This window comes from Haliotis rufescens, unplaced genomic scaffold (assembly GCF_023055435.1).
Source record: "Haliotis rufescens isolate VD_foot unplaced genomic scaffold, xgHalRufe1.0.p SCAF_20, whole genome shotgun sequence".
NCBI lineage: Eukaryota > Metazoa > Mollusca > Gastropoda > Lepetellida > Haliotidae > Haliotis > Haliotis rufescens.
Genome location: NW_025963891.1, coordinates 15984046 through 16128224, shown reverse-complemented (window position 1 = coordinate 16128224; position 144179 = coordinate 15984046). Strand labels below are relative to the sequence as shown.

The 144179-nt window shown below is 39.7% G+C and overlaps 1 protein-coding gene across 2 annotated transcripts; it reads left to right on the top strand.

Annotated features, from left to right (window-relative positions):
• The first annotated feature begins 30941 nt into the window (after positions 1-30941).
• Positions 30942-85873, top strand: LOC124132452 (neuropeptide Y receptor type 5-like). Of its 2 annotated transcripts, none has more exons than XM_046496366.2 (3): positions 30942-32356; positions 82191-82412; positions 84153-85873. In XM_046496366.2, the coding sequence occupies exons 1-3, from the start codon at positions 31559-31561 to the stop codon at positions 84414-84416; spliced, it is 1284 nt and encodes a 427-aa protein (XP_046352322.1). In that variant the 5' UTR covers positions 30942-31558; the 3' UTR covers positions 84417-85873. The 2 variants fall into 2 exon arrangements, with proteins under 2 accessions (XP_046352322.1, XP_046352329.1); XM_046496373.2 differs by having other exon boundaries at positions 30943-31512.
• The last annotated feature ends 58306 nt before the right edge of the window (positions 85874-144179 follow it).

Below are 144179 nucleotides of genomic sequence, written 5' to 3'. Positions count from 1 at the left end.
TGGAAATAGTTTTCATAAGGGGAGTGTCAAGTGAGTTGTATACCAAAGATGGAGCTGAGCAACGGAGGTGAACGCGATGGCCGAACGATTGCATCCGAAAGTAGGAGAGATACGACAATCGGTATTGGATGAAAGGTACAGGTAATCGACGTGATGATTGTGAGAATATGCAGGAAATATCCACCTGTGCATAAAATGGACTTGTCCAACATTGCCCAGATCGGATTCTGTTGAAGGAGTCATCATTATTAAGATATGGATAAATATTTTTAAATCTTGTACATTTGATCATCATCCTTAAAAAGGCTGTAAATAATGTTGATATCTCATAAAAGAAATAAACGACGACCACAAGTCGTCGTTTATCCTACAATAAAACACTGCAAGGAGAATAAACCACTCGTGGCTGCCCCCCCCCCCCCCCCCCCCCCAAAGTGTTTTTTCCGCTAGGCGTGTATTTCTTAGATAAGAACACGTGAAGTTAAAATCGTTTATATAAGATATCTTATTTATGACACCTTAAACACAGATTGAAGATGTTATCTCTGTTACATATACCGGCCGCAGTGGTCCCTCAGTGGTCCCTCAGTGGTCCCCCAGTGTCCACTACCTGACGTAATGGTCAACCATTGGGGGCGCATTATGTGTCATCGACGTACCCGACAGTTATCATTCTCTTGATGCATCGCTAATAAGATGAGATACAATTTCTGTGTTTGGAAATTAGTGGTAGATAACGGATTTATACCAGCAATATATTTAATTTCAAACCGAACGGGTTAGCTGCTTGGGAAGTAACATGTTTTACATTATCACCTGATTCTATTATTTACGCAAGTAATGAGTTGAGCTCATCATCACTAAATCCATCTTCAAAAAATTATGTGAAATTTCCAACAGCAAAATCGTTTTATCTATCGTCGTGTCGTAAGTTTGTTTGGTGTCCGTCATGTTGGTGGGCAAACGAAATTAATGCATTACCATAAAATATGTATGATTGCGCAGCCGAAAATCAGAATCAAATATTTACTCAACTCATGGTAGAATTGTAAATATTCCGAAAGGACAACATCACTGCAAATATAAACTGGCGTCTACAACATATATGAGGGTTAAACGTCGATTCCAAATGTTGAGCTTATCTTGATAGGGGACAACTACGTCTTTGAGTGCAACCATGAAAGCACACTAGAATACACATCCTTGTTGGTTAGGCTGATTGGCGGATGTGTGTATGCTCTACTGGAAACCACACTGTCCCAAATGAAACAAGGACTTATCTGAATATTAAGGCGGACACTTCTTGCCGGAATTATCACCTTTAGCCGATACTTGTAAACGACGCTATGTCCTATGTGTTCGTGGGACAAACGCTGAACTGGTGTATACTGTATAAGGTGAGGTGAGGTGAAATGGGGTTTAACGTCGCGTCCAAGATTATTGCACATACATAGCGACGTGCATGTACGTGTGTGTGTGTTTGTGGGGCTGCTTGTACTAGTCCGGACTGATGCCGATTTGTAGTGCTAGCTCACTGAGAAACCATGCCGCAGTTTAACATGAATACCCCACTCAGACACAGTATACTGACTCCGAGCCGACCAGTCCTTGTTTTAGCCCCTTAATGCCGAGCGCCAGACAGGGTAACAACAAGTACCATCTTTTAACGTCTTTTGGTATGAGGCGGCCGGGGATCGAACCCCTGACCTTCCGCTCTCCTGGCAGACGCTCTACCACTAGATCACGGAGGCGGTCGATTATGCTAAGAGACAGCTGAGGTTATGCCATGGTGTTATTGGTCTTGCGCGAAGTGTGTAATTAATGTAATCAATTAGCTCTACCACTAGACCACGGAGGCGGTTGTATACTGTATAAAGTATAAAGTGACGAGGAATAAGGTCACATTCCTTGACCTCTTATTTTTGTGATAGATACGTAATTGAGCCTCAGTGATAGGCTGAACTAATTGTATACTTGTAATAAGGCTGGTATGTGTTATACGGGTTGGTTGTATGTATGTACAAGTTGGTTAACTTTACGATTGAAGTTGTATTTGTTGACGTTCATCAGCTGATGAAGACAGTGCCTCACGTGAGCAAATTCCATGATGCCCGAAGCCTTTAAACCAAATATGGCGTTCCATATGCTCAAGCTGTTTGTTGTCGCCGTAGTACTTCGCACGAACTCATGACAGACACTCAAAGCATGAAGCACGGCAACTTCGTAAGCTACCCGCACGTCGCTATTATGACGTCATATTGCTCATTGCAGAGATATAACGTCACATCGGTACAAAGTAAAGCGTCAAATTCCAAGCTCTCTGTGGTCCCCAAAACTTGAAATAGATTCTCTTTGCAGATTTCTATCGTATTTTCTGCATGGAAATATTGCCACACATCATTTTAATATCATGTAACCGCAACATTGAATTTTGTATCATTGTACATATAATTATATAAATATACAACCCGACTATATGAAAGAAGTACCATTCTAAAAATAATAGCATCCGAGGCCGTCATATCGCTCGTTTCAATCAGAGGGGGTTTATTGTGATGTGATACCACTGACTGACCAATCAAAATCGAGTGTTTACCAAATTCAGGGTAGAATTCACAATAAACCCCCTCTGATTGGAGCAATCGGTTTGACGACCGCGTCAAGTTAAGCCACTGCCCTCATGTTAAGGCTCTGATGTCCATGTACCCGAATGTAAGCACGATAAAATAGGTTGTTCATAAAGGACAAATTCCGCCCCTAGAGTTCGAATATTGGGGTGAGTTAGGAGATAAACATACTGTGCTTTCAATGTTTTTCGAAGTTTTACATTGAAAACGCGACATGTTTCTCTCCATTCTACTTTGACTAAATAAAACTCTTTGATGTTAGCAAATATATATGTGAAGATATTAATCACCAACAGAATCCATATATAAGGAGTCGTCTATGAATAGACATCACACGGATCTCAAGTGCGGACCTGAGCGTGCTCGCCTACTCCACTTGACACAAAAAGACTACTCTAAGATTCCATTAAGAAACTGTAAAAACATAACTGCTTTAAAACATTTCTCTTGTACGAAAGATATGTATGTCATCGAGGCCATATTCGCTCATGATTACAAAGTCTTTCATCAGAGAAACCTCATCATGATATATGTCACAGTATATCATAAAATACGTTCCTAATATATACAAAATAGATTGCTTTAACCTTAAACATTTATAATCGGTCACTTGCTTTGGCTTTTGTCTCGTTTCACATTCTTTGCCTGTAAGGCTATCGGAAGTCGTAAGATTTTAACCTTAGACCTTTGCTAAGGACCCGTCCTCTTCCCTGAATCAACCTTAACTAAGGGGAACCTATAGGTGTGTTACGATCACAACCTAACGTTGGTCCGACCCAACCTTAACTCACTGAGGTTGATATTAAGTAAGATTTTTAATCAATGTATTTTTAAGAACGGATTATATTTTATATGTAGAGTAGTTTTGGACAAAAACGTATAATTTTCTAATCATTTATTAAATTTTATGTCTGAACTATTTGTATCGGTTAAATCCTTCAATTAAAATAATACAAGAAACAATAACATAATAAATTAACCCTTCAACTGAAAATAAAATGCCATTAACAACGCTATAGAATAACCAGTCTCGCTTATCCTCCGAATCAGATTCCATTGGGTTGAAAAGGCAAAATAGCGGTGAAAATTGTACGAATGGATTTCTGAGATGTTTTTATTTTTATTACTTTCTGGAGAATCGTGGGAACACATTATATTAAAATAAATTTATTTAATGTTATTAGTCAGATCGTATTTGAGTGTACATAACAAGCATACACCTCCAAGTAGAAGGGGGCATCAGATCTCGTACAATATCAAATATAACATACGCGCGTAAGCTAATTTCCCACTTGCCCTTACACAGGGGCACGTGTATTCACAAACCGAGCCAATTATTGACAGGTTAAATGAAAACGACTACTCTTTAGTGTTGGGAACACCTAAGATATAAAGGCACACGTTACTGTTTTGTGCACATATAAATCTACACATTAGTGTTGTGAGCACTATGGTAAAAATCCTCAAAACATGGTATAAAACCTAAAGAGGGACGCACAAAACCCAATGTACCACTCGAGATCCTGATAACACCTTATAACGTAGCCCGCCTTGGAGGGGGGGGATAAATTTCTCAGCAGGGGAATAAATCTCTTATACCCCGCCACGAGCAACACAGGTTGTACGTGGATTTCTGATAATACCCTTTTAAACCTTTAAACACCGCTTCAAAGCAAAATGTCGCATGATTTTTCCCGAGTCAATGGAATTCACGTGACATTGCACAAGCTAACCTCAGCTCAATCGAACAGCTGTTTTCTATCAATTTTGAATTTGTTTAAATTCCGTTACAATGTCATATTAAAACATGTCACCAACCCCATATAGCCGGAGTGATCCTGCTTCAACTTATATTGCTACACGTCTTTGAGAATTATCACCCCCTAACCTGCTCTGTACAAAGACATTCGACGCAATCAAGAAATGTATTATGGTCATTCAGATAAACAGTCCCAGCATGTTTCGTTTCATTTCGTTTCGAAGACCCGGGTTCGCTACCCCCGAACGGGTACAACACGTGGAGCCTATTTCTGATGTCTCCTGTCATGATATTATTGGAAATTGCTTAAGCGACATTTCTATCTCAATGTTATCATTATTATTATCTTCAGATTAAAATAAGAAATGCATCAAAGAGGGTTTGGGTGATCCTGGCACAGTCAAGATGGTTAGGCAGTTCAGGTCCCTGTCCCCTCTACACGCAGCCCAGACAGCGAATGGGAATTCTCCCAGGAAGCGCAGCCTAGTGAAACCCACGGTGAACTTTTCGGAGAATGAGAAGACTCTCCAACACTGCAGCCTGCTGCATTACCCAGATTATCAGAAGGGCTGTATTCCTGGTTGCAAACCCGGGTACTCTCCCTATGTCAGTCAACAGATTGGGAGGTACATGTACCAAACCTAAGGCACCGAGAACAATAGGGAGTCGGGCAACTTTGTACTTGGGATGCAAGCGTGACATTTCGCAAGGGGGGTCCGCATATTTGCCATGTTTTTCCTGAATCTTGTCAATCACATTAGTGTCAAAAGGGACAGAAAATTCTATGATATAAATGATTTCATTGGATTTATCAAAAAGGACAGTTCAGGTTTTTTGGCCTGGATACGTCTGAGGCTGTATACGGGCCTATTCCAAAGGATTTTGTATTTATCATTTTCCATGACGCCATCCACATATTCCGGGTCGTACCATGGATGCGCCTCTGTGTCAAAACCACCAGCAAGGCGAAGACGGTAATAAAAAGCCATTATTATTATCATCATCATCATCATCATCATCATCATCATCATTATTATTATTATTATCGAACAATTACTCTTTGAGGGGGCGGTCGGGTAGCCTGGAGGTTTAAGCGTTCGCTCGTAACGCCGAAGACCTTGGTTCGATTCGCTAAATGGGTATAATGTGTGAAGCCCATTTCTGGTGTCCCCCGCCGGAATTGCTGGAATATTGCTAAAAGCGGCGTAAAACCATACTCACTCACTCACTTTGAGGACGTCCCTTAAGGAATGGTATATCCTTGTTCTACAACGCATGAACCAACACCACTAAATACAGGTTATGTCATCTCGAGTTCCTCGCGCCTGTAGCAGATTCAACCTTGAAGAGGAGGTTATCACAAAACAACGTCTACGATGTAGGTCAGATACAAAGGCACCCTCGAGACGTATCTGAGACGGCTTGATGTTGATAAAGTCGTTTTTACCTGACTGAAGATCAGCAGCGCCGTGATATCTGTACCAGTTTAGCTTTATATCTCTCCCCACTCTTCTGAGGGTATAAACCTGGGTCTAATTCAATTAATTGCTAATCACCACTGATACAATTACATATAGTTAATTATCCTCAATGACTCATCGAACCGTCTCTTGGACCGGAATGCCGCGCGAAGCCATGTACAATACCGTTCTGTTGGGACGCAGATTCCCACTTTGAAAATTCTAATGCCAGCGCCTCAGTAAACACAACGGTGGCACATGTCAGATTCGAATCATGATCTATCTTTGACATAGTTGTATCAGCTTCAAAAGATCACGACAGTGAATTTTTAATCTTAATCTCAGTTTGATAAAACTTTAAAAGTTAAATAATCATAAATTTATATTTTCTTATATATTTGAAATGGTACAAACATGTATGGCATAATAGATTGATCTTGTTTTAATGTATGCTTAAAAATACATGGCAGAAATATTAAGTCTGAGTTTCTGGGAATTTCTGAATCAACCTCTGGTGTCCTGGAAAGAAGATCATGGTCACAATTTTAAAGAAATCAATTTAAGTAGGTAATCCTATGAATTTCATAAAATCAAAATTAAATCCCCAGCATTTGTATGGATTAAAATCGTGCAGATAGACCATGTTCCAACTGTGCGCCGGTGTTGCACCTGCAACTTACACTTGTCGATTTCAATCAGACCGACGTATTATAAAAATCATCTTTATCGGCAGCTGCGTTGCATCCTGAGGAAAAACATCGCATTTATCTGATTTTCATTTTGAATGTAGATCGTCGAATTATGCTACGTTTCAGGCGACTCGAAATGTGAACAAGGCAAGATATATCATGCTGTTGCTTTCAATTCAGAGACTGAATATTGAAAAACGGTAAAAAGAAATTAGCCTTTTCTTCTTACCGGATTTTCCCCTTGTGTTTAATGGTAAAGCACACGTCTCTCTGTCGCAGCATCATCGTATTATTCATCTTCACACGTAAGACCACATTCTAAAATTAGAATCATCCTATAAATAGCGACCCTTAACGTTAGATAATATGGGCTACACAATTAAGTACATAACGGTGAATCTATGTTATCAAATAATTACTTTTCTCCCTAAACTTGTAAACCGCCGCATCAAAAGAACCACAAAGACTGTCTAATTATGTTAATGGCAAATACTGCCTCCGTCACGACTGCTGGTCACGTTATGACAATCAATATGCATCTTTATAACGGCAAATATCAAATATTAGCTTCAGGCGTCAATTTCAAACGGTAGCCATGTTGCAATTTTCGTTGGACCATCAAAATATAGCGTTGTTAATTAACACTGCATCATAGACTATTTCAAGCGTTGATATCTATTACAGTCCGTGGGTAATAGAGGTCCAACACCTTTCTCCCCCTCCTTCTGGCTTGGTGGGAGTATCGTATAATTATGACCTGTGATCAATAAATAAGCAATATATATTCTGTTTAAAGCAACTGGCTCCGAGCGGAGCGAAATAAATCAAGATTGCTTTCAAGCAATTTTGTGTATGAATATATGAACAACTAGTTGAGAATCGCATTAGTGGAATAAGATAATGGATTTATAATTTGTTTCTGTGAAGAATCATTCACAGAACCTAGTCACGATCAAAGAAGTCATATTAAAAACGTTGTCGTGATGATTTTTATGGTGTCCAAAGACGTCATTAATCGCCACTTTATTTCGACGACGTCTGCACGACATAGCTATGAAGTGTTAATAACGCTTAGAATGTTGAATTCATAATTACAGTTTGTTTTGTGGATTGGATTGCACTTTCCAAATGAGAAATAGTACACAATCTTTGTTATTAGTTGAATTTGGTTTGTGTGAAGTGAATGGGCGCGTTAGTTATGGAGTTGAACGACAATACGAAAGTTCGACCAGGAGAGACTTTTAAAGCCTTGATTGATGGAGCGCGCGTTGCAGGAATGTTTTGGTGACGTAAGAAATAGCGAAGGTAGGTGCATGAGGTCGGTGAAAAAGAATCCAATTAATGAAAAAGACATCCACTATATGCCTTCCACAACCACAAAAAAACAGAAACATATGTGCTGATTTTTATTAAAGATCCTTAAAATAAAATAAAAATATATATATAATTATTAAAGTATATAGAAGCAATAGGGAGTAAAGAACAAGTTTATAATTATATAATATTATATATATATATTAATATTAATCGTTTATCAAAACTTTTGTATGTATGATTTATTTTGTAATACAAACAACATACATAGAAAATACATTGCTTATACAAAGCCAATAGAAGATATATTTTTTATGCATGCTTCTTAAATTGTATCAAATGCATAACTTGATAGAACATAATGACGCTTAGAATGTTGAATTCATAATTACAGTTTGTTTTGGGGATTGGATTGGAAAGAACATACATAGAAAATACATGCTTATATAAAGCCAATAGAAGATATCATATTTTTATGCATGTTTCTTAAATTGTATCAAATGCATGACTTGATAGAATTCTAATGTTGATAGAATGTTGAATTCATAATAGAACATTTGCTGTATGTCAATGGAAGTGTACACGTCCCCAGCCAGAGCCCTCAAACAGGAGCGTCGTTCGTGGAGGAGGCTACATGCGATGTAGATGGTAGATGATGGATCACATAGGAAACCTGTGACGTTAAGCTGTGGCTGGTAGAGTCCGACAAATGTTGTCCCAGCGGCGTTGTGCAATACCGACAGTATTGACCAAGTGTTTGCTTGCTTACGGCCATATTTCGAGCAGACAGGATACAGTTAAAGCTTGGGTAACAAGCTGGGGCGCAATCCTGTAGCTATCAAAGCTAAATCATTGTTGCTGTGGCGTCACGCGAGTAGAATGTATATCTAAGGTGTTAGGGTTACAAGTTCTTTGAGGCCGATCGGAAGTATAATCCGATAGATAGACAGGCAGGCAGACAGACAGTGAGACAGACAGTCAGGCAGTAAAAACGACAGACAGACAGACAGACAGACATAGTTTATTAAAATGTCTCGTGAGGATTTACAATAATTAGATATTATACATAAAAGTACCATTCACACTATTTTAGGCTTATAAATCTCTGTGACACATTATATATCATATATAAGTTAAGTTCTCATTAGCCAATAAAATACATATCTTCGCGTAGCCTTGATCCGTGGATATAAGGAAAGTTCACCCAAATTTGGCTTTAAATTCCGATTTCATTTTTCTATACTCACTGAACTTTTAATTCATCTTTTCAACTCTACGAAAATGACGATGATTCCTCTCGTAACTGAAAGGTTTGTTTTCCGAAGCCATTTGCATTCATCATCCATTCATGTGCACACAAAATGTGACATCGGCTTGATTCGTGGATTACGTAGTAGATTATTGTATCGCTATGTACTATAGCCCAGTACCGTTACAGTGTAATAGTTTTCTATTAATTCTAATCTATACCTACCAACATTTCTGTGTCGGTAGATAACAGTTGAAAATGATATTTATTCAACACACTGTTTCAAGAACTCTCAAACGAATCTTACTAATACAGTACATGTATCGACACTAATTACAGGTAAGTTTGTATTCTCGATCAGTTACTACTCTTCCGATGGTTTGCATGGCAGACCATGGCAAGGGCAATAAAATGTGGCATGAGTCCGAAGCACGCGCACTGGACAACAATGCTGTAAGTGTACCCAGTCATGATACATGCACTGCCCCCATTGTACGAAAAACAGTGATGTGCAGTGGGCCAGTTCAGCGGGTTGAAAGTGATGACACAAGCAACATATTTCTCACTGTCACTGTTGTATAATAGATTAATAGCACCGGATGGCCTCGCTGCTGGCTCGGTGGTACTTTTAGGTTTCTTGTGAGATGGTTCAGCTGATGTATGTGACTTTGCTGGTCGTTTCTTGGGTGGTACTGACTGTTTAGAACTTTTAACATAGTTTTTAACTTGAATTTCGATCTCTGGTTCAGTTATGGCTTTACCGCTGACGATCTTGTGGATAGATCTGCGTTTTCTTTGTTTCTTCTGAATGATGGGACGCTGGTCAACAAAGAATTGGGTTTGGTCAACGTTAGTGATGAGATTTTTCTTCTCAAAGTTAGGGTTGGAATGGGGGCTGTGTACATCGTCAGCAGCTGGTACTTGCTGCGACTTGTCTTCATCGTGTGATCCGTGGATAAAAGCAGCTGGTTGGAAAGCAGATTTATCAATCATATCTGGCGAAAAGAGACAGATTCCAGACTTTCTGAATGCCGACTGCAGGTGACCAGGCGTTAAAGCAGCAGAACATGCCATGCAGGCTATAGATGCGATGTTATATCTGTTGACTGTGGTACCATCAGACTTCAACAGCTTGTGACATTCGGCATTGTAAATCTTTGTAAACGGACCGAACACCCTACGTCCATTAGCTGAATAATATCACTTGTGTGAGCCGGGAGGACAAACAACACAATAGTGTGATCTTTTGCCCAGTCGATCAGAGACGGAGAAATGTGCGACTTGTGGCCATCGCACAGAGGAAGCAAAGGTCATTTCGGTGTTACATATCGAAGGAAGTGCCTGTCCAAGTAATCTTGGAATAGAACACCATTTGACCATCCGGATTCAGAAACAGTTCCATCACTTCCCGCTGTTCAGGCTCCTGGTTGATTCCTTTCTCATCTACGTTATAAATTGCCCCTGGTCTTGATTGTAAACCGTATTTGTCCATATTCATGGCAGGTTCATCAAAATACTTGTTGAAACATTCCTCTGAACTAGCTTTGTAACGAAGTTCCGTGAGAGACTTGGCACTACTAACTTTCAACTCCGGCCATCGTTCCAACAGACCATATAACCACTTCACAGATAATGGATGGGCCAGGAAACGTTTTCCCAATTGACAAGCAAAGTTGGACTCTAATTGGATAACCTTTTTCCTGGTGTATCTCTATCCGATGGATACCATGTATTTTACATGTTCAACAAGTTTAGTTTCTTGCTCGCATAAAAAATTGGAGTCACACCTGACTTTACAGTGTCAACATCGACCTTGATCGTGGCAGTGTGTGTACATCAAAAGTACCGCTGTTTGAAGTCATACGAGACCTAATATACGAGACCTATCACGATAATTACCGCGATCCACGAATCAAGGTTATCCACGAATATAGGTAATGGTTCTGTAATTAAAAAATATATAATGATATAGACGATAAAACAGATAAAATATACGTCTCCGACGACATTAAGACATTTAGCAATTTCGCATAATCAGTAAAGGAGGTATAAAACTATCAGCTTCAGAAAATTTTTACATCTGAGTTTCTGGTAAGAAGAAGAATTTGAAAGAAAATGAACCACATCTTCCACACAGGCACAATATGGAAACACTCTCTCATACAGTGGGATGGGAAGTTTGTTGTTTGTGACGGGAGACACCTGTGGGGTAGGGTACGCCCACCTTTTCACGAACACCTGGTATCATCACTTTTTGATAGTGATTCATAAACACATGATATAGTCGTACCTTCGACTCTGCTTTTGGCAGAGATTTCTTATGAATATGGATAGAATTTTGTCGCTTTTATTGTTGTTATTGTTGTACTGTTGTACTGGCTTCATATAACACAGACCAGCAAGGGGTGTAGATATTGATCGCATCCCAATAGCCAGGTCACCTCACCGGCCGAGTAAAGGTTTTGATCTAAAATATCACACACAGTGGAACTTGAGCCCACTACAAACTACACATATACCAAATTTCATAGCATTTGAAACATAAATTTACCATATGGCCACGTGGCTGCGATTTTATTGCAAATCAGACACTATTTCTTTGTCAAATACATCTGTCATCATTGGTAGAAACAGGCATATACAGTTCCAGCTTCATTGGTCCAGAGATGAAGACGAATACGCCGGACATGAAGGGTATTACTGTTGGATAGGTGGGAGACAGAGAACGAGCCGAGCAGTAAACACATTTTAACATACAAGATAGACACAATTTTATGGATAACAACGTCTTTAATACTGTGAAAAGCGACGTTTCGGTATAGATCCTTATACCGTTGTCAAGCAAGACTGAATGGGGGGCATAGTACAGAATATATATAGTAGGTGGAGGATTAACAGTAGAGGATTAACAGTAACAACAATTGCATACATGAGTGGGATAACATAATGATGATTGGTAGGTGTTGACAACAAAGGGATAGCTGTCACAACACGATGGACAGAGATTCACGATTCACAGTATTAAAGAAGTTGTTATCCATAAAATTGTGTCTATCTCTCAGTTGTCATCCGTCAACTTCTAAGTAATGCCTATCAAAAAATTTAAACATACATTCACAACAAAGTTTTGGTTTTGTTGATAAATTTCAATACTTTTACGAAACGGCGACACATTAGTCACTTTAAAAATATATCATTGGAATGATTGAACAGGAATCAACCTAGCCCGAAAGAAAATATTTTAATTGATAGATACATTTTTATGAACGCCAATTTAGCTTCAATATTTTATCGATACTTCAATCCATATCGGGAACCATTTTCTTCTCAAAGTTACATGCAGCACAAATAAGATGAGTTTCTGGAAATTTCATTAGTACTTCAAACCTTTCGTGAAAAAGTTAATTATCTGAGATGGCACGTGCTATGTACGTAGCGTTCCTTAATCGGAGAACCAGTCAGGAGGTTCAAGATCAGAACGAAAATAATAATAATGAACTGAATCAATACTCCCTAACTATCACATATAGTTCTTTTCTCTAACATCTGAGCCTTTGAGTGAGTTAAAATTTAACGTCGCATTGGTATTATATCAGCCATATAGCGACTGAGCCTTTGATATCTCAGCGAAACCAGTCAGAACTCTCAAACAATGATTATATTTTATGTTAGCCAAGCATTATAATTGTTGGAAACAATTAAGTTAGTAAATCTCCGTTTCCAATAATCACTAATAGACCTCAAAATAGACCTAGCATAATCGACCGCCTCCGTGATCTAGTGGTAGAGCGTCCGCCCGGAGAGCGGAAGGTCCGGGGTTCGATCCCCGACCGCGTCATACCAAAAGACGTTAAAAGATGGTACTTGTTGTTACCCTGTCTGGCGCTCGGCATTAAGGGGCTAAAAGAAGGACTGGTCGGCTCGGAGTCAGTATACTGTGTCTGAGTGAGGTATTCATGTTAAACTGCGGCATGGTATCTCAGTGAGCTAGCACTATAAATCGGCATCAGTCCGGACTAGTACAAGCAGCCACACACACACACTTGCATGCACGTCGCTATATAAGTGCAATAATCTTGGACGCGACGTTAAACCCCATTTCACCTCACCTCACCTCAAATGTCTCTTTTGACTCTACAACTTGACAATTCCAAGCTCGAAACTGCTCACTCAATCGTAAAGAGTTTTTTATTGAATTTTTCAGTTGTCTACATAAAGACACACGGTTGGTTGTTAAATATGTTTTATGTGCAGGGACTTAGTTAAATATGATAAAATATGTTAAATTTAAAATAAAAGAAAAAAGTTTATAACATGAACTTGTGATGACGCTAAGAGGTGAGGTGAAATTTGATTTAACGTCGCGTCCAAGATTATTGCACTTATATAGCGACGTGCATGCACGTGCGTGTGGCTGCTTGTATTAGTCTGGACTGATGCTGATTTATAGTGCTAGCTCACTGAGATACCATGCCGCAGTTTAACATGAATACCTCACTCAGACACAGTATACTGACTCCGAGCCGATCAGTCCTTCTTTTAGCCCCTTAATGCCGAGCGCCGGACAGGGTAACAACAAGTACCATCTTTTAACGTCTGTTGGTATGACGCGGCCTGTGATCGAACCCCGGACCTTCCGCTCTCCGGGCGGACGCTCTACCACTAGATCACGGAGGCGGTCGATTATGCTAAGAGACAGCTGAGGTTATGCCATGGTGTTATTGGTCCAGCGCGAAGTGTGTAATTAATGTAATCAATTAGCTAACATTGCATAATAATTTGTTGAGGGTTATAGGATGGCAACCATCTCTTTGCTAAAACTAAGTCATAAAAAGGACGCAAACGTAGATTTTTAGAGTTCACATCAGACCATATCTAAAGAATGAGTTACGACGTTGTTGTCTTTCTATCTTAGACATATTCTTTCAGTTGTACAAAAGTGGATATTTAAAGAGAGGTGTTAATGTCTGACATATTACAGTGTTATAGATTTTAAGAAACTTGTTAAACTTCACAGCATCAACAAATGAGGCATTAATAAAAAAAATTTAAAAAAAATTTCCACACCCAGGTGGAATCGCTGCCAAAAACAGAGTCGACTGAACGATTCCGACCATACCATGAGCAAGCGTCCACGAGTCACTATCAAATAGCGACGACACCATGCGTTCGCAAAAAGGCGAGCGCATCCCGTCACAAACTCATGCAAAGGCAAGTCAATGGTTCACCCGAAAAAGACATGGTAACATACGGCAGTAGCCAAAACATAGAATCGCATCGGACACCACACCTGGCAACCGATGCGACAAATTTGGAAATGTCCTCTACACCTCCACCACAATACCTTCCGAAAGCCCCACTGAGGCCTCGAATGTTGAAACTTTGATCAAATAACTTTTGAGCAAGAGTCGAAAGACAGTCTTTGAAATTTCGGTAGAAAGGCCACACTCGACTGTCCCTCAAAAGTTGTGAAATGCAGACACCAAGGGCTGGGGCTGCAGGAATATTGCTCGACGTAAAGGGAAAGTTGACTATTGGAAAATTGAAGCCATACAAAAACGAATTAAATTACTAGCGAAGTGTAGATTCGTATTCAAATTGATGGAGATAGACTAACCTGTAACGTTCATGACAGTAATTCAGGGTGTCTTCTAACATTTTGGATATCAGCTTGGACCAAGGGCCTGTTTATATAAAAAGTGTCCCTCAAACTCTCTTTAAAAGTGTTACAATAGATAGTGAGGTATCTAAACAAGGTATCATAAACAATCGTCAATATTGTTGGTACTAGTGTTCTAAACCTTTAAACAATCTCTGGAAACTGCAGTTCCACTTTTATCCTTACCACGCCTCGTCCTCTTGTACGCTGGTTGCAACACAAATTAAACATCATTCGCACAGGCTGCAACATGGAGCATAACATCCTTTACACAGGCTAGTTGCATCGTAAAGTAAAATTTCAAAGGTTCGTCGTCGAAGGATGGTGATGGTGGCAACGACGGAAATGGTGTTACCATCCAGCTGATAACATGCGTGAGAAGATGCCATACGTTCGAGGCCACGCTCGCCCTCACAGGTAGTCAACAGGGACACTTCAAATTACCCCGGTAAATGAAAAACATGTTGACTTAAGTAAATTGTTAATGATTTCCTGGGAAAACAATTCAACACTTTCTCGAAGCATGTGTAAAAGGTCATTTAGGTTGTCCTCCTCACGTGAGAACACTGCATTGAGGTATTTCGTCTGTTAATTCCAGTTCTTTTTTCTCCGTCTTGTATATTCTCTCATTTCAGTAACTGCAGTAGTTACGCGTTTAGATAAATTGTGGAATCGATTTTTAAACTTCCGAAAAAAGAGGAGAAGAAAATAGTTTTAAATAGGTGATGTCGGATATTTGGAATTATTTCAAGTTAGATTAATCAGGTTTTTTAATAGTAATGTACGAATCAATCAAATGACGACAGTTTAAGTGTTTGGATATTTCCTACATATTTACTTAGAATAAACCCATGGGAATGTGAGCGTCATCCTGTTCTGTTCGAGGTACCTTTGGTGTGAAAAGAACGTCACTCAATGGCTGTAACACTCTCTAACAGCCTACACGTTCAGTTACGTGTTCCTTAACTTCCTTACGATTTTCTCACAGTCCTACACAAATATTATGAGAAAGTATAAACTGTATGTATTGTGTGAATATAAGTAGTAGCAATGGTTTATTGCTCACTCTTATCAGCGTGTATATCACTCTCCACATTTTATCTTCAGTTATACCACATGCAAATCGATTAATAATTACAGATATCAGTTTATGGCTTTTTATATTAAAAAATCAGCATTAATTGATGTCATAAAATTTGTTATATAACAAGCATCTTTTTGATATAATAAGCTCAAAATGAACATTTATTTTGTTAAACACAATAACCGCTCGATAAAAAAAAAACAAATTTGCTTAAGACAGAGATGACGTTGATATGATGAAGCCAGTATACAATCGATAAATGCTGTCTAGTAGCTTGCAAAATTGTAATATTATTCCAAATACCGTCTCATACTTAAGGCTGTTAAGTGAGGAAGTAATTATTATGTGTATTGATAACTACGAATTCCATATATCAAACAATCGATTTAGTGATATCTAAAACTGTATATCCAGATATCCAGGAGATTATTATATGAGTGTCTGTCAGATACCATTGATCACCCTTGCAGTAATCTGTTTCTTAACCACCAATAAATCGCACCGTTTCAGCATCGAAACGATGCCTATGTTGTCTATTCTCAAGATTGCAATTGCGCATTTATAAGTAGCACACATGAGTGACGTCCTCCGGCTTACAGTTCACTTTTCATACCAGATGTAACCCTCCGCCAAAACGTGTCAGCCTCATGCCTGGTGTGACCCTCCCCCGGAATGTCTCAGCCCATTCTGTGAATTGAATTGATGGGTAGCACGGGTAGTTTGTCAATGAAATACAATCAGTAAAGTAGTCCCCCATAATCTGACCTTAGGTCACCATTGACTAGCCAATCACGGACCTGGAATTCGATCACACACATATGTTTGACACCAGTTACCTTAAATGGGTTTCTCACACGCATGTGTGTAAGAACTTGACATGAAAATTGGAATTACAAATTTGATATTAATTATATAAAAAAAATAGATTTTTATATAATCAACAAATAGTTATCGTGAATAATACATATCATGGAATATACAATGAATAGTTGTAACTGTAAAATATCTCCTTCAGTGTCATCCAAATGAATGTCATACGACTTCTTGCTCAAAAGTTGTTTCATCCAAGGCCTCAGTAAAACTTTCAAAATGTTTTGTGGTAGATATTTGGAGGACATTTCCATATGTGGCGCATCAATGACAAAAATATGTGTCTGACGCAATTCCCTATTTTGACTTGTACCATATGAACAGGTGAACTATTTACTTGCCTTTGCATTTGTTTGTGACGGGTGCCACCGGTGGGGGAGGAAACGCCTGGTACCATCACTATTTGAGAGTGATTCATAAACACATGCTTATTCTGTTGTCGGAACCGTACAACGAACCATGTTATTTGCAGATATTTCTTATGATTATGGAAATGGCTTTGTCGCTTTAATAACGTTAGATTATGAACTCGTTAGCAAGTAAATGCATAACAAAGTAGACACAATTTATGGATTACAACTTCTTTATTTACTGTAAAGGCGACGTTTGGCTGAATTGTTTCATGGGCATTACCTCGAAGTTATATATAACTTATACTTATATTTGTAACTGGAAATTGATTTTTAATAATAGTGGTATGTAACGAAGCTTTGGACAGTATTTCGGACAAATAAACGAAAGTGATGCAGGTCTTATAGTTGTTTAATTTGCCCATTGGTGAAACCAGTGAACATGGACGTGCTGCCGTCAAATCAGGAATCAAAATCAGGCGGAATGAGGTATTCGAACCAATGACCACAGGAGTCTTCCACGCCTGACTCAGGAGGGATTCCATAAACGACTGTGTCAACTGGGCTAAATAAAACTCGAGTGTCACGTTATACCAGCTTATAGTTAACTGCATCATAAGTGTGGAATATCACGTAATACCATTGCCATTTACAGTTAACTCCGTCACGGGTGTGGAATATCACGTTATGACAACTTGTATAACTAACTCCATCATAAGTGTGGAATATCACGTTATACCATTGCCATTTATAGTTAACTCCGTCACGGGTGTGGAATATCACGTTATGACAACTAGTATAATTAACTCCATCATAAGTATGGAATATCACGTTATACCATTGTCATTTATAGTTAACTCCGTCACGGGTGTGGAATATCACGTTATGACAACTAGTATAATTAACTCCATCATAAGTGTCGAATATCACGTTATGACAACTAGTATAATTAACTCCGTCATAAGTGTGGAATATTACGTTATACCATCGTCATTAATAGTTAACTCCGTCACGGGTGTGGAATATAACGTTATGACAACTTGTATAACTAACTCCATCATAAGTGTGGAATATCACGTTATACCATTGCCATTTATAGTTAACTCCGTCACGGGTGTGGAATATCACGTTATGACAACTAGTATAATTAACTCCATCATAAGCGTGGAATATCACGTTATACCATTGCCATTTATAGTTAACTCCGTCACGGGTGTGGAATATCACGTTATGACAACTAGTATAATTAACTCCATCATAAGTGTGGAATATTACGTTATGACAACTAGTATAATTAACTCCATCATAAGTGTCGAATATCACGTTATGACAACTAGAATAATTAACTCCGTCATAAGTGTGGAATATCACGTTATACCATTGTCATCTCCTGGATGCCACAGCGACATATGTCTCCCTCCTCAACAACGCCCACTTCGAATAAAAGTCGAAACAAATTCAAATTTCATCACGCACAATCATACACCTCACGGTTTTACATTCTGTAGGAAATTCCATTTTCTGTAATATCACCGTCATTTTTGGCAAAGCTAAATTACTGAAAGTGACCTCTGAAAATAAGGTAAATCGTTAATTTCTCCATTTCTGATGCATTACTAAATCACCATTCACGTCGTCAATTATTTACTGTATATTTACAAATTTCAATATCGGATATTTACTTGAAGAAAAGAATTGAAAAAATAGCATATTGGTGATAACGGTTAGATTTCCATCTGTTTCGTGTCATATCTACTGGAGAAAGAACATATCCGGACACTCACCATGACACAAAAAAAAGCGATAACATCCTTTCCATATTCATCCGAAATCTCTGCCAAAAGCAAAGTCGCTTGTAGGAATCCGACTTTCATGAACATGTGTTTATGAATCACTATTAAATAGTGATGTACAAGGTGTTTATGAAAAGATGAGCGTATCCTGCAACACCGGGAAAATGAATGTTGTAACCTTGATCAAACAACTTCTGAGCAAGGGTCGTATGACGCTCTTTGATATCTTGAAAGAAGAGCACGTCTGATAGTACCTCGAAAGTTATGAAATGTAGACACCAAAGGCTGGTGCTGCTAGAGTATTGCTCGACATAAAGGGAAGGTTGACTATGGGAAAGTTGAAGTCATCCCTCTTGTCATACAGTCTTGAAGAAAGTGTTTTGTCACTGATCCTTACATAAAAATCTAAACATGAAACAAATAAGGCGGTCTCTCTGGTCTTCTTTATTTCTAGTTCTGGTGTGTAGATAATATAAAAGGAAGGGAAATGGCCATTTGATGGTCATTGAACGATATCAGATCATCAATATACCTGACGCTTAAGTTCCTAAACATAGAGGAAGTCCAGCATTTCACATTATTGTTTTCTCAGTAAACTTTAGATGGCATCTTCTTTCATTTTTGACACATTGACCTGAATCTGTGAAGATAGATATGTAACTGTATCTATGGTCACCGTGTTTTGTAACAAAATCCCCACAGATCCAGGAATTTAGTTTTTCGTTAAGTTTGGCCTTGTCAGTGGGTGCAACGTTTTCATGTTGGACAGCCAGACTTTGGATGCCAGCTGGCTGGGACAGAAAGGGATTATTCCAATTCTGTTTCCTCTTATTAAGTTTGTTCATTCTACCAATGACAACTTCACGCACTGACTTAACCCACTCTGAAAGACATTCAACGTGGTTTCCCTTCTCGTTTGGACCATTTATTGGCATATGGTTCGAAAGCATCCGTAATGATTTTAAATTCGTGATCCCAATTCGTAGGAGGCTGCTCATGATATTTTGGTCAATATTTAATTAGCTGACGAAAGTTGTTAATGTTAGAGAAGTGACCCGTGATTATATTACCTTCAGGTTGGCAGAAGTATGATGAGTCTTGGCAGCCGCAAGTAGTAGCAAAAGTAAAGAACACACAAATTGCATCTTGAATAGGGTCATTTGAATTTAGTTTGTTCAAATTGTCTAACTCAGTGAGTTTTTAGACCGTTTTAGCGATATTTCTGCAATATCACAGCGGGTGACACCAGAAATGGGCGTCAAACATGGTACCCATGTGGGCACTCGAACCGCGACGAGGGAACACTTTAACCATTTAACCACTAGGCTTCCCCACCTTCCCTACATCTTTAGAACTCCAGGGGAGCATAATCAGGCCCACACCAGTTTACGATAAATCATTGAAGAGGAAAGAGTTCTGACTGCTTGCTACTGACATAAATCACATTTGAACATAGTCAGTTACTTCGCTTTTGAGTATATCACATGACTTGAAAGGGTTTTGTGAAGGATTTTGTCGCTTTTGTTATTTTACAAACATTGTCACAATAGAGACAGAAATGATTTCGAAAATTGAAAGTAAAATATATATTTAGAAATATGAAATAATATCATATTACCCAAAGAGACTAATGAAAGTAAATCGTGCATGTTACAGTCCATAATCCAAGATTGCTTGCTACTGACATAAATCACATTTGAACATAGTCAGTTACTTCGCTTTTGAGTATATCACATGACTTGAAAGGGTTTTGTGAAGGATTTTGTCGCTTTTGTTATTTTACAAACATTGTCACAATAGAGACAGAAATGATTTCGAAAATTGAAAGTAAAATATATATTTAGAAATATGAAATAATATCATATTACCCAAAGAGACTAATGAAAGTAAATCGTGCATGTTACAGTCCATAATCCAAGATTGCTTGCTACTGACATAAATCACATTTGAACATAGTCAGTTACTTCGCTTTTGAGTATATCACATGACTTGAAAGGGTTTTGTGAAGGATTTTGTCGCTTTTGTTATTTTACAAACATTGTCACAATAGAGACAGAAATGATTTCGAAAATTGAAAGTAAAATATATATTTAGAAATATGAAATAATATCATATTACCCAAAGAGACTAATGAAAGTAAATCGTGCATGTTACAGTCCATAATCCAAGATCAAAGCATTACTCCCATGCCATTTACAAGGTAAACTTTCCTGAGTCGTGTGTCCTATCCTTTAATTTAATCAGAAATATCAGAGCTGTAGTTATCACACGTTACAAAACTCACTTAATTATACACACTATCATAGAGCACACAGTCTACTCATTTGGGAAACCAATCAGCTTTTTGTAATTTTACAACCTCGTTATTTTGTATAGCCTTCTTGATCAAAGCCAATAGGCAGAGCAGTTTGTACACCATCCCCTGTTTAGCATGGGCTATAACCATTAAACATGCATAATGCTGAGACGTTTCACTCAGGGCAATCACAGAATAACATTGTGGAGGTTTAATGCTGCGCATCATTGACATTAAACTGCCTGATCACAATTTCCCACCACCCTATACATGGACGTATCATGGGTTCACACATTTATAGAGCTGGGCGCGGGCAATATCTTTTCATCTTGTACGCCACAGACAGAAATATATTCTTCATGAGCATTTCATTTTCAACTTCTTGATATGTCGGTTGAAATTTGAATTATAAATTTCTATAGGATAGCGCGTATTAAACTAATTGATGCACGGTTACCATTTGAATGCGGTATGCCTTGCGTTTCTAACCATTTCTAATACGACTGATCAATTTCTACACGTTGCACTTTAGCTCCAGACTCACTTTTCGTGCTGTGTCAGATGTGTTATCCTGATACCCATAATGATATAATTGTAATTATGTTAATATCATTAGTCACACATACGTCTACAGCTGTACGTCAATGTCAGTGCACATAACAGTTCAGTGCTAGGCAAGGTTCAGTGTTCGTATTGTGTAATGTGAGCAAGGTTCAGTGTAAGTATTGTGTAATGTGAGGCAAGGTTCAGTGTAAGTATTGTGTAATGTGAGGCAAGGTTCAGTGTAAGTATTGTGTAATGTGAGGCAAGGTTCAGTGTAAGTGTTGTGTAATGTGAGGCAAGGTTCAGTGTAAGTATTGTGTAATGTGAGGCAAGGTTTAGTGTAAGTATTGTGTAATGTGAGGCAAGGTTCAGTGTGAGTATTGTATAATGTGAGGCAAGGTTCAGTGTAAGTATTGTGTAATGTGAGGCAAGGTTCAGTGTAAGTATTGTGTAATGTGAGGCAAGGTTCAGTGTCAGTGTTGTGTAATGTGAGGCAAGGTTCAGTGTAAGTGTTGTGTAATGTGAGGCAAGGTTTAGTGTAAGTATTGTGTAATGTGAGGCAAGGTTCAGTGTGAGTATTGTATAATGTGAGGCAAGGTTCAGTGTGAGTATTGTGTAATGTGAGGCAAGGTTCAGTGTAAGTATTGTATAATGTGAGGCAAGGTTCAGTGTAAGTGTTGTGTAATGTGAGGCAAGGTTCAGTGTAAGTATTGTGTAATGTGAGGCAAGGTTCAGTGTATATATTGTGTAATGTGAGGCAAGGTTCAGTGTAAGTATTGTGTAATGTGAGGCAAGGTTCAGTGTAAGTATTGTGTAATGTGAGGCAAGGTTCAGTGTAAGTGTTGTGTAATGTGAGGCAAGGTTCAGTGTAAGTATTGTGTAATGTGAGGCAAGGTTTAGTGTAAGTATTGTGTAATGTGAGGCAAGGTTCAGTGTGAGTATTGTGTAATGTGAGGCAAGGTTCAGTGTGAGTATTGTGTAATGTGAGGCAAGGTTTAGTGTAAGTATTGTGTAATGTGAGGCAAGGTTCAGTGTGAGTATTGTATAATGTGAGGCAAGGTTCATTGTCAGACAATGTGTAATGTAGACAAAATTCAATATAAGAAACAAATTTAGTGTGAGGCTAGGTTTACTTAAAGGCAAGGTATTTTATAAGGTAATGTAAGGCAAAATTAAATGTAAAGCAAGATTTAATTATGTAAGCCGAAGTTCAGTGTAAGGCAAGGTTAAATTTAAGACAAGATTTAATGTAAGGCAAAGTTAAGTGTGAACCTTACTTCAATAAAAGCAAGGTTTAATGTACGGCAAGGTCAAACGTAAGGCAAGGTTCAAGTAAGGCATGGTTTAAGGTGAGGCAAGTTAGACACAAATTGAATGTAATCTCTCAAATGAAATTACGTTTCAGTTTACATAAATGACATTATCGTTTTCAGACTAAGATCAGAAGGATTATATATGTAGGATAGAACATTTCGTCTTTTTTATCCAACTGAAAAAACATTACACCAGGTCACTAGATGAGATGAATATTTTATGTGATCAAACAATCCAAAGATATCATACTCGCAGTCATACATATCTTCTTCAAACATGAGTCCAGCGTCTTCCAAACAGCTTCCTCTTAGTCTCTTTGGCAAATCATATCTTGATATACTGTAGTACCATCTGGTTCAGGTTATGTAAAATTGCGACAATATTCCAATAATCATAAGAAAGGTAATTGTACCAGTCCTGTAATTATTGCTTCACCGTGCGAATTCCGGCTCCGAATTGGTGCCCAGCAACCTATATTTACGAAAAGGATCGAGTGATCAGGCTCGATGACAAACAAGGAAAACCTGTTCATAGCTTATGGTCTCGTATCTAGTTTATACGCTTTATATCAGTTTATAACTTTGTTGAAATGGGGAATAACGGTTTGGATGGGTTCGTGTCATGTCAATGGGTACTTTACAGGGAGATGTGGTCAACGCTGACGATCTGTTTTTAACTTTAACCATCCTTGTTGTGCATCGTCCACGTGGTAACTGTCAGTGGAACCAACACAACATCGATATATAGATGTGATAATATAATGGATGATGTGTGTTTCACTCCACTTTGAACCGTATTTCAGGTGCATTTGTGTCCGGAACGCACAACGTTAACCTGTAAACATTTTCGGTATCAAACCCCATGAGCACGAAGTCGGTGCTGAAATACCTACAATCACAATCAAGTTATATTTTCGTGTGCCCCACGAGGGCAATAGTCAACTCAACACAGAAAACGTCTAGACTAGACAGATTCCATCCTCAAAAAGGACTGGAAAGTACCCAAGAAGGTAAAACGTTCGCTCATGAAGACAGACTTGGGTTCTTAGTCCTCACTAACACATCAAGAGATACCTCACATTGGAGGAGGAGCGGGGTAGCCTAGTGGTTACAGCGTTCGCTCGTCACGCCGAAGACCCAGGTTCGATTCCCTACATGGGGACAATTTGTGAAGCCCATTTATGGTGTCCCCCGCCGTAACATTGCTGGAATATTGCTAAATGCGGCGTAAAGCTATAATCACTCACTCACATGGGAGGTTTCAACCGCCGTGATATTGCTGTAATACTGTTTGATGCACGATAGTCTTCACTAACACATCAATAGATACTTCACATGGGAGGTGTCAACCGCCTTGATATTGTAGTAATACTGTTTGATTCACGATAGTCTTCACTAACACATCAATAGATACCTCACATGGGAGGTGTCAACCGCCGTGATATTGCTGTAATACTGTTTGATGCACGATAGTCTTCACTAACACATCAATAGATACCCCACATGGGAGGTGTCAACCGCCGTGATATTGTTGTAATACTGTTTGATGCACGATAGTCTTCACTAACACATCAATAGATACCTCACATGGGAGGTGTCAACCGCCGTGATATTGTTGTAATACTGTTTGATGCACGATAGTCTTCACTAACACATCAATAGATACCTAACATGGGAGGAGTCAACCGCCGTGATATTGCTGTAATACTGTTTGATGCACGATAGTCTTCACTAACACATCAATAGATACCTCACATGGGAGGTGTCAACCGCCGTGATATTGCTGTAATACTGTTTGATGCACGATAGTCTTCACTAACACATCAATAGATACCTCACATGGTAGGTATCAATAGAATGCATCATCGGGTCATCCATGTCGGTATCTACTTGCGTCATGGGTACTTGTGCGGTGTATCGTTTGATTAACGTACATGTAAGTATTAACAGCTTAGCTTATAGTGATCACTTGACTTGGATACAGATAAGCTGTCAATCTTCTTGAAAACAAGACAGTGTGATGGTTATTTTTGTTGGCACGTCGAGCTTGAACACAAGAAGTAATTATGGAGACACGTAAAGGTTTATTCTGTTCATCAACCAATTAATGCTGCTCGCGACGTTGTATATGTTCTTACCTACATGTGTTATAAGCACAGATAAAATCACAGACATTCACACAGTGTGTGGCTACCTTTTTATCATCCATATATCTATCTTTTGAATTCTGATGAACTCACGTAAATTGTAAATAATAGACTAAACAGGGAAGATGCACTGGAATGGTCTGTGGAAGCGTAATTCTAAAATACAAGGTGAGGTGAGGTTAACGTCTCATGCATGCCTCTGTGTGTGGCTGCCTGTACTAGATGGTTGCCATACTATAACCCTCCAAACATTATTATGCAATGTTAACTAAATTGACAGTCCTTAATTACACACTTCGTGCTGGACCAAGAACACCATGGCATAACCTCAGCTGTCTCTTAGCATAATCGACCGCCTCCGTGATCTAGTGGTAGAGCGTCCGCCTGGAGAGCGGAAGGTCCGGGGTTCGATCCCGGCCGCGTCATACCAAAAGACGTTAAAAGATGGTATTTGTTGTTACCCTGTCTGGCGCTCGGCATAAACGGGCTGAAACAAGGACTGGTCGGAACTGAGTCAGCATACTGTGTCTGAGTGGGGCTTTCATGTTAAACTGCGGCATGTGGTTTCTCAGTGGGCTAGCACTATAAATTCAACATGACTCCGGATTAGTTTAGACAACGTTTGTAATTTTGGGGGCAAATCCAAGTTTCAAATGATAACTTTCTTTTGCCCGACAGTTTAGGCAGAGTTTTACTGGTTTTACAGTGCTAGGTGCCATGGTTCACTTTAACATGTATACCCCACAGTATACTGACTACGCCAACAATCCTTATTTTATGTCTTTATGCCAAGCGCCAGGTAGGGTAACAAAACGTACCATCTTTTAACCTCTTTTCGTACAACGCGACCAGGGGATCGAAGCACCGACATTCCACTCTATCCGCTAGATCACGGGGGCGGTTAAATTCTTAAACGAACAAAAAATGTCAGGAAAATGACTTAGTTGGAGGGAAATGGCCACTCCTCAATTGAAAGTAGTTTACTTTCAAAGTAACGATTCAAAAGTGATTATCGAAACCTGTATCAGCCATGTTTTACTTAATAAATAAATAATTTGCGACTGAGGGACCTGATAAATACAATAAGACAACAAGTTGAAACCAGCCCTGTCGCCTATGACCAGTAACGGAATGTTCCATAGTGTGAAATTAAACCGTTCTTGTCGAAAAGAGAAGCACCAGCGCCCGATCGGTTGTAGAATGAGTGAGTGAGTTGGGTTTTAGCGCCGCTTTTGACAGTATTTCAGTTGTATCACTGCGTGTCAGCTCATTGTGGGAGGAAAGCCCGAAGTGATGCAGGTCTCAGACGTTTACCACTTCGGTGAAACCCACGAGCACGGGTATAGTGCTGACAAACCTAGAAACAAAATCGGGGCGAACCGGGATTCGAACCCACAATCATAGGTTTCTGGCGTGCCCAAGGGACGCAACTCTGCACAGCGAAACGCGGCGCCTTAGACGACTGGACCATCCTGTCCCGAACCTAGTAGTCAAACACTTACTTTAACATACATGCCAATGGAGATTGTTTAAGTGTCCGGTTGAGCAAGACCCCTTACTCTTTTCGCGCTCACTGCTTTTCAGTGATCCATTTATATAATTACCATCGCTATTTTGCCTTTTACGCCCTATGGAGCCAGTTTTGGCAAAATCGAAACTTGCCGTTTGGAATATACAGCTGAATAGGTGTTGATTTTTCTCACAATTTTGACCACAAATGAATAGTTTAAGAATTGCAACATTTTATTACGTGAAATCTCGGATGACAATAATACAAATTATGTATAATATTATACAATAGTTAATCATAACTACAGATACTGGGGCCGAGAGTGATTTGGTTCTATCGTTCCCACGCATGGACACTCAAGGTTAGAAATACTTCCAAGTTCTTTGTTGCGGTGAAGTACGACTAATAAGTTTATTGAAGTCGACCTGCTGGATTACTCTGAGTGGATAAGTACATGATTGTATATGGAATGAGATGGGTAATAGTTAGACCGACTTTCCGCGAAGGTGACCTGGCTGATTTAGTGTGTTGTGGTACTCAACTCTTCAGACAAGTGCTTATACAGTATCGACCTCCGCGCTGTGTCTGATAACACAAGCATCTGTGATACAGACGAGGCGTTATTACTGAAGAAAAAGGTTAAAATTGGCTTAATCATTTACGTTGTGTATACAGGAAAGTCCAACGATCAGTCCACGTTAACAGTGTATCAGTTCATGTTTACAATGTATCAGTCCACGTTTACAGTGTACCAGTCCATGTTTACAGTGTATCAGTTCATGTTTATAATGTATCAGTCCACATTTACAGTGTACCAGTCCACGTTTACAGTGTACCAGTCCATGTTTACAGTGTATCAGTCCACGTTTACAGTGTACCAGTCCATGTTAACGGTGTATCAGTTCATGTTTACAGTGTATCAGTCCATGTTAATAGTGTTTCAAATCAATGTTTATGGTGTATCAGTTCATGTTTACAGTGTATCAGTCCATATTTACAGTGTACCAGTCCATGTTTACAGTGTATCAGTCCACGTTTACAGTGTACCAGTCCATGTTTACAGTGTATCAGTCCATGTTTACAGTGGATCAGTCCATGTTAATAGTGTTTCAAATCAATGTTTATAGTGTATCAGTTCATGTTTACAGTGTATCAGTCCATATTTACAGTGTATCAGTCCATGTTTACAGTGTATCAGTCAACGTTTACAGTGTATCAGTCCATGTTTACATTGTTTAAAATCAATGTTTGCAATGTATCGGTCCATGTTAACGGTGTTTCAAGTGTTTTCATTGTTTACACGTAATAACGTGTGTCCTCACTAATCAGAGAGTTTAGTTTCGCTTTAATCTCCAGGAACATTCCACGACATCTGCAAAACGGAGAACAAAAAGTTTAACTTAAATACATAAAATTTTCATAGTTATTACCTTAAAACTTACATCTGTCATTCAGCGTGGTATACACATTACTTATCGACTCTGTATGATGTTATCTTGTTGAGTAATAAAACAACATAACTACATTTGCAATGCTTCTAGAGACATGCATCTCAGTACCGGACTTTCATACGAAAACAACTGAATTCTAGGAACCTCCCTAGTTCCTACTGATTACTTAATCTACGCCTACAAGATAATATTTCCAAGTGGCTATAAAAATAAGATAAGTAAGACATAAATATTTGAATCTCTAAGCAATAACTGTTTCTTTCTTTAACAAAACGATACATCGCATTTAATGGCTACAGATCCTTATATAATGTGTATAGAATTCCACAGGGCTGTTTCACAGCTCTGCATCACAGGCTAGCAAAAAAGGGCACTGTTGTACATATTATTCGCTATTTTGAAGTAACAATCATTTACTTCGCAATATTGTCTAGATGCTTAATATGATATACAAGCTATATCAGACTGGCCTGTAACTTATCGAGTCTGGATCAGCCACACCACTGGTTGATATTGTGAGCACCTTCCCACGCCGTCGGGTACGCTGTCACGCAGTTCTTCAATTCACTGCGTCGCCCTATTCTGTTCCCTCTTATGACAAACAATTGCGGGTAGCGATTCTATCCCGAACTCTTCTTGTTGTAAGTACATAACATCAACGCTATCATCACGATTATCGGATTCAAATGCAAAATATTGATGGATCTATATAACTGGATATCTGAAAATCAATGACACCAGGTGTACGTGAAAATAATAGCCAAAATGTGTATATACTATTATTAAAGATCTACACTCTTTGACGTCTTAAATGTATGCTATTTAGAAATCTTTATTTTCTATTATACCAGACGTGTGATTATTGACACATTTAGCATGTTGAATGTTGTATATAATGCAATAACACGTATCGATGCAGCATACCGATAATGTATTATGGGTTATGAAATCAAAAGATGACTGAAGCAATTTATACATCTGTAACGTTATGGAAACCCGGACACGGAAAAGGGGCCATAACTCCCTTATAACATACTCGCCGTTTTACCGGTTAAGCCCTGTCCAGTAGGGATGCTTATTACCTCATTCAGTTATACACTACATGTACACCGTCAAGCTGTCAGTATCAAGGTGCGGTGTCACATGACTGGATGATGGACGTCTTAATGTGCATGTTGACTCAGTGCTCGGCTTGATTAACTCTCGTATCTGCATCCCGATCTCCAAGTTTAATGTGTGTAATACAATACCAAGGTCGGTGGTAGTCGTAGATAGCAGAGAAATAAAACACCCAAGTGTTGATTAATTTCTGAGAGGAGTTAAAGTATGATGTTTCGCTTGATCCTTGATGCTGGGGATGAGCGTCATTGCGGCTGTTTATTATTTGTTTTTCATGTTACATATCAACACCATCAATAACATTTGTACTTAACGATTCTGTTTGAGCATTTTTTCTGCGGATGTATTTTTATGATTTAAATTGAAACATGTGTGATCATAAGAAAATCAGATTTGAGATTTAATATTGCTCTTCAAATGTATCCTTTAATTTGCTAGCTTAACTTGTAGAAAGGATCAGATTTTGTCGATGTTTCAATAAGAAAATTCCGACATGCTGTTGATCTCAGATAGGAATGTATTACATGTAAACCTGTGTGAAATACGAGAGGCTATTGAAGATAAATAAAAGTTCGAGTGGTAAAAGAGGAGGTACAACAGACACACGTGTAGATGTTTGAGCGAAGTGTACAACAGGCACACGTGTAGATGATGGAGAGGTGTACAACAGACACACGTGTAGATGTTTGAGTGAAGTGTACAACAGACACACGTAGATGTGTGAGAAACGTGTAAAACGGACACAAGTGTAGTTGATGAAGACGTGTACAACAGACACACATGTAGATGTTTAAGAGAAGTGTACAACAGACACACGTGTAGATGTGTAAGAAACGTGTACAACAGACACAAGTGTAGATGTTTGAGAGGGGTGTACAACAGATACACGTGTAGATGTGTGCGAGAGGTGTACAACAGACACAAGTGTAGATGTTTGAGAGGGGTGTACAACAGATACACGTGTAGATGTGTGCGAGAGGTGTACAACAAACACATGCGTAGATGTGTGACAAAGGTGTATAACAATCACATGTGTAGATGTTTGAGAGAGGTGTACAACAGACACACGTGAATATGTTTGAGAAAGGTGTACAACAGACACATGCAGATGTGTGAGAGAGGTGTACAACAGACACACGTGAGAGAGAGAGAGAGAGAGAGAGAGAGAGAGAGAGAGAGAGAGAGAGAGAGAGAGAGAGAGAGAGAGAGGAGGGAGGATGTAGGTGTAACATGAATGTATGTTTAAGGAATGATAAATTGAGGATGAATTTTGTCGAATCCGTACACATTAAACTCGATCTACAACTGCTCCTGTAACTTCACGCTACTTTAATAGCAATCAAACCTCTGTACACTGACTCCAGACTCACCTCTCTCGTCGACCAACAAGTAAGACAAGTCGACCGTAAACATACAAACGAATAATTGCGTGCCACATAAGTTACGCCAATTGATCTTTTCTCCGATGCTACGGAAAAGTTACACACTCACTACCGTTCACTGACCCATCTCAGTCGCCAGGTCGTCGACAATGGGGCGATTCGTGCTCCGAGGAACACATTCAGTGTCGATCGTACGCTCTGGGAGACGCCGTTTCAAGGTGTGTGGACTTGACCAATGGGATAACCTGTTCGCGACCTCCGTGATGTGATTTGTGGTCCAGGGAAATGTTATGCTTGTGTCCTCTCTTTACTGTGCAACAGATGATGCGGAATATAGACGTGGCAGGGACATTGCTTTAAATAGGATCATTTTACGTCAAAACCCCAACTCTATGTGTGAGAAGAGAATTGTTCCCACAACTGATTCAACATTTCTTTACAGAAGTTTCAATCAAGGAAACGTGTGCTTGTTTGTTCAAGGGTGACTATTCCCGACACATGGACCAGTCTGAGAAAAAAACCTGCCGTTCTCCTGTCCGCATGTAAACAGGTGTAGGTGATTGATATCGATTTTAAATGAGGAATGACGCACATATGAAACATGAACAATGGCTGTCTTCACGGGAGATTGTGAATACTCTTGATTGCGCGTATCGCTGATTTCTGTTGCACGTGCGCACGAGAGCGGCACGGGCCGTTAGAATCGATAGCCTCACGTTGCCAATACTTAGCAGACGACAGGAGAGGAGAGCGCACTTCATTTGGTTATCTCCCGCCGTTCAGGTTGGGGCCTTGAGAACGATCGCTTCGCAGGATTCTTTCCGACTTAGGATATTACTGTGGATTAAAGGGGGCAGCGACAGTCTCATGGGACTCCAGGAAAAGGTGTCGAGAAGGGTATGATAACTTCCTGCGCGCTTCCTTCCATCTTCACTTCGAGGACATGGGAAGTTGGGAGGGAAATTGCTCAAAGGTCCCATGTAAACCTCCGATGGCGGATACGACTTTGTCACAGTTGGACAACCACACAAACTCGTCATCAGGGAATACCTCCGCCTCCGACATTCCGTTTTTGGTTCTGTCCGAGGACTCGAAAATAGGATTAATATTTTTATACTCATTAACAACCATTCTTGCCATCATGGGGAATCTACTCGTTGTTCTTGTGTTTTGTAAAGGTAGACGATGTCGCACTGATATAAGGCCGTTCCTCATCAACCTTGCAGTGGCCGATCTCATCATGGCCCTTTTTTGTATGCCATTTACTTTTACATCCGTCATGCTAAAGACGTGGCTGTTCTCCAAACCCATGTGTCCAGTTGTCTTATTCATGCAACACCTGTCAGTGTCAGCAAGCGTGTTCACAAACATGGCAATAGGTATAGACAGGTTCCTCGTTGTCATGTTTCCACTCAAGTCCCGCTTGACCACTGCACGGGCAAAATATGTATTGGTGACGATATGGGTATCGTCAATAGGGCTTTCATCTGTTCAGCTGGTTGTTGGGAGGGCATATGATGTGAGAGTGGGTGATTATCATTTAATTGTTTGTGATGAAACATGGACGAGTCCCTTATCTAGAAGGATTTTCACATTGTTTGTGCTCTTTATCACATACATAATGCCTCTCTTCATCCTCTCTGTGACCTATTCAATTGTGGGGATTCTATTATGGACTCGAACTTCCCCGGGAAATGCTGATCAGGCTAGAGATCTCCAACAGTTAAGAACCAAAAGAAAGGTGAGTGTTGATTTATGTGTAATCCATATCGTGTACTTTATGTGTTTTGTAATAACATTTGATGACAGCATACTTTTTAGCATGGCAGATTGTTAATGTTTATAGCCATAAAATGTCGAACCTGTTATTTTCCAAAAAAATATTTAATGCAAATAACTGCATAATGATGTCCCTAAATCATTATATCTGATATAATCATAAAATCAATATTCTAAAATATGCAAGTTAACTGAAATGTTTTTGAAACTAAAGTATTGAAACTGTAGTATCTATCCTGCGCGTAAATACACCCACACACAGTTATCAATATACGTTTGAAATATTACCTAATAATGATTAACATGAAAGAACTTAGTGACCATTTAGATTGTATCAGGTATAAAAGCCTATCATCTGAATAATTTATCAGGCCATTCATCAAACATTATTGTCTTCTGTGGTATAATGTTGGCGTTGAATTATATCAAATTATGCTCAACTGCACTTGACTTGGGTAAAACAGCAGTTTTGATAAAAAGTCATTTCTACTGCGAACATAAAATGTATCACCCATGTTGTAAGATATATATCTAGAAACCACGTTCTTGGGGAAGGGCTAATATCACGTCAACGATACCCTGGTTGGCAAGCCGGAAAACGTATAAATAAGAAGCTATATTAAACGTCATGTTTCTTTTCTCTCTCTGTGCTGTATGTAACGCTGGGGATCTTGTCTACTGCACATTATCCTCTACACGTGCTAACTGGAGATTCTGTAGTTCGTTTCGCATAGCCGGGGTGATTATGGCTCGTATGGATGAAACATACACTTTCATGTTTCAGGAACATAGATAAAATATACTTTCTAGGCATAAAAAGATATGTTTTCACGGGATAATGGAGCGAAATATGATTTCACATGAATATGATGAAATATACTTTCACCGGGGCAATAATACACATGCTACTATGGGAACATAAATAAATCATGTTTTCAAAGAAGCATGAAAAAAATGAAAAAAACATGACTTAATAGGGTCTAGGAAAAAGGCTATTTTGTCAGGAACAACGGTAAAACCTGCCTAAGCAAGAACGAAAACACATTATTTTCAAACAAATGTGGTTACGGATATGTTTCCACTTGAATATGGATAAGTATGCTTTATCTGAGCAATGGAGAAACTATTCGTTATTCACAGGCAAATGCTTCGAATGCAACTTTGATAAAACATTACAAGTTGACTCAAGAGAAAGAGCAATGCATTCGACAGAGTATTACTACATGGATACTGATTCGGACAGGCATTAAGTTGATTTCTTTCCAGCATCAATTGGAATACCTTACGCATACGTATACTCTTATTTCCATAACATGCAAAGTTACATGCTCAAGTGGATTACTCAGAACGATGTTTCACTTGACTATGGATAGACCATGCTTTGATTTCAACATTCGCGAGCATGATTTCACTTGAGATTATGTGTGTCCATGTAACTGTGTATGGATGTCACTGACACAGTGATCTCTGACGGGGCTGTCTCGTTATGCAGCTATCTTACACATGACGTTTGACATACAGGCTCGCAGTGGTAATGCCGTGCTGACGTTTAGGGTATGCCGACCTACGGTTCGCTGTTGTAGGGAAACAGACACGTCCGCCTAAACAATCTCTTACACGTGTGATGGACAGCGTGTACTCCACTGAATGCAGTTAGTCACGGAGACATGGTTATACACATGGACATGCATGTCTGGTGATGTTGGCAACTATTTGGGGGCACCTGTTGATGGCCGTCATCGGAAATAGCTCACACATTACCATCACAAAGATAAACAGTCTTGTTTATAATTTATCTCGTGCTGCATTGGTAGGAACAATACTGCTTGAATTCGTTTAAAAGCATGTTTATACATATTATGCACATTGCCGTATACTGGAACATTCTTATACTATATCTCAAGGTAGGTTAAGCATAAATACAAATCCAACATAACCTGCATGCAATGTTGGCTTTCAATCTCAATTTCTTCAGGTTCAATCTCTTTTCTTAAAGGTTTCTGAATCTATAATATATCAGCTGTGTCAGCATACATCAGTTAATAGTTATCTTGATAATACTTGAGACATTCTCATCTAGTTGATCAGTTGATTTTTCTGTACCTGGTAGTAAATCAGAGGTTTCTCTATGAACACACAATGCCATTTAGAAAGTGGTCAAATGTAACAAATGTTATATTTGGGATAACACTTTCTTGGTAACTTGTCAGGGGGGTACACAAAGTATGTGATCTAGACTACCAGTTGTCGGACTTTCATTTTTGTGGAAGCCTCGGTGGCTAAGTGGGCTAGATCGCTGACTTTGTGTGCTGGCGAAAGAAAAAGAAAAGAAAAAAAGACCGAGAATCTCTACTTAACAAAGTAAGGGTTATCCCAAGTATAACGTTTGTTTCAGAGGTTCCTCGTTGCGATATTTGCGATTCGGATTCTTGGTTTTACAACGTCCAACCCGTCTCAGTTTCCTATCCTTTCAGTTCTCATGTCGAGACGTTAGTGAAATACAGTCGTGGTGTTGTTGAACAAAACTGACAGATCACTTACTCAGAGGTATTACTTTAATACTGTAACTATTGCATTTTACATATAAACTCTTTGTGCAATCGCCCATAGCTGTTATGCTGTCACGTTATGCATTTAATGTAACTGTACGTAAATTGAGCTTTCACAACAGAATCGCCTGAGGGCGATTGGAGGTTTTGTGATAATTCACCGGTCGTCAGACACCCCTTGATTGAATCATGGATCACCCACCAGTATGACACATACACGAGTCTCTAAGTCATGTACCAGACCCTCATGATGATCAATAACTACCTCCCTTTGAAGTCGACATCTGAAGTACCTACGTAATGAAACTGACCAGTAGTGATGCTTATCTACCTCTTAATAAAGTAATGTTCAGAGGGGTTCAGCATTACTAATTGCCAAATTGTCTTCCCCCATTGCAAAGTACTGACAAACTAGTCCCCGACGAATAACTTGCAGACACATCCGCCGTCTTCGTGGTACCACTACTTCTAACATTCCTCTCCTTAGTGTCTGAGGCCAATACTATGTCGCATGTAACCCGCTAATCATGAGTCTACGAGTGGCGATTACGTGTCTGAATTGTGGCATTGTTGAGGGCTGTTACTTTGCTTTATACTATCATGAATATTTAATGCATTGAGAATCCAAGTTTGGTGTCTACAGAATTTTTAGATGGTTTGCTTTTAGAATGTGTGCTAATATACACGCATGTAGAGAGATTTGAGATCTTTGGCATTCTTGATCATCTGGTCGTGGTTCGAATCCCAGATTCGCTACTTGCTACTTGCAATGCTCGGTCGTTCAAAACTGTACTCTTCTCGTGAGTTAAATTGTAGTAGTAAAGACCTGCACACTTTGGATTGTTCTCTAACAAGCGGTGATGTAACTGAAATAGTTTCCAAGGGCACAAGACCCAACTCCTTACTCATTCACTCACTCACTCACTCACTCACTCACTCACTCACTCACTCACTCACTCACTCATAATAATAGTTCTAGAATGTCGAATGTCATATACATGTTGTTTGTTTGTCATTTGGCGGTCTGGAAATAATTGAGGCTGAACCAGACAATCCAGTGATTGGCATCACGAGCATCGATCCACGCAATTGGGATACGATGACATGCATCAACCAAGTCAGCGAGCCTGACCACCCGATCCCGTATTTCGCTTCTTACGACAAGCATGGATTGCTAAAGATCTATTCTACCCCCGATCTTCACGGGTCTCATATACATGTAAAAATGTATCTTGTTCAATTTGTGTTACATACGGATGAATGAATACATGGCCTTACAAGGTTTTCATAACTCATGTTAATGATCGCAGATAAAGCGTGGAACAATCACTACCAAATTATTTGTATTAACTCAAATCTATCAAAGACTGTAATAACGCAGTTTTGGATACTTTTCGTTTTGGTGGAATATATGTAATTATATATTGATGTATATTTGGGTCCACTAGGGTCATGACCTATGATCTGTCTGACCTGTTGATATAATACATATCGCCACGGCAGCCTCGGGTCCGCGACTGCCCAGGGTTGTGTGGGCGACATCTTCAGTAATCAAATTACCGCTACTAAATCGCTAATGTGTTTTTCGAATTCCAAGACCTCAATATACGCAGTAAAGGTAAAAAGGTCATATTCATGGTGGTCCATTTATTTCGTCTGATAATGACTAATGCCTTTTCCTATGAAATACCAATTTACTTTTACTAGTAACTCGATTACGCCTTTTTCGGAATTAGGTTTACGGTTTATTAAACTTTCGATTACATGAGTGAGTGAGTTGTGTTGAACGGCGTTTTCAGCATTATACCCGTTTCTTTGGTAGCTTGGTGCGGGAGGAAAGCCAGAAGTGATGTAGGTCTCAGACATTTACCACTTTGGTGAAACCCCCGAGCACGGTATGGTGCTGACAATCCTCGAAACATGGGACGAACCAGGACTCGAACCAACGGATTACTTGATGCATAAAGGATTGATAAATACTTTAAGAAAGGTAATAATATGAAAACACGAATATATCAGGTACATGTAAGCGGGCGTGGATGGCTCTTTCTGTGAAAGCTGACATTTATGAATTAATAATATGCATAAGTGAAATTCATTTTATGGCATCTCAAAGGACATAATGGCTTTGATCCACTTTGTCTTTGGTTCTTCAAATGTCAGGACCGATGAATATTTAATTTACATACCATCTCAACATCAAATGGTTCAAGCGATATCAGAGCGGAATACAAATCAGCAAAATGATATTTTGTAGTCTTTGTATTCATTTAACAGTCGAGAACACTTTATTTCAAAAAGGAGCGAGTGAGTGAGTTTGTTTTTACGCCACTTTTAGCAATATTCCAGCAATATCACGGCGGGGGACACCAGAAATGGGCTTCACAAATTGTACCCATGTCGGGAATCGAACCCGGGTCTTCGGCGTGACGAGCGAACGCTTTAACCACTAGGCTACCCGACCGCCCATTTTTCAAAAAGGAAAGATCTATTGTTGTCCATATGTCGATACTCGGCATGTAGTTGTCACTATCAGGCAGAATGAGGAGGTTGTAATTGACATAATTAATATATGCATCCTCAGATTGATTTAGCTCCCTGGATATTATGTAACTGGAGCTCTATACTGTTTGGCATTCACTTTCACGCACAAATGAATCAGAATCGCGATTACTTATGCTCGGTCCCTTGTAAAGATAAATGAACAGCTGATTGCCAGTTAACTATCTACTTGTCGGTGCCAGTTGCATCTTAACTGCTCTCTATATATAGCTGTTATGAATATTAAACAGCTATTGAACTGGGGTCACGGTATAAATGTTGCGAGGGTTTAGGTAGTAATTTTGTTTGGAATCAATGAGAACTGAAATTAAACATTAAGAACGCAATAGTGTGGTTTATTTGTGTACATGCGTGTCAACGCTTTACTTTCAAAATACCCTTTCCGATTATTTTTTAAAATTTTGACACACAGTTTTGGTGGAAATCACGCTAATATTTTAAATGTTTCACTTTATTTTTTATAATATATATTGTTGATAAAACATTATGATGCAAAATCGATCCATATGTACCATATACTATAGATCTGTTATATCTTAACGGTTAATATGACAGTACAGCAGGTTTCTACATAGTCAAACATGATAACTGAAGATCTTGAATGATCTTGATGGTGAATAGGTCTTCAGCAACCCATGCTTGCCGTAAAAGGTGACTGACTATGCTTGTCGTAAGAGGCGACTAACGGGATCGGGTTGTCAGGCTCGCTGACTTGGTTGATGCATGTCATCGTATCCCATTTGTGTGAATTGATGCTCATAATGTCAATGACTGGATCGTCTTGTCCAGACTCGATTATTTACAGACCGCCGTCATATAGCTGGAATATTGCCTATTGCGGCGTTAAAGAACAAACAAACGATAACTAAAGGTGAAAACAGAATTCTGATGGGGTGCATGTATTGTGATGGTATAAGGAATCGATACACGTTACATGTATATCAATGAACATCACAATTAATGACAGCACAAGGTACCAAACTACTACATTTACGACTATATGACAAGGGGCACAGTTTTGTGGCCATGGTGGTCGATCTGGCAATAATGTATTCTACATGTAATTGGACAACTAGAGCATACACAAGGGAGTACCTAACTTCCTGAAAGATATTTATCGTGATGAAGGAGGTAGCAAAATACGAAACATTAACGATATCATAAATCATGGTTGTTGCACGTAGCCGTGTGAATAGCTACTTCTTCATCCCGTCCTTAGATATGATCATTTGGCTCTATGAATACCCCGACTCTATGATGCCTCCCGTCATCTGTGTGTCCGTTTTCAACCGAGCTTGAGAGTAGACGAGCAAATATTTTCTTTTCGTTTGCATTCTTTAGTAAAGAGACAAAACCGTCCACTTCAATATTTTCGGTGAAGTGCAAACCGTTTTCCTAAAACCAGACACATCGCTTCACGCCAAGCTTGTTCGACCGGTACATTGAAATTAGGAGCCTTAGTGGAACTGACCAATCCCATAACCCATCGATGTATTGGGCTGAAGGTTTGGTGATTCTTACAGCATAAGCAGATTAAACCCGTAATAGCAAGCTCTGTCGGACGGCTCTGTTGATGTAATTGGTCCTTGTTCTGTCGGAGTCCGTGAGAGCCAAGAGCATCAGTAGGCGCCAATCGTGTTGTCTTGTATACAAGTAACCTTATTACTTGGATGGGATAAAGTCTGCGCAGATAACCCCAGGCTGTTAGCAGTACCGCGAGGGTAAGAATCTCTTGAGCTTGTTGAAGAATATTAATTGAAAACAGAGAGAGATATGTTCAGCAAGACACGGGAGAGAGCTATAAATCTCTGATCAGATTGATATATGAAGGAAACATAGAATTAAGGGATTATATTCATATCTTGGAATCACTTTAAGCTTCCGTGCGTGACATACACGTGTGAATGTTGCATAACTTGTCCTACCCATTGCATAACTTTGTGACACATTATATGAATCATCCCCGAAATATTCCTGATCAGAACACACATTTGATTTCATCTACGAGTTCTTGGTTGACGGATGCATTCTTTCTACCATGGTATAGATGGAGAATATACATAGGAGAATAGAATAGTATGATGAATATATAACACACTAATAACACACAACACGTTCGAGACAACAGGATGTGGTTTGAAGTAAATGAGAGAAGCGGGTACTGAATGAATAATTCTTATATAGCTGTCGATATTCTTTCATGTGGTATTCGCATTTATCAAAACCTCAAAACATTAGGGGGCACATGTGGCCCAGTCATCTATTGCACCGCAATTCACTGTGCAGTTTGGCACGCCGAAACCTATGATCGTGGGTTCGACTCCCATGTTCGATTGTGTATCTTGGTTTGTTAGCACTATACCCGTCCCCCTGAGTTTGAACAAAGTGGTAACGTCTGAGTCCTGCATCACTTCGGGCTTCGAAATCGAAATCCGGTTAGTAAACTGTCGTGCAAATTTCGATCGATTGCAGGATTTGCAAAGCATGTGCAACGCAAACTCGTTGTCAACAGATAATTTCCAAGTCTTTTCATGTTTCTAATCAAGGTGCTCACTTGATTTGATGCACTTCGCGATGTAAGACCCGTTTTATTACAACATAGATCTTGATTATCGATCAGGAGGTCTTGACTTGGCACCGCCGTTTTGTTTGAAACAAATGCAAGTGATACGAGAGGTGGAATCTGATTGGTCCATAGGAGAGGCTTAAAAGGGACATAACTCGTAATAACCATTGGTGGCGCTACGATCGAGCCCAGGAATTCCAGCCTAGTTCGGCAACTGGACTTTCAAACTCAGTTAACTCCTTGCCTCGGGAAGATGTCTCCCAATAAGCTAACATACCTTGACATCAGTAACATCCTGTCCCACATAGCGTCACTCACTGACTTTAAAACTGTCTGGTGTATTCAGAGACCGCTTAAGACAGAAAACTGGAACACTGAAAATCAGTGATGATACCAGGTGTTCGCGAAAAGGGAACGCAATTGCTGATCACTTCAAATGCTTTCAAGATTTGCTGTTCACTCCGCACACAGATCGCGGTAAGGAACTTTCCCAAGTATTATATCAAGACAATGCTGAGGAACAGCTAGAGTTGTATCTCTAAGACAATCTGATCATTCCGTGGTGGCGTACGCTATCACTATTTATTTACAAATTATGTCAACCACTTGTTTGCTGTTGTCCATCAAACGTCCCAGTAGACAGGCATCTTGGTAATTGATTACTCTTCGGCAACGGGGAAGTGTAGACATAGAAACTCGTGGAATTTGGCAAAACTCCACTGATTGTTTTCCTCATAAATAACGTGTGCTTGTCAATCATTTCCGGATCTACGTTTTCAACGGGGGGATCAGCGCCACCTAGCAGAGACAAACATCTATGCGCATCCCGTTATGTTCATATGGCTTGATAGGCCAATACCGTTATCCGTTGATCATTCCAAATATAGATTTAATTCATTTGAGCTTTTGATAATCAATATTACCACTTCTAATGCGACACATGTGTCCCAGTGTTCATCAAGCTATGAGCAGGGCGTGTTCACACCAGCAGGAATCAAACCCATGGCGTATTTGGATGTCCAAATCATTCTAGTGAGTGAGTGAGTTTTGGTTAACGCCTTGAACAGTGTTCCAGTTATATCACGGCGTGTCAGCTTAAAGTGGGTGGAAAGCCCGAAGTGATGCGGGTCTTAACCGTTTACCACCGAGCACAAGTATGGTGCTGACAAACCTAGAAACATAATCGGGGCTAACCAGGATTCAAACCCATGATCATAGGTTTCTGGCTTACCTAAGGGACGCAACTGTGTACAGCGATTTGCGACGTATCACACCGCTGCCTAATTATATAAACAAGAATGTGAATATTACAATAATATGCCTGTAACGTTTCCCGTGTTTAAGTTGAGTCTTGATACATGAATGCAATGGCGCTCGTACGTATGTCGCCACTAGATACCCTAATGATGATGGATCTACTATGTACAATATGCAGTTACTGTAACATTAATTAATCAGCTAATGTGTAGTAGCCACATAAGAGACAATAACTATCCTTGGGAGGGTGGTGGTGTTGCCTAATGGTTCCAGCGTTGGTTCAATTTAGCCCATTTCTCAGGTACGTGAACGATATTGCTTGAATAAATGAGACAATAAGTTCCACTCCTCACACCACATCTACACCTGTCATATAGAAATACCTATTCCGCCTGTCTCTGGAGATATCGGCTTTCTGGGTGCACATATCGGAAGCCATATTATCGAGTTGAAAGCAGAGACTGCCATAAATGTTAATGGTCAATTTTACGCAAATTGTTTCATTAATTACTTGTTATCGATTACTCCCCCCTAGCGACCTATTTTACCGGCCAGTGTTGCGCATGTATTTAATACACATCGGGATTCGGCACTTCCGTTCGTCCAAATTTCACATGAAACGTTGATGCTTGCAATAGACATTCGCCACGTCATAACACCAATCTATTGCCACTGTTTCATCAATATTTACAAACGTGTAATTGCCCTCTTGCTCAAATAAACCAAAGACGTCTTGCAATATTTAGAACAGATTAACCCTGTTAATGAGATATAAACAAAACAGCGATAACAGGGTTCACAATGGCGTCTCAATCAATCAAGATCAGTTCGCAGATCAGTTAAGTGTCACTACAAAAAAATTGCCCTGCACCATCATGCTGACTATATGTATTATATGAAGCCCAAACAATCTGAAATATAAAGGCAAGTCTAGCCAGCTCTGCCAACATCAGGAAACGTGGTATTTAGAGGAAAGGAATGCGCTGCATAATACACGATTCCATAAACTACTATATGTTAGTCTTTATGAAATCAGGAGGAACATTTCGTAATGAAACTACATCTATTTCTATGGCATAATTATAATGAAATACAGATTAAGAAGATGCATCACAAACCACACGAACTGTCATTTTTGAAACAAACAACAACAGTTGTTTGTATAACACTGGTCTACAAGAACAGGTTGCGATATTGTTGTGCCTTTCCACATGGGTCCTGGGCCCAGTTCCTCAAAGCGATCTTAGCGCTAAGGTGATCGTAAGTCCCATACTTTAACATAGGCTTACGATCATCGTAGCGCTAAGATCGCTTTGAGGAACGGGGCCCTGGTTTCCTTTGGTCAATGCCGAAAAACATGCCTTTGGTATGATGGGTTTGCCCATGTTTCCAATTTCAAGCAGACTCTTTTGTTGTAAACAGTTCCAGCTGCTATCCTGCCTAGCTGGATGGGGTTTTCTAATGTGAACATTATATCATGTTGTTTTTATTGTCAACGATCTAATAGCATGGAAACTGCAATATCAATACTTCGTAAACTCAACGTCAAAGGGCCCAGAGAAACATAAATGACATCATCAGATCGAGACAAACTGAGAGTCGATATTATACACTCCGAGGGGCCATAAAGTTATATCGTCTTCCCAAAACGGTAAATTGAGTTAATTAAGCTGAGAGAACTATATTCCACTGTACAGATATTCATCACATATCATCACATAAAACACGAGCGCCGAGTGAACGCATTGACGTTTGCGGTGAACAATCTTGTATGCCAGAAACTGTTTAATGCTGATGTGACGCCCAAAATGGCGCAGGTCTCGGGCGATTATCACGAGCACTGATATGGTGCTAACAGACCATGGCAAGGATGTTAATTGTTGTCAAGTAGACGATGATAGGCGCGGTTCTGTACAGCGATTTGCGACGACCCGTGTCTCCTGACATTATCTCGATGTTACCCTCAAATTTGAAATAATATGCCCAACATGTATGTTGTGATCCAGGAAAGCATTAGTTCCCAGTACCCAGTGTTTGTAAACAGAGTCTTTTACCATGTGTGACCTTGCTAGTCTGTCATCGTGGAACGGTGTTGATGATTTTCAGCGAAACAGAACAAGCACACCTTCTGAAATAACTGACATACAGCATCATCCTAGAGCATGTAAATGTCCACTCCATAAAAGTTAATTTTTTTTATCCCATCACTACTGTTGTCTGCACGACGAACAGTTATTGAGTGCACAACATGATGTTTTGCACGCTCGTACATGAATAAGTTGTTCTTTGTGAGTATGTTTTTGACGGATGCTAGTTTGTGGTTGCCAGTTTGCACGTACACAGTGATGTTTGTCACATGCCATCAATAGTTGTAAAAGAACAAACATCTCCACTATTCCACGTTTCTTCTTGCAGTAAGGAACCAGGCAGGGCTGACGTCATGCTGACGTCACTCATACAGTATGAGCATAGTACCACAATTGTTATGTTGGACATGATAATGCAAGTGAATACCTCTGCATGTTTAGTTTCTTCGTGACAACACGATGATAAGATGCCTTCACAGGGATTCACAGGTTGTTATCCTTTGATCTGGTAACTCAGTAACCCAAGCTGATCGTGATTCAAATCATGATGAACCGTGATGCGGCTTTAAGAATACTGACTACACCGAAACCCTGCATCATGTCATGTGTATGGAGACTTACAAGTGATGCTCACTCTGTCTCCAGTCACTGAGCACAGCATTGTTACTGGAGGTGACTATCAAGGACATTTTGATATTGCAATAACACTCGATAGTCAAACACACAATAGCGATACAGGTACAGCTATTTCATTAGTATTGCTTTAAAAGCATGATAGTTACGTGTACCGTCCAACAGCGATTTCTTTGCAATATTCGATGTAATCACAAAGACTAACACATACAAAACATCCTTGGTTCATCGGTTTGCTTTGAAAGCTTTTACCCTCTGAATATTGTCTGATATACAATTATGAATGTTTACTGAATGGATACCTGCTTCTTTTTAAGCATGGTGTATATTGGATTGAAAGGAATTGGCAGGTACAGTAAACTACGGTTATAACGAACTCAAATGGACCACTAATTTTAGTTCATTATAACCGTAGTTCGTTATAAGCATACATACAACATCTATACAGCAGGGGGCACGGGTGGCCCAGTCGTCTAAGGCGCCGCGATTCGCTGTGCAGAGTTGCGTCCCCTGGACACGCCAGAAACCTATGATTGTGGGTTCGAATCCCGGTTCACCCCAATTATGTTTCTAGGTTTGTCAGCACCATACCCGTGCTCGTGGGTTTCACCGAAGTGGTAAACGTCTGAGACATGCATCACTTCGGACTTTCCTCCCACATTAAGCTGACACGCCGTGATGTAACTGGAAGAATGTTAAAAGCGGCGTTCAACCCAACTAACTCACTCACTCACTCTATACAGCAAATGGTGGGGACCAAAACGTAAGTTCGTAATATCCGTCAGTTCTTTATAAGCGTGTTCGTTATACACGTTTTTTACTGTATATGAAAGTAAACGTAAACCGTATTTACATTTTCTGTTCATTTTGTTACGTCAATGATACTCGCGAATATTCTTGCGCGGCATCGATGTTAACTATTTTCATTGTGATTGGTGTTTTGCTATCAGGCCATTGACATTTGCGATGCTGTATAACATTGATGAATCGTTGCGCCCAATTGTTGTACTGTTTCCGTGAAGAATTAATGACTTTTCAATGTTGTGTATTTTTTATGTTACTTTGATAGATGCGCGTATGAATACACTTCGGCTTAAACTGATCCAGTGTAAATGTTTCTGACCTTTTAGAGTTATCCTCGGTTGTGATTCAAGAGCTATCACTGTTCGCGGCAGTATGTTATTGTCCCATTCAAGTCTCTCAATTCAGTAATTACAGGTGCTTTAATAATACAATCAAGACCGCCTCCGTGGTCTAGTGGTAGAGCGTCCGCCCGGAGAGCGGAAGGTTCGGGGTTCGATCCCCGGCCGCGTCATACCAAAAGACGTTAAAAGATGGTACTTGTTGTTACCCTGTCTGGCGCTCGGCATTAAGGGGCTAAAACAAGGACTGGTCGGCTCGGACTCAGTATACTGTGTCTGAGTGGGGTATTCATGTTAAACTGCGGCATGCTATCTCAGTGAGCTAGCACTATAAATCGGCATCAGTCCGGACTAGTACAAGCAGCCACACAAACACATACACATACATGCACGTCGCTATATAAGTGCAATAATCTTGGACGCGACGTTAAACCCCATTTCACCTCACCACCTAATAATACAATCTGAACATAAAGTACGACGTGAAGTACTATACAAAACCTGTTTCCATATTTTGGTATATAACTGAAGTACCAACCGTCTATGAAAACGTCTTGTCGTGACAGTAGACACACATTCAGGATGCATGAGCGAATAATGGATACCAAACCAATTCAATCTTGTCCACAGTCAGAGACCCAGAGACCGATAGATGGTCAATTGGAATCACTTATCAGTGTAATGTGAGTAGTTCATCATAGCTATTAAAGCCCTATCTCGGCATCAAACTTGATAATAAACAGTCCCTAGCAGGGTTGGACCAATGTTTGATTAATAATAGAAAGAAAGTATTGATAGATGAAATATTATTTTCAGTATTCTAAATGGATTGGGCAAAGTTAAGTGTTGTTGGTAGCCGCAAGCCTAGGTTTGATATCGTCTTTTATGTCCCTAGTATCTGCATCAAAGACAACATTACGTTTTGCGCTGACGCCTAAGATAAGAATCATTCCATAACCAATTTTCTAAATGTCAAACTATTACAAAAATAATAAAATATATATTAACGAAAACTATTTCATTTTATGCATGATCAGAGCTGTTCTTTTCAAACAATTTTCTTTTTTCATAAAGAACTCATTTTCGGAGCAATTTGTGTGTGTACATATTCTTTGCAATCTCTGACAATCCTTGGTGTATACCTTTAAACGTTATTGTTAATGAACCCATGAGTTTAGGGGAGAACTGTATTCGTATGTGAGTGTGTACCATGACATTGTCAGACATTTCCAACCCGAACATTAAATGAGATTTTTATGGTCATGGAAAGGGTTTTGCCGCTTTTATATACACGAAAAGGACAAACATAATCCCCGTGGCGTGTTATTTTTATTACAAGTTTATGTGTTATGCTATTTTGGAATGCTTTGAACATGGTTCATGAGTGTTCACGCGTCACGACTCATGACCTGTTAAGATGTTGTTATTTTCTACCGGAATTGTTAAATACGTATACCTTTATCAGCTCGTTTTCACAATGGATGAAATGTTACCGATACATAGAAATTGCGAATTTGACTTTGCTCTTTGAAATCCAGATGTCAACATATTAGTTAATATTATCTTCGAGGTTATCTCAATGTTTATGATTGTAAAATTAATAAAACTTTCGACGTTTTCCTTGACGGTATACAATTATTGTTTCTCATAAGGGATCAAGAATCACAATGAGTGAGTGAGTTTGATTTTACGCCGCTTTTAGCAATAATCCAGCAATATCACGGCTGGGGACACCAGAAATGGGCTTCAGACATTGTAATCATGTCGGGATTCGAACCCGGGTCTTCGTCGTGACGAGCCAACGCTTTAACCACTAGGCTACCCGACTGCCCCCAAGAATCAGAACGTATATGAACTGTATAATTGCCCACACCCATAATATAACTGAAATGTTGTTTACAGTGGCGATAAATTCACTTACTCTCGTTGTCTTATTTATTACCATTACAATAAACTACGTTTATAATGAACACGCTTATAACGAACTGACGGATATAACGAATTTATTTTTAAGTCCCGGCCATTTGCTGTATATATGCTGTGCGTATATTTATAACGAACTATGGTTATAACGAACTTAAATTGGTTCGTTGTAATAGCTGTTTACTGTATGTTATTTGTGCACAGCGTATCTTCCTTTTGTATGTCATAATATTGTTGCATTACGCAAAAACACACAGTTTTAAAAGTGGAAAGTGGAAAAGTGTCAAGTTATTTTGGCTACTCGTTCAAGAGCACCTCTTTAGAATGCCATATGCATGAGTCTTCCCGGTACGACATTGCTGTGTAATAAAGGGATAATATAGTATATGGCGTCTGCAACACACAAGATATAAGACAGTAACATAACCATCGACTAATCACACGGGACATGGAAACGGGATGCCATTAACATAAAAGAAAAGACCTGAAGTGTCGAAAGCATTTTTGTAAAATGATATCGCGAATATCCAAAGTAATGATGGACTCTCCCTGTTATACGTGTGCCATTAAAACGATGATATCATGAAGTTATATTTTTTAGTAATACTTTAAATTATATAATTAGGTTAGAGTGAATGAGGATGGGTTTCCGCCGCTTTTAGCAATATTCCAGCAACATCACGGCGGGGTCACCGCAAATGGGCTTGACACATTGTACCCATGTAGGAAATCGAACCCGTGTCTTCGGCGTGACGGGATTTGGTTAGAACATCTTTACTTTGGTCTCTGCTTTGATTTAACACGTTACCACAATACAAGTGACTAAGCTTTTCTAACATATACATAATAACAGGTACGTATCTATTATTAGTACGTTTTTTTGTTCCCATAGAGATACAGATTTCAGTCTTATTTATACATTCCCCAGCAGTTACATGTTACATAAATCACAATATTTGCCATGGGGCGAGTAGCTGACGTCAGAATTGACGCAGAATAGAAGATATCGGCACTACTTGTTTTTGTTATCTATTTTATTACGTCAAGTACATTCAAAAGAAAATGCGAAACGCTCTTAAGGTCATTAACCGACATCAACTTATTTTAGAACTGGTGCTGTTTGAAGTTTATTTCAAATACGGCCCCTTAATTGCAGTACTTGTCAAGTGAAGGACTATCATTGTTACAAACTGTACTAGGACGGCGACATCGCCCTTGAAATTAGCAAGGTCTTGGATGGATGCCCTAACAGTAAGCTGTGTCCCGAAGCGAGTAGTGATTGAATAATGTTCTACCTTTATTGAATATTCAATGGTACAAATGGAGCCGCAATGGATAGATTAAGTTTCCTTAATTGTTCTGAATAGTGAAGTGGTGTGAAGATCAATAGGGATGGCATTGGTTTCTTGTAACTATACATAGTGGCCACCATCACTGATATTGCTTCCAACAAGAACCGTTCCATTCGTGCGGCAGAGCTGACAGGGAGCACTGTAAAAAAAGGAAACCCGCAATCATGTTGTCCAACTTGATGCCAAGTCGCGTTGTTTTCCGTGCGTTAAGTGCTAAGAAAATTGATACAGAGGACAAAATTGGATTCAAAAGTCAAGCAGTTATCGTCGTCTAAAATATTTATCTTAACCGTCTGCTTCTCCTCTACAGGGGAACGCATCATCGACACTATCGTTTTGTGAAAGCAAATTTTGATCACTGTTCGTATGTTCTTTTCGAAATGTTCTTTTAACATCTTCTTTTATCCTTTTTGTCTCATTGATGCTTAAAATGACATCGTGTTTGATCGTACAGGATCTGACTTGATTTTCCCAGAAGCAAGACGCGGTGAATTAATCTCAATCAGTTTTGATTTCGCATTAACTGGTAATTGATCTTCAAATTGTACCAATCAGAGCCCTCGTGGGGATAATGTTTCGAAATGATGAATCAGTCAGGGGGGCCAAAGAGTACGGTTTTTAACCCCATGCAATACATCTGCGGAGCAACATTAAGTAGTTAATGTACTGGGGTAAAAAAGGTAAGACGGAGAGGCTGCTTTCAACTATTCATTTAACTGATTCATCCTCTTGTCTGCGTCTGACGCAGGAGCTGGATAATCTTAATGGTCCGTCACACTGAAGATTCCGTTTCGATTTCAAAAGGGAAAAAAACCATTCCTGGTGTTGTCGATCCTTTAATTCTATTCCTTAAATGTTGCTGAAAGCGGCGTAATTATATATGATTACTACTTAGAGCCATGTGATGACTGGGAGGTTTCTCCAAACAGTAGTTTTAAACTTGCAGTTGGGTAACCACATATGTGAAATTTGCAGCTCTTATGTCGACCTCATTGTCACCTTGTTTGGAGATCTAAATTGTTATCCTTGATGTTTTGTAAGCTGATTGGTAAACTTGTGTGTTAGTATTGTAAAGGATGAAACGTGTTGAGTGTTATCAATGTCATTAATGTTACACTCTGCCATACATAAACAAACATTTACAACGGGTACACTGCGGAATTAATTTAATTCATTTGACCAGGTGTGAACCAAACCTTAATAACTGCCGATCAGGGAGAGGACAGCGATGTAGGGCCTATCGGTTAAAGCGTTGGCTAATTACGCTCATCGTGACCTGTGGGAAGACCCTCCCTGAGGTCCCTAGACGTGATTTGCCTGTAACATTGCATCGAGTTTCTATTCACTCAGTAATCCGGTTTCCGAATTTGCTTCACAGTAGCCAATAGTTCGCTATATTCGAAACCGTTATAGTCGATGGTGGCTGTACTTGTTGACTTCAACTATTTATCACATGTTCCCTGGAAAAGGCTACCACACTAACAGGGTCGTCAACAATTAAAAAAAAAAACATTCGAAAAAGATAACATCTTACTAATGCTAATGAATAAAAGAAACACAACCTTTTCCATAATCATAAGAAATCTCTGCTGAAAGCAAAGTCGATTTACGATGCCGATTAAATCACGATTCATAAGAAATCATAAGAACCCTATGCTAAAAGCAGAGACGAGTGTACGATCCAGACTATGCATGTCACTCTGTTCATGCCATTGTCGATTCTTGGGATATGATTACAGGTACGTCTACAAGTAATTGATTGAATCAAGTCTCTCGGCACTTTCACTGTCTTCGTCTGTGACAGGTTCATACATGAATTTTTATGTGTTTTTTGTTCGTGAGCTTCCCTTAGGACATTCCCCCGATGTTACTGCAGAGAATGAAGGCCAACAAATGCATCATCGTATGGTCGACAAATTACTCCATTATGTTGGTGGTATAATGCTGATTTATCCTGACACAGGGAACATATATTTTTAATGACTGTATCAAGCAGCAAATCTCTTCTTATATTCCAGGTGAAGATATGATCTATTTCAATATATCGTCAAAATATGCAAATGTTGTCAACTTGTGTTTATTGCATAGCCCTAGTGTCTGGGATGGTCTGTATTTTGCACACATGGTTACTGTCACGTGTTATTGTGTATTCAGGTCGAAGACATATTAATAATAACTTATTACATAAGTTGTTATCCATAAATTGTGTCGACTTTGTAAATGATTGTCGTAAATATACGGGAGTCGGGCTAACCCTCTGTGAGTTCTCATGCATGTGGGGCGCACTATATACATTAAGTGATAGACGAAATATGAAGCCCCAGCCTGGGTTCAGTTAAAAGAAGAATTATTGTGACTCCTAGAGCCAAGAGGCGCTATTACGGAGGTCAAAGATGGTCAGCTACTCGAACGTATATAAAAAGAGCAGCCAAAGAATTCTATCAATTTCTAAAAGCCAAAACTTAAAATTAATCATATCAATTCTGCTTTTAACTAATTATAAGTGTAGTAATTTTGGCATGTAGTGATTATTGCATGTCGTTGCTGTGGGAGACAAACCAATAAACTATCGCCAACATCTTCAAATTACAATGGTTATATGCCCCTGCTATTGCCGTAATGAATAATTTGGTAGCCACATAGGACATGTCATGTCCAAAGCATGGAAAGTGTTCAGGTGTGACGCACATGGGACATTAAAGAGTCCATGAACTTTCTTTGCTCCCCGAAGTGTACTAAAGTACCAGCTGACGCATCTAAATTTACTCGCCATCGCGTCACTAACAGTTGTTCATGGCACATATTGGCGAACGGCAGAATTTAGTGACGGTTACCAATATGGAAACAGAATCCATCTCGCCGGTTCAAGATGTTTAAGTATCGCCTAATTCCAACTGAAACAAACCAGCCACATGCCGCAGAAACGATGATAAAATGTACATGCACCGTTGGCATTAATGAGTGTCGAAAGCTTTAATGTTTTTTTCCTCATACACATTCCATCACTTTGCAGCGTTCTGGATACTTGTCTCTCCGGGTTCTAATTATAAACAAATGGAACAGAGAGTGATTTCTATTTAACCAAACAAGAACAGTAGTGTGTCCTAGCTATCATGTTTCACATATCCCCCCGACTCGTATTGCATTGCCCAATGAAAACAACGGAGTTCAACTTTTGCACATCCAACATCGGAATAAAGAGGTTACAAATGTAATAAAAGATACGGAGCGTTGATTCAGTTATCCTCGCGGTGTATGCTTTGCTCTCTCGACCAGACAATTGTTTGAACAGGAAAGTAGGTATTTTGGTATTGTTCATTGTCGTATATCAATTAACCTGTAACCACTGCGAGAGGTAAAACACAGAATTTACAACTTTGGTATTAGTTGTCCATGATTCGGAAATTTAAGTTCATTTAAGAATTGACCTTCACTTTGTGTGAGTTCATTGGAGTATGAACCTGCATAGAGTGAGGGCCAAACTGTATGAACGTCGGAGCTTGCGACGACGTTCATACAATGTTTGGCCCTCACTCTATGAAGGTTCATACTCCAATGAACTCACACAAAGTGAAAGTCAATTCTTAAAAAAAAATTATCACAATTTCTTTCCTCAAAGGACGTAGGCCAAGATCTAAACACAATTTTATTTAGTACGTGTGACCTCATGTTTACACTGACAGCCAAACAACAACCAGCTATATCGCGGAATAAAATAGATCCCCCAAAAGAGAGGTGACATGAGCGTATGGATGTAGAACTTGCTCTTCAGAAACATCTTACGCAACACATGTGTTCATATAATATCCCCATTAGATGAGAAAGGTCTGTAATGAAGACGTCAAAATGGCCGACACGATAAACGTAACGGGAGGATTTCCGAAGTTGTTAATGAACCTGTGGCGGTTACATGTGTTAGTCATAATTGATCAACTGACCGATTATGGAAAGGTGATTAAAGATGCGTCAAACAGACACCAAGGTAAATTCGTAGATTGCTGGAGACGGTCACTGTCAGCCTAGACACAGATCGAGTCGATACTGACGATAGTTTGGATGTGCATTTTTTCGTTTGTTCATTAGGATGGGCCGTAGCGAGGAAATTCGTGAACAATCATGCAGTCAAGCTCTCTTACGTTTCTCAATGTACACTGAAATGCTGAGACCAAGATAAAAGGTTCTAAATGATCAGAAATAATGCTAAATAAAATGTATGTTTTCGTGGTAGGGAATTCCCAGGGGTTTCCCCAGGAATGTGGAAGTAGTCCGTCAGTGTTTACGTCATTTCAAGAACACGGTCTCGTGAAAAACGTATGAACGTCAAATTGTGTCGTTCATACACTTATGAACGTCAACTTCGCGGTCATGTGACCGACCTCTCGTCCAATGGAAAAGCCGTATATCGTGTAAACGTCAAATTAAAAAATTATAAAACTATAAAAGATTTTAGTTTGAAAGTTATATATTTTTCTTCTAATATTCCATTCGATTCATTTGCCTCTTAAATAATCATATCTCATCACCCAAATTAATCGATAAAAGATCAACGTAAGACGTAACGACCTTAAGTACAAGGTTATTAATAAATCAACAATTACTGAGTCGGTATATGGATACGCGCATCAGTGAACTGAGGTATGTACTTCATCGTTTCATTAGGCTTCTGATCCCGTACTCATAAAGCTGTTATCTTCCATAGTTAAAGAGTTCATGAGTAGACAATGAGTACAGTATCCGTTGAAGCCCAGCTTGTGTCATCACTGGCACCAAAATCATTCTAGTGTATTTTAATCCCTTTCTGAATCACATCCGTCTTTTACTCTGCTGCATATCAAAGACAACACGGGACTGACATTCATCCTGAATCAGAACTGAAACAAAAAAAACACTTTATCAAAGAATTTTTACATATTATGGAAAGTTTCTTGACTATCAGAAAGTTTCTATTTGAAAATATTACAGTCTAGCAGGATCATGTTTCAGTGTTTTTATACCACCATACTTCACACGTCATGTGTAACATTTCACACACCGAAGTATTATTTTTGTTATATATTCCGATGCATCTGGGTCCAGTCCTGATAATCGATTGTTTTGCAAAATACCATACATTCTCTACCGGTGAAATGCTATACATTCCCTGACAGTGAAATAGCAGATTGCTTCACTCAAATCAATTATCACATAATTCCAAACCTCCACAGATGGGGCAACAGATCTTCTTGTGACGTAAAATGCCACCTTAATGTATTTGCACGCAGGAGCAGTTATGCCTGTTGATTGTGTTGTGTGAAGTAGCACAAAAAAGCTGTTCAATTTGGTTATTACCCGCCCTGCAAGCTGAAGTTATCAATCAGGACATGATGAAGCACATAACAAAGTGTCGAAGGAGCAAGAGGACAAAAAGAATATCCTCGTAAATCGCTCTACAGTGGAGAGGGCACGATGACAACCAGGGATAAGAGTTTCCTCGCTCGGGACACTCCTATCCTTCTGTCTTACAATAATGGTCCAAGTCATTGTCAGGAACATTCAAAATTCAATTCCTCATGCTTTCTTATACATAAAACCCGTCCTGCTTCCTCGTGGTGATGTTGATCACGAGCGTCTGAGTAAATCCCAAGTTTCATCAATGGCTATCTGTGTGCATTGCAAATCAGAATACACTAATTCTCAACGTTTGCTTGCGTTTGCAGACCGCTCTTACCGTTGCCTTATTCTTCAGATAAACACGCTTACTCAAACTACTTCTTGGCGTGTGTAATATTGTTTCCCCACAGCTCATTGAACTACCATGTTAACCTTGCCAACTTAAAGGATACATCATGTATAACGTTTGTAGCCAGAACACGGAATCTCCATTGTTAAAACACTGTAAGCTTGCGTCAAATCAGACGTACAAATAGCTGATCCCAAAGAGAAGGGTGAGATCGAGCTTTCTCTGTTGGCATCACAAGTTTATTTTGGAATTGTTACGATACGTCACTTGATGACATTAACTACTCTTGTAAAACCATCATGACACACGTGGGATAAGTGTGCCGCAAGTACATTAACTATTTTTGTTTATCGTGATTCAGCTCTCACACTAACCATATCTATTTAATTATGCAGCCATTTTCCCTGTACGAGATGAGATACGCTGTGTCACTGTGTAAAATCAAGACTGCTACATATAATATGGAGGTACGAAGAAACGTATGACGAAAAGCAAGAGAGCTGGACGATTATAGTTGTGTTCGTCAGTGAACGTAACAAACTGTCACTTCGGACCATAATCTTCTTCACATATTTTCGCATATATTACCTATGCTGTTGTTATCCATATCATTAAGTGCTTACTACATTTCCGTGTCCCGTGATGGGATTCGAATCACGGACGTTCTGATCCGAGGTCGGACGCCTTGTCCACATGACCAAAGAGGTTAACCCCGTCAGCAAGCTGACAAGGTAAGATGTCATCTGTGGGACGACTCCACGCCCTGCTACAATAATACACGGCTACTCAATATCCTCACTGATCCTGAAAGCAGGTGAAGTAGTTCTCATATTCATTTATTAAAACTAATTGTTTGTTTTATAGTTTACCCGTGTTGCTTCAGTGTCATCACCAGGTACATCTAGGTGTCTTTGAGAGCCATGCAATCCTTGAAGTCGGCCTGTGTGTTTAATGTGCCAAATCTGAAGAACCGTGGTGTCACGGTGGGCAAGTGACTTAGTTCATATGTGCCTCTGTTCACCCAGCAGAGAATGGGTACCCGATATGTGAGGTGTACGTTAACACCATCCACCACCCCAAGGCAGATTGGGTTGTAGACTCCCCAGGGAGTTGAGGGTGATAACAGGAATGCAAACGAATCCAGTGGTCGGGGAACATGTTGAACCGCATTTGAGCAGATACTTATTCCCGGATACTTGTTGTATATCATAATAATAATAATAATAAGAAGAAGAAGAAGATCTTATGATCTTCTTGTGAAGCATGTCAAGACTTATGATGAAAACAAGGCATTCCACAGTTTTTGTAAACGAGTCAAGGATGTAGGACATAATCTCAAAGTTGATTTTGTTGATGGTTCTGTACTGTTGAACGGTACAGGAATGAGTGTCAGCCAAAGTGAAGTGCCATGTCATATCGGCCCAGACTCAGTTTTTCAAGAAGAGTCTATCTGAAGGACCACTGCATCGAGATTATGTGTAGTGTGTTGAGAAGGTAAGAAACCCTACAGAGACCTTCGCTTGGATGAGGTCGACTGGCCTAAAAAGTGAAACAGAAGGCTTTCCGTTTGCTGCTCAGGACCAGTTACTTCCCACTCGAAACCGTCAATGTGAGATTTTGCATCAAAATGTAAATATGAAATGTAGATTATGTAATGAATCTAATGAGACTGTCCAACACATTGTTAGTGGATGCCCAGCTTTGGCACAAACACAGTATCTTAAGCGACACGGAGTGGCCACATACTTGTGGTATTGACACAGAGGTCCATTCATGGTACGACCCAGAATATATAGACGGCGGCATGGCAAATGATAAATAGAAACTTCTTTGGAATAGGCCCGTAAATAGCCTCAGATCATCCAGGCCAACAAACCTGATCTTGTCGTTTTTCATAAATCCAATGAAATCATTTATATCATTGAATTTTCGGTCCCTTTTGACACTTACGTGATTAAGTAGATTCAGGGAAAACATGGCAAATATGCGGACCTCGCTTTTTAAATGTCACGCTTGCATCCCAAGTACCAAGTTCTCCGACTCCCTATTGATTTCGATGCCTTAGGTTTGGTACCTCCCAATCTGTTGACTGACATTGGGAGAGTACCCGGGTTTGCTGCCAGGAATACAAGCCTTCTGACGTTCTGTGTAATGCAGAAGGCTGCAGTGTTGGAGAGTCTTCACATTCTCCGAAAAGTTCACGGTTGGTTTGACTAGGCAGCGCTTCCTGAGAGAAGTCCAATTCGCTGTCTGGGCTGTGTGTAGAGGGGGGCAATTGCCCTGAGCTGGTGATGAGCCTAACCAGCCTGACTGTGCCGGGATCACCCAAACCCTCTTTGCTGCATTTTTTATTATAATCTGTAAATAATAATGATATCTGAATCCGGTACAATCGAAAGCTTATCCCAGTCATTGCAGTGACTTGGCAAGACATAATTACTGTATGGACGATATAAGCTCCATCCTAAAATACCACGTTTTTGTAGATATTTTTTTCTGTCTTGAACTAAGGCTTCTGACAGTCGTACTTCTCCTGCGTCTTACCGCAGCTGTTTCCAACAGAGCACAAATGGGCTATTGACTCATGCCTGCGTTATCGAGAATCTCCGCAACTCCCCGAGTAGGAAGTCCTCATGTGGACCATGTCACCGCGGTCGTAGTATGCATATTATCATGTAGCCATGTTGTCTTTGAAATTGTTACATTTCAAATATTCATCTTCTTCAGCATCCTGTTGACAATTGTCAATATTTATCTGTTCTCATATTAATAACAATAATGATTAATTATTCCCTAATAAACTCTATTTAGGTTTACACCATGGTTGTTTTCATAAAAAAAAGTGGAAATCCTTATTCTGTGTTTAATGTGCAGGGTTTCCTCTTATTACATTTATACTCTTTCACTTACTCTAATGGATCCGATGGTCAAGTTCGGTGGTGAATTGGTTGACAACCTGGCAGCGTTACCCGGCAACGTGGGTCATTGCTCATGTTATTTATCACTGGATTGTCTGGTCCGCGTTCGATTGTTTTACAGGTGTATTACTGGGTGAGGCGTAAGCTAGGCAACGAACAAAGGTTAACTGAATATTGTGCTACCGGCAGAGCAGGGCATGCTTATCCTTTTCACGATCACCTGGTATCATCACTAATTTTCAGTGATCTATTGATATAATTTTTATCACTGCTATAATTGCCTTTTAAGCCCAATAAAGTCTTCTTTCGGCGGATAATCGAGCGTGATTATCTTCTGGCGTTGACGTCTTGAATTTATTGGAATACCGATCACTTGTCGAAATATTTACTGTGTCACTGTTTTGTTTAACATATCCTTTTCTATGGACACCTTATGGCTTTGCACGATATGGCTGAAATATTGCCGATGTGACTTAAAATTTCAAGTTGAACTCATTCAACTCAACCTTATGACTTTGAGTTATGAATCTTTAGGCTTCTTAGAATGACATTAGGTTATTTATTCGTATATAGGGAAACGCCTTCCTTCGGAATTCCAGCTCGATAGCCGACGTTGTTTTAATCACTTATATCAGCAGCGTCTTCCTAATAGGGGTCGCTTCTTCAATTGACATATAATGAAGAGGGTCAAAGAGCGTAACCCTGTCACATTATTCTTCCCGATTGTGTCGAGGTCGTTTTATACTGGTCACGGCGTGACCCGGGGAATGATGATAAATACAGATCACTTGCTCTCGATAGTATTGGTACAAATGAAGCGAAAAATGTAGGCTTAACGGAGACCGTATTATTGAAAAATCAATGGTATTACGAGACCATGTCAAAGTCAATATGATTAATGCTTGCACGTGGTTGGCAGTGAAATTCCTGGCAGACACTTTAACTACAGCTTCTCCATGACCAATGACAAATCATATAAGTTGCTGCTTTGAGCTCAAAGCAAATGAATTTCCACTGGTCAGTATTTTTTAAAATGAATGTATCGTTCTCAAACATTTTTTACAATAATGCAGAGCTCGAGTATAACATTACGGCCTATATGTTTGAATAAACATTGAAAGCGTCTTATTCTGGAGGTAGCAATAGCAACATGAACCAATCTAATCAATATTCATAATTGTAAAAGACAACATTCACTGCCGAAATCATAAACCAATATATTCGTGGAATGCGAGAAATTTTATGAAATAGAAGTGTGATGCATTTTGTAAAATTCATAACCAGCACACACTGTTTAACTTCGACATAAAAATGGGAGCAAAAAACAATAATCAAAACCCCTCAAAGACATTCACAAATATATACTCAGTAATTCCCATGTATCACCTAAACTCAACATGGTTCCTAAACCATTTATCATTTATCGATTGCTTTTAATCGTGTCGACAGCTACTCTATCGTTGTCATTAAGAGATAAAGTTGAACTTGTTTAATTCCAACCCTCAGAACCTACATATATTCAACATTGTTGCATTTCCCTTTTGTATAATGACGCCAGTCAAGGAAATTCATCCTCGTACATACATGCATCTCATTCAAACACACCTGCACATGATATAGTCGGAATCCTATACGAATCGTGCAGAGATTTCTTTTGATTATGTATAGGGTTTTGTAGCCTTGATTTATTTTCATCCAAAACTGGCTTCCACGTGAGTAATCGCTAAGCGATTCCTCCTTGGAGATACCGCTGCAATGGAATTGCATCGCAATCCTTTGCAGCCCATTGTGACATCATATCAAATCATAATCAAATGACGTCACTAACCTTTGCCACTGAAGCAGGTTAGCTGTTTGTGAACCAACATAAAACACGTTTATCTCGGGCTTGAATGAGTATGCAATGTGTTGTTTCCTATAACTGACGTATGTACGATAACGTTGCTTGAAAAAAAAAAGATTCCGTTCAACATGTTGCCATTCCCATCGTTCTCCTGATGACGTTTGTAGGGACCAGATCATGTTATCATACCCATGCCAGCATAAAGATATGTAATTATCTAAATTTGAATAATGACACGAGTCGTAACTAGTGCATTCAACTGATGATAGTGACTGTAGATGACGTCATTCGTAAAAGGTTCCCGCGAGAAGTAGTTTTGAGGATGCACGGTTAGACATTTTCCAGATTACATGCCTCATTCGAGGGGGACCCGTGAAGATCCGGGGTGGAATAGTTCGTCAGCAACCCATGCTTGCCGTCAAAGGTGACTAAGCTTGTCGTAAGAGGCGACTAACGGGATCGGGTGGTCAGACTCGCTGACTTGGTTGATGCATGTCATCGTATCCCAATTGCGTGGATCAATGTTCATGATGTCAGTGACTGGATTGTCTGGTCCAGACTCGATTATTTGCAGACCGCCGTCAGATAGCTGGAATATTGTTGAGTGCGGCGTTAAACAACAAACAAACGAACAAACTAAATATTCGAGGGGCGATAGAATAGGATTCAATTCGAGGACCAAGGTTTAATGCCCGACAAAGGCACGCTTTCTGAAGCCTATCCTTGTCCCCTCAATACTATTGCTGACCACATCCGTAGCGTCTTCCCGGAGGGCGGAAGGTCGCCGGTACGATCCCTGACCGCGTCATACTAAAAGACATAAACAGATTGTCTTTTTTGTTATTTTGTTACCCCGTCTGGCCCTCGGCATTAAAACAAGGACAGGTCGGCTCGCAGTCAGCATACTGTGCCTAAGAAGGATATCCTCGTTAAACTGCGGCATGGTATCTCAGTGGGCTAGCACTATAAAACGGGCATTTGTTCGGACTAGTACAAGCAGCCATACACACACACGCACACGCACGCACACACGAACACGTGCATGCTCGCCGCTATAAAAGGGCAATAACACTGAACGCGACGTTAAACCCCATTTCACCTCACCCTGATATTCCTAGGTTATCCAATATCCAACTAAATATTTATGCGTAACCAGTAATAGTGTAGGTTTTGACTAATATCATGTTTTGTATCGAATTCGTCTATTCAGATCACTTTAACACTTTAACGTGGTATTACGTGTCTCCAGCACAAAAGCCATAAAATTATGCAAATAATATAGTTTAGGTTTCGTAAACATGTTGTTATTAACGAGGAAATGCTCCTTAATCAGCGTGCGTAAAGCTAGCAAAGATCAAATAACAATGCGATATGAAGACATGGAAGATGTATACATATTGTGCATGTAGTGGTACACAAATTGAATAATCTTAATATTACCATAGGTATATACTGGATTAATATCAATCAAAACAAGGCGACTGAACATGACATTGTACGTGTATAAATATGATTCATCCCCAGATGACGAATAAGCTCACTGCCAACCGGTAGGCAACTATATTCACAGTCGAGTTTAACGAGGGCGATTCTCTGCCCCTGGGTTCGGTAATCAACATTAACACATGACCCGTGACGCTGGCTCTATTTGTCATATTTCATTTAAACGGATTTTTTTTAATCATTGTGCTTAATCGGCAAAACATCCTCAAAATGTTCGGCGAGATTGATCCCTAAGTTTGTTTTGTCTAATGGGCTATTAAAAGGCTAATGTCTGGTAAACAGGTTTTAGGTGAAGAATGATTTCAGCGTTTCTGCAAAGTAAACACTGCATGCATTCCTCCGACTAATGAAGGAAGGTATGATGGGAATCCTTCACGAATGAAAAAACAGCCACGCATTTTAAACATTTACAGTGGGGAATAATGGATCTGAGTGATCACCAGAGTTGCTCTCAGAATATTAAAACGAGCAACAAGTTCAATGTGTTCATACACTTTTACTTCATACAATTAATTTCAGAAATTCGATTTGCATGTTCCTCATACAGACATCAACGCACACAACAAAAGCAGAGTTTTCTTAATGACAATAATTCTTTACTGTTATGCGTAAATAACCGAATATGTTGTGTATGCATACGGTACCATGTGGAATCAAAAGCTTTCTTTTCTGTCTTTCCAAAACCTAAAGTTCAAACATTATGTGAAGCTACAGAGGCGATAAGTAGTGAATATAAAACCCCAAGAACGTGAATTGTCTTATGTTTGTTTAATAAAGAAACTACATGATGTATATTTAAGTCAACGTGAATTAATAAAATGCGTGATTTTCAAAAATAACGATAACAGGATCAAGCATATTGAATTGTCCTGCTTTTAGCTCACCTGACAGAAAGACTAGTGACCTTTTGTCAAGACCTATTTTTTCATGGTTCGCCTTAAATATTTCCATCTTCACGAGCGTTTACCCACCAATGACGTCAGCCTATTGTGTTCAAGAGGCTCCGCTTTCCATATCCTATTTCTAAATCCTATACAAGCAATAATCTTTACCTGACGTTGTGTGTGAAGCATGTGAATAATGCACTCTTCAGTTCTCCTCATATGCTATGTGTACAAATGTTTCTGTTTGAAATACTTTTATAATACTTGTATGACAGGTTATTTGATGCAATTGATGACTTCTTGGGTAATTCATCTTAGACGGATATAATTACAAGGGTTCAGATTGAGAATCACCCACAAAGCGAATTTTAAAACATTGTTTAATACGGATGGAATGCATAATATATAATCAATAATGTCTGTAGCCATGTAAGCATACCAGTGAACGAACACGTTTAAAAACACCTGTCAGTGTTGTGTTTACCCGTTACTAACACATTGTTGGTTTTCTCAGGTAACAGAAAACTCTTACACTAATTCCTGCCTATCGTGTTAATTTTCCTGAAGCTCCTCATATTCTACCATGGCGGTATTTATCAGTCTTAACTAAACATTTCCCCTCAGCGTATAAGCAGCTGTAGTAGGCTAAACGCTGATTGATACCTTGTCGAAACTACTTAACAGATAAACTCGACAATATAGAGACACCAAGGGATGCTCAAACAGGACCAGAGGAACTTTGCTGGTATCGAAAAGTGGGCTGAGATTTCCCCGTTCATTTAGGATTACCATCAGCTGTCAGGACCAGGAGATGACAGCGGGAAGAGGTTGTGATGAAAATAACCCTGACAAAGTAAGCTGGGCTTGTGCTGAGGTAGTGATATGCAATGTTTCAGTAAGCAGAGTGGGTACTGGTTTCGTCACTGAGTCTGACAGCCCAATTACCTTATTGGCGGTCCATTCTCTCAACGGATAGCTTTGGGCGTTCTATTTAAGAAGACATGGAGTAAATTTGTTCCTTTCTGAACATACAGTGGATTACTATTTGCACTGAGGTAGAGGCAATGCCATGAGGCGTGACCTGGAATCTATTCATACAATCTATGACTTCACGGGTGGTCCTCCCGCGTTCAAGTCTTTGATATTATGAAGACATTTACCATAAGCCACAACAAATTACATTTGTTTTTATGAACATAGTTTGTTTTAATTCTGAAGAAAATATTATATCTAGGTTCTTAAGAATCTTGCCACACACAAACTGACAAAAAAACTTTCTTTTTCGTCTTGCAAGAAGAAACTGGTCAGAACTATTTACTGCAATTATCCTTACATTCAGACAGACAACCACACTAGTGTGTTACTGTCGCCGTCGTAAACAATCTAAATCAAGGTATGTTATCCGTTTGTCAATCTCGACCAATCTATTATTGATAAAACAGAAAAATAGCCAGTATACATACGTCAACAGTATGAATAATATATTAAACACCACATCTAGTTCTAATGATGTGTTGATGTTAATCGGCCATCGCAACGTGAGATCACTCTTGTGGTAACATCGAAAGGTCAACTAGGGCCATAATTAAATCATGAAAGACCACCAATCTCTCATCGTTGACTTAAAGTGATAGTATATCAGAATTCGAAAGTGTTTGCCTCGTCCTGTTTATAAAGGGGTAGGTCACTCCGATAAGGCAGACACTTTAAAACCGCTGTTTACTAAATGTTTATTGAAGTAAGTACCAAACAAATCTATAAATCGTGAAAAAGATGCTGATAACATAGTGACTTATTTCTATAAGGACGGGGTGTAACTCTTATGTAAGTTGTGGTTCAACACTGTATACATATGAAGATATTATAAGTTATAATGTTTTATTTATGTATTTTATTGATTGTATAATTTTAGGTGTCTTTTAGGCCAGTTATGGCCAGGTGTATTATGTACACATGACACATTAATAAACTATATTATTATTATTATTATTATTATTATAGTGAGTGTAACGTTCTATTTGGGAGAGATCGTCTAAACGAAGCAGTCTAGATAAGAGGATGTTCCAGACAGAAGAAAGTGATCAGGATTCTCCCCTGGTATTGTACTCGGTCGATCTTTCAAACTGATGCGGTTAACCGATGTAAAAACAATTTCAGTTAATTCATGTCGAGTCAGCATAATGTGATAGGAAGGTGGCGGTCGAAGGTGTCCCGCCTATCATCTAAACCTGTATTCACTTGCCGTATCCAAATATTAAATACAGGGGAAACCCATACACTCATATTATAACATAGGCCCTTGTATGATGAAAATGGAGAATGGTTTGAGACCACATGTACAACTCAACATTTTACTACCCGTGAAGATCCGGGGTAGAATAGGTCTTCAGCAACCCATGCTTGCCGTAAAAGGCGACTAACGGGATCGGGTGGTCAGTCTCGCTGACTTGGTTGATGCATGTCATCGATCCCAATTGCGTGGATAGATGCTTATGATATCAATCACTGGATTGTCTGGTCCAGACTCGATTATTTACAGACCGCCGTCATATAGCTGGAATATTGTTGAGTGCGGCGTTAAACAACAAACCAACCAACCAAATCAACATTTTACAGTGGAAACAAATGTATATCCATGCGGAAGGTCAAAGCACCTCATTCACCTTTGAGGCCTGGTTCTACTTGATGCATGGTTGTGAACGGATATGATCTACAACATATAATAGGGGTAGTGGTATTTTGTAATTGAATACCTGTAAAAAGGCGTAAACACTGTCCGATTAAAACACAATAAAACATTCCGGAAGGATCTTTGTAATAGTACAACAGCAGACGTTTAAAGAAGATAGAGGACAAGTTATGGAACTTTACTGGGGTATATTATAAGGTACTGTTGTGGGAGGAAAGGGCATGGTGTGGATGTCGCAGAACAGAGACCAATTTCGACTTTCGAACAGCATCCGCGTATCTAGTGAACAGTTCGCACAAACGACATTTTCCGTTTCCATGGCGCAGGTACTTGCGTAAACATCTAGGTACATTTTACGCCAGCGGCACTGTTGTATAAACCGTACTGGATGGAGAAGATTATCGGGATACAACTGTACAACACGCGATCAAATGACGAACACCCATTGGATCAGAACCTTAAACCGTTGTATAAGGAGTTTGAAAACATGCTTCACCGGTAGTAGTGTCAGTGTATTTTGCCAAACTACCGTTAATTTCGTTCCTTTCCTCCAATACGGTAGTCATACGAAACGGCTTGTATGAAACGACCACAATAACCAAGACGAAATATACAGCTATCTACTTTGATCGTTGGGAGGTTGTGTCCCTGGTAATTGTCCACAGGGCTTGAACGGACATTGACATTTAGAGGGATCATAGTCCGGGTTTATAGCAATGACTATGGAGATGTTGTTACGTAGGATCTTCATAACATGGTCATTCACAAAGGTCACAAAGGCAGTGTCCTTCACATATTCACATAAGACCCCGAAAGCTCCACCAGTGCCCCGAATACTGCAGCCTGGATAAAAACAAATCCCGAGCAAGAGTTGCACGACACCCCTGCGACATTCCTCGCAGAAACAGCAATTCGACTACAGCCCAAAAGTTGTGATATGTAAACATTAAAGACCGGAGCCATGGGAACATTGCTCGACATGAAGGGAAAGTTGACTATTGGAAGGCTGAAGCCATCCCTCTGTCAAACAGTCTTGTGGACAGCCTCCTGTCAGTCATCTCTGAATACCCACAGATCCAAATAGGAATCAGACAGACTGGGTCTTATTGGTCTCCCTCGCCTCTAGCTCAGTAGGGTAAATCAGTGGGAGTGAACTGGCTATCTGACCACCACCGAACGTCACAAGATCTAGACAAACCTGATTCATGCAGTGTCAAACTTCATGGCCAAACTCCCCTCTTTAGACCTTGGCAATCCGAACAGGAAAGTCGACTCGTGTGCAGAAAGAGGCATACAATCGGGGTACAATTGGTGTCCATGGGGATACTAACTTCATGTCTAAATGTCCTATCCCAAATTTCGCATAGACGTTATCCACAAATTGTTCTCTAGGACCACCACGGGTCGTATGTAGGCGTCAATGGATATACGTAGGCAAACTCTTTTCACTCCACACCAGGTCACGGTGCATGACGTATGTGAACGCAGCGTTATCACGTGTTAGGATAACGTCGTGTATGTAGTACATATTTAAATTACCGTAAAAAGGACCATCAAACCACCCAGTGTTTTATATCAAATGGAGCATCACAGTTCTTGAAGTGGCTGACACATTGAGTGAGAAATTCTGATGTTAGACATATGGCTTCTACAGCTGATGGTGGTCCACAACAGGTGCTATCAGTGGTGTTTTGCATGCCCAGCTTAATCGTTGTAAAGGCCATGAGAGTCCAATCAATATGAACATAAACAAGTACATATACATATTTTGCTATCACTTTCTATCTGGACGAAGGGTGTATGGTATTATTTAGATCACCCTATGATCAGTGAAGCTCTCTTCATCATTATTGCTTTACAGCGAGCGCGATCTACTGATGCATTTATTTAGTAAAGGCATTGTAATGGTGTGTGTACCAGAGATGAACGTCTTCCTGATTCTGTGTAAATCACAGCAACTTCATATTTAGCAGATGTTATAATTTGAATAACACTTCCTCAATAAAGTACAGATTCTCGTACTTTTGGGGTTGATTCCCGTCCGGGATTCGAACCCACACTGGCAGAGTAAGGCACCTAATCGCCAGCACACAAAGTCTGCGATCTAACCCACTCAGGCAACGAGGCTTCCACAAAATGAAAGTCCGAAAACTGGTAGTCTAGATCAAGTACTTTGTGTACCCCTCTGACGTGTGTGAAGTGGCACGGCTTCCATGGCCGAAAGTTATGAACACCCGATGCCATTTGAGAAAGTGGTCATATGTATCAGATGTTATATTTGGGATCACACTTGTGATCGGGTTACATCGCTGACTTTGTGCTCTGCAAGTGTGGGTTCGAATCCCGGACGGGACTCAACCCCCAAAGTACGAGAATATGTACTTTACTGAGAAAGTGTTGCATTTGACCACTTTCTAAAATGGCATTGTGTGTTCATAACTTAATATTTGTTCTTCGGTAACCTCGAACTTTTGAATCTCATCGTTGATATATATCTTCCGATAATGAGGTATAAACATTTGACATAAAAAAATAAAATTAAAATAAACATTAATTTTTACAAGAAGTCAAATAATAATAAACATTTAGTTGCATCATTTTTATCGTCAGTTTGAGAATCGAAGATCTGAAATAATAATGTGTGTGGCCTTTTGATAGATGACACGTGTAAGAAATACATTAAGATATGTATTTGTAGAGCAGTTGTCAGTCTAATGTTTACAGATACCATAACGTACCGACATTTGCTTATTGATCATATCAAACGTCCACTTCCTCAATTAGTATTATGTAGATTCCTGTAGTTTGTGTTATCTTGGCATCATCACAACACGGGGAAGAAAGGCTCGCGTTCAGCTGTGTTTTGACAAAATCAATTACTGTCAGTCTATTAATGGGATTAAGCAGGGTTGATCAGTTCATGGCCGCGAATAAATACACTACATTTGTTCTTGTAACAATAACAAAATATTTAAGTAATTATAACTTCCCTTACACGTCGAAAACAATTGATAGGGCACATATGTAGAGACTAATATTCACATAGAAAAGAAAACATAAACTATTTATTACTTGAAATAGCGAAACATGCAATGTTTAATCTCATTGGGAAAACCTTTTCGATATTCATGTGATCGATTCAAAAGGGTGCAAACTTCCCGTCTGGAAAGATGGATCACACTGCATTGTGTCTCGGACTTCCAGGAAAGGATGTGTCAGACTGATTATAATTGTTCTCGGTTAATACTGTTTCCTTAGCTTTGTTCTATCAAGAATGCCAGTGGATTTACAGACAAGAGAGCCGCGTGAGGTAGTAACGGTATTAATACGGTGCTTTATTATGTGTTTTTGATAGACAACATAGATGCCAAAGAAGCCTTTCCAGTCGATTCAGTGTCTAATATAAAAACGCTTGTCAACGTATGAACAGAGGTTGTCGGAAAATGAAAATGTACACTCATGCGAGCGTGTTCTGTTAATGGTTGTACACTCATGTGAGCGTGTTGTACTGTTAATGATTATACACGTAGGTGAGCGCGTTGCACTGTTAATGGTTGTACACTCATGCTCAGGGACAAGAGTACAATTCAATACAAAGTTTTCTAAAAATAATTACACGAACTTTGATAAAACGTCACTTAAAGTTAATAACAACCCCTACCTGTGCATGCGTGGCTACTTGTTTAACAGGTGAAAATTGTAAATGCAAAGGAATAATTTGATCTCTTATTGCTACGATGGGAAACTGCAAAGGTTTTGGAAGGCTTTGTTTCTTGTAAGCGTCCAGGACATTCCCGTGCTTGTGGGGCTCTCCAACGTGGTAAATGCACTTTGAAGTCTGGCCTGCGTCTCTGAGGGTCTTCCGACCGCTTAATTAGTTCAGACGCTTTGGTTTGGGAACCACACATTCTCGGACATCTCATGAATATCATATCAATAATATCTCTGTAGCCCAGGGAATTCCTTCAAGGTCAACATTCATGCAAAGGTTCAAGGTCACCTTTCAATGTCATATCCTAAATCAAAGCGACAAAACCCTTTCCATATTCATAAGACATATCTACTAAAAGCGGCGTCGATTGTACGACTGCTACTAATTAATTATAAGCATGTGTTTATGAATCACTATCAAATACTCATGACACCAGGTTTTCGTGTAAGAGTGACAGTATCCTGCCCCACCGGTTGCACCTGTCACAAACACATGCAAATGCAAGGCAGTAGTTCATCTGAAACGTTTGTTAAAACGATAACTCGGGAAGACCTTAAGCCAATGCAACATGGTACGTGTCATCTTTAGGCCAGGACCGTGATGTGGAAATGTCGTGAGTGACCAAACTACACATAACTATAACAAGTGAAGGTGGCAGTGAAGGTACATGTATGCTAATTAAACTACAACACATTTTTCAGCAGGCATTTAAAGTCTTATGCACGTAGTGGTTTACAGTGGTATGTCATGATCAATGTGACCCACTCGTGTGACTGGTGCTTCTGGTGGGGCAGGATAAGGTCACCTTTTCGCGAACACCTGGTGTCATCACTCTTTGGTAGCGATTCGTAAACACATGCTTATGATATAGTCGGAATCGTACAACGGACTCGGCTTCAAGCATATATTTCTTATCAATATGGAAGTGGTTTTAAATATTACATACACCCACAGACTTATTGCTGTATATTTCAGCATTGTATATTCTGCTACAAGACAGTATATCCAAATCCCTGCTAATAATACAAGATCTTTATCAAAAACAAATACAAAAATCTTCTAAATTCTTCTAATGGTCTATGTTAAATCTCTTCATAGTCTATGTTCGCTTTAATTGTTGAATCCTACCGCTAACACTCGGTAACTATGCAGTCATTCCATTCTTTGTGCTAACTGCCTGACTACTCCGGTCACCTCTGCTTAATGGGAAGTTATTATTACTACGATGTTAGGTGCGACGAGCTTATTTAAAAATATCCAAGCAATAACACAACTGAGGACTTCGCATATTGTACCCACATGGAGACTTGAATCAGCGTCGTCGGCGAACGACGAACGAATTCTGAAACCGCTAGGCCTCCCCGCCGCGCCGGATACCTTGTTGTTCAAGGAGACTGTTAATGATTTTGCTGACGGTGTCAGCGACGTTATATCTCCCGTGAAGCGTATTTGATCCAGATTAACGCCTCTACAGCCTCACCTATAATCAAATCCTGAAGCTTAAGTCTGAATCGATGGGGGACATTGTTCCTAACTGCTCATTATGATCGCCAATCCAAGCTCTATGACACCTGTGTGTGTCTAAGTGTTTACCAGAAGCGATAACCCACGACACGATCAAGTAACATGTTTAGGAGACCTGATCCCACATAAAAGCAAAAAAGTCTTTTCATAAATATGTCCTTGGGCATATCTTAAATAAGTACAAGGCAGGGTTTGTCGTGATAGCCATATGGCGATAAGGCATTTCCTTTCGTTTACTTTACCAAATTTAACATTCCTAATCGGATGAATGTTTGTTTTGGTTTCTGGTTGGCTGATCCTAAACATGCGTCGACTAAACTACAGGTAAGTCGAAAGATTGGAAAGAAAATTTCTTAAATAAGGAAAACAACTCGGCTATCTTTTTGAAAACAAATTTTTATTTACATGCTGAAAACAAAACCACACAGTTAAGTGTATAATTCTTAACCGATCATTATAATAAGCTTTACAGACTGCAAAGTATTGACTGTACAAACCCCGTACACGGACAGTCTATCAACATACTCCCCAGCTAGAACTAGTAGAAACACGGATTACGGTAGCAGTGTATGCGCACTGTATATAGTTGCACTTTGAGTCCTTTGAGTGGTATTCGTGTTGCATTTGCTTTGTTAGTGATAAATCAATGTGTTATTTGTATGGGGTTTTTATTGTAAAAAAAAACAGGTATGTTGTGTTCAATGAATTCAAGGCTACTCTAACAAATGGAATGAAAAATCATTAGTTTAATTACAAACATAGAAAAACAAATTCGTTTCAATTATCGTGTGGCTTTCATCGCTTGCTGGTCTGCATGATGCAAGAACGCAGAGTGGAAATGCTTATTGACATCCAAAGTATCTGCATAGTGGTTGACTAGAACCTGGGATAGTGAACTAGTGAACGAATCCCAGATTGTCGTTGGTTTGTTTTCTTGTATTTCACAAAAGTAGTCTAGGAACTGCATACCTTTAGGCTTTTCTCCCACATCAAGTTGAGATACCGTTGTAAGCGGTGTTAACCCCGGCACACTCAGTCATTCGCTAATTTTCCCGGTTGTGGTCAGCTTAGAATAATTGCATTGTTTTACCCAAAATTGGACTTAAGACAGTATCTTTTGATCAAGGTTTCTTGGGTCTATGGAGACATGTCATCCTTTAAAAGAAACCATCCGGGTATATGTAGCATATTTAATCCATGTGAATCCTCGCACGTATTGGTATAAGAGCAAATACAACAATCCCGAATGCATGTCAGATGTACGTAGGGGTAAGTATACTTTTGAATAAACCTTTAAAGAAAACATATTTTAAATAATTAAAATACAGCGAATAAATGACACTCTCAAATGTTGCGGGGGGGGGGGGGGGGGGGCACGGGTGGCACAGTTGCGTCCCTTGGGCACGCCAGAAACCTATGGTTGTGGGTTCGAATCCCGGTTAGCCTCGATTATGTTTCTAGGTTTGTCAGCACCATACCCGAAGTGGTAAACGTCTAAGACCTGCATCACCTCGGTATGTCCTCCCACATTAAGCTGACACGCCACGATATAACTGGAATACTGTTAAAAGCGGCGTTAAACCCAACTCACTCACTCACTCACTCACTCACTCAAATGTTGCATAAATCACGATATATCAACAGCAGTTTATAAGTAGTACTCCTCACCTCACACTCGTCATTCATAAGTATGTAAAGCAACGTGGCAGGAAAGTGGCATATGTTTAAAGACGAAGAACGTACGTGTTTGTATGGAGTTTACAGTAACATATAGGCAATGTAGTACCTCCTACGATTAACCCGCGTCTTAAAGTGTTTCCAGATTTTAGCAAGATATTGCAATTACCCCAACTTTAACAGATCGCTATCACTGTTATCCCTTTCGCCATGTACATTTAAGCTTCGGTTTTGAAAGCTAAAGGCCTCATACACATCCTATAATCATGGGCACTTGCGGGTAAGTGGAATTTCCGGCCTCACAGAGAGCGTGGACACAAAGCCTCCCCATTTGACGGTTCAATCGTGTCAGCATCAATTGATTTAAAAGAGCACCTTCTTCAAATCCAGACATGTACAAATAAGTCATTATCTTAAAATAATATTTGTCAGTAAAATGTAAATATTGGCAGTGGTTAGTCTAAAGTTTGTCTTCGTTTTTTGTGTTGGTATTTGATAGTATCTCTTAAGACTCGTTAAGCCCAACAGCAGTTGTAATGGCTCTTAACCTTCAAGCACGTTTCATTACCTCTTGACATATTACGTCGTACATCATTACATATGTGTCTCCCTTCTAAATTGAATCTTCATGTATTGATTTATTACAACATTGCTGACTACTTCACACTACGACGTCAAACCACTCATCCACACCCATGGCCATATTCATCATCAAACACCGTGCTGGCGCGGGGTCAATCAAAGTGTAACTACAACTGAAACGTATAACTAATAGCTTGAAAGCCAACCCTGAAGGTATTTATTTAACCTTTAGTTTACTTCGAATCACTGGGCAAATCAATGCCAACAAATATACTACTTAAACCTGGACACAATTACTATACCGTCAGAACCACGGAAGCATGGACCATTATTCTACTTATTCGTGTCGTGTCCACGCTCTGGTAACCCTGTCATCAGTAATATTTTCGAGTTTCAATTAAAACATTTTTTTATAGATCGTACCACATTGATAGGATATGTTTTGGTTGCACTACCGGTATTACGCATGTTTAGATGCACTACATAGGAAATGTATGTTTAGATGGACTACATGGGTAATACTTGTTTAGATGCCCCACACGGATAATATATTTTTAGATGTACAGCATTGGTAGCAATACATAGCTACATGGGTAATATATGTTTAAATGCATACATGTTCAGGTGTACTACATTAGAAAACATGTTTAGATGCACTATATTGGTAATACATGTTAAAAGGCACTAGACGAGTGATATATGTTTAGATGCACAACATTGGTAATGCATGTTTGGATGCACTAAATGAGTAGTATATGTTTAGATGTATTTCGTTGGTAATGCATGTTTAGGTCCATTACATGAGTAACATATGTTCAGATGCACTACATGGGCAATACATGATTAGATGCAACACATGAGTAATATATGTTTAGATGCAATACATGAGTAATATATGTTTAGATGCACAACATTGGTAATACATGTTTAGATGCACAACATTGGTCGTAAATGTTTAGATGCAATACATGAGTAATACATGTTTAGATGCATTACATTGGTAATGCATGTTTAGATGCACTACATGGGTAATGCATGTTTAGAGGTACAACATTTGTTATACATATTTAGTTGACGTCTACTTCAGTATGGATAACTACCCGGAGGATTGGATGCACGTCATGGGTAGTACATGTTGTATGCACTACATTGATAAAACATCAGTAGTTCTACTGCATTTGTAATGCAGGTTTAGCTGCACTACATACAGGAAACGTATATTTCTACTGCATTGATAATACATGTGTAGCTGTACAGCATGTGAAAGGTTGTACAGCATGTTTAGCTTTCACTGTCGTTTACGATTCCGATTTTATCATGCGCATATGTATATGAATCCAATACAGTAAACTACGGTTATAACGAACTCAAAGGGACTACTATTTTTAGTTCGTTATAACCGTAGTTCGTTATAAGCATATATACAGCATAACTACAGCAAACAGTCGGGACTAAAAAGTTAGTTCGTTATATCCGTCAGTTCGTTATAAGCGTGTTCGTTATAACCGTAGTTTACTGTATATTACAGTCTCGAAAATGTGAGCGTATCGTGCCTCACAGAAGGCACCCGCCCGAAACACCTGAAAAAAAACACGGGAATTGTATCAGACATCAGACATCCGTGAGAGAACTTGGTTTGGTCTTGCCGCAAGTACGTAAATCACTACGTATGTCTTCATTTGTCACTGAACAGCAAGGGTATGGTGTCAGGAAACCAAACCAGCGAATGATATTATTTCAACACGTTGTACTGCAATACGCCAGTGGAAGGATATGTCAGATCTTTTCTCAATATGTTGAGGTTATGTCGTCTGACGATTATGTACATTTTTCAGAATGCATGCAAAAAATGAGATCAAACAACTAAGTGTTGTACATGGATGTCGTATGTCAAACTAACTCATTTCTAACGTTATTCTTTTATAACAAATGACAGAGAAATGTAGCTATTTTAACGCTTTATACGTGTCAGTAAATAAAAGTGAAAAATAGTTATTTGTAACGTTGCTCCTATTCCGTGTACATCTAAGATTGTGGGACCAAAGACGTGACTTTGTACACAAAACTGTTTTCCTCGGCCAAGACGTGCCCGTCAACAGGATCGTCATAGTGAGTTATGCGTTTAATCCAAGAGGTCTTGTGCTAGACTAGGAAGGGCGCCGTTGGGGGGAGAGTAATTTATCATTATTGCAAATGATGAATTTATTATTATCACATTAGACATGCTTTTACATCCCTTTCTCAGTAATTAATTGAGACGATATTCCTGTCGGATAATGTATATTCTGAGATACGAGGTTTCAACGCAATATCACCCTATTAGTCAGAATGATGATTCATTCCGATACAGGAAAAGTTCAACTTCATGCGTTTGGTGCATGTGCTGATAACATTGAGAAATGCTCCAGCAGTAGGTGGGGTTTGTAACCGACTGGTCATAGACAATCATTCTCTTGTCACAGTCTTCGCTCGTCACGCCGAAGACCCGGTTCGATTCCCGATATGGGTACAATGTGTGAAGCCCATTTCTTGTGTCCCCCGCCGTGATATTGCTGGAATATTGCTAAAAGCGGCGTAAAACTATACTCACTCACTCTTGTCACAGTGAAAACCCTAAGTTCAGGTCTACACATGGGTTAGACTAACATTTAGTCTCTGAAATCTAAAAATATATAAAAATTCCCTATGCTGATTAGAGCTAGCTTGAGCTGGCTAGACTTGCTTTTGTATGCATTTCTAGATTATTATTTTTTCATAAAATAAATATATTCCACGGTCATGGTGCAGGACTACACATGGGTGTGTATAGGATATCTGAAACCCACCATCGGTGTCACTTACTCGTTTACTATCATCTATAGTTCAAGTGCCATTTACAACCACCAACCAACAACCTAACAAACGCAACGCACAGGGATCGACGCATCAGTACTGATGATATCAGGTACTTTCGTAATGTGGGAGGATGTTCTCCCAATCCAGATGCACGTACAGCATTCAGTTGCCAAATGTTTGGATAGCTTTTAAGTGAAACCAAGACTAGCATCTGAACCTGCGTACGTGTGATATGAAAGTCAACATACATGTAGATTTGCTGTTAAGAGATATCTTCTTAGGATTATTTTCGTCGCTGCATGTACTTCAACCAACACATGTGCCCCTTGGCAAGATGCTGTACAAATTGGTTAAGTGCCATAGAAAGAGAATAAATAAGACACTGGAGGTCCAAAAGCATTATGAAACCTAACAGGTAATTGACATTATTGGTCCATATATACGTAATGTCATCCTCTTGCTTCTCTTATATATGGACCCGTGAAGATCCGGGATAGAATAGGGCTTCAGCAACCCATGCTTGCCGTAAAAGGCGACTATGCTTGTCCTAAGAGGCGACTAACGGGATCGGATGGTCAGGCTTGCTTACTTGGTTGATGCATGTCATCGTATCCCAATTGCGTGGATCGATGCTCATGATGTCAATTACTGGATTTCTGGTCCAGACTCGATTATTTACAGACCGCCGTCATATAGCTGGAATATTGCTGCGTGCGGCGTTGAACAACAAACCAAACCCAATCTGTTTTATATGTAGTTGCTGGTTTTAATTATGCAAATGTGCACACATATTAATGGATGTTACGAGAAGAAATAAATATAAAGTTACAGTAGGTTCGAGGTGAATATTCTAATGCATAATGCTACATCACCAAACGGTGTTTCAAGTATATAGCTTAAACGTTAAGCTTAATGCAAAGATATGAAGACATGAACAGTTATATGTAATCAAATTAAATCCTTGTTTTAGACCCTTAATGCCGAGCGCCAGACAGGGTAACAACAAGTACCATCTTTTAACGTCTTTCGGTATGACGCGGCCGGGGATCGAACCCCGGACCTTCCGTTTCGCTCTCCGGGTGGACGCTCTACCACTAGACCACGGAGGCGGGCGAATCCGGTTTCGAAATAAGTGTGTGACAATACCACTGCTGTGCATTCACGACTGTGTGATACACTTCTCTAGTTACATGTGTATTTATAGCACACAATAATCCTGTAGCAAAACTTCTTAACCTATTATCCTATACAAGCTACAAATGTGATAGCCAATGGAATGTAATTATGTGAATTTGGGCACAGATAATCTTAATTTGGCTTCATTTGAATCGTAAAGACGGTAGTCGTCTTTCAAATAGCTTTTTGCGAGAACCAATATTTAGTAATGGATGGTCTTAATATCTATCATCTATGTCTCAAACATAATTTGCACCCCCGCGGGTTCTAGTCCATCATTCAAATTATAAATAATGAGTGACGCTGGTGTCTTGAAAGAACAATGGCTTTAAATTCTATCGTTTTCCACGGAACGATGTCAGTAATAGCGGAGGAGGGGTCATTATTGCTGCATTAAGTAACGCACTTGGGTTAATCATTCACTGAGACATCCTCTACTTTGAAGCAATGTTCAAGAACTTCCAAATTGATCATAGAGTCTGGGGTTAGATAGTGGGTCATCTGTAGGGGAGGTCGGCAAACCGTTTTAGTGTTCTTTGGGACGGTTTGTTATACTTATGTTCCAGGCTTCGGCTGTCCTCTCCGTACACAAGTGTTTTATATTTTCACATGGGTCCAATATGTGAGGCTGTTGGTTGGTTGTTTTGTTGTTTTACGCCGCACTCAGCAATATTCCAGCTATATGACGGCGGTCTGTAAATAATCGAGTCTGGACCAGACAATCCATGCCAGTGATTAATATCATGAGCATCGATCCACGCAATTGGGATCCATGACATGCATCAACCAAGTAAGCGAGCCTGACCACCCGATCCCGTTAGTCGCCTCTTACGACAAGCATAGTCGCCTTTTACGGCAAGAATGGGTTGCTGAAGACCTATTCTACCCCGGATCTTCACGGGTCTATCCCTGTTGTCAGGCGCCGTGACAACAGTATTAAATGCACATGCATATTACAGAAATATATAAAAATAAATTGCATTCTCTTTGATGCATTTCATTTCATTTTGCGACCATATTTTGTTGCTGTAATGTAAATAATGCAATTGTTGTTTTACATCCTGTTAATGTTTCACTACATGACGTAAAAACACATTAGGAAACACAAATAGATTTCTTGAAGGCTGATTTAGATAAACTGAATGAATATTATATGATCTATTAAGTCACGAGGACGAACAAAACGTGTACCCTGAAGAAAAATCGATGGAAGTTTTCTCTGAAGTTATGATTCAAGAAACAAATTGCTGCCACGTCACATTGGCAGACATGGCTCCAGAATACACATTCTGATTGATTATCATTATTTGGCTGTAATTGCGTCTGTGTGATTGTCTCTTTTGTCCACTGCGTTGCAGATGAAGAATAATGATGAATGCGAAGTGATAATACGTATGACATAGAACATGATAATGGCAGGTCACGTGTTGGGGAGCTGATGCCGCGACAGATCGTCCCACATGGACTGGGATTGTGAAACCTTATTACTAAGGTTACTATGGGGGCATATTCACTTTTAAAACGTGTTTAACGGTGTTTGTTTGTTTGTTTGCTGTTTAACGAAGCACTCAGCAATATTCCAGGTATATGACGGCGGTCTGTAAATAATCGAGTCTGGACCAGACAATCCAGTGATGGACATTATGAGCATCGATCCACGCAATTCGGATCGATGACATGCATCAACCAAGTCAGCGAGCCTGACCACCTGATCCTGTTAGTTGCCTCTTAGGACAAGCATAGTCGCCTTTTACGGCAAGTATTGGTTGCTGAAGATCTGTTCTACCCGGGTCTTCACGGGTCAATTTAACAGTGATAACACTGTTGTCACACACATTTAATAGGAGGCCTATATTACCCAGTCGTCTCAGGCAGAGGTGCTTCTCTTATGTGCTCCATAAACCTATGATCACGGGTTCAAATCCCTGCCTTGTCCTGATTATGTTCTAGGTTGGTCGGGAGCATACTCATGGGTTTCATCGAAGGGATAATGTCCGTCAGCATCGCTTCGGGAGCCAGAAGCTAGCAGCGTGTTGGGTGTTTAGTTTTTCCCGATATCCAATATTTGTTATACAAAGTCTAAAGAACGAATTGACCCCTGGTTATGTTTTAGGTATTCAATAGTACTGAATAACTAAACAGTAAAACGGGAAGATAGACTACACGTGAAAGAGTAAGAGTGACGTGAGGTGAAATGAAGTTTAGCGTCGCGTCCAAGATTAATGTACTTATATACCGACCATCGTGCGTACGTGCGTGCATGCGTGCGTGCGTGCGTAGTGAGTGAGTGCGTGTGTGTGCTTGTACTAGTCGGGACTAATGCCGATTTTATAGCGCTAACCCACTGAGTACACCATGCCGCAGTTTAACATGGATACCCCTCTCAGACACTGACTTCGAGCCGGCCAGTCCTTGTTTTAGTCCCTTAATGCCGAGCACCAGGTAGAGATGTCCTCCTTTGTTGGTTAGACTGGGTAACGAAACCGCGGCAGGTTAATGGGTAGTTATTTAAAATGAATACGTAAACAGCTCTACCGAGATATATAAATTAATTTATAGACTGACTTGATGTGTTTCTTTAATATACATGTATCTCCTTTGAATAACGAACCCGCTGAAACGTCGGGCTTCCTCCCACACCAAGCTAAACTTAGTGACGCGGTATGACTGTCACTTTGTTTAAAACGCTCACAAAGTACGTGAGTTGGTGTGAAACTCTAGTTGTTAATCCGTTCGCTCATCACGTCTAAGACCCGTGCTCGGTCCCTTACATAGATACAATTTGAAAACCAGATTCTTGTTGTCCCAACGATGGAGTGAGTGAGTAATTATTGCTTAACGCCCCTTCTGCAATTTTGCAGCTATTGGGGGCGATTCCTCGATGGAATGTTTCTACAAGAGTCCTCACGCACGCACGCACGCACGCACGCACGCACGCACGAACGCACTTACTCACGAACTCACTCACGAACTCACGAACTCACGAACTCATGAAGTAAATTTCGACAACATCATCAGAGGCTTATAATATTCTCTCGGGACATATGACAGTAATTCATCGCTATTCCTGGCATATAGCTCCTCACTTAATCTCCCACTGCTGCTGAAAACTCTGCGTGGGGTCTTACTGATTTGTAAGCCTCTCAGGATGAAGACACGTCCTGTCAGAATACACGGGATTCTTCCAGCAAGGATGTCTTTTACATGTTTTTTAGGACACTTGTTCAAAATCAGTAGAACCGTCTTGTTTCAGGTGAATATGTTGTAAAGAAGGTGAAATGCGTCAATAATCTCTTTCACACTCTCTGTCTGTCTGTCTGTCCGTCCGTCTGTCTCTCTCTCCCCATAGTACGTTCCGTTGGCACCGTAGGGTGTTTCATTGTAAACACATAAGGAGATATGCGTTTTGTTAACTTAAGTGAACCCGTAAACTTGCTAATATCACACTTTGCAAAATTTAATTTACAAATTTCCTATGAACAAGAAGCAATGAAATGTCTTCCTGCTGTGATTTGAATGACGACTAACTGCGATAAGTTGTTAACCTCAATTAGCAGTCACTTCAAGGATGTTGTTCCCTATGCTTGGATGCAGCTGCCGATTAGACGTGTGTGCACATGTATATTCATTACCGCTTAGGAAATGCTGCCTACGACAACCGTAGGGTCCTGATCACCATGCTTCTGAGAATGTTGACTAAAGGCACTCGATTTGGTGAACAGCCTTTTTTTCATTTATGAATTGACATGTCCAATAAACTGGGTTTTGTTTAAATCAAGTCTGGGTCGTTACGGAATTAACGACATGGGTGTTATCGTAATATCTGTGAAATTGGACCTTATATTTCAATTTGTGTCATACTTTCCTATTGATTGCTGGAGTACCCTCGAAATTAACTGACAAATGTTTCCGTATGCATTCGACAAGTTGGTCGGAAGAATATGAAAAAGAAATATTTCGAAACAAATCAAGACATTGAGCATTTTGCTGAAACACTGCAAAGTATAAACTTTGTAAGCCCACGGAATGTTTAATTTTTCCAGTTTAATATAGAAACTTCTGAAAGTTTAAAGAGCTATACTTTAAAGTGTTCAAAGAACTTTTATCATTATGAGTGAGCGAGTGAGTGTCATTGATTTTACGCCTTTTTGAATAGTGTTTCAGTAACATCAAGGTCTGTCAAGCATATGTTTGGACTAAACGACCAAAGGACACTTTGATAATTCACGAGTAAAGAATATTTCAAACAAATCAAGGATGACAATCGGGCCAAATTTCAGATTCGAACCCACGATAAGCGGACCACACGTTTCGCATCAAATCGTGGCCCCTTTGAAGGAAATCGTGACTATCACACGAACATGCAGTCGATACATATGTGATACACAGTTTCAGACGTTGAAGAATTGCTGGAGTTAGCTTCATGATCTCTGTTTGAAATCGAAAACAGCAATCTTTTCCATTTCTGTCAAATGTGATTGGTTGCAGCTTCAGGATGTACGAGCTCTGTGTAGCCAAGAAGAGCGATCTTCTACAAAATGTCAGATTTAGCATTTGCTAAAATCTCAGACACAAATATCCGTTATCTGAAGGTAATCATGGCCACATCTAATCACGCTCGAATCCAGGTATCCTTCTCCGATTACTTCTTTATGTCCGAAGCAATTTAAAACTGAGTTCCTAATCCCCCTTGTCTGGACGGAGTAATCAGATACACACTGTTTTGTAATGAATGATTCTTTATGGACAATTCCGCTACGGGAACGTTATTGACATAAATCTTCCATGTGATGAAATGACTTTCTCCTGGTGCGATTGCCGGCCTGGTGGAAATTCAAATTCACTGATACATATGACATGCTTTTGTTTAGTCTTATTCTGTGGCTGTTCCAGGTTACGTATGTGATGGTTTAATAACGCTGCATTGAAAGGGTATCATAATTTGATGTAAATATCTGTTTAAATAACGACTCATCTTCTCATAGTAGCAACAGGTACATTTACTGTATCTATTTGCTAACACCTGGTATCATCAATATTTCATAGTGATTCATAAACATATGCGGGGCACGGGTGGTCCAGTCGTCTGAGGCGCCGCGATTCGCTGTGCAGAGTCCCTTGAGCACGCCAGAAACCTATGATTGTGGGTTCGAATCCCGGTTAGCCCCGATTATGTTTCTAGGTTTGTCAGCACCACACCCGTGCTCGTGGGTTTCACCGAAGTGGTAAGCATCTGAGACCTGCATCACTTCGGGCTTTCCTCCCACATTAAGCTGACACGCCGTGATATAACTCACTGTCTGGAATACTGTTAAAAGCGGCGTTAAACACAACTCACTCACTCATAAACATATGCATATGGAATCTGCTTTTAGCAGATATTTCTTATGATTATGGAACGGGTTTTGTCGCTTTTTTAAACGATGGTTACATGGGCATAGAGTAAACAGACATATAAAAATAATATTCATATCAGTGATGCTAGACACTTGATAGTTCGAAACCATAATAATAATAAATAAAGCGACAAAACAATTTCCATATCCAAACACAGTTTAATCGTCCAGATGTACATGTACATGGCTCTACAAGCCAGGTTTTTGCATGATAGATTTAAATCTGGATTCGGATTTGTAATCTGCAATGCCATTTGAAACCAATTTCACTTTTCCTTCACAAAGTAGTGTACTTAATGAATCTAGCAACTTTTAAGGTGCATGGGGCATGCGCTTTCTACAAAGGTTTTAAAGAGCATTACTCGACTCTGGCTCAGAAGGTTTTTGATCAGGGTTAGAACATCCAAGGCCCCAGTGATGCTTTCAAAAGGATTTATGGCAGACGTGGCAGACTTTCACAATTTGACGCATCAGTGACCAAATTTATGTCGGATGCAATTCCCTATTTTTACTTGTGCAGTTTTGTCCCGAGTTTCTTCAGGTTAACAATTTGATAGTGATTTATAGGCAAATGCTCATGGTATTGTCGGATTTCTTTTGGAGTAATAGTGTGCGTTAGTCAACAAGGAAACACTTTTTTATTAAAATTTTGCGAGTGACGGATGCTACCGGTAAAGCAGGACATGCTTACCCTTTTCGCGAACACCCGGTGTCAGCAATGATTTTCAATGATTCTTTTATATAGTTTTCACCACTATTTTGTTTGCCTTGTTCGCACAATGGAATCCGCTTCGGCAGATAGTCAGACTGGTTATTCTCTAGTTTTCAATTTCTATATTATTCATTATCATGGAACCGCTTCCGTGATCTAGAGGTAGAGCGTCCGCCCGGAGAGCGGAAGGTGCTGGATTCGATCCCCGGCCGCGTCATACCAAAAGAGGTTAAAAGATGGTACTTGTTGTTACCCTGTCTGGCGCTTGGCATTAACGGGCTAAAACAAGGACTGGTCGGCTCGGAATCAGTATACTGCATCTGAGTGGGGTATTCATGTTAAACAGCGGCGTGGTATCTCAGTGTGTTGGCACTATAAATCGGCATCAGTCCGGACTAGTACAAGCAGCCACACAAACACACACACGTGCATGCACGTCGCTACATAAGTGCAATAATCGTGGACGCGACGTTAAACCCAATTTCACCTCACCTTATTGTCATGGAATGAGTTTGTGTGGCTTTTGTTTGTATGAATGTCTTTCTTGTGTTTCAGGTGGTGAAAATGCTGGTGATAGTTGTGTGTATATTCGGATTGTGTTGGCTCCCCCTCCATACATTCATAATTGTGATAGACTTCAATCCCCATCTACTGGAGTATAAATCTGAGCAACAGGAGATTCTATTCACTGCCGTCTACTACTTCGCTCATTGGCTGGCAATGTCTAACAGCTTCGCCAATCCCATTATATACGGATTTACAAATGATAGCTTCAGGGTAAGTATAGACACTGTTTTATTCCATGTTTTTGAGTGTCTCATTATGCACGTTTTTAGCTTACTCCGTTACCCAGGAAAAAAGGTAACTATATATTTAATATTATTGGAATATAATGGAATATCCAAAATGCATGATTCTGTTTGTTTATGTGTTTGTTGTACGCAGCACTCAGCAATGTTCAATGATTCTGAGATGTATATGATTATACATAGGATCGGATCCAACATATTTTTGTTTGGTTCTTTTATATTATATTTTTCCATCACTATCGAGTCATTATTCACATGTATAAATACATAATGTTTCAAGGTATAAAAGAGCTGGAGTGAGTGTCTGAGTTTGAGGTAACGCCTGTTATGATTTGTATCAGAACACATCCGGCAGGCATTGTCCTTGAACAGAAAATATATCAAAACTGCTAAACACACTTTATATCTCTCTTTTATGTAATCATGTAGCGAATGTCTTTCATGGTGATGGTATTTAGATTTGTATAAATTTTGAAATATTTAGATAATTGAACATATTAAGTTGTAATATATATGTACAACATCAATTCCTGAGGTATCAATATTGCAAGAGATAAGTAACGTGTACCCTCTGTGCCTTGCCAACTGCCTAAATACCATGTCTATATATATTCGAAATAGAATTCAGTCAGTCCTCTTGCATTATATTCCCACTAGATCAGCACAAAGGGATCTGGTGATTATATATTCAACGTTCACTGTATATGGAAACGTGTAAATACTCTGTAATCCCCCGACTTAATATGCCACTCAATATCTGTTTTTCGCGAGTGTAATTGTATTTGATGCTTGATGCCTGACCAAGAGTCTGGTGGATTCTATATTATCTCTGGTACAAAAGCATCATGGGTTCCGTTGCCTATTGAATGAACACTTGCTTACATTTATATGAAGGCGTGACTTCTTTAACCTTTCAGTAAACTACGGTTATAACGAACTCAAAGGGACTACTAATTTTAGTTCGTTATAACCGTAGTTCGTTGTAAGCATATATACAGCATAACTACAGCATATAGTCGGGACTAAAGAGTTAGTTCGTTATATCCGTTAGTTCGTTATAAGCATGTTCGTTATAACCGTAGTTTACTGTACTTTAATACTGTATACCATCTGTACACAGTACATGTCGTTATAGCTACGTTTCAATACGATAATGATTCTACCTTTATGTAAAGAGCCGGAAACAAAGAATAAGGAAGAAACATGGTCAAATTTATATTTATTAACAAAGCATCATATAATCTTCAAACCGTTACTCTATATTTCAGTGTAGCGAAAGGGAACTGCTGTCACAAAAAGTACAGTTAGGGCAAACTTTTAACCATTTTTGCGTACACCTCACGTGATCACTGTAACTTTACAGTAGTTTGCGTGAGTAGGTTTTTGATCTGTTCTTGCTTTGTCATTGATTGAACTTTTAATGTGACAGAGGGACTCTATATGCGAAGTCAATTAGAAGAGGGCACAGAAATATCTAATGTTTTGTTCACGGTTACTGAAAATTTCCAATCAATATGATAAACATTGACAGCCTTCACGTCAACTCATGGCCAGATGAAATATAAAATTCCCCTTGAATTGTTATCCTGTTTATTTAATCATATCAATTTATTTTGACTTTACAATCATCCCTATCCCAAAATAGTTAAAGATATGCACATACCGATATTCCCAATGTGAATAATGTGTCTGTCATTTCCTGTTTCAGTCCGACCTAGCAGGCCTGTTTTATTTGTGGTTCCCATTCTGTTCATGCCTCAAGAAGATGGTTGTCCGTAAACTTAGCATGTCAACATACGAGACAGCCCTTCCTCGACGTCAAAGCACGATGAGAAAACCGCCACAACACGCTGCAATGAAGCAATCTGTCAGAAATGGACATAAAGTGTATTTTGAGCTCAGACGATCCTTGTCAAAGGATGATGACGAAAATTGCAGACTCTCATGTCTGAATTCATCCAATGCTGTTTGATGCCCTATTCATCAATATCTGTACCACATAGTGACAGATATCTTCATTAAGCATCTTCATCTTCAAGTCCACAATAGTGAACCATGTATACTAAGAGATTTCTGTCTAGGCATATCTCACACATACATACATACATTATCATTTTTCCTCATGTATTAATTACTCTTTGACTGTAATTGGAACATTGATGTGAATTAAAAGTACACAAACTTTTAAAAATATTTAAAATAGCTATATATAATTTTATTATAATACTAGTATATATTTCAAAGTATTTTGGGTTGGTGGACAGGGTTTCGTACCGTCTTAGTTTCATAGCTGATTGGATTAGAGCATGTGATCGATGAATCCTAACTCCGAGAACTGATCCAGATCAAAGAGACAAAATTAGAATACTAATTTATCTAGATACTATTCGAAAAGACTTCTATATACCTACTTGTTTGACCTCAGGCAAAACAGTTCTCGAGGGCTCGTATAAGGAGGCAAGTTATTATTTACAAATTAACACCAAGCACAATCAAAACAATTTTTTATGAAACGTGTGTACATGCATGGTGTATGTGCATGATCAAGAAAGTAGTTAAAATGCGAACATTGACAGGACCTGAAATTAATTAATTAATTGCATCTTTTTCCTACACTAATAATGTGATAATCATTTAGTTAAAATCATATTTACACCAACAATTACATACTGAACCTGACAAAGAGCAAGTAATAACTATACACCAACCGTTCACTTGTCTTAACATCGTTCTTACGTTCGGCTACTTTAAATTAAATAATACTGAACAGAGCTGGCTTTGAACATAATTGTACATGGTATACATATATGATTGACATTTTGTACTTGTATTACGTTTCGATTTTGTTTTGTGATTGATTATGCTGCTCAACTTTTGTTAAGGAAGTCATTACCTTACAGTATGGTTTGGTTACTGTGGACAAAACGTATTGTGTGTACTGTATATGTTGTTAAAGAGATTGGTAAGCTTTATTGTTGTTGCAAGGGGTTTGTTCGTATAAAGTTTATTTTTTACATACAAATGATACATGTACTACAGCGTTTTCAAGACTGCGAGAATATGACAAACTTTACCCACGATACATATATTGCTGACGTGTCATTATTTCATATTTCGTTATATACTTCTGTCCTCAGCAAATTTTGAGTAGCATGACGAATTAATGACTAGCGTCATAAGGTTATATGTCATAGTTTTTTAAACCGGTGGAGAAATAAAAACAGTGCTTTTTCACTCTGTTGATGAACAGTGATAAAATGTTGTTTCAGTATTAATGCTGAGTGTGTAACCGTTCATGTACCGTGTGTGACAGAGTATAGTCATGAAAAACTGACCATTAGAGCTGTATGATATTCATTTTTTGAAATATTTATCATTGATATTATCACTTGAAAAATGAAATGTAAATAAACAAGAACATAAATTGTAGAATGTGTTTCATGATTTCTATTTACGGTATACAAGTCTAAAGGATGTCGTTTCTTCAACAATGAATCAAATCAGTTTGTTTCATTACCTGAGCGCTTGGGTTCTGTTTATGTTGACTTATCACAGAAAATGTAGGTGCAAACAGTTGCACCGATTATGATATAGGCTCTTTGTTCAAACAGAAGTGAGTGAGTGTGTTGGGTTTAACACCGCTTTTAACACTATTCCAGTTATATCGCGGCGTGTCAGCTTAATGTGGGAGGAAAGCCCGAAGTGATGCATGTCTCAGACGTTTACCACTTCGGTGAAACCCACGAGCACGGGTATGGTGCTGACAAACCTAGAAACATAATCGGGGCGAACCGGGATTCGAACCAACAATCATAGGTTTCTGGCGTGCCCAAGGGACGCAACTCGGCACAGCGAATCGCGGCGCCTTAGACGACTGGGCCACCCGTGCCCCCTGTTCAAGCAGGAATATACAGGATATATTATAAAACAATTCGACCTTTAGTACATTGCCAGTCTGGTTGTTAAGCTTCTACAATCTGTATTTGTGGTGTGACTGACCAGAGCCTTTCATAACCAGCTAGTAGTAAATATCGAAAAAAGATGGTATTATTGATAACATATGAATTATAGATGAATTAATGATAACAGTCAAATTTATCCCCATGGATAACAGTGTCACTGCAAGGCAAAAGGAGCAGGTATCGATAACCTTACTAGGAGATGAATAGGAGAACGTGACTGTTGTTTATCGCTGATAAAAAGCTGTCCATAAACTGATACTCCTATCTTTCGGAAACACCCCGAATGGCTTTGAGTAAATAAGATTAATTCCATTCTATTTCAACTACAAGTTATAGTTTCCATGAACCATATTGATACATACACATGACCACTTCAACAGTTGTGAAATGTAAACAACAAAGGCTGGAGTTGCTGGAACATTGATTGACATAAGGGAAAGTTGACTCTTGGGATGTTGAAGTCTTCCTTCTTGTCACACTGGCTCCTTTATTTCTTAGTCAGGTGGGTAAATTAGTAGAAGGGAATTGGCTATTTGATGGTTATTGACACCGGTATCAGATAATCGAAATACCTTAAGCTTATTTTAATAAGTTTAACATCCGGGCAAAATCCCTCCGTTTTGACTTTCCGATTTATATGCACAGGGAAGCAGTTCATATTATGTCTGTTGTCACAACGTTTAGTAACAAATGTCCCATCGATCAAGGAAAGAAGTTTTTTTCCAAACGTTTGTTATAATTTATGAGTGATAGTTACGTTGAAGTTGAATAATGAAATGTTTATACTTGGTTCTTTTCTGCGATTTGAAAATTTCAGGCAAATACTTGGAATGTTTTGGAATCCACTTGGTATTAATTCCACTTTCAAATACTTTTTGAGAATGTACGGAAAGTTCTTCTCCGATAGTATTAAGGATTATGGTTATCTTTGAGAAAAGCATTTGGTGGTACATTTGCTGGACCCAGCAATAAATCTCTCTTTCAATTTTTATGGAGCTTTTGAATCCAGTACAAAAGAGGAATGGACATCAAAACAAAAGATCAATCATTAAAAATGTCATTCTCAACCAAATGTTGATCTCCTCGAAGTACGTGCAATTATTCGCCGAATATTCTCGAATTATTTGCAATTGTCCTGCAGAACAAAACAGACCGTTTCCTTGCAGTGTAGACGCAAGTTTCACTGCACATTCAGTCTATGGATATATGGATGTAGACACAATCTCACCACACAGATGTAGAGAAATTTGAATGCTAAATTTGTATCAATCTGTTGTCTACAGCCCAGGCTTGCTGAACCGTTACCTATAATTTGCGTGAAACCACACCTGCGCATATCAAACAACATCGTTGATTTTTAGATTATCTACTATTTGTTTCGTTATCCGATTTAGGCGACAGGTAATATGATCGGTATTACATCATTTTCCACATATGCCTCAGTCCATTACCTTAAACAATGTTCCTTCACATAAACATCACATATACGATTTTGTTAATATACTGAAGTTGTACCACAGTCAACTTTGCATATTTTATTGGTCTGTATGACGAGTCTTATACTATCCCATGTGAAGTAATGTTCGTTGTAATGTTGTTTATTGTCAGTGTGAATTTCGGTCGTGATGAACTGACTTTGAAATTCCTGTGAAGTTTGTTATATTCTGAGTCGACTATGTCAGACTAAACGGCCCACCTCTTGTACTCAGTAACACCATAATTAAAGAAGTCCGAGATAACTGGGTGAGTGGGCCTCGGAGTCTGGAAAGCCAATTAAGCCTCAGTAAAATTCACCCTTCGTATTCATGGCAATCCCATCGTTACACTAGGTCGACATTTAACGAGATTCCAATTCATCATCAGTAAGAAAGGAGCGGCGGTCACAGATGTTGGAAGATATTTACGCACGTGTATATACTTGAGGATTTCTTGATGAATAATCCGTATTTGACTTAGGGACATGGTAACCAAAATGCAGAAATGGATGTGAACTGGGTGTGCCCTACACTGATATTGGCATAACACACCCTCTCATAATGGTACTATAAACATGATAATAGAGGTACTTACTATAATTAATTTGAAAAAGTAACTTTAAGTATCGAGGAAAAGAAGATGGTCTGTTTCTTACTCATTATTGCCTGCTTGTTTATGTCAGTATTGCAATTATTAGGTAGTATCCCTTTCAGTTTCATTTGACCTCAACTGTAAGCATCACGGTGTGATCACAATTATGTCTAAATCAACCTGTGCGTATTCTCTTCTATCTTCTCATCTGATTGCTTTACCAAATGTGACTGAAATATACGTTTAAAGTACATGTATTAGTTTACTGAGGGCATTTTCGAAACGATCAAACCTAGAGCAAAATTTACAACAATATGTTAACCCAGAAATCGATGGTATACGTTCGCCAAATGTATTACAACATGCACTAGGTTTACAAATCAATACGAATTACTACATAGCAATTGCAATGGCAGCACATAATAAAGTGGTTGTACAATATTCAACGGCAACATTTAATATGATGGCAGTGATCAATAATACAGTGGTGAATGCAAAAATACACTCGTGATAGCAACAATCAGTGATAATAGTACATTTACCCTGCGGCGACAGTGGTCAAGCATCCGAGGCAGGGAATCCGGGGTGTTGAGTGATCTTCACACGAAAGCTGGTCTTGATTTAATGAAATGTGTGAGAGATACGAGAGGCACGTTCTTGTCCCCTTGTGTACAGCTACTTGAAATTACCACACAGTGCCATCACAACATAGACGATTCGACGTGTTTCTGTAACACACTATCACAGTGCACGGTATTCCGGAAGTTTGCACATTGCACTAGCATCTAAGTATAGTAACTTCCTCTAAACTGCTTAAACAGTACTACATTCCTGACAACTAATCATTGTCCAAATACAATGCAATGCGCTTCTACCGCTTCTACTTCTACCGCTACAATCATTGTTTCACAACACAACACACTGCCATATTACACAAGTAGACAATAAAACAAGGGACCATCTATAAATGACAGAGTACCAAGGTACACTATCAATACACAGCACACATCGTAATATCTATCGAAACTATCACATAAGGCAGGAAGTTGGTGCAATACATTATTCTTTGCACACATACAAAGACACTGTGAAATCAAACGAAGGTTGCAATACGTATTATTTAATAATATTTATTCATTACCATATTAATTATAAGGATTCGTGTGTATTAATAGTATATGTGACATAATCGGATTGGTTGAAAAACGGAAACATTCCTGAAACAACTTAATTTTATGTCCAAATATTTAAAACAAAACTTTCGACATGCTTATGATATTAAAACATAAATTGAGTTCGGTTATATTAATCGGAATCGTTTTCTACATACTTATACACATGCACATGCAGTACTTTTGATGTGGAGAGATATAACGTCATCCAATGACCAACAACAACAGTAAACCTGAAACATAAGGTAACTTCAAATTGGCATGATTATCGTGATTATAAAAGAAACAATTTATCTAACATCATTAGCGTGTATCGTAACACATGGTTGTGTAACGAGCCGCAGGGACGTACTGGTATTAATATAATATGCGTACGCGGGGCAACATGATGACATATTTACCTGACAGTATCCACACACCAAGGCCATTACGTACAATGTATTGGTAATGTGTGTATGTTCCGTCATGGTTTCCTGGCAATCACCGCAATACGATGTTACTCTCTGATGATAATGGGTAAAGGTCCATTGAGTGCTCAACGCTGTGAATTTGAAGACAACGTGCCTACAAATACATTTGCTACATGGATTTTGTGTTGGTGCAGCCTTACGAAAAATTAAATCCATCAATATCCTCTTCATTTGATTAGTATGTCTAATCATATTGGTGTAACAGTTGAGGGATCATGTTATATATTATTAAATATTATTTATATTGTGAACTCAGCAAACGTATTACTCTCAAATATCAGTCAACAGAATACTACTTTGCGAAACTGTGGTACACTTTTCGCGCCAAGTATTACAGACATCGCAAACAACGTATGTAGTGATGCTTCTAAACAATAGATAGGATTTTTTAAGCTTTTCGTGTGGGGCTTCCAGACTTTGGATGACAGCTGTCTGGAACAGAATATGTTTATTTCAATTTTGTTTCCACTTTTTCAGCTAATGCATTCAAGAATTTTCTGAAGGGATGGAAACACCAATATGAAACTGTTCACACCAACACTGATTCTACACAGATTCTTTAGATGCTAGCACTGAACATATATCCATTAGGTGCATTATTTGTGTAATTTCATCTTCAGAGATAAACCCATTTCTTCATTTCAATCTTTCAAATGCTCTTTTTTATAAAGCGTATGTACAATCAATGTGAATGAGCAAAATAAAACCTTAGAACATGCATGAAGGATTAATATATGACGCACATACAATGAACACAGATTATCCAGTGTGATCATCAGTTGAAAAAGAGTTTTATAAGGTATACTAATTAGCTAGCAAAAATAATTACTTCAATCATGGAGGCTGTTTTCTCAAGAAATGCTGAGATCTTTCAAGCGTATTTTCGCTTTAACATTTTAACATCCTTGCTTGAGAACTAACAATGTCATCACCCACGTCCCAAGGAATCTGTGGATAATGTCTGTTTTCAGACGATGCACATGAACACAGCATCCATCTTTCAACCTAGGTAAAACATCTTTCTCAAAGGCTGTGTGATTAACGACTTTTTGTGTAACAACATTGAGCTCTTTTAAGTTTATTTCTGTAGAGTATCACACTAAATCTCAGCATCTGTAGCGAAGCACCTGCAATATATCATCATCTCCACTGCACAGACCCAGCTGATTATTTTTCCGGGAGAGTCAGATTAATAGCAGCATCATAGCATGTCAATCAATATTTGGACGTTTTAACGTCAACAGTTCATAAATTAACATCTATGTCCTCACATGTGAACACTTTTAAGATATACGTGATGAAGATCTATATCACCTGCCTTACCTCCTAATGCACCCCCCTGTCACATCCGGTGTTGACAGGTGTACTTAGCACACGCACACCTGTAACCTGTGCATGTGTTGAAATCACACTGAACCCAGACAACACAGTCTTTTTTTATTGATTGTTAATATAGTTTCCGTCGCAACGAACGGAATGAAGTACAGTGCTTTGAAGATAGATGAACTTGGTTGACCTGTGACATCATGGTGAGAAGAGGTGCTGCACTTCAAAAGGTTCTCAGTCCCGTTGCAACTGATTGCAGATGGGTCGATATAGATTTTTAAGGATGATAAAACAGATTTGGGTTTGTTGGCGGTGATATACATGTGTATGCCCTGAGTAGAAACCCGAATTACGCCATGGACATTGATTACCTGTCGGTTTCAGTTTGAGTGAGTGAGTAAGTGAGTAACTTGGGTTTAACGCCGCTTTTAACAGTATTACAGTTTTCTCAGCTTAATGTGGGAGGAAAGCCCGAAGTGATGCAGGTCTCAGATGCTTACCACTTCGGTGAAACCCACAAGCACGGGTATGGTGCTGCCAAACCTAGAAACATAATCGGGGCGAACCGGGATTCGAACCAACAATCAAAGGTTTCTGGCGTGCCCAAGGGACGCAACTCTGCACAGCGAATCGCGACACCTTAGACGACTGGGCCACCCGTGCCCCCTTATCAGTTTGAAACATGATTATGACAATAATAGATTGTTTCGTATGTACTTGAAGGATTAAGGTATACATGCTTGTTAAAGATGAGATCCACACCGGGAGCGATTTTTTTTAAATATGTTAATAAAATGGTTTTGAAAGATTTGACCTTTTTAATTACATAAAAGTAGGTATCACAATATATAATACTGAAGACAGTATTACCAAATGTTCACCCATACATGTCGTAAATGTCATACATATTTGCACATCTATTGAGCAGATTACATCCAAAAACTTTCCTCCTTTTTTGGTAACTTATTATCCAAAACAGTTACTACGAAAAAGTCCATTTCTTAAACAACTCAGGACACTAACTAGATTTCTAGTACAGAACTGATCTGATTACCTTCCAGAAAAAAATATCAATGTCCCAAAGGCACGTCCTTTCAGGCCTAATCTGGGTCTCGTTATGATGTTCTAAATTGTATTGTATTCTCGAAATGTGATCGACTGTGATCCCTGTGGAACTTTGGCTATTTGTAAACCGAGGGCGAAAGCTCTAAAACCACAAACACGAGATGGCACATCTTATCCCAAGAGGCCACTCTTTAACAAACCGCTCAATAAAGAATGATCCAATGGTAATAGTGAGGTAAGATCTTGATTGAATGTAATGGAGAAAGCTTCTAATTTTTAGAAGAGAAAAATGAAAGTTTGAACTATTTGAGATGGTCGATTGTGTGTAAAGGGAAACATTGATTTCCTATTACTGTTATTGATTAACACTCGGATGATTTAAAAAAGACAGTAATTCACAAAAGCAACCTTACCACTTTATCATTGACATGCATTTTCATTGTTTATGTAACTGACTATTTGACGTATTTCAGTCTGTTATCCATCTTGATACCTGAAATACCAGAAATTTCGATATATATTTGATAGCATGTAAGTGACCCATTGAGTAAATTCTTCTAAAGTTACTAAATCCGAATATTACATGGTTACATGGTTAGATATATAACCTAGTCAGTAATAAGCATCTATGTAAGATCTTGTTGATTGTGCATTTAATATTTACGTCTGTATTTTATGAACCTGAATTATTCAATGGAACCGCCTCCGTGGTCTAGAGGTAGAGCGTCCGCCCGGAGAGCGGAAGGTCCGGGGTTCGATCCCCGGCCGCGTCATACCAAAAGATGTTAAAAGATGGTACTTGTTGTTACCCTGTTTGGCGCTCGGCATTAAGGGGATAAAACAAGGACTGGTCGGCTCGGAGTCAGTATACTGTGTCTGAGTGGGGTATTCATGGTCAACTGCGGCATGGTATCTCAGTGTGCTAGCACTATAAATCGGCATCAGTCCGGACTAGTACAAGCAGCCACACACACACACACACACGTGTATGCACGTCGCTATATAAGTGCAATAATCTTGGACGCGACGTTAAACCCCATTTCACCTCACCTCATTCAATGGATTAATCAACGCGATCGCCTTTATCGCGGACAACTGGTATCATCACTATCTGCTAGTGATTCATGGACATTTGCTCTTGATAAAGTCGGAATCGTACATTCGACTGTTCTTTTTAGCAGATATTTCTTTTGAACACGGAAGGATTTTGTGGGTTGTATTATTTGGTATCCAAGCGAAGGACTCTGCAGGGTTGCTGATCTTCCTAACACACTGCACATAAACTCGATGCAGTGGTCATTCAGTTGGCCTCTCCTTGAAAAACTGAGTCTGGTGGGATCTATTGTCTGACATGATTCTTCGTGTGAGGGTGTCAGTACCCTGAATGTCTTGTTTCGTCCAATCAACGACACCAAAAGAATACGAAAGGACGGGCACAGCATAAGTATTTGTGGCTTTGACTTTATTGCAAGCGAACAGCTCTGAATACTCTGAAGTATTATTATTGATATTATTATTGTTATTATTATTATGTACAGATTAAATTTAAAAAAGGCAGCAGAGAGGGTTTGAGTGATCCTGGCACAGTCAGGCTGGTTAGGCTCATCATCAGCTCAGGGCCCTTGACCCCTCTACACGCAGCCCAGACAGCGAATGGGACTTCTCCCAGGGAGCGCTGCCTAGTCAAACCCACCCAGAACTTTTCGGAGAATGTGAAGACACCCCAACTTCTTTTTAATTATTGTGTACAGATTAATTTTTTTTAAATGCAGCAAAGAAGGTTTCCTGTGATCCTGGCAGTCAGGCTGGTTAGGCTGTGAATGTGAAGACTCTCCAACACTGCAGCCGTCTGCATTACCCAGATTGTCAGAAGGGCTGTATTCCTGGTAGCAAACCCAGGTAATCTCCCGATGTCAGCCAACAGATTGGGAGGTACCAAACCTGAGACACCGAGAACAACGGGGAGTCGGACAACTTGGTACTTGGGATGCAAGCGTGACATTTCGAAAGCGAGGTCTGCATATTTGCCATGTTTTTCCTCAATCTTGTCAATCACATTACTGACAGCAACAGAAAATTCAATGATATAAATGATTTCATTGGATTTATCAAAAAGGAAAAGATCAGGTTTGTTGGCCTGGGTGTGTCTGAGGCTGTATACGGGCCTATTACAAAGGATTTTGTATTTATCATGTTCCATGACGCCCTCTACATATTCAGGGTCGTACCATGGGTGGACCTCGGTGTCAAAACCACAAGCATGGCGAAAACGGTAATATAATCACCGGGCAACACCATCATGTCGTTTAAGATACTGTGTTTGTGCCAAGGCTGGGCATCCACTGACAATGTGTTGGACAGTCTCATTAAATTCATTACATAATCTTCATTTCATATTCACATTTTGATGCAAAATCTCAAATTATTATTATTATTATTATTATTATTATTATTATAGAAAGGGTTTTGTCGTTTTTTAAATCTGTCAATCCGGACAGTAAGGTTCTAAGTGAAATATCACAAATTAATTAATCCCGTGTACAATGTCACATAAATTCTATTTAAACGTCCCGGAGACCAGGTCTGGAAAAACTTGGTTTTATAATTGACTAACCTTTGCATGTGCTTGTGACGGGTGCCAACGGTAGGGGAGGTTACACTCACCATTTAGCAGGCTTCCTGAGGTGGTTCATGCATGTCATCGTATCCCAATTGCGTAGATCGATGCTCATGATGTCAATCACTGGATTGTCTGGTCAAGACTCGATTATTTACAGACCGCGGTGATTTTGCTGGAATATTGCTGAGTGGAAAGTTAAACAACAAATAAACAAACATCGAACAGGTCACCTGCGATGTGATACATTTGACATTAACATTGACATTGTAGTATTAAGGCTTATGATTTAGTGTCAAGATTGTGAGCATTGGCTTAATGATAAAACAGAAATAACAATCCATGGGAATAACACCACGCTTCTAGGTCAATGATAGTTAACGACTTGGCATGTCATAAACAACCTATTAACAATATGCTGTCGATACCCTCCAAGGATAGTTTGAAATCAAAAGAGCGGATTGCTCCGCTTCCCTTCCACATGACTAGTCAAAGTAGAGTTTAAAACGGTGTTGTGAACCTTTTCATCAAAGCCTAATTCTTGTAACGACGGAGATAATTGCCTCTTTGAAAGCAGTTGTGATTATAATAGACAATTTAATCTACTAACCTTAAATAACAACCCTCTATCACTTGTTAAGATAAATCGGTGAATTTTATAATGAACTAATCAAATCAATTATGGTCCTCTTTTGCTGGTGCAGTATCCTCCAACATTCTAAAGATGGCCATCGCAGGGAGGGATGCAGCGGAAAGCGCTCACCTTTTCGGGCATCTCCTCTAAAGCAAATTCCCAGAAACTACAAAACTATCTCACTCATGAATCTAACGCTACTACATCGATGCTTGTAAATGAATATTGTTATGGTTCATCATTTTTTTTGGCATTACCTTATGGTTTTAAACTGTTGCTCACTTTGGGAGTCGTGTTCCTTGTTTTTAGTTCGAATCCGAGAACTTTACTGCATGTATTTTGTGCAGCACAATGCGAGTATTAATAGGTTTCAGCAAAATGGAAAACGCCTAAGACGTCACTTTAAATTACGCCTTCCTCTCACACGTATAATTACCTCCGCGATGTCCTGAAGAACTGACAGTTATATTGAGTAAGTAGGCACACTATTCCGACCATATCACTAAGGGATACACTTGAAATGGGCTTCACACGTTGTACCATGTGGGTTATCGAACGCGAGTCTTGGGCGTGACGGCTGATGGTATTAAAATCGGTGTTAGACCACACAATACTCATTAATATTTCATCTTTTTCTCTTGCGAGAAATCATATGTAAACAAAGTTCACACTTTTTTACTTTTTCTCCATATAATGAAAAAAACATTTTCTACATTTACGGACGTCATGTACAAGTTTTCAACACAACATCCTTTTTTTCTGATTCGAGGCAAAAACAACGTTCCGTCTTCTCTATAATTTAACAATGTTTCCCGCTGTTTCCTGGCGGAACCCTCCGGGATGGTTATTTGGCTGCAACACTGTTCTCACCTCGAAAGCAAGGTGTCATGGCATAATCCGAAACACAGGTACGCTAATAATGACCTTCTCAACAGTATCATTAGTCGAGCCAATGTAATTAAGACCTCTCAGCAAGGAAATACTTCACCACATATGCCCTAGTAATAGATAGAAGTACTCATTCAGAGAAGGCCCCAGACTAATTTGTGCTATCTCACACAGATAAATCACCATGGTATATCTGGCACACGTTGCACAACATTTATCAAGTGTGTACATGCTAATGTTGCCTATCGCGATGCTTACAAACAAACAGTACACACCAGGTGACGACAACAGGAGACAAGAACACGTTCTTGTTTGCAGCTCTAACCCTCATAAAGTTTCAAGAAGAAACACCACGGGGCATATTAATACGGTCTCGCCCAGCAGCAGTGCAAACCACATGCCACGCTTGTATCCCCCATAGCTTTCCTGTACTAAATCAACTTCCTTCTTTACATGTTTGTAAGAAACTAAATGCAGAGCAATAGGTCAGTGGCGCTTCATATAGCTGATCAGAGTGCAGTAGACATAATATAGTCATACACATGATCAGAGTGAGTGAGTATGGTTTTACGCCGCTTTTAGCAATATTCCAGCAATATCACGGCGGGGGACACCAGAAATGGGCTTCACACATTGTACCCATGTCGGGAATCGAACCCGGGTCTTCGGCGTGACGAGCGAACGCTTTAACCACTAGGCTACCCGACCGCCCCCACATGATCAGAAACATGCTTCCAAAACACATGTTCATGATAAAGTCGGAATCCTACGGTGGACTCGGATTTCAGCAGACATTCTTATGACTAAAGACATTTTTTGTCGCATGTATTTTACATTTACTAAAGTAATGGTTTCTTCACTAATACGTAAAGTTATCTATCCTAAGTGTGTGGAATCACAGCGGAACCGATTTACAACGTGGTAATAGTCAGTAACCTCTCACTGTCTCGCAAATCATCAAGCTATTTCCTCATTACGTTACAGCGATATAAGAATTACATCGGCATGGATGGGCACTGATGGGAGGCTGATAGTGACTGTTAATGCCCTAGAAAAGTGAAACAGTACATACTACTAAGTCATAAACATTTGTTATGCATTCCTAACGATATGACGGAACCGGAACATGGTACGTCGAGTGTTCATAAACTTAATCAAGATAATGGCCTTCACTACGACATGGCGCTACTCATTAGTTTCTTCCCAACGTGATCCCCTACAAAGTAGAGTTTAACATTCGTGTACCTGTCGTCAGAGTTGAACAGCCAAAGTTTAGTCCAACTTCATTAATTACATATAATCTGATGATACTTTACGATCCAATTAACATTTCATTATAATGATCTCATCTTGACACTCCGTCTGTCTAAAAATAAAAATAAATCCCTTTATAATTACTGTTCCCAGGACTTAATGAAGTATTATCATCTAGATCTTCTGTTTGCATCCGGGTGTGGACATGCGTTTGTATCAGCCTCGGGATTCCAGGGAAGAAGATCCTTGCTGGAGCTTCCGATAAGATTCCTCTGAGAACGAGGTGTGTGATTCGTCATGTAGCGAAAGCAAATTGAGTGAATATCTATATGGGTGTAGAATAGTTGGTATAGAGATACTGTCGACCGCTATCTCAATGACGTTGTGAAAGAATCAGCATATGCTGTGTAAATGTAACCAAATCTCTCTGTCGGTATTTTCGTAGCGAAAGCAAACCCCATATATTATTGATTGAATCTAATGGTGACATACACCTACATTTATCAAGGATGCCATCAGTCTCTTGAGATATTAAGGGGAACTGGAGCAGAAAAGTCAACTAACAACCATATCCATATCTTGATCTTGTGTTACCATGAGCATGAATCGTGCACGTAGTCCTTGCTTATCGGGAGTCATTTAAGTGCTTGCAAACACTTCTAGTGTTGCAATATTTTGTATTCTTGTCTTTTTCCTGTCCATACTACTTGGATGATGGACGAGATAAGGCTGTGAAAGCCATGCATTGAGTGAATAGAACATCACCTGAGCATCCATACTGATGTCCAGGAAAATAAATACCAGTACACATGAGAGTTTCATTCTAGTCTTAACTGTTCATGTTCCATAATGTTTCTTTCATTCCCATAAACGTTTCTTTTCTTCTGTAAACACTAGCCATGTTGGTGCATGGTGTAACACACATCAAGATCTGAACAAGATCCAAAATGTACAAAATTCCATATTAAATATAGGAACGCAAACACATATAATTTGTAAACAGTGTCATTCAACTTATGCCTGGCATACCGAGACACATGGACATGAACGTGGCTGACATGCACTTATTGGCAGGGTGTGCTGGTGTCCATAGCAATGAAGCATTTTGCATTTTATTGTGGTATAAGTATATCAGAGCGTTAGGGATCATGGTCATGGTCGAAAGTTGCATCACATCAAAAAGATAACGACACAGTTCAGGTATCAGAGGTTATGGCATATGGCCCTAGGAGGGGCCACGGGTGCCTATTCGTCTGAGGCACCGTAATTCGTTGTTCGCAGAAATAGCACACCACAAACCTATGATCCTGGGTTCAAATCTCGATTCACCCCAATTTTGTTCCACGGTTTGGCAGCGCCAAACCAGTGCTCGTGGGTTAACCAAAGTGGTGAACGTCTGAGACCTGCATCACTTCGGGTCTGCATCTCACATTAAGCTGGCACGCGATGATATAACTGGAATACTGTTAAAAGCGGTGTGAAACCCAACTCACTCACTCACTCACTCAAGGGATATACTTCTTCATAAAACCCATGAAGGCTAATGTATATTAAGTTTAGGTCACATATTGTATTTCACTTTGAGAATCAACTCATGTAATTTTTTCTATTATGTTATTCCAGAACAAAACAACACACCACAATTACCTTTGAAACCTCTTATTCTGTTTGAAATGTATGTAAGCATAAGTTTTGAATAAGTATTGAGAATGACTTGTTTCATGCCTTAAGAAAATTGGGAACTTCCATGAATCTGAGTTTTTCCTAAGTTTCCTTTTCCAAGATCACTTCTGACATTAATATGTGCCAGATGCAAATAGTTTACAAGCTGCAAAGTGTTCCTCTTCAATAAGGCGTTTTTATAATGGTATTCTCTTACAAGCTGTAATAGATACCTTTGTGACATGATATGATAGATTGTTTATTTATGCCCGTTGTTGAAATCATCAAATAGGTAATAGGTGTGTCATATCGATCAGTTCCACACAATAAGGGAAGCAGAGGATGCACACTTCACGTTCACAGCGTGGGTGCATGATGGGCACATTCATATCAAGGCGAAAACATGGTGGACTGGCTACACAGTATACACTGTATTATTGCTGATGTCTTGCAATAATATCAGGAACAAACTGAAACTTACAATCGTGGCACCATGTATCGTGCTATACGGTTGCTTTCGCAAGCTTCCACATTAGCATAAGTTAAAGAATGACGGTTATTTTATTAATCAATTAGATGTTTTTATTTGAAGAATTAGGATCTGCAAATGTGAACTTGACATGGGCCAAACAGCTTCCAAATACAGTATTTTAGACAGACACATGTGGGCGCCGCTCTTAGCAATATTGCAGCAGTATCGCGGCGGGGGACACCGGAAATGGGCTTTACACTTTAATCTATGTGATGAATCAAACCCGGGCCTTCGGGGTGGCGAGAAAACTCTTTCACCACTAGGCTACCCATCGCACCGTAAAGACATAAAGCATTAACGGGGCGGCAAGTAGACTGACGTAATTCCTATTTACACATATGATCTGACTTTATGCTAAGCGTGTTCAGAGGAAGTATGCCACACGCATCATTAATTCCCTAGCTGTCCAGCGACAAAGTTAAACAATATTGGCATATACAAATTACATCAATACAATTACAATTTTATTGATAGCTACATTCTTTCTCCTTTCATTTACATCAACATGTTTTATAGATGATAACTGATCGAAAAATGTCATCGAGTGTGTTGCAAGCACTGCGATACCTCTCATATATTCTGGATACTGATAAGGTTAATTCAACTTCACAAACAATCTCATAGACAGACTATACATCATCACAAAGAAAATATTACTTCATATTGGAGGTCATCTAATAAGTTCACTGCAATGCTAAATATCCTATCAGAAGCACCGTCTATCTTGATTTACTGCTTGGATGTGAGGCCATCGACTTAGGTTATGGAAAGAATGCAAATAAACCGTTAAGTTTTCCAAGGGAATTAAAACAGCAATTTTGCTTAACCATTACTTCGTTAATTGAAATATATCACATATCGATGAATCGGTTTTATGTTTATATACTTAGATCAAATCATATAACTGTTGATTATGAATACACGTGTCACGATTCTTATAATGAATATGTAGAAAAAACAAACAAATTAACCCCATAGAAACCCTTAACGGCAATATATGCATGATCTTTTCAAACCACCTCCCATTTAAGATCTAAAAATATCCATGAAATGATTTAGGGGCACTACTTACAAGACCGAGGTGTAGAGTGGGAATTATTATCAAATTATCATCTATTTAAGGCACAGTGCAACGTTGACATTTCGCCAGTATTTTAAAAGTGTAAATTACCTTGTTTTCCTTTTGCACAAATACAGATAATTCACGATAATATGTTTTTAACAATGCAAGAACATATCATCAAAGGCTCTTTGAATAACAAATTGTCTTTAAAGTAATTCACAGTCCATTTCATTGCATCAAGGGCCAGCTATATAATATCATAAACATTTTGCTTTACGAGATTAAAACCACATTACTACACATATAGGGTGATTCTACGTCTAACCACGTTTCCCACACCAGTGATCCAGTGAGTTTAGGCAATATTCTTTAAAGGCAAATAATGAGGCGAGATGGAAAGGGCACTCCGAATTGCTTCAATGTTGATTGCAACGTAATATGTCCATAACCTACATTCCAGGTATGCACATCCAAACCATGGACCGGTCTAATCTTTGGGAACTATTCAGTATGAGATGGTATGTGGTATATCAGTTGTTATTGGTATATCCCTTGACATAAAGCATGGTACAAAACTACATATAACATCATGTTGATGACTGTCATATATTTTTTTTTAAATTGTTAAATAAAACTTTGTGTGAGGAGGCAGATTTAGTATGTTTTGCTATTGTATCTAGTTGATGAAGACAAGATTGACTTTCAACCACTGTTCTCTCTCACTGTTATAAATCCTTAATTCAGAATTGCAATACATAAGTCAGTCCTGTGATCACTGACACTACAGCTTCTGAGCAATTTGAATATCCTGTCATCACTGATAGTACAGCTTCTGAACAATTTGAATATCCTGTCATCGCTGATAATACAGCTTCTGAACGTATTGAATATCCTGTCATCACTGATAGTACAGCTTCTGAACAATTTGAATATCCTGTCATCACTGACACTACAGCTTCTCAACGTATTGAATATCCTGTCATCACTGATAGTACATCTTCTGAACAATTTGAATATCCTGTCATCACTGACACTACAGCTTCTTAACGTATTGAATATCCTGTCATCACTGATAGTACAGCTTCTGAACAATTTGAATATCCTATCATCACTGATAGTACAAATCTGAACGTATTGAATATCCTGTCATCACTGATAGTACAGCTTCTGAACGTATTGAATATCCTGTCATAACTGATAGTACAGCTTCTGAACAATTTGAATATCCTGTCATCACTGATAGTACAGCTTCTGAACGTATTGAATATCCTGTCATCACTGATAGTACAGCTTCTGAACAATTTGAATATCCTGTCATCACTGACACTACAGCTTCTCAACGTATTGAATATCCTGTCATCACTGATAGTACAGCTTCTGAACAATTTGAATATCCTGTCATCACTGATAGTACATCTTCTGAACAATTTGAATATCCTGTCATCACTGATAGTACAGCTTCTGAACAATTTGAATATCCTGTCATCACTGAAACTACTGCGTCTGAAAATATCCAATACAAACAATGTACTGTAATATTGGCGTCGGAAAGCAAGAGAATGTCTTAGGTTTACGAACTAAAACTTACAATTAGTCGAATTTGATGAAATGTTGTAAATAGCTAAAACCATAAGATTGGAATGTTCTGATTTTATTGTGTTAGATTACCAGCACTGGGAAACATTTCCAGAATTGTCCATGAACTACTAAAACGGCTGAGGTATGTTAGTTTCACAGATAATATCGTGTACACATTCCTGCGACGAGTCTGTAATACTTCTGTTTTATAATATCATCCGTCGATCTCCTGTATTCATCCTCCTTCTCCTCTCTCCGTTCTGTACAGGCAATTGTTGACGACAGGGCGCTCTGACAAACCCGTCCATCATAATTTATTTGCATTCTTGTATTAACATTTACGCAGTACACGGTTGAGGCAGTAGATTATAAATGTGGACTTAAGATGAAACGCTATACCAATATCATAAACTTTTGACTAAAATGACACAATAGTTACATGTGTGATTTTCTGATTACGTCCTATTTGAATGATTCTACGTTTTAACTCATAACAGATGAAACCAAATTTAACATACTCACAAAACTCAACGGAATGCAATCATTAATCCTAAATTAATCCTTCATGCACAACCTTTATATATTTGTAACTTTATCTTGAATAAATACAACTAATACTAAAGATGTTCTGACGTCCATGACATTTTACGACGATTATTATTAATTGCTAAAGAATATATTTATCATCAAATCAGTCTCAATGCGTGAGTTGAAATTAGAAATGACTACACCCTTGAAGTATATTGTAGGTTATGATGTTGAAATTTGTAAACGAACTCCTGAAAACTTAAAACAAATCAAAGCCGTTTCTTTTCAGGAAGATATAAACGAATAAAAGGGACGTATTTCGCTTTCGAAATTTAATAGTGCTTATCGTTGTTCTGACGTAAACGTTAACAAGAGATAATTTTGCTGGAATTTCTAGAAGTCCCGTTTACGAATAAGACTCTCTGGAATCAGTTCTCTTTGACGTTGCTCCGCTGGGGTTGAGGAATAAAATAAATTCTCTTCATTCATAGATAATGCGATTAGGAATGTTTTGCTTCCGAACAACGTTCAAAGGGAACCTTTAGCGTTTTCGGAAAACGTCCACAGTGTGCAGCCATTTCTGCCACGTCTTTGTCTTTGAATATATCATAATTCATTCAGCCGTTCAATCTGTATGCACAGAACATTCGCCAAAATTATATATTTATTCGCATGACTTCCAAATATAACAATGTTGGTACCGAGTTCTAGAACACTTGGTCACAGGCTAGCATATTTGAAGTCTAAATGTATGTATGAATAATGTATAACCTCTCGTCATGATATGACTTGTAACTCATTCACTCACTAATTATCAACATAGGTAACAGCACGTTTCTCATCTTATTACAACTCTATTATTGTTGAAAAATAAAAAATATAGTGTAGGCACCGCAGGTGGTCGCTTGCGAATGCTGATGGGTGATCGTCTCTCCTTTCAACACGTCGGTTATCTCCCTTAGAGATGAAGTGTCATAACAGATGCAGAATTGGTGATCTTCATTGTCTGTTTTTTTTTAAAATTTCACTTAACACAAGCGTCTTGTTATCTCACACTGGTAGGTGGATATATGAAGGCGTTCAGTGTTAATCAGTTATCACTACGACCTCCCATTTACCTGGGGAATGTTTGAACGCCCAGCCCTCACTCTGTATCTATCACATTTGACACTCTGCGGAAAATTAAGGGATGCAAGTCCTGTGCTATCTCGGGGTTTTAGAGATAACCGGAAGTAATAAATTTAAGGGGACAACAGCAAGCGCACGATACGTTTTGTATAAACAAACAGGAGAAGATAAGAGTGTTAAGATGTACTGAGTGATTATTGTACACTGAAAAGGCTGATTAGTTTAACAAAGACCACACCATGCACGGATTCCCCAAACTTCCATGGAGGCATTGACATGTTGTATATGTAGTTTTAAGAGTAGTACGTTACGTTTTGTATAGCTAGATTGTACCTCACACAAGATGAATTACAGTAACATGATATACTGCCCAAATACACATAGGGATAATGAGAATATTATTCTATTGACACACACACACACACACACACACACACACACACACACACACACACACACACACACACACACACACACACACAAGAATAAGTAAATAATATACGGGCATGTGTGTTTGGAAGATTGCAAAGTGAAACATAGTTCAGCAAACGTTTGACGTTTTTGTATGTGCCCGTTACGTCATTTTTACAAGCACGGCATTTGTAAGGCCACCCATATCTTTTATGTCTTTCTTATCTCCGACATCAACTGGGCGGTCGGGTAGGCTACAGGTTAAAACGTTCGCTCGTCACGCCGAAGACCCGGGTTCGATTTAATGTGTGAAGCCCATTTCTGGTGTCCCCCGCCGTGATATTGCTGGAATATTGCTAGAAGCGGCGTACAACCATACTCACTCACTCACTCACTCACTCACTCACTCACTCACTCACTCACTCACTCACTCACTCCAACATCAATCAACAAGAGCGCGGGCAAGCGAAATCGACAATACAAGAACAAATGTTTTCCACTATTTGTGTAACAGATTGTATGACTTTTTAAAGTTTAAACATCTTGGCCCTAATTGGTACGATACTTCCTGCCTATGGAACCGTAGAGACCGCGGATAACACCTTGTGTTGTGGTAGCCCATCCTTCCTGAGGAGCGTGGCGTACTTGCTGCAGGTTCTGTAGCCCTGGTTGACGTTGACGTAAACGTCTATCTGGCTCATCCAATAGATCTTCAACTGATTTGAGATCCAGTGACCTTGACGGCCACTGCTGTACTTTTATGTTATGAGCGTTTAAGAAATCGGTACAATTTCGTTCAGTGTGGGGGCAAGCATTGCGTCAATGTGCACCAGGAATTGGTAATATTCCTACTTTCAAAAGTTGAATCGTAAATTTTAACATCATTTTAGACCCATGAAGAACAGGGTAGAGAATAAGTCTACAGTAACCCATGCTTGTTGTAAGAGGCGACGGGCGGGATCGGGTGGTCAGACTTGCTGACGTGGTTGATGCATGTCATCGTATCCCAATTGTGTGGATCGATGCTCATGATGTCAATGACTGGATTGTCTGGTCCAGACTCGATTATTTACACACCGCCGTCATGTAGCTGGAATATTGCTGAGTGCGGCGTTAAACAAACAAAACATCATTTTGCAATGCCAACTACATAATATATCAATCAATGACAAATACAAAAATATGTCCATTTGCCACCGTCCACAGTTTGAGTCGGTGTATAAGAATTCTTGGTCCCATATTTGACACTGGTTTCTAGTAACTCATTATTGTTATATATTGAACCAAAACGCCAAGGATCATGGTTATTCTGGGGGTATTGTCCTGTAATCGTGTGCTCATTCATGACCTAAAAAATACATCACCCGAAATCTTCAAGATCCCTAACCTTTTTCTTCATTGCATATAGGTGCCCTGGATATTGGCATCTTATTTATAACGGATGAACCTAGCTTCTAGGTTCGGATTCCGAAGCTTTAGGAATAGCAGCTACTATTTCTAACATGAGCGGAGAACATTAAGTTTATAGAACAGTTGCATCTAGAGCATTGGGACTCGCAAAGTAACCGGAATAGTGAGATCTAGTGCTGATAACAAATTAAGCTTGAAAATAGCAAACATATTATTTTGTTTGTTGTATTGGGTTTGTGTTCAACAAAACAAAATGATAACGGGTGATATATTAATTGACATGATAACGTGTACAGTAATTATAGTTTCCCTTGTAGCCCATGCTGATAACAGCCGATTAGAGAGGATCAAGTGGTCACGCGCGTTGACGTGACGTGTGATTACGTGTCAGCGTGTCCTGACCGCGTTGGTCATTGCTCATCCCTAAGGCACCGGTTGGGATATGTCTGATCCAGATTCAAGTATTTACAGACAGCTGTGATCAACCAAGAATATTGTTAAAAGTGGCGCTAAACAACAATCAACCACCCCACTCACAAGAGTAATCATGTAGACGCTAGAGGATGAAAAAACAGATTCTGGTCTATTTGAGTACGGTTTATGAAATAACCACAGACAAATGAAATCTAAACTGTCGGGAAACTGTATAACTGTATAAACGTAGAAAGGTTATGAAACGATGTGTTCCCGGAAGATGAGCAAATGCTCTGCATATACATGTATGTAATTTCCACTGGCTAGACACTGAGCTGCACATATGACTGCAGATTTCTTGATAAACACTGCCCCGGCATCAAGCAGGACAGTAAATCAGGTCTATCTGATGCAGCAGTTTCCATATTTGTTCTCACTGTTGTTTTGAGAGCTTGGTGAATGTTTGACCTCCATACTGTTTGACGTTGCGGCTATATGTAACATAAGTTTTCCATTTATTTACAAATCACTCCATCCTGAAAGGGAGTAAGAGAGATGAGTGAGTGAGTGAGTGAGTGAGTGAGTATGGTTTTACTCCGGAGTTGGAGTGAGAGAGATAAAGTGCGAGAGAGGGAGTGAGAAAGAGAGTGAGTGAGAGAGATGGAGTGAGACAGTGAGAGAGATGGAGTAAGAGAGAGGATGAGAAAGAAAGGGAATAAGAGAGATGGAGTGAGAGAAAGAGTTACAGCGATGGAGTGAGAGAGTGAGAGCGATGGAGTGAGAGAGAGGGAGTGAGAAAGAGATGGAGAAGGAGAGAGGGAGAGAGATGGAGAGAGAAAGAGAGGGAGTGAGTGATAAAGAGAGAATTTGTGAGAGAGAGAGGGGGAGTGAGAAAAAGATGGAGTGAGAGAGATGGAGTAAGAGAGGTTGAGAGAGAGGGAGTGATAAAGAGGGTGAGAAAGGGAGGAAGTGAGAGAGATGGAGTGAGTGATAAAGAGAGAATTTGTGAGAGAGAGAGAGAGTGAAGGAGATGGAGTGAGAGAGATGGAGTGAGAAAGAGAGGGAGTGAGTGAGATGGAGTGGGAGAGATGGAGTGAGAAAGAGAGGGAGTGAGTGATAAAAGATAATTTGTGAGAGAGAGAGTGAGAGAGATGAGTGAGAGAGAGTGAGAGAGATGGAGTAAGAGAGAATGAGAGAGATGGAGTGAGGGAAAGGGTGAGAGCGATGGAGTGAGAGAGAGGGAGTGAGAAAGAGATGGAGTGAGAGAGAGTGAGCGAAATGGAGTGAGAAAGAGAGGGAGTGAGTGATAAAGAGAGAATTTGTGAGAGAGAGTGGGGGACTGAAAAAAGATGGTGTGAGAGAGATGGAGTAAGAGAGAGGTTGAGAGAGAGGGAGTGATAAAGAGGGTGAGAAAGGGAGGAAGTGAGAGAGATGGAGTGAGTGATAAAGAGAGAATTTGTGAGAGAGAGAGAGAGAGAGTGAAGGAGATGGAGTGAGAGAGATGGAGTGAGAAAGAGAGGGAGTGAGTGAGATGGAGTGAGAGAGATGGAGTGAGAAAGAGAGGGAGTGAGTGATAAAAGATAATTTGTGAGAGAGAGAGAGTGAGAGAGATGGAGTGAGAGAGAGTGAGAGAGATGGAGTAAGAGAGAATGAGAGAGATGGAGTGAGGGAAAGGGTGAGAGCGATGGAGTGAGAGAGAGGGAGTGAGAAAGAGATGGAGTGAGAGAGAGTGAGCGAAAAGGAGTGAGAAAGAGAGGGAGTGAGTGATAAAGAGAGAATTTGTGAGAGAGAGGGGGGAGTGAAAAAAAGATGGTGTGAGAGAGATGGAGTAAGAGAGAGGTTGAGAGAGAGGGAGTGAAAAAGAGGGTGAGAAAGGGAGAAAGTGAGAAAGATAGAGTGAGTGATAAAGAGAGAATTTGTGAGAGAGATGGAGTGAGGGAGATGAAGTGAGAAAGAGAGGGAATGCGAGAGATGGAGTGAGAGAGATGGAGTGAGAGCGATGGAGTGAGAAAGAGAGGGAATGAGAGAGATGGAGTGAGAGAGATGGAGTGAGAAAGAGAGGGAGTGAGTGATAAAGAGAGAATTTGTGAGAGAGAAGGGGGAGTGAGAAAAAGATGGAGTGAGAGAAATGGAATAAGAGAGAGGTTGAGAGAGATGGAGTGAGAAAGAGAGGGAGTGAGTGATAAAAGAGAATGTGTGTGTGAGAGAGAGAGTGAGAGAGAGTGAGAGAGATGGATTGAGAGAGGGTGTGAGAGAGTGAAAGAGATGGATTGAGAGAGTGAGTGAGTGAGAGATGGAGTGAGAGAGAGTGATAGAGATGGAGCGAGAAAGAGATGTAGTGAGTGATAAAGAGAGAATTTGTGAGAGAGAGAGAGAGTGATGGAGTGAGAGAGATGGGGTGAGAAAGAGAAAGGGTGAGTGATAAAGAGAGAATTTGTAAGAGTGAGAGAGATGGAGTGAGAAAGAGAGGGAGTGAGTGATAAAGAGAGAATTTGTGAGAGAGAGGAGGAGTGAGAAAAATATGGTGTGAGAGAGATGGAGTAAGAGAGAGGTTGAGAGAGAGGGAGTATTAAAGAGGGTGAGAAAGGGAGGAAGTGAGAAAGATAGAGTGAATGATAAAGAGAGAATTTGTGAGAGAGAGAAAGTGAGGGAGATGGAGTGAGAAAGAGAGGGAATGAGAGAGATGAAGTGAGAGAGATGGAGTGAGAAAGAGAGGGAATGAGAGAGATGGAGTGAGAGAGATGGATTGAGAGAGGGTGTGAGAGAGTGAAAGAGATGGATTGAGAGAGGGAGTGAGTGAGAGATGGAGTGAGAGAGAGTGATAGAGATGGAGCGAGAAAGAGATGAAGTGAGTGATAAAGAGAGAATTTGTGAGAGAGAGAGAGAGTGATGGAGTGAGAGAGATGGGGTGAGAAAGAGAGAGGGTAAGTGATAAAGAGAGAATTTGTGAGAGAGAGAGAGATGGAGTGAGAGAGAGTGAGAGGATGGAGTGAGAGAGGGTGTGAGAGAGTGAAAGAGATGGATTGGGAGAGGGAGTGAGTGAGAGTGAGAGATGGAGTGAGAGAGAGGGAGAGAGAAAGAGATAGTTGAATGAGGGAGTGAGAAAGAGATGGAGTGAGAGTGAGAGAGAGTGAGAAAGGGGGGAATGAGGGAGTTTAATGAGAGAGAGAGGGGTGAGAAAGAGTGGGAGTGAGAAAGAGAGGGAGCGAGAGAGACGGAGAGAGAGAGAGATTGAGTAAGAAAGAGGTTGAGAGGGAGAGGGAGTGAGGAAGAGAGAGAGTGAGAGAGACGTTTTTAAAACTACACGTAAGTTTCAGAATCATTGCTCCTAAACTGTTTGCTTGAATCGTTTCCACGGGAACATCACTCTGAGTGTTTGCATTCACCCTAAATGTATGATTTTTCATAATGTTTATAACATTTTCCACATCAAAGACATCACCCACATACAAATAAGGACCTTCGACTGTTAACCTTGAGAGTAGCGAGACTACACAGCTACCGCCCAGCCCCACAGTCATTATTTAGTGCACAATAAACCTCCGCTGTCGTAACTGTAGTATGTGCGTCTGGCTGAAGTAACATCAAAAGTTTCAACCATTCAGGCTAACAACGTTAACTGATCATCTTGACTGCAACCATTCCTCTTGTGTTGGCTCACTCCGGTACCTCCTCGCTCCTCATCCCCGTAGATGGCATTCACAGATCTCCGCCACTGGTTGCGCGGGGTTTGGCGTGATTTTGAAGATTTGTTGAAATAAACACTAAAATACACGATCAAGTATTTTGACAATATCAAATTAAAGTAAAAATGGTCTTACAGTATTACACATCAAGACATTCTTCGTATATTTGAAGCTGACTCTGACCTTTGGTACTTATCGTGTTACTTAGTGTTGCTAAGTCACACAAATACTAAATTACATGATTAAGTATTTTGAAAATGTCAAGTTAAAGTAGACATGGTCTCACAGTATTACACATAAAGACATTCTTCGTATATTTGAAGCTGTCTCTGACTTCTGGTACTTATCGTCTTACTAAGAACGGTTTGGGGCTAATAGATAATAATAAGATGAAAAATAAGATTTTTGGATTTTATTATAAATGAGTATTATATAATCCCTTCATCTTTATAACTATCCATTAAGTCATATCGATGCTGATTGCAATGAATATCATCACCGACAGCCTTAAAGTGATACATGACTATGTATGCTGCATAACGTAATAAATCCTTGAAAACGAAATCTTAAAACACGATTCAAGGGTATGAATAGTGTCAGGAATGTGAACGAGGGTCGGATTTAAAAGAGATTGTACTTGGATGACAAGTATAGGGGTAATTGTGTTGACTCTCGAAGAAGGAAGAGGTCGTTATATTCTGGCGATTGGATTCAAAGACGACAAAGATGTACGGCCCAAAAGGCAACGGCGACCTCGTTGTTTGAACGAACCAGACGCCCCGGAACTGACGGAATATGATTGTGAGTAAGGCTATGCAAAAGTTAAAAATCCTGTATTCCTCAAACATAACTCATTCCAAAAATAATTACATGGTCTTATTATAGTCGGTTGTGTTGTGACTGATCATCTGTGGAGATGCGAGATGGGGATGATGAATGGTATGTCTATTCATCCCCCAAACCAGTGATGAAATATTATCTTCGGTATGAGGGTTTTATATATAACGACTTACACGCGTAGAATGTTACACTATAATTGCTGGCGCCAAAGTAATTTTCAGTTATTTGGAAAGTTCCTTGGTTTGTAAAACATTTCGAATTCGACCGGTGTGCCATGTAGCATTGTCCACGTTTAAAGGTGATGGTTGTAGAATTAACTGCACGGCCTTTGCTAAGAGTACGTCATTGAGACAACCATCAATTTGCAAACAAACGTTTGTCATATTCGGGAAATAATTAATCTTAAACTTCATTAGTTTGATGTTTAAGGGAGAGGAAGCCTAGGGGCATTGGCCCGTTAATCCACTTTCATATATTTATTTATATTTATCAAATAATGGGCAGGTTTCTCGACAGGATAAAGCAAACGGATTGGGGTCATATGCGGATAGAGAATTAACCATCGGGAATCTGGATAAACTACAGGGATAATTGCTATCATTATTAAAGGAACGGTCTAATATACTGAAAATCAGTGTCTAACTGTCACGTAGCTAAGGCGTTATATACGTTTTGGCAACATTGGAGATATAATTTTCGAAACAATGTAACGAGGCCATTAGGCCTAGCCAAGCGGGATCAGTAGCAATATCTGTGCTTGTAGACCTCTGCGGCTTGAAACCTTTTACACAAATTAAAAAAGTTGGATTTCTGCCGAAATATGTTTGAATTGTTACCTTGTTTCGTTTTGTACATGTGAACATCTGACTGCACTTCTTAAAGTTATGAAAGGACAGGCCAACTGTCACGTCTGACCGTGGCCGTGACGTCACATAGACTAGGGTCAGAGTAGCTTCCCTTTGACAAAGGGCAGTTACTTCAGCAGACAGACCGATGGATTGCCGCGAAAGGCAAGTAAAAACAATAGGTGTTTTGCGTATATGTTGCTTCGCCACTGTATAAGAAACAGATTTCAGTTGGAACTAAATGGCTACTGTCACTGTCCGACTGACACATCACTTACCCCGTTACGTAATACATATAAATGCGCGCATTCCAGGAAAACTCAATGTTTCGGTAATGTTTGTAAGAGAGGGAAAGCGACTTTCGAGCACAGAATTAAAGAATGACATTAAATGACAAAGAGGTTATCACGCTTGTGTGTTTGGGGATGGTAAATATCCTGCACTAGGAATAAGCACTATGTATTTAGCTCGCCAAGGCTTGCTAAATACAATGTATATTCCTAATGCAGGATATTTACCACCCCTAAACACACTCGCGTGATCACCTCTATATATACATGTATGTATGTCTATATGCTGATTGTGGGTTCGAATCCCAGTTTCGTTCCGATTGTGATCCCTGGTTTGTCACTATCATACTCGCCCATAGTCTTGCCTCAGAATGGTCAAACTCTACAAAAAAAATTATATATCAAATATCTAGCACTGACGTATAGAATTCAACAAACACATTTGCAACAAACATGGCGAATAATAGGAATAAAGGAAACTTTCTTATAAATAATCAGATCCTGTATTTACTGTTTATGAATTAAATCGGGTCACTTTGTACATAGACATGTGTGCATATTGCAACGTCCTAAAGCTATTTCGTTATGTTTGAGAAATTGACACCTGTCCACTTAATTAGAAAGCTATGCACACATATGCCCCGATATAATTCATAACTAGTTTTTACGGGATTTGATTGTCGATAAGAAAGTTCTCTTCATTCCTATTATTCACTATGTAGAGGGCGACTGTGTTTGCGAGTGTTTCATTATACACATGTTCCTCATGAACATGGCCTGGTTCGCTTTCCGAACTCATCCCAGTGACACACATGTTCATCTCGAAAATGACAACATTTCAAAATATAATAATTTGCCCCGAAGCTGACCAGTTGATGGGTCAAGAAGTACAAACCATCACTCCGTGCACAGTCGATCTGTCATCAACGTGCGTAGCTATAACAAGACGTCAATCACATGAAACTAGTACTCAACTTGCAGGTGTTCGTCCTACTAACCCTAGTCCAGCCTAGACTATTTAATATTACGGACTTGGATGTTTTCGGGTTCAGCTTCAAGACATACTCTGAAAGGAGGAACTGATGATAAATTTATTTATTTTTTAAACACATTTATCATGATATCAAGCTGCGGTATTTTTTTTAACATGAGGACAATGTGGTTTTCGAGTATTTTATTACATAATGGATAAATTGTTCGGCCCGATAAATATGTTAATGAGTTCACAAAGCAGCAACAACTCTGAGTAATCTCCATATACATCAATGTGAGTCATACATGCTCAAACACCTTCGCATAATGTTACCAAAAGGTTCCCGTTTTGTGGGTACATCATACGACTCAAAAGTTGTTTACCCACTCCGTGGTCTAATGGTAGGGCGTCCGCCCAGAGAGCGGAAGGTCCGGGGTTCGATCCCCGGCCGCGTCATACCAAAAGACGTTAAAAGATGGTACTTGTTACCCTGTCTGGCGCTCGGCATGAAGGGGCTAAAACAAGGTCTGGTCGGCTCGGAGTCAGTATACTGTGTCTGAGTAGGGTATTCATGTTGAACTGCGGCATGGTATCTCAGTGAGCTAGCACTATAAATCGGCATCAGTCCGGACTAGTACAAGCAGCCACACACACATACGTACATGCACGTCGCTATATAAGTGCAATAATCTTGGACGCGACTTTAAACCCCATTTCACCTCACCTCAAAAGTTGTTTGATCAGGGTTACAACGTTCAAGGCCTCAGTAAAACTTTCAAAGAGTTTTATCGTAGACATGTGGAGAACATTCCAAATTTTAAGGATGGACGACCAAAATGATGTCCGATGCAAATCCCTAGTTTGACTTGTACCATACGTTCCCGTTTTTTTTCAGATTTGATAATTATTATGTCAACAAACATATTTTTTAAATTCTTTTGACACTATATAATACATGGTGCGGTTCACTCAGGCATGTTATTCGGTCTCCATGTCTACAGTTTTCTTTCTTAAAAACATATGATAAAGAGAATATTATCTTTTTCTTGAACAATTTTGTCTCTAAACGTCAATGTTCAATCCCCACTAATATCCAATGGTCTGTCACAATAATACACAGAAGCGAAAAATCCCTTTTAAACATTCATAAGAAACATCTGCTAAAAGCAGAGCCGATTGTACGATTCCTATTTTGTTATGAGTTTATGAATCACTATCAAATAGCGAAAATGTGAGCGTATCTTGCCCCAGCGGTGGTGCAGGTCACAAACACATGCAACTTAAAGACAATTGTTCACCTAAAAAAAGAAGGGAACGTTTAGTACAAATCAAAATAGGGAACTGACATCAATTTTTGTCACTGACGTGTCAATTTTTGTACAATAACACTTTTTGAAATTCAAAAGCTTTTCCGGGGCCTTGAATGTTACAACCTGGATCAAAGAACTTTTGAGCAAGAGTCGTATGAAATCTTCAGGGAAAGAGCATGCTCGATTGAACCTCAAATTGTGTGAAAAGTGGACATAAAAGGCTGAAACTGCTGGAATACTGCTCGACATAAAGGAAAAGTTGACCATGGGATAATTGAGGTCATCGCTCTTGTCAAACAGGCTTGTGAAGTCTTTCTGAATTTTATTCATATTTGACCGTTATTGAAAGATATCAGATCATCGATATATCTGAAGCTTAAGTTAAAGTTCTTGACAGAAACTCCGATTGATAAGAATAAAGAAACAGATGAGCAAGGAGAGCACAATTGGTGTCAATGTCTTACCCCAATCCCCTTCTAGTCATTGCTGGAGTCACTGCTGTGACACACAAATGAGACTACTTGTAAAGTCTATTCAAGCAATGATTCCCTAAATATCTTCAACCGTACATACTATATACGTAAGGCTTGCTTTGGGTAACAAATGATGAGACGTGTATGGGTTTCGTTAACGCGGGCGTACACAGGATTAATGATCATAAACTTGTAGTGAGTGAGTTGTGTTTAACGCCGCTTTTAACAGTATTCCAGTAATATCACGGCGTGTCAGCTTAATGTGGGAGGAAAGCCCGAAGTGATGCAGGTCTCAGACGTTTACCACTTCGGTGAAACCCACGAGCACGGGTTTGGTGCTGACAAACCTAGAAACATAATCGGGGCGAACCAGGATTCGAACCCACAATCATAGGTTTCTGGCGTGCCAAAGGGACGCAACTCTGCACAGCGAATCGCGGCGCCTTAGACGACTGGGCCATCCGTGCCCCTTCATAAACGTGTAAATTGTCCAATGACGTGATGGAACGTTTACTGTTTCTTTGACAGGGCACACTATGATTCAGTAGAATATGACAGTGGATTCAAATCACCACCAAGATAACTACGACAGGAACATATCATAATTCCTAAAATATCCTCTGATTTTTATAATCTGTGAATATACAGACAACAATGTACTGTTTGTCATTTAAAACTCATAATCAAAATCATATCATAATCAAACGACTATATAAATCGGTCTTTGTTAGGTTTCAGTTCAAAACGTGTGCAGCCAAGCAAGTCGGAAACTGACATGATTGATTACATCTGTATGAAACTTGGACATCTTAAATCAATTATCTTTAAGAAATATAAATTTCTATGCCTCAAGATTTATATGTTGATTCACCTTTACTTCACGCTATTAAAGAATGGCACGTAACCATTAGGAACGCGTTTTCAAACTATTCTGAATTTGATAATCACCCATGTATTTTTATACAGCTCATTTGACATATTTTGCAATCAATACTCGTTACAAACCAAGGAATACAGGACAGACACTCGATAACAATATATGAAAAAGGATCTTTGGGCTTTTATTCCATGCTGAAATCGATATATTTCTTTTGATTTCAAAACGGAAAAGGCTTCCGATTATATTTGCCATATTTGATCTTACCGTCTTTCCGACCAGAAACAAGGGTGGACACGTTTTGAATGCATTTAGTGATAAAACTATAATTATTCAGAAATATGAAATTTATCTTTCACAGGGGTGTCAAACGTGTTATTTACATTGCAGTAAATGCTTTCGTTCTGCTTCAGAGAGACTGTGGTTTTCAGATATATTTTTAGGTGAACAATGAGTGAGAGTATGGTTTTACGCCGCTTTTAGCAATATTCCAGCAATATCACGGCGGGGGACACAAGAAATGGGTTTCACACATTGTACCCATGCCGGGAATCGCACCCGGGTCTTCGGCGTGACGAGCGAACGCTTTAACCACTAGGCCACACGACCGCCCTTATGAACAATGAGGAGCAACGGACAAGATAAGATGGGGGTCTTTATGGCCAGCTTTTGTGATTGTTTGTATGACTGAGTACGCCTTTAAATAACAATTTGGACTAATCGTACATGAAGGTAGTGATATGTATCAAAATGAATGTAAAACAATACCTTTGTATGTATGGTGGATTTTGCACCATATTTTCGTAAGGTCTTTCTTAAAATATTTAAGAAGCTATTTCTTAAACGCCTAAAATCGGTCTCACCTCTACATTGGTCTTGTTTTAAGTCCAGAGCAGGCAAGTATTTAAAGGAACAAAGACCAATTCTCATCCCTATGAATGCAACTGTCTAATGGTTTTCTTTATATCCTGAATTGTAAAGATAACGATGGTTAAAGATTGTCCTTATCATACCGAATCCTTTACTGACTTCATCAACCTGGTGTTTCAAACCAAAATCATCCTGTTGTTCCCTCTATGTTTAACAATGACCTGACAGTTATCACGGGTCAAGAAGACATCGACAAATAACACAAGAGAACCAACCGTGTCGCGAGACATCAACACGGCGCCAAAACACTCTGCCCTGTCGAACGTGCGAAATCGGTGCACAATTTGGTCATTTAGCCTTGCACACAGTTGGCGGGGTGCACTTGATTGAATTGATTCGTCGGCTTTTAAAGTGGAGGAATCTGGTAATACGTGCACAAGTTGTAACGACGTTCCACGAGTTAAGTCGAGACGTTTATAATGTTCCCCTTCATTTGTGTAGCGTAATATCTCATGTAAACGCTGGAGTGAGTGAGTGAGTATGGTTTTACGCCGCTTTTAGCAATATTCCAGCAATATCACGGCGGGGGTCACCAGAAATGGGCTTCACACATAGTACCCATGTCGGGAATCGAACCCGGGTCTTCGGCGTGACAAGCGAACGCTTTAACCACTAGGCTACCCGACCGCCCTGTAAACGCTGGACTTTACTGTGTCGTGTTAGTTGTTATTCACAGACTCCATGTGTGTAACACATTTCTCGTTAGACCAAAACATAAAAAGGACACTTTGAGTAACTATGTTCCATGTGTTTGGGAGATATACACACTGTATTTTCACTGTAGAGGTAGTTTACTTGTAGATGTAACAGCGCTAAATTGCATTTGGAACTGAACGCGCAGCGTGAGGTTTCAAATGATACATTTACTGCTTACTAAAATAAATGTGATAAGGGTGCAACGGTTTCAATGCAAGACCATCTCGTGCAGATTTAATTTTGGATTATCCCGCTGCACAAACTTCAAGACAAGACTGACCTTGTTTACTGGCTTCTCCCGTTTTAGCATCTCAAGCATCGAGCAAAATTTCAACTGTGGGTGAAAATCTCTTCACGATCCAAACGTGTCATACTTTATTGTGAATCTCTCTTGTGTCAAAGAAACATTAACTTCTCAATGCTTACTGTTGTGCCTGAAGTGAGTACAATGATATACTTTAAGATTTCAAGATGGGTGAGTGAGCGAGTTCATAGATTAGTTCACGAAGATTAATATGACGAATATACTACGTTTAAAAAAGTCTGGCATGCATGAAAATACTTCAAATGATGTGGAACTTACACTGTACATGTGCTCTTACGGGGACAATAATTTTACGCTTCTTCAACCATTTCGAGATGAAGATGACATGCTGTCATTCATGCTCGGCGTTAATACGACATTTAGTCAAACAACGGATGTGTAATAATAAGACATTCAACAACAAAACTAAAATATTGCTCAAGTTGACCAATGATCTATATTAGATTGTTATCTCTCGCCCCATGTAATGTACGTACACCTGATGGCAATGTACCTCTCCGCTGACCCTCTTTTGTAATTGTAAGATTGTAATATTGTAAACCAGGTGAAATGCGTTTGTAATCTTCGGTCTGAAACGTGGAAGAAATTATCTCTCTCTCTTCTCTAATGTACACTGGCCGCAGTTAGTAAGTGGGTAACGCCACCACTTCATCTTATGTCGGAATGAATCCATTGGTCTGATACAATGGCACCAACTCGCCGCTGCTCACCGGGGCTCGCAGTCGCAGTTTATCGTACGCCGGCTTGAACGAATACCGTTATCAGGTGAATATCAGTGTGGTCAACGTATGTTCCCAATAAGAACTATACTTAACGCATCACCAATGATCATCTCTAACCTCGTGGAGTATAGGACGTAATGACTATGCCAGATTGTACACGCTGCCGTGTGTCTCACTCGACGGTCATTGTGGACTTCATGTGCATTACATTACAGTTTCCCGTTACGTTTTCATATAAATCCATCTCTGCAATGCGAAACCGCAGCCGTTTACTGGCTCTGCATGTATAGGCAATCAGATTGCATTTGCATATACTACAAGAAAGTCGGCCATAGCTCTTCTGTATTGATGTAACGAATGGCTATCGATCGATGACAGCTGCGATATTCAATAAAAAAGATGCATATTCATAACTATAAATGAAAATATGCAATGAGGGTTAGATTCCTCCTTCCGATACAAGGATGCCAGTTCTGTAGAGTCTCGAACGTAGCCTAGTATAGCACCACTAGAAGGCGTTTCCTTGTGTTTGTATTCACACACCTATAAATGTGTATTGGTTTAGAATGTTAATAGCAATTTAAACATCACGAATAAAGCTACATCACATTCAAATGTTTGAAAAAGTATTGATCTTATGGCGTGTACCAAATAATGGGACCCGTTAAGATCAGAGTTAGACTTGGTTTTCACCAACCATGCATGTCGTAAGAGGCGACTAACGGGATCGGGTGGTCAGGTTCACTGACTTGGATGATGCATGTAATCGTATCACAGTTTCGTAGATCTATGCTCATAATGTCAATCACTGAATTGTCTGGTCCTGATTCGATTTTTACAGACCGCCGACATAGAACTGGAATATTGCTGACAACAAACAAATAATGGCCTCAGCTACGGCACTACTTATATCAAGGATGAAACTCAGAAATATATCTTAAAACCATAAGCAGCTCCAAATAACTTGTTTTATGAATGAGTGAGTGAGTAAATTTAGTTATTCGCCGCTTTTAACAATACCCCAGCCACATAATTGCAGCCACATAATAGGATCACCAAACATTTGTTAATTCACACATTGTACCAAAGCTGTGCATTTAAGCCTTCGGCCAGCGCTTTGACCACAAGGCTACATAACAGCTCCTGCCCATTGTCTTGTGAACATCTTTGATAACTTAAGAACACAACTGTTCAAGCAAATTTTTATTCCACTGATATATCAACACACTTACATCTGAGTTTGTGACACCACGTTTATGCATATATGTTATTACAGCTTTAAAACCTTCTCCTGGCCTGGTAAAGTTATTTTTAAAACCTTCTCCTGGTAACGTTATTTTATGGAGAGAGAAACCCAGAACACTGTACAAGCTGGCTCCGTGACTTAGTGTAAAGGTCTGATGCACTGATTACATCGACGTTCGCAGAGAATGCGTGCAAGTTAGATTAAGCAACGGAGATCTAGTATACAGAAGCGCAAACCGAACACGTCGTAAATTCTTCTTCAGTCCAACACAAATGTAATGAAGGAAAAGATCGGGTGGTGTTAGCGTGGCATGAAGTATGTCATTGTTGAGGTTATCTTCTATTGTTTTTGATTGAACGTTCAGATGTCTCTCATTAAACTGAAAAAAAGCAAACATGCATCTTCTACCTCGAATGACAAAAGCCTCCAGACCCTTTGTTATCACGCAATAGGAATGTTTCCGATCTGTCATCGAATGTGGACCAGGTACTACGTATACGTTGACAGCGGTACTAACGATCCACAAACGTCGGGGTCCGATGGCACACAGTCATCCCGGCTTGTAGACAAGGTTGAGAGATAGATCAATTTTGGTCCGGAATTCCGTCTTTGGCATTCCAGACAAAATGATAATTCAGATCAGGTCATATCTTGAATATCAACAACTTTTAAAAGCCCGTGGGAACTCTAGGTTGGAATACATCCCCGGCAACATATGCTTGTATCTGAGTTGGTTGATTGCACGTCATCGTACCCGACGGCGCGAGACGGGATCATAATATTTATCACTATTTTGTCCAGATGAAATAGGGGCGATCGGGTAGCCTGGTGGTTAAAGCTTTCGTTCGTCACACCGAAGGCCCGCGTTCGATTCCCGACATGGGTACAATGTGTGAAGCCCATTCCAGGTGTCCCCCGCCGTGATATTGCTGGAATATTGCTAAAAGCGGCGTAAAACCATACTCACTCCCAAATCACTCCAGACGGAATTATTGACCGGCCGCTTTCAAAACAGCTTGAATATTGATAAGTGTGGAATTAAACAATAAACGAAATAAACAAGCAAATCAATCTGAATCTTTTAACCGAATATAATGGACTTAATTTAGCAACGCAGAATGTCAACTTGATTCGCATGGCCATGTCATCATCCCCTGCCTGGTTTCTCCTGTGAAGATTTAAATCTTTCCGTTAACCGTGATGCTGAACGATCAACACCACATTTGAAAAAACAAAAACTGTCACTCGAAACAATTAAAAGCATAAAATGTACTTTCAGCATAGCACTTGCAGTGAATTAATAGCCCATCATTATATCAATAGGAGTTATTTGATCAGCTGAATGACCACTACATATCCCCATACGAGGTTTAGGAAGAATGTTAGTGGAACATGTCCATCCCTATTTTATGCAGAGGCAGTGCGACGTCTCAAAACCTACTCAACATATTGTCATGACTGGAATTTTTATGATCTTTGCAACGATAAGGATAGTGTAAATTGGGGAACTATTGCACGATAGATTAAATACTTGCTTTCTATTTTCTTCAATTCCCCATACAATATTCCTGTCTCACTGACTAGTTTCTGAAACACTGCGGTTAACGGCCGTCTAGTCAATAAACACAAACGACTCACCAAATTGGGATACCAAATCGGTCGCGTCTCGCTCAATTTGTCGTATCAGACGTCCACGATAGTAAATAACCCTTTATCTCCCAACCAGGCGCCTGCCAACAGGATTGGATGATTCCCCACTTAGTGATAACCTGTCCTCAGACCGTCTTCTTGAACTTCACCGTGCCTCCAAACTCTGACGGGATAGTCTTAAGATGTACAACACATACAGACACGGCATTAATACTGAGGATGGGTGATCTACATCAGATGAACCAACCGTGAGTGGTCACTTATACAAACTGAGAACCATCACTGTTTTCAACATGTCAACGATGTGATTTAAACAGAGCCAATTGAACCAGATTGTTGGTATGTAATTTAGCAACCTAGAACGTTCGACAGGTCACAGGAGCTATGAGTTAAATGAATGAGGACAGCATGGGCATTTGAAAATAAGCTTTGGATCGAAAGTATTTCTGCTTGTTAAAGAAGCAAATAAGAGTTGTTGCTAAGTGGGTACTTAAACAAATTTAACGATGATAAAGAGGGTGAACATAGTCTTGTTGACACTTATAGTGTTTCAAACAGAATAACGTCGACTTACTTGGTGGAACTGATGTATGATTTATCTCACGAGGGAGGCTAACCACAGCGTCTTACACTTAGTAGTAATCTTGGCGAAATAAATGACTTGTACAGTGTTATATATTTCTACTAACGATCATCTGATATCCCTCTCCATTACAGCACAGCCAGACTCCAGCAATCACCCTTTGGGGACAAAGCAAAACACGCTTCCATATAACACCATCAGATTTAATTTTGATTGACATATGCATCAAAATAAAAGTCACTGATAGGCAAGCCTTCTGATCAAGACCTGTCTTGCGTTAATGTTAGATCGCAAGGTGATCTCCTGTATGTAGTATGCAGTATTGGAAATCTATAGGTATGGTATTGGTAAGTTAGCTGGGTGAAGAATTAACTTCCAACGCCATGCATAATTAAGTATCTAACTACTTACCGTATATATAAAAGGTGTGGGTACTGTCTGGGGACATGATTAACTCTAACAGGCAATCAGCTTCCATTAATATCAAGACTCTGATCATATACCTGTGTCACCCTTTAGAGATTTTCATCGCCTCAAAGACTGATATATGAAACTGCGTTGGCGAAACATGATTTGTGGCACAAATCTTAAAACGGCACATCTTATATGATTTTCGTTTCGCCGTTATTCATGGGCAAACTGTATCGTGACCTTAACCTTGGCCATGACCTTGACCTTGGCCTGCACTGACAACGGGTGCAGGGGTTTGTGCATAAACCTAGGCCTGTTTGGTGTCATCGTAACTTTCATTTACACCTGATGTCATTACAATTATTATAAATGTCTCGCGAACACCAGGTGTCATCATAGCTTATAGTTACACATGGGGTCATTTCAATTATTATACAATGCTTAACGGACACCAGGTGTCATCATAGCTTGTAGTTGCACCTTGTGCCATTATAATGATTATATAATGTCTCGCGAACACAAGGTGTCATCATAGCTTATAGTTCAACATGGTGTCATTTCAATTATTATACAATGCTTAACGGACACCAGGTGTCATCATAGCTTATAGTTACACATGGTGTCATTTCAATTATTATACAATGCTTAACGAACACTTGGTGTCATCAAAGCTTGCAGTTGCACCGTGTGCCATTATAATGATTATATAATGTCTCGCGAACACCTGGTGTCATCAGGGGGCTCGGGTGGCCCAGTCGTCTAAGACGCCATCATTCGCTGGCTGTACAGAGTTGTGTCCCTTGGGCACGCAAGAAACCTATGATTTTGGGTTCGAAATCCGGTTCACCCCGATTATGTTTCTAGCTTTGTCTAGCTTCATCACTTCGGCCTTTCCTCCCACGTTAAGCTGACACGCCGTGATATAACTGTAATACTGTTAAAAGCGGCGTTAAACCCAAATCACTCACTCACTCCTGCTGTCATCAGAATGGTGCGATGATGCTGGAAGGTAAGTTTCCTCAATTTTCTTCAGTCATATTGATTTGTAAGACCACTTGAAATGTGTTTTTAAATTCATGCCGTGTTTTAGTCAGTTTATGCTGCCTGAACGTTGTGTGTTGGCGGGTTAAATTTGATTAGTATTTTCAATGTTTGCATAACGTTATTGTTTTCCTACTTGGTACGCCATCTTGTATGTTTTGCTTAAGCTTTGGAGTAATTTTCCGAATGCTACAGCTGTAATACTCAAAAGAGGTCATAAACCTACAGACTTTTCCTTTTTTATAGCTGAAAGACACTGAGATAGATCTTGATGTTAGGAGCAGTATTTTTTATTGTATTCACACACATAGGTTTACTGCTCGTTAATTTTCAGATGATTTATTTAGCTTGACAGATTTACAATTCCCAAATGAGCAAAGAATATCTGGAATAATAAAGAAAATATGTTTATATATTTCAAACACCTTTGTACTGGTAACTCGATCAGGGGTAATTCACCGTGTATAGATTTTGGGGGCTATTTGGATGACATTGGAAAGTGTTAAGTACATTCTTTGATGTTTCTGTGATTATATTTTCTCAACGTGTTATTTTCAGATTTGGAGGATAAGGAGCAAAATCTCTTTTATAAAAATACGCTACAAACTATAATCGCTTTTCACAGTGCAATTATTTTTAATAAAAATTCCCTTTATTGGCATGAAATATACGCCTTATATTCGTAGTGCAATCTATTATTGTATTTCACAAATGCAAAAGAAATATACATTCACAGGTGCCCCTTCGCAGGAGACCGTGACTTATCATTCCCTGGCGAGCAAACTCCGTTAAATACACATCCATCCCAGATGCAATAATATTCTTACTCTGTCTTTTCGTTGCATGATTATTGTGGGATCCGGATATGAAACGCCACATTCTCAACACTAGTTCAGATTTACCTCCTACTCCGAGGGAAACCTTACATTTGCTAATACATCATTGATGGTACACCGTTACACATGTCTGCCACCTCTCTATGTCTTGGCGTGGTGTCGACAATGCGATTGTATCAGAGAAGGGTATACACGTACATACATCACCGCCACATGTTGCATCGTAAACGTAATATGTAATTATGGAGAGTTTACGAATTTCGTTTTTGACTCTTTCCAATTAAATCATACTGTGTGTTTTTTTCTATTTTATAAAGAAATGACGTTACGCCCTTGAGTTTCGATCGAATATCATCTAGGTATTCAGGGTTAGAAATTGGCACTAGTCCTATAGTCCTTGCCAAACTGTCCAATAGTAAAGGTATCATAAGGATAATTGCAATTTTTAAGGGTTTTGCTATATGTTATCATTATAAGGACTAGTGGACGAAAACTGTTAGTTTCTAACGCTGGTATTAGTATTGATAGTATAGATATTCTTTTTAGAGAGTTATCACCATTGTTGCAGCAGAAAAGTACATCCAGGAACGATAGGAACAATACTTATTCTCTTGGCAAAAGGATCACAGTTTGAAATAGTGTTGTGTCACTTAACATATCTAGACTGTCTACAAAAGATAAGACGATGTATACATGCACTCTCAAAAGTTGCCGGCGGAGAATAGTATTATACATAATAATTATATAATGAGTCCGTTAAATCAGAGTTTTATAGGAATTGTATATGGAAAAGTACCTTCAATTATTACACTGCAACACTACACGAATGCAAACATGTATAACTTACATGAACTAATGCGCGGAATAAATACATAACAGTCGATTGGTTGGTTGGTTTGTTGTTTAACGCCGCACTCAGCAATATGACAGCTATATGACGGCGGTCTGTAAATAATCGAGTCTGGACCACACAATCCAGTGATTAAAATCATGAGCATCAATCCACGCAATTGGGATTGATGACATGCATCAACCAAGTCAGCGAGCCTAACCACCCGATCCCGTTATTCGCCTTTTACGACAAGCATAGTCACCCTTTACGGCAAGCATGGGTTGCTGAAGACCTATTCTACCCCGGAATCTTCACGGGTCATACATAACAGTCTATGTCAGTTTGAATGTTATCGTTTCAGCAGTGGAATATTTTGGTTTTCTGACAAATATGTCCCCCTCTCAAAGAATCTTCTGCATTAAATGCAGCGTTAATTGCTCTTTTTCTTTTCTAAATGTTCTCGAGTTAACATTGATTTCACATCGAAACCAAAAGGTTCCGTCAAAGCAGCGTTCGTAGTGTCGCCTTTCTGACAGTACGAAGCTCTAGTTTCTCTAATTAGCACCGGTGTTCCACAAGAGCCTCCATAAGCCCGGGGATCAATGAGGAACATAACCCGCTGCCAGATGTAACAAGCAGTGGACCTCCTTCAATGGACTCTTGATTAAATCCAAGGGCTCTCACTCCCAATTTCCTCCCAGTTGCTGCCACTGTGTGGCCAGGCCCATAGACAGCACCTTCTTGCGTGAGCGGCAGGTCAACTGGTGCATGGTCCCTGCTGTGCTCTTCACTTCCGTGTAAATCTATGTCTCAGAACTTGTGAGCCATCTTAACATGAAAACAAAAGCAGTGTCAAATATAGTTCTGTTATGTTGGTTTGACAGTGACAGGCCGTTAGCAGTTATAGGACGACAAAGGGGACTGCACACCAACACACTTCGTTCACAACTTTGTTTGGATGTTTATCATAACGAAATGGTTATGCGCAATACAACAAAAATCAATTTGTTGAACAAATTCAAGAGTATTCGCTATCTGGCTGTGCCCCACTGATTATCATGGTTACATGTGCGTGGTTGCGTGCGTGGTTGCGTGCATGCGTGCATGCGTGCGTGCATGCGTGCGTGCGTGTTGAAGTAGCAAGGTATAAAAATATGTGGTTTGCTGAAAGTATCTGGGCATGTAGACCGGCGGAAAATAGGTTAAAGTAAGTTTTGACAATTATATCAGTTATATCACGGCATGTTAGCTTGATGTTGGAGATATGCCCGAAGTGATGAAGGTCTTAGACGTTTAGCCCTTTGGTGAAACCCACAAACGATGGGATGGTATTGAAAAAACCTTTACAAATAATCAGAGCAAACCTAAAATAGGTGAGTGAGTGAGGGATTGGGCTGGGATAAACACCACTATGCAATCAATCAATAAGTCTTTATTCATGGTACTAATGAGGCCAAAGGCCTATGTACATTGACTGGGGCCAGTTACAAATTCATACATTTTCTTAGTTTTATAGCATGATAAATGAACATTTATAAATTTACACTTAATAGATTAGGTTCTAGTATAATTTTAGTATTAAATGTAGTGTAGTAATTTGCTTTTCTAGAACATGACAAGGAACCACTATGCATGGATATCACATGCATATCACGACCCTTTTGCTTGATATGAGAGGAGAGTCAAAAGGGGTAGGCCTTTGTCAATTACATGACGCCCCGGACAGAGGTGTAGTGCTGAAGATAAAAGATCTCATTCATTTCGTTAACCCCACGGACACGGGTGCTGAAGACAAAGGGTCATGTACATGAACATGATTTGTTTGTTTTGTTTGGTTGGTTGTTTAACGCCGCACTCAGCAATATTCCTGCTATATGACGGCAGTGTGAAACCCACGAGCACGGGTACAGTGCTGGAGACAAAAGGGTACATGAAACCCATGAGCACGGGTACAGTGCTGATGACAAAGGGTACATGAAACCCACGAGCACGGGTTCAGAGTTGATGACAAAGGGAACAAGAAACCCACGAGCACGGGTACAGTGTTGATGACAAAGGGTACATGAAACCCACGAGCACGTGTAGTGTTGATGACAAAGGGAACATGAAACCAACGAGCACGGGTACAGTTCTGATGACAAAGGGTACATGAAACCCACGAGCACGGGTTCAGTGTTGATGACAAAGGGTACATGAAACCCACGAGCACGGTTTCAGTGTTGATGACAAAGGGTACATGAAACCCACGAGCACGTGTAGTGTTGATGACAAAGGGAACATGAAACCAACGAGCACGGGTACAGTCAGAAGATAAAGGGTACATGATACCCACTAGCACAGGTACATTGCTGAAGAAAAAGGTTACATAAAATCCACGAACACGGGTACAGTGCTGGAGACAGAGGGTCATACACCTTACATGTACATGAAACCCACGAGCACGGTTACAGTGCTGGAGACAGAGGGTCATAGATTCACCGACATCAACAAAATAACATTCCCACGTCGTTTTGACTCTTGTATCTAGGGAGCTCTTGTGTATGATATAAATCATCGGGGTTTTATATTTTGTTTATACGAAGTTTGTTAACGATTTCCCACTGATCGTCAGTTCTCTCCATCGTAGCTACACCAAAGTTCACTCTCCTAATGACTGGTTCCTCGAATGTCACGCTGACAAACCACAGAAAAATGCTTATTTCATTTAAAAGTAATTTGCATGCCCATATCCTTTAAAAACCAGTTTAGCTTGACGTAAAATCAAATTAAAATTGCATATAATGTGTTCTGTTTCGCAACAATCTATTGCAGACCGGTGTAAAAGCTCATCAATGGGTCCATATTGCTGAAATGAGATTTTCTCAGGTCGTACAATTCTCTTTGGAACCCACACATGTCGAATTTCCTGCTGTACCATTGCCTAGGTTTGTAGCTGAAGGTTCCCTTCATAGTTTTTTTGCATGAAAGGAGTTGCCTGTATATTATCATATGGGCAATGTAGCTGGAGAAAAAGTACAAGACTTGCAGTTACTGTGTTCGGAATAAGAGCATTATGAAGAAGTGGAACTGATGGCGTAGTGCTGTTTGTGGTCGCCTTTTTCAAGTGGTGCTGAGTGCAACGTAACCAAAGTCACAAACAACACAAACATGTAGAAAATAAATTTGTATGACTGTAAACTATATACAGTAAGTATTACGTAGATACACAAAAATAAACTCAGAGTTTAGATAATAATTATTTTATTTACATTTAATATTGAAATATTTTTCCAAAGGTGTTATGAGATAACACTCCCTCACGTCATATTAAGAAGAAAAATACAAAATGAAATTCCAACTTCCATTCCTGCTCCACAGATCAGACGTAGTCCTCATTATATTATGCTTTAGTAATAAAACTATTATATTATTATAAAGTCGTGATGGTGACACTGGCAGTTCCGGTGGTCGTACATAGTAAGTGTATTGTGTCTCATGTATTGATTACTGTTCATGCGTAGTTGCTCCAGAAACTGTAACACATCGTATTTGACGTGAATGTGTAGTTCGTGGTTATCCCGTGGGAGACAGAATCAGTTCCCTGTTCCACTTGGTTGTGGTACATGTCTGGTTAGATTGGACTGGAGATCTATTAGTTGGAGTGTGCCCCCTGAATGTGTGGATAGATAGAGGGAGCTTTGAGACTACTAGATTTATACCACAGCCTTCATGGCTAAAGATAATATCAGAAATAGTAATGTTCATAAGTGGTGTGTGTTATTGATGATGCTAATATTATTTGGGCTGATAATGGAAAGACCGCCTCCGTGGTCTAGTGGTGGAGCGTCTGCTTGGAAAGCGGAAGGTCTGGGGTTCGATACCCGGCCGTGTCATACCATAGGACGTAAAAAAGATCTTACTTGTTGTTACACTGTATGGCGCTCGGCATTAAGGGGCTAAAACAAGGAATGGTATACTGTGTCTGAGTTGGGTATTCATGTTAAACTGCGGCATGGTATCTCAGTGCGCTAGCACTATAAATCGGCATCAGTCCACACACACACACACACACACACACACACACACACTCAAACACACACACTCAAACACACACACGTGCATGCACGTAGGTATATAAGTGCAATAATCTTTTACGCGACGTTAAATCCCATTTCACCTCACCTCAGCCGTTTATGGACAATGGCATGTACAGCAATGTTTTCGCTGAAGCAGTAACAGCATCAGGAACAGCACGTCACAAGTAGGACGTAATAAAGAATAGTTCAACGAAATATGCAAGTGCAGCAGGCAGGATAGCATTTGTGAGAGGTCAGTAAACAGTAGTAGTGGTAGTAGTAGCAGTAGTAGTAGTAGTAGTACATGTAGTAGTAGTAGTAGTAGTACATGTAGTAGTAGCAGTCGTAGTAGTAGTAGGACTAGTAGCAGCAGCAGTTGCAGGTGTAGTAGTAGTAGTAGTAATAGTAGTAGTAGTAGTAGTAGTAGTAGTAGTAGTAGTAGTAGTAGTAGTAGGTACTGTTGATGTTATTATGCTAGTGGTAGCAGTGGTGATGGTAGAATTGGAGGTAGAGGGGCATAAATTGTACTTGTATTTTCTTACACACCTGTGGGTGAGACGTGAGACGTACGCAGATTGTCAGATTGGTTCTGATTACTTTACATGACACATTTATGTATATACGATCCCTCAATCAACGAAAATCCTCCTCTGGAAATCCCGCATACAGTTGTCAGTGAACACGCCATTTTGTGAGTCGGCCACCGGTAGTGATGTCATACGGAAGTAAACATTGTTGAACCTATTTGGTAATTTCTTTGAGGTGAAAATTAATAACTTGGCGTCCAGCTGTTAAAGACATATTCTTTGATCTTAACTAATTTGCAATATCACCATCTCCTTGATAATCCACAAATATGGCGGAAACCTTTTAGTGTAGGATCACATTTTTAAGTATTAAGCAGTGCGTCGTGACTCTTGTGTTATATGTATTAATACGCTGTGTTATGTATTGAATATAGACACAATACATCGACTCGATGCTAAAAAGGTGAGATTTTAGGGTGTGTAAGAAACAGATTACTGCACTCGTGCCTGTCAGAAACCATTTATCTTACAACTCGTAATATTAATGTTATCTGACAGACAACTCGTGTATTAATCTCTATATCAGCTAGTGGTCTTATCGTTTGTATGCGTAGTGGTATAAGTATCGGTCGAATTAGTAGTGCTGGTAGTCTTATTTAAAATAATAGCAGTTGTTGTATTAGTCGTAGAAGCAGTAGTTGTAGTAACAGTAGTAGAAGTAGTAGTAGTAGTAGTAGTAGTAGTGGTGGTGGTGGTGGTGGTGGTGGCGGCGGTGGTGGTAGTAGTAGTAGTAGAAGTAGTAGTAGTAGCGCTGCGGCATGTTGGGACAGTTCACATGTTTGAACACTGGCATCCGCACTCGGAGTATGATTGAAAAGTCAGTAAATACCGTTACTATCAACGATCTAGAGATAACTTCCTAAAGACTCGCTTTATTGAAGGTTTGATTGTCATATCGGTAAGAAAAGAGGAAGGAATCCTATCTGCTATAGCGTCGTATAAATCAAATAAGGTTTCTCTGTACAAATGCCAATACTTGTGGCTCTGTGAAAAACGTTTGATGGCTCTCCTGCCAGGCATCGTATAACATATTGATAGTAGGGTTAGACTGCAGAGGAACAAATCATCCCATAGTTCTCAATGTTTTCGTGAGTCGATCAAAGGTGACACTAACTGTCAGAAAGTTCCAAAAAGGCCAGAAAAGGTCCCTGCTTCTCAGTTAGACGTCAAAAGGCACACATACTTACAACAGAAATTATCGACGTATTCGCCAATACATTGAACTATTCAACAGTGGACTGCGTAGTGAGATTGATATATAGAGGTTACCTTATACAGCTGTGTAATTGGTGATTGAAGTTGTCATCGGAGGCTTCAAGAGGACGACTGGCATGGCCTTCACCCGGGATACAATAGATTAAGAACTTTACAAACGCCTGGTCATAGTTAAGGGAAGAACATGTGATCTTAGGAAAAGAAATATGAATCGAAAATTAAATATCTGGTGATATTTTCGGAACGTAATTTGGTTTAGTCTGTGCAAAAGTGACAGCATCCTTTACATATGAAGTATGAGTCACTTATAGTCCAGCTGTTTGAGTTTTCCATAGGTCGATGTTATTTACACAGAGGGTTTTAGTCCAATATTCTTGTTCATTTTCTGAAAGCGTGGACGGATCATTTTTATTGAAATATTTCTTTAACATCCAAGTTTGTATTCGTAAGGATGTAATAAATGATTATGATGAAGTCGATATAGGCAAGAAAAAACAGCTTAGAATATCCAAATTTCATTATGAAACCATAAACTAGAGGACGTTTACACATCATACTTTGCACTCCTACACAAAGTATGATCATATGAAGGATCGCGTGACGAGGATATCACTAGTTATTGAGATGTCGATGAATTGATGAAAGGTCGGATGGAAGGACCAGTGGAAAGACTGACATCAAATATTGATATGTGCATGTGTACCACTGCTATTGTCAAAATAATCAATAACGTTGTTAAAGGAGAGGTGGCTGAGAAAATTAGGTTTAACATCATTTTATGGCCACATGTGACATGGAGTCTTCCGTGATGTAGATCGTGGATGTTCAGAACCTATTTCACGAGTACGCCAGCGCACTTGCAGGCCAAAGATCATACTTAGGGCAAATATGTGATAGGAACTCACCTCGAAGTGTACAGATGTACCGCATAGCACATTAAAACACATTAAATGCATCGGCCCGTGCTATGTTTCAAAGCAAGCAACATGGCTACATCTTTGTTTCAACAGCTTCAGTGTTCAATCGTTTCCAAAAGAAACACATTTCAGGGGAGGTTTTCTATTTTCTCACAAAACACCAACACAGAGAAACGGGTTGTGTTGTATTGCCCTAATGCATGGTTGGATGTATATCCGTGTTATAAATATAAATGAGAGTCAATGCCGAAGATAAAGCCTGGTCACCGTTCGGCTAGTTCCGACTTAATATACAGAAGAAATTCAAATGTCCAAATGAGGTTCAAGTCTCTTGGTATGTCATTATATGGACATCATGTAAATCTAATGTGTTTTTAAAACAGTTTTGATGAGCTTTTAAATACATGAGTCGCAACGTGATGCCGTTTAATTTTTATTTCTCTACGAATAAGCATAGGATAATTACGGGAACTATTTTAAGTAGAATTGTTTCGTTGCGTTGCACAAGCTACTCTCAAGAGAAATTAAAATGTAACTAAAATATTAGAAATGAGAAAAATAGAAATAAAACGCAAATTATTTTAATCTGTTGAATCATGTTAGCTACTAAATAGGCAGAATGAGTGAGTGAAAAAAGGTTTTTGCCGCTTTAAGTATATTTCCAGAAATATGCGTCGGGGACACTAAAAATTTCCTCTCGTCGTGACGTGGGAACGATTTAACCATGAGAACATCCTATAGCCCTATTAACTAGACAGATACGTTGCATAAAAAAAATGAAAATAGCTTTTTGAAACTGTATAGACAAAGGATTATTATGTACCGATATCAGTATATATGAAATGAGTATTGTCGTTCTTACAATTACATCCAGGGGCGCTTTTTATTGTCTGTCGAGGTAGGTGTTTAGAGAGGAGCGATTTAGGTTACCGTAAAAACGTCACTGCTTGTCCAGAAACTGTCGTTATGTGATATAGCAATGTCAACTATACTCTAACACATATGTCGCCTTAAAAACATTTACTGCGATTCTCAGTTGTAAAGGGGGCACGGGTGGCCGTCTTAGTCGTTTACGGTGCCGCGATTCGCTGTGCAGTGTTGCGTCCCTTGGGCACGCCAGAAACCTATGATTGTGGCATCAAATCCCGGTTCAACCCGATTATGTTTCTTGGTTTGTCAGCACCATACCCGTGCTCGTGGGTTTCACCGAAGTGGTAAACATCAGAGACCTGCATCACTTGGGGCTTTCCTCCCACATTAAGCTGACGCGCCGTGATATAACTGGAATACTGTTAAAAACGGCGTTAAACCCAACTCACTCACTCAGTCAGTTGTTAAATATACGCGGGGTGGCTGAAAAGTTCATCTAGGATGAACTGTGTTAATGGAGATAGTTTCTAATATGTTTTCACAATCCCAACCGAGGTCCACACACTTTCATCCCACTGGAGTAGAAGGCTTCCTCCTGGTGGTGTTTAAAGTCCTCTGCAACAGAATTGACAACATCGTCAATTGCATAGTTACATACTTTCCCAGACGATTCAATTTTAAGTTTGAGAAGAGATGGAAATGGACCGTACCAAATTGAAGCAACAGTCATGCATTGCAACCATGGCGATTTCAGACTTGTTCACAAGCGCATTGTTCTGGTGGTATAACATAACTTTAGCGAGTTTTTCACGACGTTTAGCCTTCATATTCTCACGCAGTAGCCTTTGCAGATCAGCATAACATTGGCCCTTAATAGTCTGTCTTTCGAGAGGTAGTCCACCAATCGGATTCCCTTTGAATTCCAGAAAACCGAAGCCATCACCTTTCCAGCTGTTGGAAGAGACATTGCCTTCTTTGGGGGAGGAGATCTTAGATGTGTCTTCTGTTGACTGTTGTTTAGTGTCTAACTGATGGTGGTGAGCCTAAGCTCATCCATGACTGCAAATTGCTCATCAGCATCAGCTGGGTCAGCTTCAAAACGACATATTTCGCGAGAGATGATGAACCTGGCGAGGCAGAACCCCTGGAACCCAACGTGCTGAAACCTTTGTCATAACAAGTTCATTCCTCGGAATGTCGTCAATTCTCCCTCGAGAGATGCCCACTAAATAGATATGTGGCGTGTGGTGAGTGGTTGATCATCCACAATCATATCATTTGTACATGTATCGAGTATGATATCAACCTTTTTCCTAAGTGATAGCAGTTGATTTTGAATCATCTTTGAGGCTCACTCTTCCCCTCTTGAACTCTACTGAACCATCACCTAAAGTTAACACCATGTTCGCATGGGTGGCTTTGGAGCTACATGATGACAGCACGGTAGCAATTGCGTCCAATTTAATCAACAATATGTTGCCTGAGTGTGTATTTGGTTTAAATGCAGACTGTGTCCATGTCATGTGTATTGTACTTAATACATGCAAGCTGTTAAGAGTGTGCTATACATCCGTCAGTGTTTGGCTCATAACTTTTCAGTTACACTTCGTCCCCCCAACTTCCGACCAAACAGGAAACGCATAGGTGGAACCAATATTTTCAAAAAGTAAATTCCGTGGGTGGAAAGTCTTTCATGTTGCACTGCTACATGACATTAAGTCAACTTGTTCTTTTTTATTGATATCGGATTATAAAACGAGCTTGCTGTCTTTGAATGCTAATTCCGATTACCTAATGTTTTAGAGCAATAATCTACATTTCGATCGAGGTACAATCGAGAGAGCATTTTTCTTCTAATATTTCAAATAACTTTGTGCGTCTCGTGCTCAAACGGAATCAAGGTTAAAACAGTCAATGCCCCCACAAAGCTTTCAAAAGGTTTTATGGTAGACACATGGAGGACATTCCCACATTTGACGCATCAGTGACCAAATGTATGTCTGATGCAATTCCCTGTTTTGACGTGTATCATGTGTTCCCGTGTTGTTCTTTTTCAGATGAAAGTTGACTTTTCTTTGCATGAGTTTGTCACGGTTGCCACCGGAGAGCCGGGATACGCTCACCTTTTCGCAAACAACTGCTATCATCGCTATTTGATATAACACATGTTCCATATATATTCGGAATTGTAAAATGGAATAAGATATTCTTATTATTATGGGAAGGGTTTTGTCGAGTGTATTTGCACGTTCCCTGAAATTGTGTATCTTTGAATGAAATTATCCTGAGGTATAAAATGTTCGCGATTGTTTGACTGATACACGTTAGCATTGTGTTCTCAGCTGAATATGCCCTGGAGAATATTGAAACAGCTTGAGGTTCTGGTGCAGTTTTGTTGCTATTTTAGTCTTAAGTTAGCAATGTTCATCCGGTCCCTCATGCAGGGTCGGTTTTATACATAAAGAGAGTATTATATGCGAGTGTTTTTTTCACGAAAGAGAGAAATCGGAAATATTAGGAATATGAAAGCGATTCTGGATCTATATGATCTTTGTGCAATCCTTTACCAATTGTATTACTCGCCATGGACAAATGGAAGTTCAATGTCTGAATGGCCTGCGTTCGAAGCTATACAGTGTTTATTTCAAATGATATTCCGCTCAATAACACCCTTCTTAACCAGGTTAAGTAGCCTCAAGTCCAAACAATACAAGACAATTTCACACTTCCACTGTGCGATTTAGAGTATCTATAGAGTGCAAGAAGTCTCTGGTATGTAATCCTTACATTATTATTGCCCTGATACTTATTGATATTTCATAGTAAATCAATTATTGCCCTTTGTGTTTGTACATTTTCTTCGACTGCCACCCCAGGATGACTATTTGAGAAACAACGGTCAATACCAAACCAGGAGAGCTGTTCCGATGACTTCTGTCCAGAGTGTAAAACCCTCGTTCGGCTTCGGTAGGCTGGTATTGTGTAGCAAACTTGGTGTCATGCAAGCCACAAGGTTTACAGAGAGCAAATGTATAGATCCATCAAAGGGTGCGGGCACTGGACTATATGTGGATACATGTAGCGATCAAACGTTAAATTGTTACTGTCAAGACTATTATATTGTTTGTTTGTTGTTTAACGCCGTACTCAGCAATATTCCAGCTATATGACGGCGGTCTGTAAATAATCGCGTCTGGACAGGACAACCCAGTGATTGACATTATGAGCATCCATCAACGCAGTTGGGATACGATGACATGCATCAACCAAGTTAGCAAGTCTGTACATCCGATCCAGTTAGTCGCCTCTTACGACAAGCATAGTCGCATTTTACGGCAAGCATGGGTTGCTGAAGATCTATTCTAACCCAGATCTTCGCGGGTCCATGACCATGATAAGCTAAGTGAGGTGAGGTGAGGTGAGGTGAAACGTCGCGTCCACGATTATTGCACTTATATAGCGACGTGCATGCACGCGTATGTGTGTGTGGCTGCTTGTACTAGTCCGGACTGATGCCTATTTATAGTGCTAGCACACTCAGATACCATGCCGCAGTTTTACATGAATATCCCACTCAGACACAGTATACTGACTCCGAGCCGACCAGTCCTTGTTTTAGCCCCTTAATGCCGAGCGCCTGACAGGGTAACAACAAGTACCATCTTTTAACGTCTTTTGGTATGACGCGGTCGGGGACCGAACCCCGGACCTTCCGCTCTCCGGGCGGACGCTCTACCAGTAGACCACAGAGGCGGTCGATAAGCTAAGTGTTCATATAGAATGTATTAAGTATACACACTCAACTTCACAACTAATATTACATACACACAAAATGTTCTCTAACGCTTCCACGTTATCAGCGGTATATTTATACCCACGAATCATTCGTATTGCCATTGGGGCGGTCGGGTAGCCTAGTAGTTGAAGCGTTCGCTTGTCACGCCGAAGACCTGGGTTCGATTCCTGACATGGGTACATTGTGTGAAGCCCATTTCTAGTGTCCCCCGCCCTGATATTGCTGGGATATTGCTAAAAGCGGCGTAAAACCATACTCACTCACCCCACTAGTATTGCCATTGTTATTAGAAAGGTTTTTTTTTTCGTTCAGAACATTACACAAATGTATGTATACCTTTCCCTCTGAACCTTTTATTGTTAGACACAAATTTTGCAAAACAGTTCCAGCTTACTGAGCCCCAAAGCATTAACTCATATTTTTAACACAAGACTGAAGCAATCGGTACTGCTGTTCTTGTTTAATGGTAACCTTGGTTTCTCAAATAGTCATCTAGGGATGGCTGTCGGCCTGAAGTAAGAGAAATGTATGGCTTTGTTTCTCTAACTATAGCTGCAGTTGTTGCCAGTGGATAATCATTAATTGGGTTGGTTTTCCAACTTAATGGTATGATGGTTGTATTATATCTTAAAATAACTTATCGTCCCATGTTTACAAATATATTGATGAGCTTATTCTGAAGATGCTGCCAAATGATTTCGTCTGGGCTTCAGAATATGTCGGGAGGCGTGCTTTTTATTACGTGATTAGTCTGCCTCCCTGCTTTATCGTGACTTGAGGAGATAAAATTTCTAACACTAAGTAATTTGTACCAGATTTAAATTATTGAGACAGATATCCTGCTAATGTCAGATACCCTACTAGTTTATTGTTGAGGTATACTTTTCCTTATCAATCACGTGTGGACAAAGGTTTTTTTTGTACAGATTTGTGTACCCTGGCCTTGCCATTTCGTAACCTCCAGCTTGTACTCTGCATGTCGCTACCCTAACTATAATAAGTTGAAATACAACTGTAAAAGTTGCAATATACTAGGCTCCATGCAACATTTCTAATATCTTTGCAGTATGTCTTGAATCTTGAAGTATTTCAGAAAAGAAGTTTCAGAGGAAACAACAAATACCTCACTTCGACCGTTTTGAGCCCAAGAAACCGTTTCAAGCTCTGAACAGTTGCATTAACTCAACATCCTTCCGAGGTTTATAGGTCACAAGTGTCCTCGGGTCACGTACAAGTGTCTTTTAAGTTGTGCATCATGTGAGAGAGAGAGTCCTCTCTTTTGGCGGGATTTAGCTCCTTTGTTCCTCTGTTTTGGCATTGCCCGGGTCAGGGTTAAATGATACTTACGTCAAAATGGTCAAAATGTCCACCCGTCAATCCCCCTACGGATTTATACAACTAAAACTTGTCATTTTCTCCTAAACCGTTCCGTGTACAAGCGAACGATGGAAATCTTAGAAAGAGAGATTAGAGGTCGAATCCTGTAAGGCTGACTGAAAGAGATATTTTCAAACATGTTAAACGATATCTTTGGTGTAGATTTTACAAAGAAATAGGAAGTATTTTTACTTGGATTTTTACAGGAGGAGAATTTGGAAGACATGTACCATAAAATAGCTCACAATAAACGTTGAACGCCTTAAATCCAATATTGTTACCATAGTGCATGACCTATGGCAAATAAATAAATTGACCAGCAATTAAAACGTTTGGCAAGTTTGAAAGTTATCGGATGAGCTCCTGGGGCACAATAAGGTAAATTGGGGGTCATTCTAAATGAATTACTTTTTAATTATCTTGCCCTTAGTCCCTTAGTGCGTCTACTGCTGGTGAACTTTTTGGACAGAATCGGTCGACTGGTTCTTCAGTTTTAGTTCTTACCCAAAACGGAGGAAGAAGAAGAAGAAGAAGAAATGTAGAATATGCAATGAATTTAATGAGACTGTCCAACACATTGTCAGGGGATGCCCAGCTTTGGCACAAACACGGTATCTTGAGCGACATGATGGAATGGTTCGATCCTTTTATTACCGTCTTCGCCATGCTTGTGGTTTTGACACAGAGGTCCATCCATGGCATTAACCAGAATATGTTTAGGGCGTCATGGGAAAGGGTAAATACATACACCCTTGGAATCGGTCCGCATACAGCCTCAGACCTATCCAGGCCAACAAGCCTGGTCTTGCCTTTTTCGATGGATCCAATGAAATTACTGATGACATTGTATTCTCTGTCCCTCTTAACACTTATGTGATTGACAATATTCATGAAAACATGGCACATATGCGGGCCTCGCTTGCATCCCAAGTACCAAGTTGTCCGACTCCCCATTGTTCTCGATGGCTTAGGTTTGGTACCTCCCAAGCTGTTGATTGGCATTGGGAGAGTACCCGGGTTTGCTACCAGGAATACAGCCCTTCTAACAATCTGGGTAATGCAGAAGGCAGGAGTTGAGTAGTCTTCACATTCTCCGAAAAGTTCGCAGTGTCTTCTAGCTGTTCGCTGTCTGAGCTGCGTGTAGAGAGAGCAAGGGCCTTGAGCTGATGATGAGCCTAACCAGCCTGACTGAGCCAGGATCACCCAAACACTTTTTGCTGCATTTATGTATTTATATTACTGTATGATAATAATCCTTTGCATATGAGAGTTATCCCAAAAGCATTAAACGTAAACACCAGTCTCTATTATCCGTAGGACATTCCATTGGGTGTAAAAGCCAAAATAACGGCGAAAATTATATGAGTGGGTGACCGAAAATCAGTAATGACACACGGCGTGCACGTTAAGTGTAAGCATGTCCTAACAGTAGCACACGCCCCCGACACAATTTGCATAAGAAAGCATGTCTTTGTTACCTGACACCGTACATCAGTACTCCTGCCTGGTTTGTTAAATCGTATGATCACAGATGCGAAACAAAGAGAAATATTACTTCAAGCGTACAGGATGCTTTAGTGCCGTCCCCTGGAGACATACAGAACATAGCATTTCCACTCATCACACACTGATACATAGGCATGAAATGAACTCGTTGATGCTACAAATGTTTCCAACTTTTATATTTGATCAACTGTTCTAGAGAAAACATTATGTATTTATCTTTGTGAGACAATGAAATTGATACATCATGTTCCACATACAGATTCAACTGTTTTCTCCCTTTGAAAAATGTGAGATTATAAACCCCCCTTATCGTACTGCTCTTGTCGCCTCTACACATCATCTCGCAGTCTTTGTGCCCAGTTGTGACAGTCAGTGAAATAACGTAGTTTTGTCATGAAAGCTGAATTAATTAGTCTACAACCAGTTCTAACATTATCCCGAAGTTCAATCCTCAACCCACAAAAAATCAAAGTTATGCTCCATTGTAGCATATTGATCAATCTGTACAACCACAAAATTCGCTTTTATTCAATTACTATTTTTGCACGCGAAGCAAAAAATCGACATTTTCTACTACATCCTGCACACTTGTCTCCTCTAATCTTCCGCGCTGGCGGCTGTGGTATTCGGATAGGTGAATAACTTAAATAACAAGGCGATTGTCTGAAATAGCTGCCCTCTTTTATACACCGTCACTATGAAGTCGCGCTAAGATATGTAAAATTGTCTTTTGGAAAATTACATATCTCTCTCGTTTATCATAAAGGGTGAAAGTTTGGTCCTTTGCCTCACACAGAACTTCTGATGGTGCTGGATAACAAAGCTATGTATGCAACATGGCGTTTACAGAAACGTAATTTTACATGTTTTTTAATCAACGATAACACATTGCAGAAAGAAAACCCATTTCGTTACGTTGTGATTAATTGTCATTCCATCGCATTTATTGACTTTGTTTCCTCGACTACCAACAGAAAACACTTATTTGAATCAAGTATTGTTTAAGCCATGACTAATTCATTATCCATATTATTAATTTTAAGTGGTGGGTGATCGCCTTAATGGCATTTGCATTGGAAGAAGCAATACCATCATTCATGTGCCTGAAGAGCACTCAACAGCGTTATTCAATCATAGGCCATTTTTGTATCAGACTACTGAATTTCATGAGGCACTTGGGTAATAATTGCTTAGCGAGTCCGAAGAACCAAATAAAAACGAAAAGCAAACATTTCTATAATCAAAAGAAATCTCCATCATAAGAGTCCACATTAGAGTCAAACGATATCATAAGCAGGCAAATGCCCTGTTGACCTGAACAACCATACGATACGAGTATGTTTTTATCCCCCGCCACGAAGTGGAATGGGCATATAGGAATGGGTGCCGTCTTTCCGTCCGTCCTACACGTTTGTTTCCGGAGCAGAACTAAAAAACGATGAGAGATATCATAACCAAACCTGGCAGAACAGGTGCCTTTTGATAGTTTGGGATTTTTGAAAATTACCTGGCAACGACTTTGACTTAGACTGAAAATGGCGGTGGTCCTCGTTTCCGGAGCAGATCTTGAGAACCGTAGAATATTTCTCACCAAACTTAAATTTCTCACTCGCACATAAATAGGTCTAGTGGTAAATTGATGCCTATTTATAGTTTGGGATTTTGTACGGTAGGGTACCGGTTACATGAACAGTGGCACCCGAGCCAGCCTACTTCCTCGCAGTGCATGCCGGTAACATGAATTGCGGCACCCGAACCAGCCTAGTTCCTCGCAGTGGATGCTGGTTACTTGAACAGGGGCACCCGAACCAGGGTACTTCCTCACAGTGGATACTGGTAACTTGAACAGGGGCACCCGAACCAGGGTACTTCCTCACAGTGGATGCTGGTAACTTGAACAGGGGCACCCGAACCAGGGTACTTCCTCGCAGTGGATGCTGGTAACTTGAACAGAGGCGACCGAACCAGGGTACTTCCTCGCAGTGGATGCTGGTAACTTGAACAGGGGCACCCGAACCAGGGTACTTCCTCGCAGTGGATGCTGGTAACTTGAACAGGGGCAGCCGAACCAGGGTACCGGTAACATTGATAGTGTCACCAGAACGAGCCTACCTCCTCACAGTGCTTGCCGGTAACATAAATTGTGGTACCTGCACCTGAGTACCGGTAACATGGATAATGTCACCAGAACCAGGGTACTTCCTCGCAGTGGATGCTGGTAACTTGAACAGGGGCAGCCGAACCAGGGTACCGGTAACATTGATAGTGTCACCAGAACGAGCCTACCTCCTCGCAGTGCATGCCGGTAACATGAATTGCGGCACCCGAACCAGCCTAGTTCCTCGCAGTGGATGCTGGTAACTTGAACAGGGGCACCCGAACCAGGGTACTTCCTCGCAGTGGATGCTGGTAACTTGAACAGGGGCAGCCGAACCAGGGTATTTCCTCGCAGTGGATGCTGGTAACTTGAACAGGGGCAGCCGAACCAGGGTACCGGTAACATTGATAGTGTCACCAGAACGAGCCTACCTCCTCGCAGTGCTTGCCGGTAACATAAATTGTGGTACCTGCACCTGAGTACCGGTAACATGGATAATGTCACCAGAACCAGGGTACTTCCTCGCAGTGGATGCTGATAACTTGAACAGGGGCAGCCGAACCAGGGTACCGGTAACATTGATAGTGTCACCAGAACGAGCCTACCTCCTCGCAGTGCTTGCCGGTAACATGAATAGTGGTACCTGCACCTGGGTACCGGTAACATTGATAGTGTCACCCGAACCAGGGTACTTCCTCGCAGTGCATGCCGTTAACATGAACAGTGGTACCCAAACCAGCCTATTTCCTCGCAGTGCTGTCCAACTGGACACACACTGTTAGAGAACAGTAAAGTAAGGACTCTCTTACTTCTCTGATTATTGTTTAAGTATTAAAACAACTCATTACAAATACAGTTACGTATTCTGTCATAAACTACAGATGGCAAAATAACACCAGTAATAACTGTTTTAGTGCTTGCAATGAGGCCATTTTAAAAAAAGGTCGAGTGAACATAGTTCACAGGAGCAAATGCCATGCACACAACCGGACATGTCATATTGGCGGGGGATATGAGTATTTCATGCTTGTTCAGTTCATTTTGGGTCTTGTATCAAGGTCTAGTTCAGAGCTGTTTACATTATCTTCTATTCATAAAATCATCCTAAGCGACATACGACATTACTCGTAGATTGTAATGAACATTCGTGAAACAGTATAGAGTGAAGGTCCTTTGACCAAATTGTACTCGGATTGAAGTGATATGATCTCAATCATATCTTCCCACCATAAAGAAGTTGAATTACATCAGCCTAAAAACGAATTGTTCATATCATTTAAACACCTTTGAACATTACGCAACCAGCTGTTGCGTGGAAGAAATGCATTCTTTGGAAGCAGAAACTAATCTCTTTTGATACTTTTGTCTATTCTTGGAAATATTTCGTTGACAGTTGATTGTTGCAAACTAAAATACAGAAATTATATGGTATTAAATATATATATATCCACGAGTCCAAACTTTAAAAGCAAATCACTCAGTTTTGTTTGCGCTCCTTTTCAGCGAAGATGCAAATGGGTTTTTCTTGTTATGCCTATAAACATCTTAAACATTAATGCAATAATCGAAAGGTTCCTTGAACTGCCCTGTTAAGAAACATTAAATGATTGTTATCACATAAATACCTCCTCAGACGGTTCATAATCAGCTTGCACTCCCACACAGTTGTCACCATGGTATCTCACTGCATGTAAAGAATAACGTTATTATTATACCTTACATCATATTGGAAGAGGATTTACACAGGGGGACAGTAGGACGATAACCAAAATAGATGTTTCCTTCTCACTATCTTTACTATTCGATAACAAACTTTGATCAATCTCACGCAAGTATACTACTCAATAGACGTTAAAGAAAAACCTGATTATTTTCATATAACTATAGTTCTGTCAAGGCATATGAAAATAATCTTGTGTTCTGTATACAACTCAAATAAGGTAAAAGACATCCGATTTTTATGTGACTACAAGTAATCTGTAATTGGTTTACCTTAACAAATTTCTTGAAAATCAGATCCTAAGATACCTGAAACATCTTCTCAATCCGACAGTTGAAAGTGTCCTCTACATATGATACCGTTTCTTAATGTGTATTGTATGCAATGAAGCTTATATTGGACAATGATGCTGGATGTCCAATAAATACCTTTACCTTCGTCTACCCCACGTGGAGAAGACTTAATGAGGCAAGCTATGCCTATATCAGACTCAACGAGGAGGATACTATTTAAACAAAGACCATTCCATAATCATAAGCCATTTCCAATGAAAACCCATCAATCCGCCAACTGGACAGTGCAAAATGGCTGTCTTCTTGCTCTCTTCTGGTGTAGTTCATTACGAAGACAGTATAAATAGATGTCCACACTGAGCTGCTGAACCTGAGGACCGTGACAATGTATGCCCTTTGAATAAGGTATTTGTCACACAGCCAACCACCACAACCACTCTTCTCAAATCCGAGGGCATATGATGAGTGGGGTTGCATTTGTATCAGACTTAACGACGAAAATAATGCTAAAGACCATCAACCCTCAAACTGCATACCGTAAAATGTCCTGTATG

Bases quoted from the DNA above. Each gene is read 5' to 3' on its own strand.
- LOC124132452 (XM_046496366.2), top strand. From the start codon at position 31,559: ATGGGAAGTTGGGAGGGAAATTGCTCAAAGGTCCCATGTAAACCTCCG. The intron at 32,357-82,190 runs GTGAGTGTTGAT...CTTGTGTTTCAG, and splicing joins AGTTAAGAACCAAAAGAAAG to GTGGTGAAAATGCTGGTGAT. The intron at 82,413-84,152 runs GTAAGTATAGAC...TTCCTGTTTCAG, and splicing joins TTACAAATGATAGCTTCAGG to TCCGACCTAGCAGGCCTGTT.